Source organism: Hordeum vulgare, chromosome 2H (assembly GCF_904849725.1).
Source record: "Hordeum vulgare subsp. vulgare chromosome 2H, MorexV3_pseudomolecules_assembly, whole genome shotgun sequence".
NCBI lineage: Eukaryota > Viridiplantae > Streptophyta > Magnoliopsida > Poales > Poaceae > Hordeum > Hordeum vulgare.
The window spans coordinates 156604341-156748519 of NC_058519.1; the positions used below are offsets into that span (position 1 = coordinate 156604341).

A 144179-nucleotide genomic window follows, 5' to 3' on the forward strand; every position below is an offset into this window, starting at 1 on the left:
GGAATAAAACCTGCGGGATGATTTTTTCCATAAAAGAAGATACGCGGGAGACTTGAGAACCAAGGCAGGGGACCTCGGGGGAGGTCACAAGCCCCCTAGCCGCGGCCTGGGGGTGCCTGGCAGGCTTGTGGGCCCCACGTGACTCCTCTGCCCTACCTCTTTCACCTATAAATGCTCTAAAAATCCAAAACCATGAAGAGAGCCACGATAATACTTTTCCGCCGCTACAAGCTTCTGTCTCCGCAAGATCCCATCCCAGGACCGTTCTAGTGCCATGCCGGAGGGGGATTCGGACACAGAGGGCTTCTTCATCAACACCATTGCCTCTCCGATGACGCGTGAGTAGTTCACCACAGACCTTCGGGTCCATAGCTAGTAGCTAGATGTCTTCTTCTCTCTGTTGGATCTTCAATACAAAGTTCTCCATGATCTTCATGGAGATCTATCCGATGTAAATTTCTTTTGCGGTGTGTTTGTCGAGATCCAATGAATTGTGGATTTATGATCAGATTATCTATGAATATTATTTGAGTCTCCTCTGATCTCTTATATGCATCATTTCGTATCCTTGTAATTCTCTTCGAGTTGTGGGTTTCGTTTAGCCAACTTGATCTATAATTATTGCAATGGGAGAAGTGCTTGGTTTTGGGTTCATACCGTGCGGTGTCCTCACCTAGTGACAGAAAGGGTAGCGAGGAACGCATCATGTTGTTGCCATCAAGGGTAAAAAGATGGAGTTTATATCATATTGCATGAATTTATCCCTCTACATCATGTCATCTTGCTTAAGGCGTTACTCTGTTTGTTATGAACTCAATACACTAGATGCATGCTGGATAGCTGTTGATGTGTGGAGTAATTGTAGTAGATGCAGAAAGTATCGGTCTACTAGTCTCGTATGTGATGCCTATATGTATGATCATTGCCTTAGATATCATCATGAATTTGCGTGATTCTATCAATTGCTCGACAGTAATTCGTTCACCCACCGTAATACTTGCTATCATGAGAGAAGCCTCTAGTGAACACTATGGCCCCCGGGTCTACTTCACATCATATTTTCAGATCCTCAAAATTACTTTGTTGCACTTTCCACCTTCAGATCTCACCTTGCAAATAATCGTGAAGGGATTGACAACCCCTTTATAGCGTTGGGTGCAAGTTTGTTTGTTTTTGCGCAGGTACATTGGTGCCTCATCTTGATACTCCTACTGGATTGATACCTTGGTTCTCAAACTGAGGGAAATACTTATCGCTACTACGCTGCATCACCCTTTCCTCTTCAAGGGGAAAACCAACACAAGCTCAAGAGGTAGCAAAAGAATTTCTAGCGCCGTTGCGGGGGAGTATTCAAAGTGAAGCATATCCAAGTAACTATCGCAAACTCATCTCTTGCATTTACATTATTTGCCTTTTGCCTCTCGTTTTCCTCTCCCCCACTTCTGAAAAAAAAATTACAAAAATATTTACCTTTTTCGTTTGCCCTTTCTTTTTCTTGCTTTCTGTTTTCTTGTGTGCTATGTGCCTTGAGTATGCTTGCATCTTCGCTTGCTAAAAATCTATTGATATGGATCCTCACCCACTTGCTAATCTCTTTAAGAGATCCAATTATGTCGAACCAATTGCTAGTCAGTTGAGTGCACTTGACTATCTTTATGAAGTTTTTCTTGAGATGCGTGAATCTGAAAATTGTGATGAAGATATTTATGAAGTGATTCACGAGGGCTCCTTGAATGAAAAGCATGATTGCAATGGTTTCATTATAGATTCTATGAATGTCAATTATGCTGAAAATATACAAAACCCTAAGCTTTGGGATGCTAGTTTTCCTATGTACACTACTTGTTATAATGATCATGATTGGGGTAATGATTTTTCTTATCATCTTGAAAATTTGTTTAAGCCTCATAATGAATATAATGTTTGCAATAATATTGAAAGTGGGTTTGGAGAAGTCATGACTTTAGTTGATGATAATCCCACTATTTTTGAAGAGCGTCATCTTTGCATGCATGTGGATCATGAAAAGAATATCCTATGTGATAGCTATATTGTTGAATTTGAATATGATCCTACATGTAATTGTTACGAGAGACTAAAATATTGTCGTAGAAACTTTCATGTTACTAAATTACCTCTCGTTATGTTGAGATTGATATTGTCTCTTTCTTCTTCCTTGCATATGGTAGTTATTGCTTGTCTTGATATTTTGTTTTCCTATAAAATGCCTATGCATAGGAAGTATGTTAGACTTAGATATGATTTTCACATGCTTTATGATGCTCTCGTTGTGCTTCAATTCTTGTCTTTTGTGTGAGCATCATTGAATTATCAATGCCTAGCTAAGGGCGTTAAACGATAGCGCTTGTTGGGAGGCAACCCAATGAATTTATTTTTGCTTTCTGCTTTTTGTTTTGTTGTGTCCACACCATCATAATTCTGTTATGATTGTGTTTTTTTGTTTCTTTTAGTGTTTGTGCCAAGTAGAACCTTTATGATCAGTTTTGGTGATGGTTGTTTGATCATGCTGAAAAAGACATAAACTTTCCTCTCATGAAATTATTTTTAATTCCTATGCAGAAAGAGCTTTTGACTTGATTCTTTTTGCTGACGGTTGATATGCAAATTGCCCTAATTTTCATAATTGTTCAGAATTTTTGGGATACCAGAAGTATACGAAGTATACAGATTGCTACAGACTAGTCTGTTTTTGACAGATTCTGTTTTTTGTTGTGTTGATTGCTTATTTTGATGAAACTATGGATAGTATCGTGGGGTACTAGCCATGGAAAAGTGAGAATACAGTAATCTAACATCAATCTAAATATAAATCAAGTTTACTACAGTACCTAAAGAGTTGGTAGTTTGTTTTCTTATGCTAATGATATCACGAGTTTCTGTTTAAGTTTTATGTTGTGAAGTTTTCAAGTTTTGGGTGATGTTCTCATGTACAATGGGATAAAGAGTGGAAAGAGCATAAGCTTGGGGATGCCCAAGGCATACCAAGCCAAATTCAAGGACACCAAAAAATCCTAAGCTTGGGGATGCCCCGGGAAGGCATCCCCTCTTTCGTCTTCAATCCATCAGTAACGTTACTTGGAACTATATTTTTATTCACCACATGATATGTGTTTTGCTTGGAGCGTCGTGTATTATAGGAGTATTTTATTTTTGTTTTGTCACAATCATCCTTGTTGCACACCTTTTTTAGAGGGACATGCACTCATCGTGAATTTGATAGAATACTCATTGAGCTTCACTTATATCTTCTGAGCTAGATAACTTTGATCTAGTGCTTCACTTAAATCTTTTTAGAGCACGGCGGTGTCATATTTTGAAGAAATAAAAACTCTCTACCTTCACTTATATCCTTTTGAGAGTGCTCTCTCTAAGTAACTTGGTAATTGGCGTGTGCTATGAAAGTAGTCCTAAAGATGATAGGCATCCAAAGAGGATATAATAAAAACTTCCATATCCAAGTGCATTGATTAGTAAGAGAAATCTGAGTCCTCACAATAAGTTTTGAGATATGGATATGGTACTATTAGAGTTATGTTAGTAGGGTGTTGTGAATCTAGAAATACTTGTGTTGAAGTTAGTGATTCCCGTAGCATGCATGTATGGTGAACCTCTATGTTAGGAAGTCGGAGCATAATTGATTTATTGATTGTCATCCTTTATGTGGTGGTCGGGATCGCGCGATGGTTAACACCTACCAACCCTTCCCCTAGGACTATTCGTTTAGCACTTTCTTTCGATTACTAATGATACTTTCACAATAAGTATATGAGTTCTTCATGACTAATGTGATTCCATGCATTATACACACTCTCACCCTTCCACCATTGCTAGCCTCTCTAGTACCCTGTAACTTTCGCCGGTGCACAAACCCACCATATACCTTCCTCAAAACAGCCAGCATACCAACCTATTATGGCATTTTCATATCCATTCCGAGATATATCGCCATGCAACTCCCACCGTTCCGTCTCATGACATGTGTCGTTACTTTCATATTGCCATTGCATGATTGTAAGATAGCTAGCGAGATATTTCAACGTTATACACTAAGCTAGATCGTTGCACATCCCGGTACAATGCCGGAGGCATTTCCAATAGAGTCATCATTGTTCTAAGTATTGAGTTGAAAGTAAATAAAAGTGCGATGATCATCATTATTAGAGCATTGTCCCATGTGAGGAATAAAAAAAGAGGCCAAAGGTGCCCACCAAAAAAATAAAAAAAAGAGGCCAAAGAGCCCAAACAAAAAAAATAAGAGAAAAAGAGAGAAGGGACAATGCTACTATCTTTTCCACACTTGTGCTTCAAAATAGCACCATGTTCTTCATGATAGAGAGTCTCTTGTTTTGTCACTCCTTATACTAGTGGGAATTTTCATTATATAACTTGGCTTGTATATTCCAATGATGGGCTTCCTCAAAATTGCCCTAGATCTTCGTGAGCAAGCAAGGTGGGTGGACACCCACTAGTTTTCCTTTTGAGCTTTCACACACTTATAGCACTTGTGCATCCGTTGCATGGAAATCCCTACTCATTCACATTGATATCTATTGATGGGCATCTCCATAGCCCATTGATACGCCAAGTCAATGTGACCATCTCCTCCTTTTTGCCCACAACCTCCACCACACTTTATTCCACCTATAGTTCTATATCCATGGCTCACGCTCATGTATTGCGTGAGAGTTGAAAAGGTTTGAGAAAGTAAGAGTGCAAAAACAATTACTTGGCCAATACCGGGGTTGTGCATGATTTAAATTCGTTGTGTGGGGATGATGGAGCATAGCCAGACTATATGATTTTGTAGGGATAACTTTCTTTGGCCTTGTTATTTCAAAAGTTCATGATCACTTTGCTAGTATGCTTGAAGTTCTATTGTTTTCATGTCAATAGTAAACTATTGTTTTGAATCTTACGGATCTGAACATTCATGCCACAAGGAAGAAGTTACAAAGGACAAATATGTTAGGTAGCATTCCACATCAAAAATTCAGTCTTTATGACTTCCCAACTCGAGGACGAGCAGGAGTTAAGCTTGGGGATGCTTGATACGTCTCCAACGTATCTATGATTTTTGATGGTTCCATGCTATTATCATGTCAACTTTGTATGTTTTGTATGCATGAATATGCTATTTTATATCTTTTTTGGGACTAACCTATTAACTCAGTGCCAAGTGCCAGTTTCTGTTTTTTCGTGTTTTTGACCTTTTTCAGTGGAGAATATTAAACAGAGTCCAAACGGAATAAAACCTGCGGGATGATTTTTTTTCCATAACAGAAGATACGCAAGATACTTGAGAACCAAGGCAGGGGACCTTGGGGGAGGTCACAAGCCCCCTAGCCGTGGCCTGGGTCGCGCGCCTAGCAGTCTTGTGGGCCCCACGTGGCTCCTCTGCCCTACCTCTTTTTCCTATAAATTCTATAAAAATCCAAAGTCACGGAAGAGAGCCACGAAAATACTTTTCCGCCGCCGCAAGCTTCTGTCTCCACAAGATCCCATCTGGGGACCGTTCTCGTGCCCTGCCGGGGGGGGGGGGATTCGGACATGGAGGGCTTCTTCATCTACACCATTGCCTCTCCGATGATGCGTGAGTAGTTCACCACAGACCTTCGGGTCCATAGCTAGTAGCTAGATGGCTTCTTCTCTCTCTTGGATCTTCAATACAAAGTTCTCCATGATCTTCATGGAAATCTATCCTATGTAACTATCTTTTGCGGTGTGTTTGTCGATATTCGGTGAATTCTGGATTTATGATCAGATTATCTATGAATATTATTTGAGTATCCTCTGATCTCTTATATGCATGATTTCGTATCCTTGTAATTCTCTTGGAGTTGTGGGTTTCGTGTGGGCAACTTGATCTATAATTCTTGCAATGGGAGAAGTGCTTGGTTTTGGGTTCATACCATGCGGTGTCCTCACCTAGTGATAGAACGGGTAGCGAGGCACGCATCGTGTTGTTGCCATCAAGGGTAAAAAGATGGGGTTTATATCATATTGCATGAATTTATCCATCTACATCATATCATCTTGCTTAAGGTGTTACTCTGTTTGTTATGAACTCAATACACTAGATGCATGCTGGATAGCGGTTGATGTGTCGAGTAATAGTAGTAGATGCAGAAAGTATGGGTCTACTTGTCTCGGACGTGATGCCTATATGTATGATCATTGCCTTAGATATCATCATGACTTTGCGCGATTCTATCAATTGCTCGACAGTAATTCGTTCACCCACCGTAATACTTGCTATCATGACAGAAGCCTCTAGTGAACACTATGGCCCCCGGGTCTACTTCACATCATATTTTCAGATCCTCAAAATTACTTTGTTGCACTTTCCACCTTCAGATCTCACCTTGCAAATAATCGTGAAGGGATTGACAACCTCTTTATAGCATTGGGTGCAAGTTTGTTTGTTTTTGCGCAGGTACATTGGTGCCTCATCTTGATACTCCTACTGGATTGATACCTTGGTTCTCAAACTGAGGGAAATACTTATCTCTACTGTGTTGCATCACCCTTTCCTCTTCAAGGGAAAAACCAAGGCAAGCTCAAGAGGTAGCAGGCGTCTTTTCAGTTCCTGAATGCTATGCTCACACTCTGGTGTCCGCTCGAACTTTTTATCTTTCTTGAGGAGTTCAGTTAGAGGCTTCGCAACCTTGGAGAAGTTCTCGACAAAGCAGCAACAATAGCTCGCTAGACCAAGAAAACTCCTAACTTGCTTAACCGATTCAGGTTGAGTCCAATCAAGGACAGCTTGAACTCTCTCAGGATTGATAGCAATACCCTTACCAGAGATTACGTGGCCTAGATAGGTCACTTCTGGTAACCAAAATTCACATTTTGAAAACTTGGCATAAAGGCGATGCTCTCGAAGTTTCATCAATACCAGCCTTAAATGCTCGGCATGTTCTTGTTCGTTCTTCGAGTAGATGAGAATATCATCGAGGTATACCACGACGAATTTATCCAAATACTCCATGAAGATTGAATTCATCAAGTGAGAGAAGGTGGCTTGGGCATTGGTTAAACCGAAGAACATAACGGTGTACTCGTATTGGCCATAACGAGTAACAAAAGCCGTTTTCGGAATGTCCCCGTTCTTGATCTTGATTTGATGGTAACCTAACCTCAAATCCATTTTGGAGAAGATTGAGGATCCAGCGAGCTGATCATACAGATCGTTGATCCTCGGGAACAGATACTTGTTCTTTATGATGACCAGATTAACTAGTCGATAATCTACAACCATCCGGTCCGTTCCATCTTTCTGCTTGACGAAGAGGACAGGACAAGCCCAAGGGGAAGAGCTAGGACGAATGAAACCTTTATTCAAGGCCTCATCTAGTTGTTTGTTAAGTTCGGCTAGCTCTAAGGGTGCCATCTTATAGGGTCTTCTGGCTATTGGGACTGTTCCTGGAACAAGATCTATCACAAACTCTACATCCCTGTCAAGTGGAATTCTTGGCAGTTCTTGTGGAAAAACATCTGGAAAGTCACGGACTACCGGAACGTCTTCAAGTTCTGGGAGAGGACTAGCATTATGGGAATAGAGTTGGCATTTGGTAACTCAAGTTGAGACATTAAGTATCTCACCCGAGGGATGGGTAAGCTGAACATTCCTAGTATGGTATCAATCTTGGTGTAATGAGCTGACATCCAGTACATACCCAAGATGATATTGATATATGAAGACTTTAGGGCTATCAATGATGCTAGAAAAACTAGCATGTTTACTAGGATTTCATTGACATAGCTTATCCTAGAAGTTTGCCATTTACTACCAGGGGTTTGGACAACTAATGGGATTGGCATATCACAAAAATACATGTTATGCAACTGCGCATAACTTTCGTAAATAAAGGAATGAGATGACCCAGTGTCAAAAAGAACAGACGCTGGATGATGATTGACAAGGAGCGTACCCAAAATGAATCGGGATCCTGTGCAGCTTCTTGTGCTGAAACATGATTCACGCGGCCACGCGCAGGAGTTGGCTTCACGTAACATGCTTTGCCCGACTTGCCTTGCCCAACACACTTCCCAGGTTGCTTGGCAGCTATATTCTGAGGACACTCTCGTGAATAGTGCCCTGGTTCTCCACACTTGTAACAAATCACCTGATTGGCACGTGGCGCAACATTGCTAGTTGGACCACCATAGGTCTTTGCTGGAGGATTGGTCTGGTTCGCCTGAGGCGCCACACAGGATGGCCTCGGGGTATATCTTGGTGGCAGAGTGCTATTCAGGACCAACAACCGGTGCTTTGGAAATGCGGAACCGAATGAGGAGCCCGAATCGCGAGAGTGCTTCTTCGTGGCCTCATAGTCGGCATGACCAGTCTCGGCACTAATCGCCTTGTTGACAAGAGCTTGAAATCGTGTACATTCATGAAGGCGCAGGTCACGACGAAGTTCGGGGCTCAGACCCTTGCGGAACCTTACTTGCTTCTTGGCATGAGTTGACACCTCTTAAGTTGCGTAGCGAGCGAGATTACCGAACTCACGGCAATAAGCATCCACGGTCAACTTTCCTTGGGTGAAAGCACATAATTCCTCTCTCTTACGGTCCATCAGACCCTCTGGGATGTGGTGCAGACGGTAGGCTGCACTGAAATCTGCCCATGTGGCAGCTGGTCCGGCAGGATGCATAACTTCACAATTCTCCCACCATAGATTGGCGGGGCCTTCCAGAAAGTACGCACCAAAGGTCACCTTGTCAGCCTCAGAAACATTGGCAGAGCGTATCTTGCGCGATATACTGCACAACCAGTCATCAACGTCGAGAGGATCGACGGGGTGATGGAACTTCGGGGGATTGAGGTTCACAAATTCATTGAGGGACACTGCATCATTTCGCGGCTGACGGGTCGTATTTTTCTCAATACGTTCTAGAATACAGTTGGTCTCTCGCCTGTTTCTTTCCGCCTCGAGCATAACCTCCGCCAGAGAAGGCGGGTGGGGCAATTCCTCCTGTGTTGCATGACTACCTTCTCCCTGCTCATGGCTAGGGGCACGGTTCTGCTTGGTAAACACCATCCTGGCAAACAAACTCACAGCTTAGACTAGATCAAGATCAGTACTAAGTACGGATTAAGGATGCACTAAACACATGGAATGCAGAAATGAACATCCGAACAACATGGTAACAAGAAAACTGCTATATACACACCATGGTTCATACACCCATTACATAGTTCAGTACAACCTCAAACTGAAGGGCAAACTACTGAAAATATGATACTCCTCATCAGAGGCTTTCCAAGCTTCCTATACATTATTTATCTATGCCTCCGGAACTCATCTCACAACATAGTCATACTCCACAAAACACACAGGACTGTGGAAGTACAACTACTACCATACTACTCTTCCACCCACGGGTTCAAGCATCCGCATAAAACATCTCATAAAGGTTGCCTCCATGGCTTGGGAGCTGAACCTGCGGATCAAGAAATACTCGAGCCTGAGACCCCTGGGAGCCGTAAGGACACAGGTGTGGCCTTGGTCCCTGACTGGTGGCAGTAGAGGTCCCCGAAGAGGGGTGACACCTTCTATAGCAGGCCACTCAACATGAACTTGAAGATGAGTCCTAACGGGGTTCAACACCCCCATATCTACATACCCTGTCTGAACTACAGGTGCCAGCTGGGTCAAGGCTGTCCACAAACGGGCACGAGTAGCATAGAGCTCCATACGAAGGGCACGAGCATCTCTGTATCTATTCTCTAACATATCAGTGGTAGACTGCAGCAGCGGATCCTCCAAAGCGAATCAAAGTAGACCCCACTGAGATATCCTTCTTCTCCTGGCTGAGAGGCGAGAACATAGCAGAAGTTTGAATTCTGCAGCAGTGCATGTCTGGCTCTCCTGATGGTCAACATTGAATAGGCAGCATCTTGTACCGCCATGTCAACAATAACCCCCAATCCATAAGACCAATGGATCGGCTCGTCGGCTCCAGGATAATCTAGGAATACCCTAACAGTGCACATGTACTGACTCTGGTTGAAATCCGAGTACTTCTCCTCCACTGTATCCTGACCAACATGGCCCTGTGACCCGGCACATCAATGCACCTAGTCAGACGGACCACCTGATGAGAAGGACGGCCAGGCATCTGAAATAAAGAGTAATGCAAAGGCATTAGAGCTCAGGAGACAAAATTGGGCAGCATAATGGTTGTAAATGCTCAAAAACAGTTTTGAGACAACCCACAAAAGATAGGATAGCATAACCACTCAACCATCAAGTTCAATTCTATGGTCATCAAATACTTATTTTCTTCCCTTTGAAATAAAAGAAAAACTCGGAGTAACTTTCGAACCGTTTCCCTACAATCTATCGAACAGTAATACGCGATCGTGAGAAATAGATAGGTAACCTAGTTCTTAATCCCCGTAGAAAAGACGAGGATGACCAGAATAGAATGACTTGAGAAGAGAAGCAAGAGCCTTACGTTCCCTTCCACAAACAATTCCCTTATATATAACTAAAGCATTTCTAGACTCAACTTCGACCAGTTTGACATGGTAATCCTACAGTCAGTCATGCGCTGATACCAACACTGTCGGGACCCCGATCCTAAGCCATAGGAATCTAGCCTGTAACACATCGCATCCCTTTGTGATCTCCTGCACGGTTAACCCCACGGCTGCCATCTTACCTTAGTCGGGTCCGTTTGCGCCTTTTGACTCACGTATGCATTTGTCAAAGAACCCGAGTCGGCATAACTAGTCATAAACTCAAGTGGCTCAAGTGTACAGAGACAGGCATACATAACCCAGCAAAGCAGGTGTCGGTCATTAGCGAGTGTAGACGAGTCGTAGCAAGCTACAAGGACCCCATTACACCGTGTGACATTTCTCCATAGGGACAGAGACAACATCTAAGAAGGATACATGCCGGTCAACCAATGTGTCCGGAGCAGTAGCGAACTACCAAGGCTCGTTGGATGCACAAAAAGGCATTTCTCTGTATAGAGAGCTACTAAGGGCATACAACTAGGTGTCGAATCCCATACATATCGCAGTACTTCATACGTATGCATGACATACTCGATATGCATAGATACAACAATGGCATCACAACATAACCATACAACGACACAACATTTATTTAGAATACTCATAAGAGTCTTGCATAATATGTTCATACAGGTAGGGATCACATGACCCGACACTCAAGTCATACAAGCAGAGTCATAGAAACCAAGTGGAAGCATTAAAGCTGTCTGAGTACCGACAGTTGAAAGGAAAAGGCATAGAGCCTGACTATCTACATATCCCTTCTGAAAGGGGCCAGGTCGTAGCTAGGACACCAGCTACTCGTCATCATCGAGGTCTAGATAGAACCCACCTGTTGGCTCGTGGGTATCCTCTCCAACATTTATTAAGCAAACATGAGTACAAAAGTACTCAACAAGACTTCAGAACAGATCTATCTACTCATGCACATGTAGCAATAAAGGGGGTTGTGGGGTTACATGTAGCAAGCCAACTTTGACTCTTGGCTAGACTATACTACAATTTTGAATAGTTTAAAGCAACTTTGATCAGTCGTACACGAGTCCACTACCACCACAACAATACACTATTATGGATTCCTTTCCATCTCCCTACAGAAATGCCATACATGATACTCACACTTATCTTGATACTTTTATGAGTAGCCATGAAAGTTATCTATGAACAACATATGTCTTCAAGTAGTCCATATCCACGGACGCGGCTATTCGAATATATCATAATCCTATAGGGGTGTACTTCTTCACACACGATGTCGCCACTTATCGCCATGTGCACGTCATGCACCTCGGCAACCTTCAAGCGGAAGCCCGCCGAGGGAGTCGGCCACGACCGTTAACCACGCTAATACATAGTCCAGGTTTATCGCCTATTTGAGAGTGAACCCGCACGGAAGTCCGGCCGAGGTTTCCGCTACGGCTCCAAACGACGTGCGCAGGGTTCCCAAGACCACCATCCGGTTGCCACTTGGTACACCGTGCCACTACCTACCGCATCATATCCCACCTCTAAGGTCAACACTATGCACGGCCTCTAGCATGACTATAAACACCAGAAACTACTTGCAACTCCTGGACCGAGTATTAGGCGATTAACAAGCTGAGAGGGTCAGTTAAGTATCCCAACGTGTGGTAGTATCTAGTCTTGGATGACATACACAGAACTCAGTTCCTAAGGACGGTTCCAATGAAACAACCCGCCACGTACTCCTACATAGCCTTTCATCGGTACCTTTACCAAATCATGTTCCACACTTATACTTTGTCACTAGAACACATTCATCCATTCATGTTCATCACCCAGATGAAACAGACCTGATACAACTCTAGGCATAGCAAGCATAGCAGGATAAGACACATCATGGCTCAAGCAACTACGAGGTATGCTAGGTTGCAAGGTTTGACTATTTACTGTGACAATGATAGGTCATGCAAAGGAATAGGTTCAGCTACCGAAGTAAAGCATTTGAAATATTTGTCCTAATGCTATAAGTGGGAGCAGGAGCAAGAACATGGGATTATATTGAAATGATCAAAAGGGTGTGATGACCCACAGGTATAGGGGATCAATCGTAGTCCTTTCGATAAGTAAGAGTGTCGAACTCAACGAGGAGCAGAAGGATCTGACAAGTGGTTTTCAGCAAGGTAAAATCTGCAGGCACTTAAATTGTCGGTAACAAGTGATTGTGTGGTGAGATGATTCGTAGCAAGGAACAAGTAACAGAAGTAGCAACGGTGCAGCAATGTGGCCCAATCCCTTTTGTAGCAAGGGACAAGCCTAGACAAAGTCTTATAGGAGGAAAAATGCTCCCGAGGACACACGGAAATTTCTGTCATGCTAGTTTCATCATATTCATATGATTCGTGTTCGTTACTTTGATAGTTTGATATGTGGGTGGACCGGCGCTTGGTTACTGCCCTTACTTGGACAAGCATCCCACTTATGATTAACCCCTCTCGCAAGCATCCGCAACTACGAAAGAAGAATTAAGACAAAGTCTAACCATAGCATTAAACTAGTGGATCCAAATCAGCCCCTTACGAAGCAACACATAAACTAGGGTTTAAGCTTCTGTCACTCTAGCAACCCATCATCTACTTACTACTTCCCAATGCCTTCCTCTAGGTCCAAATAATGGTGAAGTGTTATATAGTCGACGTTCACATAATACCATTAGAGGAAAAACAACATACAACATATCAAATTACCGAACGAATACCAAATTCAGATGACTACTATTAGCATGACTTATCCCATGGCCTCAGGAACAAAAGTAACTACTCACAAAGCATAATCATATTCATGACCAGAGAGGTAATGAGTAGCATCAAGGATCTGAACATAAACTCTTCCACCAAGTAATCCAACTAGCATCAACTACAAAGAGTAATCAACACTACTAGCAACCTTACAAGTACCAATCGGAGTCGGGAGACGGAGATTGGTTACAAGAGATGAACTAGGGTTTGGAGATGGGATGGTGCTGATGAAGATGTTGATAGTGACGAGCCCCCTCCGATGAGAGGAGTGTTGGTGATGATGATGGCGACAATTTCCCCCTCCGGGAGGGAAGTATCCCCGGCAAGATCGTCCTGCCGGAGCTCTAGATTGGTTCTGCTCAAGTTCCGCCTCGTGGCGGCGGTGAAACCACGAAAAAGCTCCTCCCTGATTTTTTCCTGGACGAAACCCTTCATATAGAAAAAGAGGGGGGCAAGTGGGCTTGCAGGCGACCCACAAGCCCTCATGACGCGGCCTGGGGGTGGCCGCGCCGTGCAGGCTTGTGGCCACCTGCACGCCCCCCTCTGGCACTTCTTCGGCCCAGTTTTTTTGATAAATCGGGAAAAAATCCAAGTTGATTTTTACGGCATTTGGAGTTGCGCGGAATAAGTATCTAAAATTTGCTCCACTTTCAGGCCAGAATTCCAGTTGCCGACATTCTCCCTCTTCATGTAAACCTTGCAAAATAAGAGAGAAAAGGCATAAGAATTGTACCGTGAAGAGAAATAATAGCCAAAGAAGCGATAAATATCAATATGAAAACATGATGCAAAATGGACGTATCAGGGTGCTTGCCTTGTTTCTCAGCAGAAGGGTTAAAACCGTCAGTCGGATATTCTGACGTATCCGGAAGGGCAGAGCCTACCGAAAATAATAACGACAATCAATAACATTCATATGCAATGATATGTTGCATGATCATGGCATGAAATGAAATGTAGCATGAGCTAGTGTGGCTATCAAACCTTTGGTTTGATGGTGATTTGAATTCAAATTCAAATACTATTTAAATGAGACATTTATTAAATTCCTTTAATTGATTTGACCTGATGCTGTTTCATAACTTTGTTTGTCATGCATAAAAGTAGCATCATTGTGTTTATTGAATTTTTATGATCAATTTGCATATATTATTTCTCAAATTTGGAGTTATATTTAATTTTCTATGAATTTCCAAAGTTTTGCACTTATTCTGGAATTATTTAAATCGCAGAAATAGAATTATTGCGCGAGGCTGACGTCACTGGGTCAACAGGGGATGGTCAGGTCAAACCTGACTAGTAGGGCCCACTCGTCAATGGCTCAGAGGCTAATCCCACGCTGACCAGAGGCTAAGTGGGGTTTGACACACCCTCGGGGCCACTGTCAGTGGCTCTAGGGGTGTATTAGGCTCTAATGAGTTGTCCACGTCGACCAACACGAGAGGGTGGTCGCCGGCGACCTTAGCCGCGGCGGAGGCTCACCGGAGATGCTCTGGTTCACGCTGCAGGGCTTGGATTCGAGATCTGAGAGCACTCAGATGAAGCCCAGGCTCGACCCCATCTAAGAGGAGCATCGGGAGGGGCTGAGCGTGGCCGAAGGGCACCGGCGACGAGCCATGGCAGTTTCCGGATCTCGGGCTCGATAACCTCGGTGCTAGGGTGCAGGAAAAAGAGCGGAAAATGGGGGGAAACTCTCAGGAGCTCAATGCGGTGACGACGAGAAGCTCAGACGGCTTAGGGAAGAAGCGTAACCGGTGGATCTACGACGGCTTGTCGGCGGCCGGAGGTGGAAGACGACGTCGTTGGGGGAGATGCAGGGCTCGAGGGCTTGATTCCTTCGGCGTGGATGACGTGCTCAACGAGGCAGAGACGATGGAACACTCGGGGAGAACTGATCCAGCCGGAGATGACGGTGAGCTCGAGCTCGAGCTCGGCTCAAATGGCGACCGAGAGGAGAGAGGGCAGGAGAGCGAATGTGGAGGGGGTGACGCATGGAATGGGTTGCGGGGGCTTATCCCTTCGCAGCCAGCGCGACAGGGCGACCAGGCACGCACTCAGGTGCGTGGCCGCGCCGGAGGGAGCGGCGGCCACCTCATGGTGCCGACTCGCGCGGGGAAGACGACACACGGGGAAGCTGGGCTGGGCCAAGGTGACCGCCAGGTATATATTTTTCCATTTTTTCATTTCTGTTTCTATTAATTCATATCTCACACTTGTTTGATTTTACTTTCGGCTTCAAACTATTTCTATAATAGTGAAAATAATGTTGGGGTGTTATTTGAATTATATCCAAACCCATATAAAAGATTCAACATTTCATAATAACCAGAGATATTTAAAACCCCTTATTTGAATATTATCAGAGGCTTTTGTGTTTTAAATAAAATACCAAATGTATTTTAGAAATAAGTTCCACCCCTGAATTATTGTTTCCAATATTTATCAAAAATGATGGACTTTTATGAAGGCCATTTTGGGTTCATTGATTTATCACAAGTTTTTAATTAGGTTAAATATGGAAGTGCTAGGGTTTAACTTTGATTCCTATTTTCATTTTTAATGCAAGTATAAAACATGAGCACATTCTTGCTAATCATCAAATGGTAGCTAGGGATATGACATAAAGGCTTTGTATTGAACTACAACATGCAAGGGATGAATAAATCCGTCGGGGAGCTGTTTGCGATGCTCAAAGTCGCTGAGTCAGAAATCCAGAAAGAACATCAAGTGTTGATGGTCAATAAAACCATGATTTTCAAGAAAAATGGCAAGGGCAAGAAGGGTAACTCCAAGAAAAGTGGCAAAATAGTTGCCCCTCCCGTGAAGGAACCCAGGGCTGGGCCCAAACCAGAAACCCAGTGTTATTATTGCTAGGGGACTGGCCACTCGAACCAGAACTGTCCCAAGTATCTCGCAGGCAATAAGGCGGCCAATGCCAAACAAGGTATATATGATATACATTTTATTGATGTGTACCTCACCAACTCTCGTTGTAGTGCCTAGGTATTTGATACCAGTTCGGTTGCTCACATTTGCAACTCAAAGCAGGAGCTACAGAATAGAAGGAGGTTGGCGAAGGATGAAGTGACGATGCGTGTGGGAAATGGTTCCAAGGTTGATGCGATCGTCGTCGGCACGCTCTCACTTCAATTACCATCAGGATTAGTGATGAACCTGAATAATTGATATTTAGTGCCTGCGTTAAGCATGAACATTATATTTAGATCTTGTTTATTGTGAGATGGTTACTCATTTAAAACAGAGAATAATGGTTGTTCTATTTATCTGAGTAATATATTTTATGGTCATGCACCCAATGTGAGGGTTTTGTTTTTATTGAATCTTGATAGTTATGACACACATGTTCCTAACATGGATGCCAAAATATGTAGAGTTGATAATGATAGTACCACTTTCTTGTGGCACTGCCGCTTAGGTCATATTGGTATAAAACGCATGAAGAAACTCCATGTTTACGGACTTTTGGAGCCACTTGATTTTGAATCACTTGAAAAATGTGAACCTTGCCTCATGGGAAAGATGACTAAGACTCTGTTCTCCGGAACAGTGGAGCGTGCAAGTGACTTATTGGAGATCAGGCATACTGATGTGTGCGGACCAATGAGCATAGAAGCACATAGTGGTTATCATTATTTTCTCACCTTTACAGATGACTTAAGTAGATATGGATATATTTACTTAATGAAACACAAGTCTAAAACGTTTGAAAAGTTCAAGCAATTTCAATGTGAAGTTGAGAATCATCGTAACAAGAAGATTAAATTCCTACAATCTGATCAAGGAGGAGAATATCTGAGTTATGAGTTTCACACTCACTTAAGACAATGTGGAATTGTTTCATAGTTGACTCAGCCTGGAACACCACATTGTGATGGTGTGTACGAACGTCGTAATCGTACTTTATTGGATATGGTGCGTTCTATGATGTCTCTTACATATTTGTGATTATCACTTTGGGGTTATGCATTAGAGACAACTGCGTTCACTTTAAATAGGGCACCATCAAAATCCGATGAGACGACGCCATATGAACTGAGGTTTGGCAAGAAATCAAAGTTGTTATTTCTTAAAGTTTGGGGATGCGATGCTTATGTCGAAAAGCTTCAGCCTAAAAAGCTCGAGCAAAAAGCAGAGAAACGTGTCTTCATAGGATACCCAAAAGAGATAGTTGGGTATACCTTCTATCTCACATTCGAAGTCAAAGTGTTTGTCGCTAAAATCAGAGCTTTTCTTGTGAAAGAGTTTCTCTCGAAAGAATTGAGTGGGAGGAAGATAGAGCTTGATGAGGTTATAGAACCTTTACGTCAACCAGAGTGTAGTGCGGCACAAAAAGAGGTTTCTATGGAGCCTACATCAGTTGAAAAGGAAGCTGATGATGCTGATCATGTAGCTTTAGGTCAAGTTGTTATTAAACCTCGTAGGTCGACAAGGCCACGCACTGCTCGTGCATGGTACGGTAAACCTGTCTTATCAGTCATGTTGTTGGACAACGGTGAACCTACGAGCTATGGAGAAGCGATGGTGGGTCCGGATTCCAACAAATGGTTAGTGGCCATGAAATCCGAGATAGGATCCATGTATGAAAACAAAGTGTGGACTTTGGAAGTATTACCTGAAGGGCGAAATGCCATTCAGAATAAATGGATCTTTAAGAAGAAGAAGGAGGCGGACGGTAATATCACCGTCTATAAAGGTCGACTTGTGGCAAAGGGGTTTTCACAAGTTCAAGGAGTTGACTACGATGAGACTTTCTCACCCGTAGTGATGCTTAAGTCTGCCGGAATCTGATACATCTCCAATGTATCTATAATTTTTTATTGTTCCATGTTGTTATATTATCATTCTTGGATGTTTTACAATCGTCTATAGTTATTTTATATCATTCTTTGGTACTAACCTATTGACATAGTGCCCAGTGCCAGTTGTTGTTCTCTGCATGTTTTTTACATCGTAGGAAATCAATACCAAACGGAGTCCAAACGCAGCAAAACTTTTTGTGGATTTTTTTGGGCCAGAAGACATCTAGTGGGCCAGGAACGCGCCTGAGGGGAGCTCCGATGGGAGCATAAACCACCAGGAGCGCCTCGGTCGGTTGTGCCCTCCTCGTTGGCCTCCTGCACCGCCTCTTTGCTCCATAAATACCCCAATATTCCAGAAACCCTAGGAGGGGGGCGAAAATCAATTACAGCCGTTGCAGAGTCTAGAAACACCAGATCCAATCTAGAAACCATGATGGAGGGGTTCATCATGTCCATTGGTGCATCTCCGATGATGCGTGAGTAGTTCTTTGTGGACCTACGGGTCCGTAGTTAGTAGCTAGATGGCTTCCTCTCTCTCTCTCTCTCTTGATTATCAATACAATGGTCTCTTGGAGATCCATATGATGTAAGTCTTTTTGCGGTGTGTTTGTTGGGATCCGATGAACTTTGACTTTCTGATCAGATCCATGTCTTTATCCATGAAAGTTATTTGAGTCTTCTTTGATCTCTTATATGTGTGATTGATTATAGCCTCGTATTTCTTCTCCGATATTTGGGTTTCGTTTGTCCAACTTGATCTATTTATCTTGCAATGGAAAGAGGTGCTTTGTGATGGGTTCGATCTTACGGTGCTTGATCCCAGTGACAGAAAGGGAAACGACACGTATGTATGGTTGCTATTAAGGATAACAAGATGGGGTCTATTTCTACATAAATAAATCTTGTCTACATCATGTCATCGTTCTTATCGCATTACTCCATTTTTCCATGAACTTAATACACTAGATGCATGTTGGATAGTGGTCGATGTGTGGAGTACTAGTAGCAGATGCAGGCAGGAGTCGGTCTACTAATCTCGGACTTGATGCCTATATAATGATCATTGTATGGATATCGTCATGATTATTTGAAGTTCTAGCAATTGCCCACCCTTCATTGTTTTCCCACCATTTGCTATTTTTCTCGAGAGAAGCCACTAGTGAAACCTACGGCCCTCAGGTCTCTTTTCATCATATTTGCCTTAGCGATCTATTTTCCTTTGCATTTATTTTCAGATCTATTAAACCAAAAATACAAAAATACCTTGCTGCAATTTATTTGTTCCGCGATCTATTTATCCTATCTACCACTTTTACCTCATGTTATTTGCCTATCTTGAGGCGTCGTACCCGAAAGGGATTAACAACCCCTTTAACACGTGGGTTGCGAGTATATGTTATTTGTGTGCAGGTGTTGTTTACATGGTGTGAGGAGGTTCTCCTACTAGTTCGATAACCTTGGTCTCATCACCGAGGGAAATACCTACCGTCGCTATACTACATCATCCATTCCTCTTTGGGGAAATACCGACGTAGTTCTAGCAGACATCAAAAGGAATTTCTGGCGCCGTTGCCGGGGAAGATCAAGTCAAGATAGTCTCCCGCCAACGTGCCAATTTCTGGCGCCCTAGCCGGGGAGGATCTTCAATATCAACTATTTCCTAATCACAAATCTCATCTCCTTGCAATTTACATTATTTGCCATTTGCCTCTCGTTTTCCTCTCCTCCACTTCACAAAAATTTGCCCTTTTATTTGCCCTCTTATTGTTTGTCGTTTTCTCGACAGATCTGTTTTTGAGTGCAATCTTGTTGTGAAGTCATCATGACTCGAGAGAACACCAAGTTGTGTGATTTCTCAAATACCAACAACAATGATTTTATCAGCACTCCGATTACTCCTCCCGCCACTAGTGTGGAGTCTTGTGATATTAATACTGCCTTGCTGAATATTGTTATGAAATATCATTTTGCCGGTACTCCTAATGAGGATGTCATGTCCCATCTTAACACATTCGTGGAATTATGCGATATGCAAAAGAAAAAAGATGTGGACAATGATGTTGTGAAGTTGAAATTATTTCCGTTTTCTTTGCGAGATCGTGCAAAAATTTGGTTTTCTTCTTTGCCTCGCAATGTTGGAAATATGCCCTAGAGGCAATAATAAATTAGTTATTATTATATTTCTTAGTTCATGATAATCGTTTATTATCCATGCTATAATTGTATTGATTGGAAACATAATACTTGTGTGGATACATAGACAAAACACTGTCCCTAGTAAGCCTCTAGTTGACTAGCTCGTTGATCAAAGATGGCCAAGGTTTCCTGGCCATAGGCAAGTGTTGTTACTTGATAACGGGATCACATCATTAGGAGAATCATGTGATGGACTAGACCCAAACTAATAGACGTAGCATGTTGATCGTGTCATTTTGTTGCTACTGTTTTCTGCGTGTCAAGTATTTGTTCCTATGACCATGAGATCATATAACTCACTGACACCGGAGGAATGCTTTGTGTGTGTCAAACGTCGCAACGTAACTGGGTGACTATAAAGATGCTCTACAGGTATCGCCGAAGGTGTTAGTTGAGTTAGTATGGATCGAGACTGGGATTTGTCACTCCGTGTGACGGAGAGGTATCTCGGGGCCCACTCGGTAATACAACATCACACACAAGCCTTGCAAGCAATGTGACTTAGTGTAAGTTGAGGGATCTTGTATTATGGAACGAGTAAAGAGACTTGCCGGTAAACGAGATTGAAATAGGTATGCGGATACTGACGATCGAATCTCGGGCAAGTAATATACCGAAGGACAAAGGGAATGACATACGGGATTATATGAATCCTTGGCACTGAGGTTCAAACGATAAGATCTTCGTAGAATATGTAGGATCCAATATGGGCATCCAGGTCCCGCTATTGGATATTGACCGAGGAGTCTCTCGGGTCATGTCTACATAGTTCTCGAACCCGCAGGGTCTGCACACTTAAGGTTCGACGTTGTTTTATGCGTATTTGAGTTATATGGTTGGTTACCGAATGTTGTTCGGAGTCCCGGATGAGATCACGGACGTCACGAGGGTTTCCGGAATGGTCCGGAAATGAAGATTGATATATAGGATGACCTCATTTGACTACCGGAAGGTTTTCGGAGTTACCGGGAATGTACCGGGAATGACGAATGGGTTCCGGGTGATCACCGGGGGGCAACCCACCCCGGGGAAGCCTATAGGCCTTGGGGGTGGCACACCAGCCCTTAGTGGGCTGGTGGGACAGCCCAAGAAGGCCCTATGCGCCATAGGAAGAAAATCAAAGAGAAAAGGAAAAAAAGGAGGAGGTGGGAAAGGGAAGAAGGACTCCACCTTCCAAACCAAGTTGGATTCGGTTTGGAAGGGGAGACCTTCCCCCCTTGGCTCGGCCGACCCCCTTGGGGCCTCTTCAGCCCCAAGGCAAGGCTCCCCCTCTTCCCCCTATATATACAGAGGTTTTAGGGCTGATTTGAGACAACTTTGCCACGGCAGCCCGACCACATATCTCCACGGTTTTACCTCTAGATCGCGTTTCTGCGGAGCTCGGGCGGAGCCCTGCTGAGACGAGATCATCACCAACCTCCGGAGCGCCATCACGTTGCTGGAGAACTCTTCTACATCTCCGTCTCTCTTGCAGGATCAAGAAGGCCGAGATCATCGTCGAGCTGTACGTTTGTTGAACGCGGAGGTGCCGTCCGTTCGGCACTAGATCGTGGGACTAATCGCGGGACGGTTCGCGGGGCTGATCGAGGGACGTGAGGACGTTCCACTACATCAACCGCGTTCACTAACGCTTCTGATGTACGGTCTACAAGGGTACGTAGATCACACATCCCCTCTCGTAGATGGACATCACCATGATAGGTCTTCGTGCGCGTAGGAAAAATTTTGTTTCCCATGCGACGTTCCCCAACAGTGGCATCATGAGCTAGGTTCATGCGTAGATGTCTTCTCGAGTAGAACACAAAAGTTTTTGTGGGAGGTGATGTGCGTTTTGCTGCCCTCCTTAGTATTTTCTTGATTCCGCGTTATTGTTGGATCGAAGCGGCTCGGACCGACATTACTCGTACGCTTACGAGAGACTGGTTTCATCGCTACGAGTAACTCCGTTGCTCAAAGATGACTGGCGGGTGTCAGTTTCTCCAACTTTAGTTGAATCGGAATTGACCGAGGAGGTCCTTGGATGAGGTTAAATAGCAATTCATATATCTCCGTTGTGGTGTTTACGTAAGTAAGATGCGATCCTACTAGATACCCATGGTCACCACGTAAAACATGCAACAACAAAATTAGAGGACGTCTAACTTGTTTTTGCAGGGTATGCTTGTGTTCATATATGGCCAACGATGTGATGTGATATATTGGATGTATGAGATGATCATGTTGTAATAGTTAATATCGACTTGCACGTCGATGGTACGGCAACCGGCAGGAGCCATAGGGTTGTCTTTAAACTAACGTTTGTGCTTGCAGATGCGTTTACTATATTGCTAGGATGTAGCTTTAGTAGTAATAGCATGAGTAGCACGACAACCCCGATGGCGACACGTTGATGGAGATCATGGTGTGACGCCGGTGACAAGAAGATCGTACCGGTGCTTTGTTGATGGAGATCAAGAAGCACGTGATGATGGCCATATCATGTCACTTATGAATTGCATGTGATGTTAATCCTTTTTGCACCTTATCTTTCTTAGAACGACGGTAGCATTATGAGGTGATCCCTCACTAAAATTTCAAGACGAAATTGTGTTCTCCCCGACTGTGCACCGTTGCGACAGTTCTTCGTTTCGACACACCACGTGATGATCGGGTGTGATAGACTCAACGTTCACATACAACGGGTGCAAAACAGTTGCACACGCGGAACACTCGGGTTAAGCTTGACGAGCCTAGCATGTGCAGACATGGCCTCGGAACACATGAGACCGAAAGGTCGAGCATGAATCGTATAGTTGATATGATTAGCATAGAGATGCTTACACTGAAACTATTCTCGACTCACGTGATGATCGGACTTGCGATAGTGGATTTGGATCATGTACCACTCAAATGACTAGAGAGATGTACTTTTTGAGTGGGAGTTCTTAAGTAATATGATTAATTGAACTAATTGTCATGAACATAGTCTAATGGTCTTTGCAAATTACGATGTAGCTTGCGCTATAGCTCTACTGTTTTTATATGTTCCTAGAGAAAATTTAGTTGAAAGTTCATAGTAGCAAACTTTGAAGAGGATTGTCCTCGTTGCTGCGCAGAAGGCTTATGTCCTTAATGCACCACTCGGTGTGCTGCACCTCGAGCGTCATCTGTGGATGTTGTGAACATCCGACATACACGTTTCTGATGACTACAAGATAGTTCAGTGCAAAATACTTAATGGCTTAGAAGCAAGGCACCGAAGACGTTTTGAAACGTCACGGAACATAAGTGACGTTCTAAAGAGATGAAATTGTGATTTCATGCTCGTGCCCTTGTTGAGAGGTACGAGACCTCCGACAAGATTCTTTGTCCACAAAGTAAAGGAGAAAACCTCAATCGTTGATTGTGTGCTCATATTGTCGGAGTACGACAATCACTTGAATCAAATGGGAGTTAATCTTCCAGATGAGATAGTGATGGTTCTCCAAAGTCACTGCAACCAAGCTGTGAGAGCTTCGTGATGAACTATAACATATCAAGGATAGACACAATGATCCTTGAGCAATTCGCGATGTTTGACACTGCAAAAGTAGAAATCAAGAAGGAGCATCAATAGTTGATGGTTAGTAAAACCACTAAGTTTCGAGAAAGGCAAGGGCTAGAAGGGATACTTCGTGAAACGGCAAAGCAGTTGTTGCACCAATGAAGAGACCCCAGATTAAGCCCAAGCCCGGGACTAAGTGCTTCTGTTATGAGGGGAACGGTCACTGAGGCGGAGCAACTCTAGATACTAGGTAGATAAGAAGGCTGGCAAAAGTCGAAAGAAGTATATTCGATATACATAATGTTGATGTGTACTTTACTAGTACTCCTAGTAGCACGAGGGTATTGGATACTGGTTCGGTTGCTAAGTGATTAGTAACACGAAATGAAAGCTACGGCATAAACAAAGACTAGCTAAAGGCGAGGTGACGATACGTGTTGGAAGTGTTTCCAAGGTTGATATGATCAAACGTCGCACGCTCCCTCTACCATCGGGATTCGTGTTAAACCTAAATAATTGTTATTTGGTGCTTGCGTTAAGCATGAACATGATTGGATCATGTTTATTGCAATACGATTATTCATTTAAAGAGAATAATGGTTACTCTATTTGCTTGAATAATGACCTTCAATGGTTTATTGAATCTCGATCGTAGTGTTACACATGTTCATGATATTGGTGCCAAAAGATACGAGGTAATGATGATAGTACCACTTACTTGTGGCACAGCCGCTTGAGTCATGTTGGTATAAATTGCATGAAGAGGTTCCATGCTGATGGATCTTTATACTCACTTGATTTTGAATCACTAGTGACATGCAAATCATACCACATGAGCAAGGCCTTGTTTTCATTGAGATGAAATAAGATAGTAACTTGTTGGAAGTGATACATTTTGATGTATGCAGTTCAATGGGTGTTGAGGCACGCAGTGGATATCATTATGTTCTTACTTCAATGACGATTTGAGTAGATACTAGAGTATTTACTTAATGAATCACAAGTCTGAAATATTGAAAAGTTCAATTCTGTTTCGGAGTGAAGTTCGTCGTAACAAGAGGATAAGTTGTCTACGATATGATCATAGAAATGAATATCTGAGTTACGAGTTTTGGTACGCAGTTAAGACAATGTGGAAATTGCTTCGCAGTTCATGCCACCTAGAACATCATAGTGTGATGATGTGTTTGAACGTCATAGCCACACACTATTTGGTATGGTGCATGCTATGATGTCTCTTATCGAATTACCACTATCGTTTATGGGTTAAGCATTAGAGACAACCGCATTCACTTTAAATAGAGCACCACGTATTTCCGTTGAGATGACACAGTATAGACTGAGGTTTAGACAAATCTAAGCTGTCGTTTCTTGAAAGTTTGGGGCTTCGGCACTTATGTGAAAAAGTTTCAGTCTGATAAGATCGAACCCAAAGCGGATAAATGCATCTTCATAGGATATCCAAAACAGTTGGGTACATCTCCTATCTCAGATCCGAAAGCAAAGTGTTTGTTTCTAGAAATGGATCCTTTCTCGAGGAAAGGTTTCTCTCGAAAGAATTGAGTGGGAGGGTGGTAGAACTTGATGAGGTTATTGAACCATCACTTCGACCAGTGTGTAGCAGGGCACAGGAAGTTGTTCCTGTGGCGCCTACACCAATTGAAGTGAAAGCTGATGATGGTGATCATCGAGCATCGGATCAAGTTACTACAAGCCTCGTAGGTTGACAAGGTCGCATACTACTACATAGTGGTACGGTAACCCTGTCTTGGAGGTCATGTTGTTGAGAAACAGTGAACCTACGAGTTATGGAGAAAGCAATGGTGGGCCCAGATTCCGGCAAATGGCTGGAAGCCATGAAATTTGAGAGAGGATCCATGTATGAAAACAAAGTGTAGACTTTGTAAGAACTACTTGATGGTCGTAGGACTATTGAGTAAAGATGGATCTTTAAAAGGAAGACAGACGATGATGGTGATCAGTCACTATTAAGAAAAGCTCGACTTGTCGCAAAGATGTTTCCGACAAGATCAAACAGTTGACTATGATGAGACTTTCTCACTTGTAGCGATGCTAAAAGTCTGTTAGAATTATGTTAGTAGTTGCTGCATTATTTATGAAATATTGCACGTAGGATGTCAAAACATTGTTTCCTCGACGGTTTCCTTGAGCAGACATTGTATGTGATACAACCAGGAGGTTTTGTCGATCCTAAAGATACTAGCAAGTATGCAAGCTCCAGCGATCCTTCAATGGACTGGTGCAAGCATCTCGGAGTTGGAATATACACTTTGATGAGGTGATCAAAGATTTTGGGTTTGTACAAGGTTTATGAGAAACTTGTATTTCCAAAGAAGTGAGTGGGAGCACTATGGAATTTCTGATAAGTATATGTGGTTGACATATTGTGGATCAGAAGTAATGTAGAATTTCTGTAAAGCATACAAGGTTGTTTGAAAGGAGTTTTCAAATGAATACCTGGATTGCGCTACTTGAACGTTGAGCATCAAAGATCTATGGAGATAGATCAAAAGTGCTTAATGGAAGTTTCAACAAGATGCATGCCTTGACAAGTTTTTGAAGGAGTTCAAAATAGATCAGCAAAGAAGGAGTTCTTGGTTGCGTTGTAAGGTGTAAATTTGAGTAAGACTCAAAATCCGACCACGGCAGAATAAAGAGAATAGATGAAGGTCGTCTTCTATGCCTTAGCCGTAGACTCTAAAGTATGCCATGCTGAGTACCGCACCTGATGTGTGACTTGCAGCAAGTCCGTTAAAAGGTACACAGAGTGATCCAGGATTGAATCACTGATCAGCGGTCAAAGTTATCCTTAGTAACTAAATAGACTAAGGAATTTTTCTCGATTATGGAGGTGGTTAAAGAGTTCGTCGTAAAGGGTTACGTCGATGCAAGCTTTGACACTAATCCAAATAACTATGAGTAGTGAAACGGATTTGTATAGTAGAGTAGATATTTGGAGTATTTCAAAATAGCACATAGTAGCAGCATCTATAAGATGACATAAAGATTTGTAAAGAACACACGGACCTAAAAGTTTCAGAACCGTTGACTAAAACCTCTCTCACGAGCAAGACGTGATCAGACCCCAGAATTATATGGGTGTTGGATTCGTTGGAATCACATGGTGATGTGAACTAGATTATTGACTCTAGTGCAAGTGGGAGACTGTTGGAAATATGCTCCAGAGGCAATAATAAATTAGTTATTATTATATTTCTTTGTTCACGATAATCGTTTATCATCCATGCTATAATTGTATTGATTGGAAAGACAATACTTGTGTGGATACATAGACAAAACACTGTCCCTAGTAAGCCTCTAGTTGACTAGCTCGTTGATCAAAGATGGCCAAGGTTTCCTGGCCATAGGCAAGTGTTGTTACTTGATAACGGGATCACATCATTAGGAGAAACATGTGATGGACTAGACCCAAACTAATAGACGTAGCATGTTGATTGTGTCATTTTGTTGCTACTATTTTCTGCGTGTCAAGTATTTGTTCCTATGACCATGAGATCATATAACTCACTGACACCGGAGGAATGCTTTGTGTGTGTCAAACGTTGCAACGTAACTGGGTGACTATAAAGATGCTCTACAGGTATCTCCGAAGGTGTTAGTTGAGTTAGTATGGATCGACACTGGGATTTGTCACTCCGTGTGATGGAGAGGTATCTCGGGGCCCACTCGGTAATACAACATCACACACAAGCCTTGCAAGCAATGTGACTTAGTGTAAGTTGCGGGATCTTGTATTACGGAACGAGTAAAGAGACTTTCCAGTAAACGAGATTGAAATAGGTATGCGGATACTGACGATCGAATCTCGGGAAAGTAATATACCGAAGGACAAAGGGAATGACATACGGGATTATATGAATCCTTGGCACTAAGGTTCAAACGATAAGATCTTCGTAGAATATGTAGGATCCAATATGGGCATCCAGGTCCCGCTATTGGATATTGACCGAGGAGTCTGCACACTTAAGGTTCGACGTTGTTTTATGCGTATTTGGGTTATATGGTTGGTTACCGAATGTTGTTCGGAGTCCCGGATGAGATCACGGATGTCACGAGGGTTTCCGGAATGGTCCAGAAATGAAGATTGATATATAGGATGACCTCATTTGATTACCGGACGGTTTTCGGAGTTACCGGGAATGTACCGGGAATGACGAATGGGTTCCGGGTGTTCACCGGGGGGGCAACCCACCCCGGGGAAGCCCATAGGCCTTGGGTGTGGTGCACCAGCCCTTAGTGGGCTGGTGGGACAGCCCAAGAAGTCCCTATGTGCCATAGGAAGAAAGTCAAAGAGAAAAGGAAGAAAAAAAGGAGGAGGTGGGAAAGGGAAGAAGGACTCCACCTTCCAAACCAAGTTGGATTCGGTTTGGAAGGGGAGACCTTCCCCCCTTGGCTCGGCCGACCCCCTTGGGGCCTCTTGAGCCCCAAGGCAAGGCTCCCCCTCTTCCCCCTATATATACGGAGGTTTTAGGGCTGATTTGAGACAACTTTGCCACGGCAGCCCGACCACATATCTCCACGGTTTTACCTCTAGATCGCGTTTCTGCGGAGCCCTGCTGAGACGAGATCATCACCAACCTCCGGAGCGCCGTCACGCTGCCGGAGAACTCTTCTACCTCTCCATCTCTCTTGCTGGATCAAGAAGGCCGAGATCATCGTCGAGCTGTACGTGTGCTGAACGCGGAGGTGCCGTCCGTTCGGCACTAGATCGCGGGACGGTTCGCGGAGCGGATCGAGGGACGTGAGGACGTTCCACTACATCAACTGCGTTCACTAACGCTTCTGCTGTACGGTCTACAAGGGTACGTAGATCACGCATCCCCTCTCGTAGATGGACATCACCATGATAGGTCTTCGTGCGCGTAGGAAAATTTTTGTTTCCCATGCGACGTTCCCCAACACGCAATAGTATCGAATCTTGGAACAAGTGCAAGGATCCTTTTATTACTAAGTATTTTCCGCCCGCAAAAATTATTTCCCTTAGAACCCAGATCATGAATTTCAAGCAACTTGAACATGAGCATGTTGCACAATCTTCGGAAAGGATGAAATTGATGCTAAGGAATTGCCCAACTCATGGGTTAAATCTTTGGATGATCATACAAAAAATTTATGCGGGGTTGAATTTTGTTTCTCGTAATATTTTGCATTCTGCCGTAGGGGGTACTTTTATGGAATTTACGTTGGGTGAAGCTACTAATTTGCTAGACAATATTATGGCCAATTAGTCACAATGGCATACCGAAAGAGCTCCTACTATTAAAAAGGTCAATTCGGTAGAAGAAATAAATTCTTTGAGTGAAAAAGTTGATGCTCTTATGAAGTTGGTTGCTAATAAAAGTGCTCCTGTTGATTTTAATGATCTGCCTTTGTCTACTTTGATTGAGCAAAATAGTGATGCCATAGATGTGAATTTTATTTTGCGAAACAATTTCAATAACAATGCTTATAGAGGTCATTTTAATCCTAGGCCTTTTCCTAGTAATTCCTCTAAAAAATATGGTAATTCCTATGGTAATCCTACTTATAATAATAATAGAAACACCTATGATCTTGAGAACAATATTAAAGAATTTATCAATACTCAAAAAGCTTTCAATACTTCGATAGAAGAAAAGTTGAATAAATTTGATGATTTGTCTAGAAGTATTGATAGAATTTCTCGTGATGTAGAAACTCTCAATATGAAAAAAAATTGCCTAAAGTTGAAGAATCAATTAAAGCTCTTTATGTTTCTATGGATGAAAGTAATAAAAGAACCGCTATGCTTAGAGCTAAAAGAGAATTTTTAGAAAGAGCGTTTTCTAGTGATTACTTTCATAAAAGTGATGAAGATATTAAAATGATTGGTGTTTCTTCTATGGATTCTTTGTTTAGTAAAATTCAGATTGGTGAAAAAGGGACTCGAGAAGAGTCAACTTTAGTTAGAAGGTGTCCTATGATTTGGAGGGTGAAAATCTTGTTGAGAAAATTGATAGAAGTGGGTTTGAAGAGGTCAAGAGTTTAACTAGTGATGTGCCCACTATTTTGGATTACAAAGACTTTAATTATTATAGTTATTCTTTGGTTGATTGTATTTCTTTGATACAATCCATGATAAATTTACCCCATGCTTATGAACAAAATAAAGCTTTTGCTAAACGTATTGTTGATGCTATGATGAAAACTTTTGAAGAAAAAATGGAATAAGAAGTTTCAATTACTAGAAAATTGCATGATGGGTGGGAACCTACTATCAAAATCAAGATTAAAAATTATGAGTGTTTTTGTTTATGTGACTTGGGTGCTAGTGTTTCTACAATTCTGAAATATTTATGTGATATGCTTGGTCTTACCAATATTGAAGAATGCTCTTTAAATTTGCACTTGGCAGATTCTACTATCAAAAATCCTATGGGAATAATTAATGATGTTCTTATTCTTGCAAATAGGAATTATGTGCCCATAGATTTTATTGTTATTGATATTTCTTGCAATCCGTCTTGTCCAATTATACCTCGTAGACCATTTTTATGTATTATTGGTGTCGTGATTGATATGAAAGAAGGCAATATTAAATTTCAATTTCCACTAAGGAAGCGAATGAAACACTTCCCTAGAACAAGAATTAGGCCACCACATGAATCAATCATGAGGGCACCATATGGATCTAGAAACAAATATGACAACACTTAGATCCTACGTGTTATGCCTAGCTAGGGGCGTAAAACGATAGCGCTTGTTGGGAGGCAACCCAACTTATATCTTTTTGCTTTTTAGTTTTCTTTCTGTTTTCAATAAAATACACAATTACACCTCTGGTTAGATGTGTTTTTGTTGTCTAAATTAGTGTTTGTGCCAAGCAAGGCCTTTGGGATGATTTGGGTGAAAGTTGATTTGATCTTGCTGAAAAACAGAAAGTTTTGCGCTCACGAAATTATTTTTAGTTTTTAACAGGAGACTTCTTTTGAGTTGATTCTTTTGTAAGAATATTAATAAACAAATTTTAATGTCATCCTAATTTTTAAGAATTGTTGGGGTTACATAAGTATTCGAAGTAGTCAGATTGCTACACATTGTTATCTTTTTGATAGATTTTGTTTTATTTGCGTTGTGTGCTTGTTTTGATGATTCTATGGTTTTCTTTGATGACTTTTTGCCATAGAAAAGTTGTAATACAGTAGATATAATGAAAAAATAAAATATGAATAGGTTTGCAACAGTACTTATAGTAGTGGTTTGCTTTCTTATACTAACGGATCTCACGAAGGTTTTGTTGAGTTTTGTGTGATTGAAGTTTTCAAGTTTTGGGTGATCTTATGATGGATGAAGGAATAAGGATTAGCAAAAGGCTAAGCTTGGGGATGCCCGAGGCACCCCAAGATAATATTAAAGAAGTAGCAAGCAACTAAGCTTGGGGATGCCCCGAGTGGCATCCCCTCTTTCTTCTAACAACCATCGGTATCTTACTTGAAACTATATTTTTATTCGTCACATATTATGAGTTTTGCGTGGAGTGTATTGTATGATATGAGTCTTTGCTTATTTTTATTTGTATTTTAAGTCTTGAATCCTTGCTGGACTCACCATTTTTAGACAGCCAAAAATTATGCTATGCTTGCTCCTATGCTTCACTTAAATTTTTCAAGCCATGGATTTGCTCTAGTACTTCACTTATATCTTTTTGAGCAAGGTGTGCTTTGTTATTTTTGTAGAAATGCTCTCATGCTTCACTTAGATTTATTTGGGAGTTAGTAAAAAAATTAAGAAATTATTTCTTGCTTCACTTAAATTTGTTTGAGCTTATCTAAAGCAACATATGAAAATAGTCCCCAAGTGACAGATATCCAAGGAGGATATAATTAAAACTTTCATGAAGATCATTGGACAAGATAAACTTGGTTCTTAGTAATGGTTTTGAGATATGACGATATGATATGTGAGTCATGTTGATGAGTAATTGTGCTTTAGTAACAATATAGATGTTAAGGTTTGTGATTCCCTATGCAAGCACGAAAGTCAATAGTTATGCAATGAAATTTATATATACTTGTGGTGCATTATTCGGTGTTACTTATGCTTAATGCTTGGGTACGAGATTTTTTGTTTCTTGGTTGGTCGCTTCTCAATATTTTTGCTAGCTTCCATTTTGCACTAAGTATGATCACTACTTGTGCATCCAGAACCCTTTAAACCAGTTTTGCCATATGAGTCCACTATACCTACCTATATGCGGTATTTTCATGCCGTTCTAAGCAAATTTGCATGCTCCATATCTAATTTTCAAAATAAATTTCTCTTTTGTGTGCTCTACCGCTCGCGAGGCGGTGAGGGGTGGCCAATATTTTATATGCTAGATGTGTTATTCTCACGATGAGTGTTTATTCACATGTCATTGCACAAGAGTACGACAAAGGTATTAGGGATGCCCAGTCCTGAAATGAAAAAAAAATACTTTTCGTTGTTAAATAGTGAATTCCTTGGAAAGTGTTGATATGGAGGTCACCCATGGATACGGACAAGCCATGGAAAGTGAAAGTAATAGTGGAAAAAGTAATAAAATTTATTTTTCTGTTTGGGAACCGCATATGATGTATCTAGCATGGAAACTGTTGGGAGCTCTAAGTCGTTTTCGTTGGTGAGAAAAGTATGCCTCCCAAAATGTTTTTATATCTCAATTTTTGCTTTGAGTTCTGGCACCTCTACAAATCCCTACTTCCCTCTGCGAAGGGCCTTTCTTTTACTTATGCAATTTTTGTTTTGAATTTGAGTCTCCATCTTCTCTCATAAAGAACTAACTAAGGGGCATGATACGTCCATTTTCCATCATGTTTTCATATTGTTATTTATCGCTTATTTGGTTGTTATTTCACTTCACGGTACTATTCTTATGCCTTTTCTCTCTTATTTTGCAAGGTTTACATGAAGAGGGAGAATGCCGACAACTGGAATTCTGGCCTGAAAGTAGAGCAAAGTTGAGATACCTATTCTGCGCAACTCCAAACGCCGTAAAAATCAACGAGGATTTTTTTCCCGATTTATCAAAAATACTGGGCCGAAGAAGTGCCAGAGGGGCGCCAGTGGGTGGCCACAAGCCTGCACGGCGCGGCCACCACCCCCCCCCCCCCCCGAGGTCGCGCCATGGGGGCTTGTGGGCACCCTGCGGGCTCACTTGCCTCCCTCTTTTGCTATATGAAGGGTTTCGTCCAGGAAAAAATCAGGGAGGATCTTTTTCATGGTTTCTCCGCAGCCACGAGGCGAAACTTGAGCAGAACCAATCTAGAGCTCCGTAGGACGATCCTGCCGGGGAAACTTCCCTCCCGGAGGGGGAAATCATCGCCATCGTCATCACCAACACTCCTCCCATCGAAGGGGACTCGTCACCATCAACATCTTCATCAGCACCATCTCATCTCGAAACCCTAGTTCATCACTTGTAACCAATCTCCATCTCGCGACTCCGATTGGTACTTGTAAGGTTGCTAGTAGTGTTGATTACTCTTTGTAGTTGATGCTAGTTGGATTATTTGGTGGAAGAGTTTATGTTCAGATCCTTGATGCTACTCATTACCTCTCTGGTCATGAATATGATTATTCTTTGTGAGTAGTTACTTTTGTTCCTGAGGACATGGGATAACTCATGCTAATAGTAGTCATGTGAATTTGGTATTCGTTCGGTATTTTGATATGTTGTATGTTGTTTTTCCTCTAGTGGTGTTATGTGAACGTCGACTACATAACACTTCACCATTGTTTGGGCCTAGAGGAAGGCATTGGGAAGTAGTAAGTAGATGATGGGTTGCTAGAGTGACAGAAACTTAAACCCTAGTTTATGCGTTACTTCGTAAGGGGCTGATTTGGATCCACTAGTTTAATGCTATGGTTATACTTTCTCTTAATTCTTCTTTCGTAGTTGTGGATGCTTGCGAGAGGGGTTAATCATAAGTGGGATGCTTGTCCAAGTAAGGGCAGTACCCAAGCGCCGGTCCACCCGAATGTCAAACTATCAAAGTAACGAACGCGAATCATATGAACATGATGAAACTAGCATGACAAAAATTCCCGTGTGTCCTCGGGAGCGTTTTTCCTCCTATAAGACTTTGTCCAGGCTTGTCCCTTGCTACAAAAGGGATTGGTCCACTTTGATGCACCGTTGCTACTTTTGTTACTTGTTGCTTGCTACGAATCATCTCACCACACAATCACTTGTTACCAACAATTTCAGTGCTTGCGGATATTTCCTTGTTGAAAACCACTTGTCAGATCCTTCTGCTCCTCGTTGGGTTCGACACTCTTACTTACGAAAGGACTACGATTGATCCCCTATAATTTTGGGTCATCAAGACTCTTTTCTGGCACCGTTGCCGGGGAGTGAACCGCCTTTGGTAAGTGGAACTTGGTAAGGAAATATTCATATAGTGTGCTGAAATTTATTGTCACTTGTCACTATGGATACCAATCCTTTGAGGGGATTGTTCGGGGTATATTCACCTCGAACGGAAGGACAAATAGTTGCTCCTCAACCTGCTGCACCTACTGAAAATATTTGCTTTGAATTTCCTTCGGGTATGCTTGAGAAACTGCTGGCTAATCCTTTTATAGGAGATGGAACATCACATCCAGACTTGCATCTGATCTATGTAGATGAAGTTTGTGGTTTATTTAAGCTTGCAGGTGTGCCCGAGGATGAGGTCAAGAAGAAGGTCTTTCATTTATCTTTGAAGGATAAGGCGTTGACATGGTATAGGCTATGTGATGATACTGGATCATGGGACTAGAATCGGTTGAAATTGGAATTTCATCAAAAGTTTTATCCTATGCATTTAGTACATCGTGATCGAAATTATATTTACAATTTTTGGCCTCATGACAGAGAAAGCATTGCTCAAGCTTGGGGAGGCTTAAATCAATGCTATATTCATGCCCCAATCATGAGCTCTCGAGAGAAATTATCATTCAGAACTTCTATGCTCGGCTTTCTCATGATGATCGCACCATGCTTGACACTTCTTGTACCGGTTCTTTTATAAAGAGAGATATTTACTTCAAATGGAATTTATTGGAGAGAATTAAACGCAACTCTGAAGATTGGGATCTTGAAGAAGGTAAGGAGTCAGGTATGAATTTCACGTTTGATTGCGCTAAATCCTTTGTTGAGACAAATACCTTTAGTGATTTTAGCGCTAAGTATGGCCTTGACTCTGAGATAGTAGCTTCATTGTGTGAATCCTTTGCTGCTCATATTGATCTCCCCAAAGAGAAATGGTTTAAATATTATCCTCCTTTAGAAGTCAATGTAGTTAAACCCACTCTAGTTGAAGAGAAAGTCATTGCCTATAATGATCCTGTTGTTCCTAGTGCTTACATTGAGAAACCGCCTTTCCCTGTTAGGATAAAGGATCATTCTAAAGCTTCAACTGTGATATGTAGAGCCTACATTAGAACACCTACACCCCGTGAGCAAATTAGAGTTGAACCTAGCATTGCTATTATCAAAGATCTTCTGACTGAAGAAGTTGAGGGACATAATATTCACTTATGTGAAGATGCTGCTAGAATTGCTAAACCTCACGCTAGAGACAAACATATTCATGTTGTTGGCATGCATGTGGTTTCTGTTAAGATAGGAGATCATTGTTATCATGGTTTATGCGACGCGGGTGCTAGTGTTAGTGCAATACCTCAATCCTTATACGATGAAATCAAAGATGAGATTGCACCTGTTGAGATAGAGCCTATTGATGTCACTATTCAGCTTGCCAATAGAGATACTATCTGCCATGTGGGAATTGTTAGGGATGTTGAAGTCTTGTGTGGTAATACGAAGTATCCTGCTGATTTCCTCATTCTTGCTACCGCACAAGATAGCTTTTGTCCCATAATATTTGGTAGACCTTTTCTCAATACTGTCAATGCTCATATTGATTGTGAGAAGCAAACTGTCACTGTTGGCTTTGAAGGTGTGTCACATGAGTTCAATTTCTCTAAGTTTGGTAGACAACCTCATGAAAAGGAGTTGCCTAGTAGGGATGAAACTATTGCCTTAGCCTCTATTGTCGTGCCTCCTACTGATCCCTTAGAGCAATACTTGCTTGAGCATGGAAATGATATGCATATGGATGAAAGGGATGAAATAGACAGAGTTGTCTTAGAACAATATCATATTCTTAAGAATAACTTGCCTCTTGAACTGCTTGGGAATCCACCCCCACCAAAGGGTGATCCTATGTTCGAGCTTAAACAGTTGCCTGATACCCTTAAGTATGCATATCTTGATGAAAAAGAGATATATCATGTCATTATTAGTGCTAGCCTCTCAGAGCAGGAAGAAAAGAAGTTACTAAAAACTGAGGAAGCACCATGCTGCTATTGGATATACTCTTGATGATCTTAAGGGCATTAGTCCCACTCTATGCCAGCACAAGATTAAAACTGATCCTGACTTCAAACCAGTTGCTAATCATCAAAGGAGATTAAATCCTAAGATGAAAGAAGTAGTGAGAAAAGAAATACTAAAGCTACTGGAAGCGGGTATCATCTATCCTGTTGCTCATTGCGATTGGGTGAGTCTGGTGCATTGTGTCCCTAAGAAGGGAGGCATTACCGTTGTCCCTAATGATAAGGATGAATTGATCCCACAGAGGATTATTACTGGCTATAGGATGGTGATCGATTTTAGGAAATTGAATAAAGCCACTAGGAAAGATCATTACCCTTTGCCTTTTATCGACCAAATGCTATAAAGGTTGTCCAAACACACACACTTCTGCTTTCTAGATGGTTATTCAGGTTTCTCCCAAATACCAGTTGCACAATCTCATCAGGAGAAAACCACTTTCACCTGTCCTTTCGGTACCTTTGCTTATAGACATATGCCTTTTGGCTTATGTAATGCACCTGCCACCTTTCAAAGATGTATGATGGCTATATTCTTTGACTTTTGTGAAAAGATTGTCGAGGTTTTCATAGATGACTTCTCCGTTTACGGGTCTTCCTTTGATGATTGCCTCGGCAACCTTGATCGAGTCTTGCAGAGATGTAAAGACACCAATCTTGTCTTGAATTGGGAGAAGTGCCACTTTATGGTTAATGAAGGCATCATCTTAGGACATAAAATTTCCGAAAGAGGTATTAAAGTCGATAAGGCTAAGGTTGATGCAATCGAGAAAATGCCATACCCCACAGATATCAAAGGGATAACAAGTTTCCTTGATCATGCTGGTTTCTATAGAAGGTTCACTAAAGACTTCTCAAAGATTTCTAGGCCTCTTACCAATTTCTTACAAAAGGATATTCCTTTTGTTTTTGACGATGATTGTGAGGAAGCCTTCGAAATACTTAAAAGGGCTTTGATAACTGCACATATTGTTCAACCACCTGATTGGAACTTGCCTTTTGAGATCATGTGTGATGCTAGTGATTATGCTGTTGGTGTTGTCCTAGGGCAAAGAGTTGATAAAAAGTTGAATGTTATTCACTACGCTAGTAAAACTCTAGACAGTGCCCAAAGAAACTATGCCACTCCGGAGAAGGAATTTTTAGCAGTCGTGTTTGCGTGTGAAAAGTTCAGGTCTTACATAGTTGATTCCAAAGTCACTATTCACACAAATCATGCAGCTATTAAGTACCTCATGGAGAAGAAGGACGCTAAACCTAGACTTATCAGATGGGTTCTCTTGCTACAAGAATTTGATTTGCACGTTGTCGACAGAAAGGGTGCTGATCACCCAATAGCAGATAACTTGTCTAGGTTGGAGAACGTTCTTGATGACCCACAACCTATTGATGATAGCTTTCCCGATGAGCAACTGAATGTCATCAATACTTCACGTAGTACACCGTGGTATGCTGATTATGCAAATTATATCGTTGCCAAATATATACCACCTAGTTTCACGTACGAGCAAAAGAAGAAATTCTTCTTTGACTTGAGACATTACTTTTGGGATGATCATCGCCTTTATAAGGAAGGAGTAGATGGTGTTATTAGACGTTGTGTACCTGAACATGAACAGGGACAGATCCTACAGAAGTGTCATTCTGAGGCCTACGGAGGACACCATGCGGGATATAGAAGTGCACACAAGGTATTGCAATCAGGTTTCTATTGGCCCACTCTCTTCAAGGATGCCCGTAAGTTTGTCTTGTCTTGTGACGAATGTCAAAGAATAGGTAATATTAGCAAACGTCAGGAAATGCCTATGAACTATTCACTTGTCATTGAACCATTTGATGTTTGGGGCTTTGATTATATGGGACCTTTTCCAAAATCCAATGGGTATACTCACATCCTAGTTGTTGTTGATTATGTCACTAAGTGAGTAGAAGCTATCCCCACTAGTAGTGCTGATCACAACACCTCTATCAAGATGCTGAAAGAAGTTATCTTCCCTAGACTTGGAGTCCCTAGATATCTTATGACCGACAGTGGTTCACACTTCATTCATGGTGCTTTCCGTAAAACGCTCGCTAAGTACGATGTCAACCATAGAATTGCGTCTCCCTATCACCCTCAGTCCAGTGGTCAAGTAGAGCTAAGTAATAGAGAGATTAAACTGATTCTGCAAAAGACTGTCAACAGGTCTAGAAATAATTGGTCTAAGAAGCTCGATGATGCACTGTGGGCTTATAGAACTACCTATAAGAATCACATGGGCATGTCTCCGTACAAAATGGTGTATGGGAAAGCATGTCACTTACCTCTTGAGCTAGAGCATAAAGCTTATTGGGCAATCAAAGAGCTCAACTTTGATTTCAAACTTGCCGGTGAGAAGAGGTTATTTGATATTAGCTCGCTTGATGAATGGGGAACTCAGGCATATGAGAATGCCAAGCTGTTCAAAGAGAAGGTTAAGAGGTGGCATGATAAGAGGATACAAAAGCGTGAGTTCAATGTAGGTGATTATGTCTTGCTATATAACTCTCGTTTAAGATTCTTTGCACGCAAGCTTCTCTCTAAATGGGAAGGTCCCTATGTTGTTGAGGAAGTATATCGTTCCGGTCCTATCAAGATCAACAACACGGAACGTAATTGTCCAAGAGTGGTAAATGGGCAGAGAATCAAGCATGATATCTCAGGTACTCCCATAAATGTTGAAAGCAATATCATCAATACCATAACTCCGGAAGAATGCCTAAGGGATATTTATGAGCCTGTTTCAGACTCTGAAAACGAAGAGGTATGTGATTCGGTAAGAAAACAAAGTCCAAAACTTTTCCAGTAGGAAATTTTCTCCGTTTTGGAATATTTGAAAAAATACAAAAATTGGAAGTAGTCCGGAAAGTGCGCGAGGAGGCGACAAACCTAGACGGCGCGGGGCCACCCCTGGCCGCGCCGTGAGGGCTTGTGGCCACCTCATGCGCCTCCCGGACTCCGTTTTCATGCAGGGTACTCCTTCTGGTCTGAAAAAAATCATTATATATACTCCTGTTTGATCTGACCCCTGCATCACGCAGATTTCCTCTGTTTTTCGTTTCGAGCTTGTTTCTGTTGCAGATCTAGATCCATGACTTCCCCCAAAGCTCCGAAGGACAAGATCTTTGAGAAGGTCATCAATCCCTACCTCACAGGAGTGCTGAACACCCTCAATCTATCGAGATGCGTGACGGGATGTTGCACATCCGTGATGTTGAGGGGCCTCAGAAGACCGGAAGCGTGGAGATGAGGCTCGAAGCAATGCAGCAACAAGTCTTCAAGTGCCAAGGGATGGTGGAGCGTGGACTCAACGCCAACCACATGATGATCACGGAGTTCACCAACAACCACAGGATTGATGCCAATGACATTGGGAAGCATCTCTCCAGGCTCTATGACAGGATTGATCAACTCCAAGCCCAGATCTATGACCTGCAGAACCAAAACTGTGAGTATGAGTATAGATTTAAATCAATACGGTTGGCTACAGATTTGAGGATTCCGAAGACTCGTTCATCTTTCCATGATGGAGCACCTATGTCTTGGAAGACGGAGGATCAAACTGATGTTGCAACAACAACTCCACCACTATCACCACCAAAGGAAGACAACTGAGCATTGGTATGGGCAATCCCCTTGGCTTGTGCCAAGCTTGGGGGAGTTGCCCCGGTATCGTATCACCATCATATCTTTTGCCTTTACCTTTGTTTTAGTTTTCCTTTTCAGTTTTATTTTTCTCTAGTAGTTTAAAAGTCTTAGTGTTTTAGTCTTGAGTTTTGCTTTGTGTCACCCCCGATGTATTCTTGCTCGTGAGCCATATAATAAAGAGTGTCTTAGTTCAAGGGCTTTGCCTCTTGTCATGATCAAAAGAGTGAGAATAGAACAAAAGTATGAAAGATCATGTAATGATCTTATGGGAAGTGATGGCTTCACATATAAAAAGAATGAGGATTGAAACTTGTTGAGGGTAGGCAAATGTAAACCTTGGTCATTGTTGCAATTAATAGGAAGTGATAAAGAAAGAGAGGTCCACATATAAATATATCATCTCTGACACCATCTATGATTGTGAACACTCACTAAACTATTGCATGCCTGGAAGTAGATGTTGGACAAGGAAGACAACATAATGAATTGTGTTTGTTTGGCTCTGAACAATGTTATATGATTAGAGATCCCTTAGCATGTGACGATTGCTTCCACCTCATATTAGCCAAAACTCCCGCACCAAGTAGAGATACTACTTGTGCATCCATAAACCTTCAAACCAGTTTTGCCATGAGTGTCCACCATACCTACCTATGGATTGAATAAGATCCCTCAAGTAAGTTGTCATCGGTGCAAGCAATAAAAATTGCTCTCTAATATGTATGATATATTAGTGTGTGGAAAATAAGCTTTATATGAACCTGTGACGAGGAAGACATAAAAGCGACAGACTGCATAATAAAGTTCTCTATCACAGGAGGCAATATAAAGTGACGTTCCTACGCACTAAGAGGACACGCATCCAAACCTCAAAAGTGCATGACAACCTCTGCTTCCCTCTGCGAAGGGCCTATCTTGTACCTTTACTTTTTGTCCCTGAAAGAGTCATGGTGATCTTCACCAATTCCATATTTCGCCTTTGTCTTGGCTAACGTCATATGCTTGGGAAAGATCTATATTCATATGTCAACTTGGAGGTAAGCATTCATGAATTATTATTGTTGACATTACCCTTGAGGTAAGCAGTTGGGAGGCAAAACTATAAGCCCCTATCTTTCTCTGTGTCCAGATGAAACTTTGATCTCATGAGTACCACGTGAGTTGTAGCAATTGTAGAGAACGAAAGAATGATTGAGTATGTGCATTTTCTTTACAAGCTCTTATTTGACTCTTTCTGATGTTGTGATAAATTGCAATTGCTTCAATGACTAAAGGCTATCGGTTATTACTTCTCGGTAAGGTTCTTGATCCATGCTTTACTTTGTGAAGAAATTATCACTTTAGCATGAGAGATTATATGTTGGTATTTTTGTTCTCATCTTGATCATGATGCATGCATGTTCGTATTTTGTTTTGTCGACACCTCACTCCCTGAACATGTGGACATATTTATTGAGCTCGGCTTTCGCTTGAGGACAAGCAAGGTCTAAGCTTGGGGGAGTTGATACGTCCATTTTGCATCATGTTTTCATATTGTTATTTATCGCTTCTTTGGTTGTTATTTCACTTCACGATACTATTCTTATGCCTTTTCTCTCTTATTTTGCAAGGTTTACATTAAGAGGGAGAATACCGACAACTGGAATTCTGGCCTGAAAGTGGAGCAAAGTTGAGATACCTATTTTGTGCAACTCCAAACGTCATAAAATCAACGAGGATTTTTTTCCCAATTTATCAAAAATACTGGGCCGAATAAGTGCCAGAGGGGCGCCATGGGGTGGCCACAAGCCTGCACGGCGTGGCCACCCCTCCCCCCCAGGCCGCGCCATGGGGGCTTGTGGGCACCCTGCTGGCCCACTTGCCCCCCTCTTTTGCTATATGAAGCGTTTCGTCCAGGAAAAAATCAGGGAGGAGCTTTGACGTGGTTTCGCCGCGGCCACGAGGCGGAACTTGAGCAGAACCAATCTAGAGCTCCGGCAGGACGATCCTGCCGGAAAAACTTCCCTCCCAGAGGGGGAAATCATCGCCATCGTCATCACCAACACTCCTCTCATCGGAGGGGACTCGCCACCATCAACATCTTCATCAGCACCATCTCATCTCCAAACCCTAGTTCATCACTTGTAACCAATCTCCGTCTCGCGACTCCGATTGGTACTTGTAAGGTTGCTAGTAGTGTTGATTACTCTTTGTAGTTGATGCTAGTTGGATTATTTGGTGGAAGAGTTTATGTTCAGATCCTTGATGCTACTCATTACCTCTCTGGTCATGAATATGATTCTGCTTTGTGAGTAGTTACTTTTGTTCCTGAGGACATGGGATAACTCATGCTAATAGTAGTCATGTGAATTTGGTATTCGTTTGGTATTTTGATATGTTGTATGTTGTTTTTCCTCTAGTGCTGTTATGTGAACGTCGACTACATAAAACTTCACCATTATTTGGGCCTAGAGGACGGCATTGGGAAGTAGTAAGTAGATGATGGGTTGCTAGAGTGACAGAAGCTTAAACCCTAGTTTATGTGTTACTTCGTAAGGGGATGATTTGGATCCACTAGTTTAATGCTATGGTTAGACTTTCTCTTAATTCTTCTTTCGTAGTTGCGGATGCTTGCGAGAGGGGTTAATCAAAGTAACGAACGCGAATCATATGAACATGATGAAACTAGCATGACAGAAATTCCAGTGTGTCCTCGGGAGCGTTTTTCCTCCTATAAGACTTTGTCTAGGCTTGTCCCTTGCTACAAAAGGGATTGGGCCACTTTGCTGCACCGTTGCTACTTTTTTTACTTGTTGCTTGCTACGAATCATCTCACCACATAATCACTTGTTACCGACAATTTCAGTGCTTGGAGATATTTCCTTGCTGAAAACCACTTGTCAGATCCTTCTCCTGCTCGTTGGGTTCGACACTCTTACTTATTGAAAGGACTACGATTGATCCCCTATACTTGTGGGTCATCAGGGCACTATGATCGTATTTGAGCATTGGGTGTAGCTAATATTTGAGTGTGTTTCATGAATGGATCAAGGATTGCGCATAATGGACTAGGGATACTTGCTTTAGTGTTGATATTTTGAAGACATGGTTGCTTGTTTGTATGCTTGAGTATTAAAGTCTTCATGTCAAAACTAGACTATTGCTTTGAACCATATAAAAGTCCAAATGTCCATGCTATAAAGAAAAGAAATGTGTTTAACATGTTAGGCAGCATTCCACATCAAAAATTCTGTTTTTATCATTTACCTACTCGAGGAGGAGGAGGAATTAAGCTTGGGGATGCTCATATGTCTCCAATGTATCTATAATTTTTTATTGTTCCATGCTATTATATTATCATTCTTGGATGTTTTACAATCATTTTATAGTCATTTTATAACATATTTTGGTACTAACCTATTCACATAGTGACCAGTGCCAGTTGATGTTTTCTGCATGTTTTTTACATCGCATGAAATCAATACCAAACCGAGTCCAAACGTAGCGAAACTTTTTGTGGATTTTTTTGGGCCAGAAGACATCCAGTGGGCTAGGTACGCACCTGAGGGGAGCTCTGATGGGAACACAACCCACCAGGGCGCGCCTAGGGGCCCAAGCGCGCCTCGGTGGGTTGTGCCCTTGTCGTTGGCCTCCCGCGCCGCCTCTTTGCTCTATGAATACCCCAATATTCCAGAAACCCTAGGAGGGGGACGAAAATCAATTCGAGTTGCCGCAGAGTCCAGAAACACCGGATCCAATCTAGACACCATCACGGAGGGGTTCATTATGTCCATTGGTGCCTCTCCGATGATGCGTGAGTAGTTCTTTGTAGACCTACGGGTCCGTAGTTACTAGCTAGATGGCTTCCTCTCTCTCTCTCTCTCTCTCTCTCTCTCTTGATTATCAATACAATGATCTCTTGGAGATGCATATGATGTAAGTCCTTTTGCGGTGTGTTTGTTGGGATCCGATGAACTTTGAGTTTATGATCAGATCAATGTTTTTATCCATGAAAGTTATTTGAGTCTTCTTTGATCTCTTATATGCGTGATTGATTACAGCCTCGTATTTCTTCTCCGATATTTTGGTTTTGTTTGGCCAACTTGATCTATTTATCTTGCAATGGGAAGAGGTGCTTTGTGATGGGTTCGATCTTACGGTGCTTGATCCCAGTGACAGAAAGGGAAACGACATGTATGTATTTTTGCTATTAAGGATGACAAGATGAGATCTATTTCTACATAAATAGATCTTGTCTACATCATGTCATCGTTCTTATTGCATTACTCCGTTTTTTCATGAACTTAATACACTAGATGCATGCTGGATAGCGGTCGATGTGTGGAGTAATAGTAGTAGATGCAGGTAGGAGTCGGTCCACTAATCTTGGACATGATGCCTATATAATGATCATTGTGTGGATATCGTCATGATTATTTGAAATTCTATCAATTGCGCAATAGTAATTGTTTTTCCACCGTTTTCTATTTTTCTCGATAGAAGCCACTAGTGAAACCTATGACCTCTGGGTCTCTTTTCATCATATTTGCCTTTGCGATCTATTTTCCTTTTCTTTTATCTTCAGATCTATTAAACCAAAAATACAAAAATACGTTGCTGCAGTTTATTTTTTCCGCGATCTATTTATCCTATCTACCACTTTTACCTCACGTTATTTGCCTATCTTGAGGCGTCGTACCCGAAAGGGATTGACAACCTAAACCCTAAACCCTAAATCATACACCCTACCCGGTGTTATTTGTGTCCAGGTGTTGTTTACGTGGTGTGAGGAGGTTCTCCTACTGGTTCGAGAACCTTGGTCTCATCACTCAGGGAAATACCTACTGCTGCTATACTGCAGCATCCCTTCCTCTTTGGAGAAATACCGACATAGTTCTAGCAGATCAGAACCATGTTAGCAATAGCTACATTTTTCGAATATGAAATTCGGGAGATGGGTGTCAAAAGAGTGTTCCATAATGGTTTCCTTAAGGAAAAGTTGTATCTGATGCAAACGGAAGGTTTTGTCGATCCAGAGAATGCTGACAAAGTATGCAAACTCCAGCGATCCATTTACGGACTGGTGCAAGCATCTCGAAGTTGGAATCAACGCTTTGATGAGGTGATCAAGGCGATTGGGTTTATACAAGTTTATGGAGAAGCTTGTACTTACAAGAAAGTGAGTGGGAGCTCTATAGTATTTCTAATATTATATGAGGATGATATATTGCTGATTGGAAATGATATAGAACTTTTGGGAAGCGTAAAGGATTATTTGAATTAGAGTTTTTCAATGAAGGACCTAGGAGAAGCTGCTTACATATTAGGCATCAAGATCTATGGAGATAGATCAAGACGCTTAATAGGACTTTCACAACACACATACCTTGACGAAGTTTTGAAGAAGTCCAAAATGGAAAAGTCCAAGAAAGGGTTCTTGCCTGTGTTGCAAGGTGTGAAGTTGAGTAAGACTCAATGCCCAGTGACTGGAGATGATAGAGAAAATATGAGTGTCGTCCCTTATGCTTCAGTCATAGGCTCTATCATATATGCAATGTTGTGCATAATACCTCTTGTCAGCCTTGCCATAAGTATGGCAGGAAGGTTTCAAAGTGATCCAGGAATGGAACACTAGACAACGGTCAAGAATATTCTGAAGTACCTGAAAAGGACTAAGGAAATGTTTCTCGTATATGGAGGTGGTGATGAACTCGTTGTAAAGGGTTACGTCGATGCAAGCTTTGACACTGATCCAAATGACTCTAAGTCTCAAACCAGATACGTATTCATTCTCAATGGGGCTGCGGTAAGCTAGTGCAGTTCCCAGCAAAGTGTCGTAGCTAATTCTACATGTGAATCGGAGTACATAGCTGCCTCAAAGGCGGCTAAAGAAGGTGTCTGGATGAAGGAGTTCATGATAGATCTTGGAGTTGTGCCCACTGACTTGGATCCAATGACTCTGTTCTGTGACAACACTGGTGTCATTGCTCTAGCCAAGGAACCGAGGTTTCACAAGAGGACCGGACACATAAAACGATGTTTCAATTCCATCCGCGATTACATCAAGCAGGAGCACATAAGTATTTGCAAAGTGCACACAGATCTAAATGTTGAAGACCCGTTGACTAAGCCTTTTCCACGAGCAAAACATGATCAATACAAGAATTGTATGGGTGTTAGATTCATTACAATGTAAATTACATAGTGACGTGAGCTAGATTATTGACTCTAGTGCAAGTGGGAGACTTTTGGAAATATGTCCTAGAGGCAATGATAAATAGTTATTATTATATTTCCTTGTTAAAGATAATCGTTTATTATGCATGCTAGAATTATATTGATTGGAAACTCAAATACATGTGTGGATACATAGACAACACACTGTTACTAGTAAGCCTCTATTGGACTAGCTCGTTGATCAAACATAGTCAAGGTTTCCTCGCCATATACAAGGGTTGTCACTTCATAATGGGATCACATCATTAGGAGAATGATGTGATGGACAAGACCTAAACTATTAACGTGGCATGTGATCGTGTCAATTTATTGCTACTGTTTTTTGCATGTCAGTTATATGTTCCTATGACCATGAGATCATGTAACTCAGTGTCACCGGAAGAATACCTTATGTGTATCAAATGTGGCAACGTAACTTGGTGACTATAAAGGTACTCTAAAGGTATCTCCGAAGGTGTTTGTTGAGTTGGCATGGATCAAGACTAGGATTTGTCATTTCGTGTGATGGAGAGGTATCTCAGGGCCCACTCGGTAATACAACATCACAACAAGCCTTGGAAGCAATGTGACCAAAGAGTTAGTCACAAGATTTTGTATTACGGAACCAGTAAATAGCCTTGCTAGTAACGAGATTAAACAAGGTATAGAGATACCGACGATCGAATATCGGGTAAGTAACATACCGAAGGACAAAGGGAATAATATACACGATTAACTGAATCCTTGACATAGCGGTTCAACCGATAAAGTTCTTCGTAGAATATGTAGGAGACAATATGGACATCCAGGTCCCACTATTGGTTATTGATCGGAGAGTGTCTCAGTCATGTCTACATAGTTCTCGAACCCGTAGGGTATGCACACTTAAGGTTCGGTGACGTTTCGGTATAGGTGAATTATGTATGTTGGTAAACGAATGTTGTTTGCAGTCCCGAATGAGGTCCCGGACATCACGAGAAATTTTGGAATAGTCCAAAGACGAAGATTGATATATAGGAAAGATGTATTCGGGTTTCGGAAAGATTCCACGCATTACCGGTAAAGTACCGGGAGTGACGAATGGGTTCCGGGGGTTCACCGGGGGGCACCCACTCGAAGGAGAAACACATAAGCCTAGAGGTGGCGCACTAGCCCTTGGTGGGCTGGGCGGCCAGCCTCATGGGTCTATTTGGACGAATAGGAGAGGTGGGGAGGAAACCCACTAGGAGGAGGACTCCTCCTCCACCAAACCGAATTGGAGGATGACTCCTCCCCCTTGTGGGCCGCCGGCCAACCCTAGGGGTTTTTCCCTAGGGTGCCACCCCTCCCTCCCACCTATATATAGTGGAGAGGAGAGAGGCTAGCCGCACCACAAGCCACGGCGGAGCCCCTCTCCCTCCACTACTTCGTGGCACCCCGTAGGCTAATTTAGCAGCGCACGGAGAAGCCCTGCCAAATCAGCTCCTCCAACATCATAGCCACACCGTTGTGCTATGGGAGAATTCATCTACTTCTTCGCATCTCTTGGTGGATCAAGAAGCCAGAGATCATCATCGAGCTGCACGTGTGCTAAACGCGGAGGTGTCCTCCGTCCGGCACTAGATCGTGATTGGATCGCGCGACGGCTTGCGATTTGGATCGCAAAGATGTCTGACTACATCAACCGTGTTTCTTAACGCTTCCCTTTTAGCAATCTACAAGGGTGTGTGGATCCGATGTCTCCTCTCGTAGGTGGTCATCACCATGGATGGATCATATGTGTGCGTTAGAAATTTTTTGTTTCCCATGCAACGTTCCCCAGCATATAAGGGGTCAATCGTAGTCCTTTCGATAAGTAAGAGTGTCGAAACCAACGTGGAGCGGAAGGAAATGGCAATTGGTTTTCAGCAAGGTAATTTATGCAAGCACTGAAATAGCGGTAACAAGTTGTTTGATAGAAAGATAATTGTAGCAAGTGACAAGTAGCAATAGTAACAATAGGTGCAGCAAGGTAGCCCAATCCTTTTGTGACAAAGGACAGGCCGGAACAGTTTCTTATAATAGGAAAAGTGTTCTTAAGGGCACACGGGAATTTCATCTAGTCACTTTCGTCATGTTGGGTTAATTCGTGTACGGTACTTTGACAATTTGATATGTCCGTGGACCGGTGCTTGGGTGATGTTCTTACTTGAGCAAATACGAGAAAAAGTATTAAAATAAATTCTAACCATAGCATTAAACATAGGGATCCAAATCAGCACCTTATGGAATAGCGCATAAACTGGGATTTAAGTTTCTGTCACTCTTGCAACCCACCATCTAATTACTACTCCACAATGCAATCCCTTAGGCCCAAATATGGTGAAGTGTTAGGTAGTCGACGTTCACATAACACCACTAAGGGGAACACAACATTCACATCATCAAAATATCGAACGAATATCAACTTCACATGACTACTTGCAACATGACTTCTTACGTGGCCTCAAGAACAAAAGTAACTAATCACAAGCGATAAACATGCTCATGATCAGAGAGGTACTGAATAGCATATTGGATCTGAACATATGATCTTCCACCAAATAAACCATAAATCATCAACTACAATACGAGAAGTTGGTACAAGATTGAGCACAAGAGATGAACTAGGGTTTTGAGAGGAGATGGTGTTGAGGAAGATGTTGATGAATATTGGTCTCCACAATATGAGAGGGTTGTTGGTGATGACGATGGGTTCGATTTCCCCTTCGGGAGGGAACTTCCTCCGGCGGAATCGCTTCGCCAGAGGACAAAAGTGATCCTGCCTAGGTTCCGCCTCGAGGCGGCGGCACTTCGTCCCGAAAGTCCATTCCTCATTTTTTCACGTTAAAGAAGAATTTAAACCATAAGATGGTCCCTAGAGGTGGGCCAGGGGGTCCGCTAACCACCAGGCCGCGCGAGGTAGCCCCCCTTTGGTACTGCTTTGCTCTAGTATTTTTCATTTATTCCAAAATAAATCTTCGTAAAGTTTCACCCCATTTGAAGATGTGTAGAATAGGTACCTTAGACGTAGCTTTTTCACGTCTGGAATTCCATCTGCCGGCATACTCTCTCTTGATGTAAACCTTGCATATTATGAGATAAAAGGCATTAAAATTACTCCACCAAGTGGGAAATGCATAAAAACACTATAAATAACAGTAGCAAAACATGATGCAAAATGGACGTATCACCCTCCAGAGGACACATGGGAATTTTTGTCTAGTCATGTTCATCATGTTGAATTGATTCACGTTCGCTACTTTTATAGTTTGAAATATGGGTGGACCGGTGCTAAGGTGTTGTTCTTACTTGAACAAACAACCAACTTACAATTATCCTCTTTCGCAAGCATCTGCAACTACGAAAGAAGAATTAAGAAAAATCTAACCATATCATTAAATGTGTGGATCCAAATCAGCCCCTTATGAAGCAACGCATAAAGTGTGGTTTAAACTTTTATCACTGTCGTAACCCATCATCAACTTGTTACTCCACAATGACTTCCCTTAGGCCCATAAAATGGTGAAGTGTCATGTAGTCGACGTTCACATGACACCACTAAGAGAAGTAACAACATACATATCATCAAAATATCGAACGAATACCAACTTCACATGATTACTTATAACAAGGCTTCTACCATGTCATTAGGACCAATAGTAACTACTCACACCTCATCAACATGTTCAAGATCAGGGGTATAATAATAATGATTAAGGATTTGAACATAATATCTTCCACCAAGTAACCTAACAAGCATGAATTACAAGATGTAATCAACACAACTAGTAACTCACACGTACCAATCTGAGGATTTGAAACAAATTTCAAATACAAGAGATGAATTAGGGTTGGAGATGAGATGGTGCTGGTGAAGATGTTGATGAAGATTAGACCTCCCACGAGGGAGGAGGCGTTGGTGATGGTACTGTTGGAAATATGCCCTGGAGGCAATAATAAAATAGTTATTATTATATTCCCTGTTTCAAGATAATCATTTATTATCCATGCTATAATTGTATTGAATGGAAACATAAATGCATGTGTGGATATATATATATAGACAAAACAATGTCCCTAGTGAGACTCTAGTAGACTAGCTTGTTGATCAAGGATGGTTAAGGTTTCCTAGCAATAGACACGTGTTGTCACTTGATGACGGGGTCACATCATTAGGAGAATGATGTGATGGACAAGACCCAAACTGTAAACGTAGCATATGGTCGTGTCATTTTGTTGTTATTGTTTTCTGCATGTCAAGTATACATTCCTATGACCATGAGATCATGTAACTCACTGACACTGGAGGAATGCCTTGTGTGTATCAAACGTCGCAACGTTACTAGGTGACTATAAAGGTGCTCTACAGGTATCTCTGAAAGTGTGTGTTGAGTTAGCATGGATCAAGACTGGGATTTGTCACTCCGTGTGACGGAGAGGTATCTCGGGGCCCACTCGGTAATCCAACATCACAAACAAGCCTTGCAAGCAATGTGACTAAAGAGTTAGCCACGGGATCTTGTATTACGAAACGTGTAAAGATACTTGCCGGTAACGAGATTGAAATAGGTATGTCGATACCGACGATCGAATCTCGGGCAAGTAACATACCGAAGGACAAAGGGAATGATATACGAGATTGTGTGAATCCTTGACATAGAGGTTCAACCGATAAGATCTTTGTAGAATATGTAAGATACAATATGGACGTCCAGGTCCCACTATTGGATATTGACCGGAGAGTGTCTCTGTCATGTCTGCATAGTTCTCCAACCCATAGGGTCTGCACACTTAAGGTTCGGTGACATTTTCGGTATAGTTGAATTATTGATGTTGGTAACCGAATGTTGTTCGGAGTCCCAGATGAGATCCCGGACGTCACGAGTGTCTCCATAATGGTTCGGAAATGAAGATTGATATATATGATTGTTGCATTTGGCTTCCGGAAAGATTTTGTGCATTACCGGTAAAGTACCGGGAGTGACGAATGGGTTCCCGGGTTATACCGGGAGAGGCCACCCACCCAGGAGAGGACCTAATAGGCGAATGGGTGGTGCACCAGCCTTTAGTGGGTTGGTGAGGCCAGCCCAATAATCCTATTTCGCCCAAGGCAAAAATAAAGAAGGAAACGGGAAAAGAAGAAGGAAGGAGGTGGACAAGATGGGAAGGAGTCCTCCACCAAACCGAATTGAAGGAGGACTCCTCCCTCTTGGCTCGGCCGACTCCTCCTCCTTGGAGTAGGAGTCAAGCCATCCTCCCCTTTATTCCTCCTATATATAGTGGAGGTTTGAGAGGGTTTTTTCTCCTCAAGCCTTTGTGCAGCCCTCTTTCCCTCCACTACTTAGTGACACCCTGTAGTTAGTTCGGTAAGGCACGGCGAAGCCCTGCCGGAGTAGCTCCACCATCATCACCGCCACGCCGTCGTGCTGCCGGAGAATTCAGCTACCTCTTCGTCACTCTTGCTGGATCAAGAAGGCGGAGATCGTCCTCGAGCTGTATGTGTGCTCAACGCGGAGGTGTCATCCGTTCGGCACTAGATCGGGACGGATTGTGGGACGGCGGCGATTTGGATCGTGAAGACGTTCCACTACATCAACCGTGTTTCTTAACTCTTCCCGCTTAGCGATCTACAAGGGTATGTGGATCCGACCTCCCTCTCGTAGATGAACATCACCATGATAGGTCTTCGTGTGCGTAGGAAATTTTTTGTTTCCATGCAATGTTCCCCAACAGTGGCATCATGAGCTGGGTTCATGCGTAGATGATATCTCGAGTAGAACACAAAAGAGTTTGTGGGTGTTGATGTTCAGTTTGCTGCCCTCCTTAGTCTTTTGTTGATTCGATGGTATTGTTGGTTGAAGTGGCCCGGACCAACTTTACTCGTATGCTTATGAGAGACATGTTTGATCGACTGATATGCAACTTGTTGCATGAAGATGACTGGCAGGTGTGTGTTTCTTCAACTTTAGTTGAATCGGATTTGACCGAGGAGGTCCTTGGAGAAGGTTAAATAGCAATTTGCATATCACCATTGTGGCTTTGTGTAAGTAAGATGCGATCATAATAGATACCCATAGCAGTCACGTAAAACTTGCAACAACAAATTAGAGGACGTCTAACTTGTTTTTGTAGGGTATGCTTGTGATGTGATATGGCCAAATACATGATATGATATATTCGATGTATGAGATGATTATGTCGTAATAGTTAAATATTGACTTGCAAGTCGATGCTACAGTAACCAGCAGGAGCCATAGATTTGTCTTTAAATTTATTTCGCGCTTGCGGATGCTCTTGCCATATCGCTAGGCAGTACCTTTAGTAGTAACAACATGGATAGCGTGACAACCTCGATGGCAGCACAATGATGGAGATCATGATGGTGGAGATCATGGTGTGGCGACGGTAACGATGGAGATCATGTCGGTGCTATGGTGATGGAGATCAAGAAGCATAAGTTCATGGCCATATCATGTCACTTTTGATTCATGTGATGGTAATCCTTTTTTGCACCTTATTTTCTTAGAACGATGGCAGCATTATAAGGTGATCCCTTGCTCAAATTTCAAGATAAAATTGTGTTCTCCCCGACTATGCACCTTTGCGACAGTTCGTCGTTTCGAGACACCACGTGATGATTGGGTGTGATAGACTCAACATTCACATACAACGGGTGCAAAACAGTTGCACACGCGGAACACTCACGTTAAACTTGATGAGCCTAGCATGTACATACATGGCCTCGGAACACAAGAGACTATAAGGTCGAGCATGAATCATATAGTTGATATGATCAACATGGAGATGTTCACCATTGAAACTAATCTCAACTCACGTGATGATCGGACTTGAGTTAGTGGACTTGGATAATGCCACACTCGAATGACTAGAGGGATGTCTATTTGAGTGGGACTTTATTAGTAATATGATTAGCTAAACTCAATTGTATTGAACATAGTCTAAATAATCTTTGCAAAATTTTATGTTGTCGATCAATGGCTCGCGCAGTAGCAACCCTGAATTTTAATACGTTCCTAGAGAAAGCTAAGATGGAAGATGATGGAAGCAACTTTGTTGACTGGGCTCGTAATCTGAGGCTTATCCTCAGAGCTGGCCAAAAGCAATATGTCCTTGATGCTGCGCTAGGTGATGCACCACCCGCTACGGGGCCCCAAGATGTTTTGAACGATTGGCAGTCCCGTAAGGATGACTACTCACTAGTTCAATGTGCAGTTTTGTATGTCTTAGAACCGAGACTTCAAAGACATTTTGAACGACATGGAGCATATGAGATGTTCCAGGAGTTGAAGTTTATCTTTGGGAAGAATGCCCGGATCGAGAGGTTTGATACCTTCGATAAGTTCTATGCTTGCAAAATGGAGGAGAATTCGTGTGTCAGTGAACACGTGCTCAGAATGTCTGGGTACTCTAACCATCTAGCTGAGCTCGGGATTGAACTCCCGCAAGAAGCTATCAGTGATAGAATTCTTCAGTCACTGCCACCTAGCTATAAGAGCTTCGTGTTGAACTATAGCATGCAAGGGATGAATAAGTCACCCGGCGAGTTGTTTCTGATGCTGAAAGTCCCTAAGTCAGAAATCCAGAAAGAACATCAAGTGTTGACGGTCAATAAGACCATTAGTTTCAAGAAAAACGGCAAAGGCAAGAAGGGTAACTCCAAGAAGAGTGGAAAAGTTGTTGCCCCTCCGACAAAGAAACCCAAGGTTGGACCTAAGCCGGAAACTGAGTGCTATTATTGCAAGGGGATTGGTCACTGGAAGCGCAACTGCCCCAAGTATTTGGCTGATAAGAAGGCGGCCAACGCCAAACAAGGTATATTTGATATACATGTTATTGATGTGTACCTCACTTGCTCTCGTAGTAGTGCATGGGTATTTGATACCGGTTCTGTTGCGTACATTTGCAACTCGAAACAGGAACTGCGGAATAAACGAAGGTTGGCAAAGGATGAAGTGACGATGCATGTGGGAAATGGTTCCAAGGTTGATGCGATCGCCGTCGGCACGCTCTCATTTCAGTTACCATCGGGATTAGTGATGAACTTAAATAATTTTTATTTAGTGTCTGCGTTAAGCATGAACATTATATCTCGATCTTGTGTATTGCGAAACGGTTACTCATTTAAGTCAGAGAATAATGGTTGTTCTATTTATATGAGTAATATCTTTTATGGTCATGCACCCAATGTGAGGGGTTTCTTCATATTGAATCTCGATTGTGATGACACTCATGTCCAAAACATTGAGACCAAAAAATGTAGAGTTAATAATGATAGCGCCACTTTCTTGTCGCGCTGTCGTTTAGGTCATATTGGTGTAAAGCGCATGAAGAAACTCCATGCTGATGGACTTTTGGAGTCACTTGATTTTGAATCACTTCACACATGCGAACCATGTCTCATGGGCAAGATGACTAAGACTCCGTTCTCCGGAACAATGGAGCATGCAACTGACTTGTTGGAGATCATACATACTAATGTGTGCGGACCGATGAGCATAGAGGCGCACGGCGGATATCGTTGTTTTCTCACCTTCACTGATGATTTGAGTAGATATGGTTATATCTACTTGATGAAGCACAAGTCTGAAACGTTTGAAAAGTTCAAGCAATTTCAGAGTGAAGTTGAAAATCATCGTAGCAACAAGATCAAGTTCCAATGATCTGATCGAGGAGGTGAATATCTGAGTTACGAGTTTGGTGCTCACTTAAGACAATGTGGAATTGCTTCACATTTGACACCGCTTGGAACACCACAGCGCAATGGTGTGTCCGAACGTCGTAATCGTACTTATATTAGATATGGTGCGTTCTATGATGTCTCTTACCAATTTGTCTTTAACATTTTGGGGCTATGCTTTGGAGACAGCTGCATTCACCTTAAATAGGGTACCATCAAAATCCATTGAGACGACACCATATGAGTTGTGGTATGGCAAGAAGCCAAAGTTGTCGTTTCTTAAAGTTTGCGGATGTGATGCTTATTTCAAAAAGCTTCAGCCTAAAAAGCTGGAACCCAAAGCGGAAAAATGTGTCTTCATAGGTTACCCAAAAGAGACAATTGGGTATACCTTCTATCTCATATCCGAGGGCAAAGTGTTTATCTCTAAGAACGAAGCTTTTCTTGAGAAAGAGTTTGTCTTGAAAGAATTGAGTGGGAGGAAGATAGAATTTGATGAGGTTGTGGAACCTCTACTTCGAGAAGATGGTGGCACAGGGCAGAAAGAAATTTCTTTCGGGGCAACACTAGTTGAAGAGGAAACCGATGATGGTGATCATGAAGCTACAGATCAAGTTGTTGTTGGACCTCACAGGTCGACAAGAGCACGTACTACTCCTGAGTGGTACGGGAATCCTGTCTTGTCAATCATGTTGTTGGACAACAATGAGCCTGCAAATTATGGAGAAGCAATGGTGGTCCCAGATTCCAACAAATGGTTAGAAGCCATGAAATCCGAGATAGGATCTATGTATGAAAACAAAGTATGGACTTTGGAAGTATTACCTGAAGATCGAAAGGCTATTCAGAACAAATTGATCTTTAAGGAGAAGACGGACGCAGACGGTAATGTGACCGTTTATAAAGCTTGACTTGTGGAAAAGGGTTTTTCACAAGTTCAAGGAGTTAACTAAGATGAGATATTCTCACCCTTACTGATGCTTAAGTCCGTCCGAATCATGTTGGCAATAGTTGCATTTTTCGATTATGAAATCTGGCAGATGGATGTCAAAATGGTGTTCCTTAACGGGTTTCTTAAGGAAGCGTTGTATATGATGCAACCCGAAGGTTTTGTCGATCCAGAGAATGCTTACAAAGTGTGCAAGCTCCAGCGATCCATTTATGAACTGGTGCAAGCATCTCGGAGTTGGAATCAACGCTTTGATGAGGTGATCAAGACGTTTGGGTTTATACACGTTTTGGAGAAGCTTGTATTTACAAGAAAGTGAGTGGGAGCTCTATAGTGTTTATAATATTATATGTAGATGAAATATTGTTGATTGGAAACAATGTAGAGTTGTTGGAAAGTGTAAAGGATTACTTGAATAAAAGTTTTTCAATGACGGACCTAGGAGAAGCTGCTTACATATTGGGCATAAAGATCTATAGAGATAGGTCAAGGCGCGTGATAGCTCTTTCACAAAGCACATACCTTGATAAAGTTTTGAAGAAGTTCAAAATGGAACAATCCAAGAAGGGGTTCTTGCCTGTGTTACAAGGTATAAAGTTGAGTAAGACTCAATGTCCAGTAATTGCAGAAGATAGAGAAAAGATGAGTGTCGTCCCCTATGCTTCAGCCATAGGGTCTATCATGTATGCAATGTTGTGCACAAGACCGGATGTCAGCCTGGCCATAAGTATGGCAGGTAGGTTTCAGAGTGATCCAGGAGTGGAGCACTGGGCGGCCGTCAAGAATATTTTGAAGTACCTAAAAAGGACTTAGGAAATTTTTCTCGTTTATGGAGGTGATAATGAGCTCGTCGTAAAGGGTTACGTCGATGCAAGCTTTGACATTGATCCAGATGACCCTAAGTCTCAAACCGGATACGTATTTATTCTTAACGGGGGTGCGGTAAGCTGGTGCAGTTCCAAGCAAAACGTCGTAGCTGATTCTACATGTGAATCGGAGTACATAGTTGCCTCACAGGCGGCTAAGGAGGGTGTCTGGATGAAGCAGTTCATGTGAGATCTTGGAGTAGTGCCAAGCACACTGGACCCAATCAATTTGTTGTGTGACAACACTAGTGCCCTTGCTCTAGCCACGGAACCAAGGTTTCACAAGAGGACCAGACACATAAAGCGGCGCTTCAATGCCATACGCGATTACATCAAGGAGGAGGACATAAATATTTGCAAAGTGCACACGGATATGAATGTTGCAGATCCGCTCACTAAGCCTCTTCCACGAGCAAAGCATGATCAACACCAGAACTGTATGGGTGTTAGATTCATTACATTCTAAATCACATAGGGATGTGAAGCTAGATTATTGACTCTAGTGCAAGTGGGAGGTGTTGAAAATATGCCCTGGAGGCAATAATAAAATAGTTGTTATTATATTTCCTGTTTCAAGATAATTGTTTACTATCCATTCTATAATTATATTGAACGGAAACATAAATGCATGTGTGGATATATATATATAGACAAAACAATGTCCCTAGTGAGCCTCTAGTTGACTAGCTTGTTGATCAAGGATGGTTAAGGTTTCCTAGCCATAGACAAGTGTTGTCACTTGATGACGGGATCACATCATTAGGAGAATGATGTGATGCACAAGACCCAAACTATAAATGTAGCATATGATCGTGTCATTTTGTTGCTATTGTTTTCTACATGTCAAGTATACATTCCTATGACCATAAGATCATGTAACTCACTAACACTGGAGGAATGCCTTGTGTGTATAAAATGTCGCAACATTACTGGGTGACTCTGAAGGTGCTCTATAGGTATCTACAAAGGTGTCCGTTGAGTTAGCATGGATCAAGACTCGGATTTGTCACTCCGTGTGACGTAGAGGTATCACGGGGCCCACTCCGTAGTACAACATCACAAATAAGCCTTGCAAGCAATGTGACTAAAGAGTTAGCCACATGATCTTGTATTACGGAATGAGTAAAGAGACTTTCCGGTAACGAGATTGAAATAGGTATGTCGATACCGAAGATCGAATCTCGGGCAAGTAACATACCGAAGGACAAAGGGAATGATACACGGGATTGTGTGAATCCTTGACATAGAGGTTCAACCGATAAGATCTTCGTAGAATATGTAGGTTCCAATATGGACGTCTAGGTCCCGCTATTGGATATTGACCGGAGAGTGTCCCGGTCATGTCTACATACTTCTCGAACCTGCAGGGTCTGCACACTTAAGGTTCGGTAACGTTTTCGGTATAGTTGAATTATTGACGTTGGTAACCGAATGTTGTTCTGAGTCCCGGATGAGATCCCGGACGTTACGAGTGTCTTCAGAATGGTCCGGAAACAAAGATTCATATATAGGATTGTTGCATTTGGCTTCCGAAAAGATTTTGGGCATTATCGGTAAAGTATAGGGAGTGACGAATGGGTTCGGGGATTTTACCGGGAGGGGCTACCCACCCGGGAGAGTGCCTAATTGGCCCGTGGGTGGCGCACCAGCCTTTAGTGGGTCGTGAGGCCATCCCAATAATCCTATTTAGGCCAAGGCAAAAATAAAGAAGTAAAAGGAAAAAAAGGAAGGAGGTGGACAAGATGGGAAGGAGTCCTCCACCAAACCGAATTGGAGGAGGACTCCTCCCTCTTGGCTCGGCCGACTCCTCCTCCTTGGAGTAGGAGGAAGCCACCCTCCCCTTGATTCCTCCTATATATAGTGGAGGTTTGAGAGGGTTTTTGCACCTCTAGCCTTTGTGAAGCCCTCTTTCCATCCACTGCTTCATGACACCCCATAGTTAGTTCGGTACGGCACGGCGAAGCCCTGCCGGAGTAGCTCCACCATCATCACCGCCACGCCGTCGTGCTACCGGAGAATTCAACTACCTCTTTGTCTCTCTTGCTGGATCAAGAAGGCGGAGATCCTCATTGAGTTGTACGTGTGTTGAACGCGAAGGTGTCGTCCGTTCGGCGCTAGATCGGGACGGATCGTGGGATGGAGGCGATTTGGATCGTGAAGACATTCCACTACATCAACTGCGTTTCTTAACGCTTTCCGCTTAGCGATCTACAAGGGTATGTGGATCCGATCTCCCTCTCGTAGATGATCATCACCATTATAGGTCTTCGTGTGCGTAGGAAATTTTTTGTTTCCCATGCAATGTTCCCCAACATGTGCTTGCTTCGATCTCCCCCTCCCGGAGAGGAATTCCCCCGGCAAAATCTGTCTGTCAGAGTGCAAAAGGGCCTCTGCCCAGGTTTCCGCCTCGATATGCCGGCGCTTCGTCCTAAAAGGTTGCTTATGATTATTATTTTTCTAGGGTAAAGCTCACCATATAGGAAAAGAGGAGGGTTGTTAGACCTCTAGGGGCCCCACAAGCCATCAGGGCGCGCCTATAGGGGTGGGCGCGCCCTATTGGCTTGTGGCCAGCATGTGGCCCCTCTGGTATATTTTAGCGCAATAATTCTTAAATAGTCCATGGAAATTCTTCGTGAAGTTTCTGGTCATTTGGAGTCTCGTGATTTTTTTGCCTTTTTCTTGGTTTCCGGTCGAGAATTCCTGTTACCAGATAGTTTCCTCTTTGTAATGTACCTTGCATATTCACAAATAAAGGGCATAAGAATTGTATGATAATAGGGAATTATGGACAAGAATAACACGAATATCAATAAGAAATCATGATGCAAAATGAACGTATCAACGTCACACGGGGAGGGGGCAGGGGCAAATTTTGTTAGAGAAGTCACTTAAATTTTAGAATTGGTCGAAGCCCATCCTATAATATTTAAGCAACTAAACGATATGAGGGGTCAACTAGGTGTGAATTAAGTTCTCAAAGTAAATGCTTTGAGGAGTCAAGCCCGTTTGGGAAATTGGCTAGAGTTCCCCTTACGGGGGTCGTCGAGATGACGACAGAGGAGGCACATCAAGCAGGGCGGGTGGCACAACTTTGCTCGCATCTGGCTACGTAAACGGTTTAGCTAGTGTGAGGAGATGATTCAACATAGACAAGAGATGGAGAACACGACAACAATAGCAACAACGACGCCACCTACCTCCCCGTCCTCCCTTCCCATCATTGCTGCTAGAGACCAGTCGATAGGCTAAGTTCTAACACTCGTGACGGAGCTAATTTTGACAGATCTCAGGTAGGGGGTCCCGAGCTGGTGATCTTAGCTTGATGGTAACATGCCGAACAAGAGACGCGATATTTACTCAGCTTCGGACCCTCTCAAAGAGGTAAAACCCTAGATCTCCCTTCTACTGTATTGATTGTGTTGGAATGCAAAGTTCAAAATGAGGTCATGTGTATGAATCTAACTTAACCTAACCTTATGGACTAAACCAAACTCCTTATATAGGGACCGGGGTATCGAGGACTACAAGATGTTCGGTTACACCTATGGATAAACTTGTCGATGATTTGAACTTGTCTTGAAGTGTGGGCCAAGTTTTCAGAGGATTTCATCTTGAGTATGTCGGGGACCATGATAAACATGACCCATTATTCGGTTGTCTGGGGGTACTCGGCCCGACCCGTAACTGGTAGGATGACATGGCTGGCACCCCCTAGTCCAGGACATCGTCAACTCGTCAAAGAAGGCACTGTCAAAGAGATCTCTGCTCCAGTAGCCTTTGGTGGCGAGATGCGATCTATGAGTGACAAGTCGAGACAAGGGGTTATGGTTGTGCAATGGTGGTAGTGGTGTTTCCGGTTAGGTCGGTGATCCCTTGGGGTGAGGCGTCGGTGACCCCAATCCCATATATAGGTATGTGGACGTTAGCGGTGACCTTTTGCATCCCAACAAGGTGGTCCTCCTCCCGAGGGTGCATATGGTGTCGTGTTCCTACGCTTGTATGTGGTTATCGCAAAATTGGTGGATCTTCAACGTTCCCATTTGATTACAATGAGGAGCATGTTTTCTTGACCAATTATGCCATCACACACGAGGGCGATCGATCATGAGGGCGGTGCGGGACTGGCAAAGTGTCGCAAATTAGAATTTTTGCGGTAATGGTGACCTTCCTCCCTCGACATTTTCGCTGCATGTGCGATGACGACCTTCGTCATTATGTGCCTTTCATGGAGACTTGTCCTTGTTGTGACTTGGCTGCCTGCTTGTGTGGGCGTGGTTATCATTTGTGTCGCAATATCACGGCAAGACTGTGCTATGTAACTACTAGGATTACAAAAAGTGATGTATGTAAGTGCTAGGATTAAGATTTGGTGGTGCTTTTCAAGTACGAGGTCTAGAGCTATGTGGTGAAAAACCCAAAGCCTGACTCTAATAGGTTATACCTAGAATGGTGGTACTTTGGTTTTTTTACCTTGTTGAATGCATTGCTCAGATTTATTTAGACTTTTATCATTAGAATGAAAACCCAGGATTTGACTGTTGATAGTTCGGTAGTGATGACATCATTTGAGCATTGTTTCATTCCTTCAAGTGCTTGTGTTGCAAAATCTTTTTCATTTTTTTGTGATATCAATAGATGGTTAATGTGGATGGTCGTTGTTGTGGTTCGTCTATCGGTTTTCTTATCTCATCGGAGTATTTTTTTTTCTATTTTTTCCTCCACCTAATCAAAGTTTCGGTCTTATGTAGTTTTGCTCTTTGCCGGTAATGATTCTTTTTGTGTGTTAGCATTGATTGTGTTCATCCTATGCATACAAAGGTCTAGCGAGGCTCATTTCGAGGCAATAAGACAAACTTTGTTCTTCCTTGAAAACATTACGGTTTGCATGCACTAGTGGAAAATAGGCCTTTGGCATGGACCCTTTAGTCTCGGCCTGCCTCTCGGCCGGGACTAAAGGCCCGGCCACGTCGCCCCAAATCGCAATGCCTCCCACGAGGCTTTGGTCCCGGCCCGTAAGGAGCCTTTAGTCCCGGTTTGTGTCCCAAGCCGGGACTAAAGGGCTACGCGGTGTGCAGCCCGCATGTGCGCCACCTTTAGTCCCGGTTTGTGTCTCAAACCGGGACTAAAGTCCTCTGCCTATATATAGCACAGCCCCCCTCTCCCCTCTTCCTTGCATTTTTCTTGGATGGAAGAGTGTGGGTGTGTGCTAGCTCTCCATTTTTTATGCATTAGAGGTGTTTGTTGAAATGTGTGTTAGAGCGATGCCGCTTCAGTTCACCGAACACAACTACGATATGAGATGCCTGAGCCACGCTTAAACCTCTTCCTCTTTATTTCTACTTATTCTAAAAGGTTAGCAACTATATTTCCTCGTTTAGACCGTGCGGTACTAATTTTTAGGATCGTGATTGTATTTGATATACTGTCATATAACGCAGATGAGCCATCCATGGATGTACAGTGATCGACGCACAGCCGCTTACAGAGAAGGCGTGCATTCTTTTTGAGATGCAGCCGATGCGAACAAGCATGGTGGTGGCTTTATGTTTTGTCCATGTGTTGAATGTCGGAATGAGAAGGATTACACTTCCTCAAGAGTCATTCAGAGCCACCTGCTTCGGTCCGGTTTTATGTCGGGCTATAATGTTTGGACCAAGCACGGAGAAAGAGGGGCTATGATGGAAGACGACGATGAAGAAGAAGAGAACGATGATGACAACTACCGATCTATGTTCCCTGAGTATGCTGATACCGCAATGGAAGACAATGAACAAGAAGATCAGGATGAAGAACGGGAACCAGATGAGGCCGCTGATGATCTTGGTCGGGTCATTTCTGATGCACGGCGAGGTTGCGACATAGAAAAGGAGAGGTTGCAGTTCGAGCAGATGTTACAGGACCACAACAAATTGTTGTACCCAACTTGTGAAGATGGCCAGAAGAAGCTGGGTAGCACACTGGAATTGCTAAAGTGGAAGGCAGAGACCGGTGTGACTGACTCGTCATTCGAAAAGTTGCTGGTACTGATGAAGAAGATGCTTCCAAGAAAGAACGAATTGCCCGCCAGCACGTACGAAGCAAAGAAGCTTGTCTGCCCTCTAGGATTAGACGTGCAGAAGATACATGCATGCCCTAATGACTGCATCCTCTACCGCCGTGAGAAGTACGAGAATATGGATAAATACCCGGTATGCACTGCATTGCGGTATAAGATCAGAAAAGATGACCCTGGTGATATTGAGGGCGAGCCACCCAGGAAGAGGGTTCCTGCCAAGGTGATGTGGTATGCTCCTATAATACCACGGTTGAAACGTCTGTTCAGAAATAAAGATCATGCGAAGTTGTTGCGATGGCACATGGAAGATCGTATGAAATACGATAAGTTGAGGCACGCCGCTGATGGTCGGCAGTGGAGAAAAATCGAGAGAGAGTTCCCGAGATTTGCAGCTGACGCAAGGAACTTATGGTTAGGTCTGAGTACAAATGGCATGAATCCTTTTGGGGAGCAGAGTTGCAATCACAGCACCTGGCTCGTTACTCTATGTATCTACAACCTTCCTCCTTGGTTGTGCATGAAGCGGAAGTTCATTATGATGCCAGTGCTTATCCAAGGTCCAAAGCAACCCGGCAACGGTATTGATGTGTACCTGAGGCCATTGGTTGATGAACTTTTACAGCTGTGGGCCGAACGAGGTGTACATGTGTGGGACGAGCACAAACAAGAGGAATTTGACCTTCGAGCGTTGCTTTTCATAACCATCAATGATTGGCCTGCTCTTAGTAACATTTCTGGACAGTCAAACAAGGGATACAATGCATGCACGCACTGTTTAGATCAGACAGAAAGTATATATCTGGACAAATGTAGGAAGAATGTGTACCCGTACAATCGTCGCTTTCTTCCGCCCAAGCATCCCTTAAAGAAAAAAGGCAAGCATTTCAATGGCAAGGCAGAACCCCGGGGGAAGCCTGTCATCCGTACTGGTGCTGAAGTATTTGATATGGTCAAAGATTTAAAAGTAATATTTGGAAAGGGTCCTCGGAGCCAACCTGTTCCTAACGGCCCTGATAAGTGCGTACCCATGTGGAAGAAGAAATCTATATTTTGGGAGCTACCCTACTGGGAAGTCCATGAGGTCCGCTCGGCAATCGACGTGATGCACCTGACGAAGAATCTTTGCGTGAATATTCTAGGCCTCCTGGGCTTGTATGGGAAGTCAAAAGATACACCGGAAGCACGGGAGGACCAGGAACGTCATAAAGGAAGACATGGCATGCATCCAGGGCAGTTTCAAGGGCGTGCCAGCTACGCTCTTACTAAGGAAGAGAATGAAATATTCTTTGAAGACCTTTTCAGTATCAAGGTCCTGACTGGCTTCTCGTCGAATATAAAGGGAATCGTAAATATGAAAGACAAAAAATTCCAAAACCTAAAGTCTCATGACTGCCACGTGCTTATGACGCAATTGCTTCCGGTTGCACTGAGGGGAATTCTACCAGAAAATGTTCGCCTGGCAATTGTGAAGGTATGTGCATTCCTCAATGCAATTTCTCAGAAGGTAATCGATCGAGAAAGTCTATCAGGGTTACAGATTGATGTGGTCCAATGTCTGGTCAGCTTTGAGTTATTGTTCCCGCCATCCTTCTTCAATATAATGACACACCTCCTAGTTCACCTAGTCGAAGAGATTAGAATTCTCGGTCCTGTGTTTCTACACAATATGTTCCCCTTCGAGAGGTTCATGGGAGTCTTAAACAAATATGTTCGTAACCGTGCTAGGCCAGAAGGAAGCATCTCCAAGGGCTATGGAACAAAGGAGGTCATTGAGTTTTGTGTGGACTTTCTTCCTGACCTTAAGCCGATTGGTGTTCCTGAATCTCGGTATGAGGGTAGGCTGACAGGAAAAGGCACACTAGGAAGGAAAGAAAAAGTATGTATGGACGGGCATTCTTTCTTTCAAGCACACTACACAGTTCTACACAATTCCACCGTGGTGGCTCCGTATATCGTGAGACACAAGACTATTCTACGCTCCGAAAACCCGGGGAAGGCTGACTCTTGGATTAAAGGGGAACACGAGAAGACTTTCGGCAGTTGGTTGCAGACACATTCATGAATGACGACACCGTTGGAGATCAGCTGTACTGTTTGGCCGGGCCACCATCTTCGACTATATGTACTTTCCAAGGGTATGAGATAAATGGGAATACATTTTACATGGTTGCCCAAGATAAAAAGAGCACCAACCAAAATAGTGGTGTCCACTTTGATGCAACAGACGAGAATGGGCACTGTTTGGAATCATATTACGGGTACATAGAGGAGATATGGGAACTTGACTATGGACCTACTTTTAAGATCCCTTTGTTTCGGTGCAAATGGGTGAAGCTGACAGGAGGCGGGGTAGTTGTAGACCAAAAGTACGGCATGACAACACTGGATCTCAACAATCTTGCGTACATGGATGAACCATTTGTCCTAGCAATGATGTCGCCCAGGTTTTCTATGTGAAGGACATGTCTACAAAAACGAGACAAAGAAATCAGCAAAAGACGATATTGTCCGATGAGCCAAAACGCCACATAGTTCTTTCAGGGAAAATAAACAACGTGGGAGTAGATGACAAGACAGACATGTTAGAAGATTATAATAAGTTTCATGAAATTCCGCCCTTCAAAGTGAAAACTGACCCAAGCATCCTACTCAATGATGAAGATTCTCCATGGCTACGACCCAGAAGAAAACAGAAATAATAGATAGGAATATTGGTGCAATAATGTAATAATGTATTAAACCTTTTATGTAATGCATGTATGGAATGTACTAAATTTCAAACACTTTTCATTTTCATAGTTTTGTCAAATTCTCAAATATGCAAAACGTTGAGAGAGATTGTCCGTTTTGTACACGAAGTGCATCCAGTTTTTGTCGTAGCCCTCTCAACTTTTTAACACATGCTATGTGGGTGAAATTATGATAGCATGCCAACGTTCAACATTTTCAGAGTTCATTTGTAGTGCTTTTCAATTTTAGGGTCAACTAGCTCAAAAAAAATAAGTAAATGCACGAAAAATACCAAATTAAGTCAAAAATTGTTGAAATTTTGTGATGTGCCTTTGAATGGTGCATTTTGAATACACAAAAATTATGGAGTTCAAATAAGTTCAAAAAAATGAAATCCCTTTGTAAGAGATGAGTTCTCGTTCTAAACCCTGATACTTCGAGAGAGATTGTCCGTTTTGTACACGAAGTGCATCCAGTTTTGGTCGTAGCCCTCTCAACTTTTTAACACATGCTATGTGGGTGAAATGATGATAGCATGCCAACTTTCAACATTTTCAGAGTTCATTTGTAGTGCTTTTCAATTTCAGGGTCAACTAGCTCAAAAAAAATAAGTAAATGCACGAAGAATACCAAATAAAGTCAGAAATTGTTGAAATTTTGTGATGTGCCTTTGAATGGTGCATTTTTAACACACACAAAGTATGGAGTTCAAATAAGTTCAAAAAAATGAAATCCCTTTGTAAGAGATGAGTTCTCGTTCGAAACCCTCATACTTCGAGAGAGATTGTCCGTTTTGTACACGAAGTGCATCCAGTTTTTGTCGTAGCCCTCTCAACTTTTTAACACATGCTATGTGGGTGAAATGATGATAGCATGCCAACTTTCAACATTTTCAGAGTTCATTTGTAGTGCTTTTCAATTTCAGGGTCAACTAGCTCAAAAAAAATAAGTAAATGCACGAAGAATACCAAATTAAGTCAGAAATTGTTGAAATTTTGTGATGTGCCTTTGAATGGTGCATTTTGAACACACAAAAAGTATGGAGTTCAAATAAGTTCAAAAAAATGAAATCCCTTTGTAAGAGATGAGTTCTCGTTCGAAACCATAATACTTCGAGAGAGATTGTCCGTTTTGTACACGAAGTGCATCCAGTTTTTGTCGTAGCCCTCTCAACTTTTTAACACATGCTATGTGGGTGAAATTATGATAGCATGCCAACTTTCAACATTTTCAGAGTTTATTTGTAGTGCTTTTCAATTTCAGGGTCAACTAGCTCAAAAAAAATAAGTAAATTCACGAAGAATACCAAATTAAGTCAGAAATTGTTGAAATTTTGTGTTGTGCCTTTGAATGGTGCATTTTTAACACACAAAAAGTATGGAGTTCAAATAAGTTCAAAAAAATGAAATCCCTTTGTAAGAGATGAGTTCTCGTTCGAAACCGTGATACTTCGAGAGAGATTGTCCGTTTTGTACACGAAGTGCATCCAGTTTTTGTCGTAGCCCTCTCAACTTTTTAACACATGCTATGTGGGTGAAATGATGATAGCATGCCAACTTTCAACATTTTCAGAGTTCATTTGTAGTGCTTTTCAATTTGAGGGTCAACTAGCTCAAAATAATAAGTAATTGCACGAAGAATACCAAATGAAGTCAGAAATTGTAGAAATTTTGTGATGTGCCTTTTAATGGTGCATTTTGAACACACAAAAAGTATGGAGTTCAAATAAGTTCAAAAAAATGAAGTCCCTTTTCATTATCATAGTTTTGTCAAATTCTCAAATATGTAAAAAGAATTTTAATAAACATAGTTTTTAATTGAAAATAACAAAATAGTTAATAGTTTGGATAGTCAAAATAATTACTTTTGAAAATAGAAAATAGTTTTGAATTATTTATTCAATTTCAAACACTTTTCATTATCATAGTTTTGTCAAATTCTCAAATATGCAAAAAGAATTTTAATAAACATAGTTTTTAATTGAAAATAACAAAATAGTTAATAGTTTGGATAGTCAGAATAATTACTTTTGAAAATAGAAAATAGTTTTGAATTATTTATTCAATTTCAAACACTTTTCATTATCATAGTTTTGTCAAATTCTCAAATATGCAAAAAGAATTTTAATAAACATAGTTTTTAATTGAAAATAACAAAATTGTTAGTAGTTTGGATAGTCAAAATAATTACTTTTGAAAATAGAAAATAGTTTTGAATTATTTATTCAATTTCAAACACTTCTCATTATCATAGTTTTGTCAAATTCTCATATATGCCAAAAGAATTTTAATAAACATAGTTTTTCATTGAAAATAACAAAATAGTTAATAGTTTGGATAGTCAAAATAATTACTTTTGAAAATGGAAAATAGTTTTGAATTATTTATTCAATTTCAAACACTTTTCATTATCATAGTTTTGTCAAATTCTCAAATATGCAAAAAGAATTTTAATAAACATAGTTTTTAATTGAAAATAACAAAATATTTAATAGTTTGGATAGTCAAAATAATTACTTTTGAAAATAGAAAATAGTTTCGAATTATTTATTCAATTTCAAACACTTTTCATTATCATAGTTTTCTCAAATTCTCAAATATGCAAAAAGAATTTTAATAAACATAGTTTTTAATTGAAAATAACAAAATAGTTAATAGTTTGGATAGTCAAAATAATTACTTTTGAAAATAGAAAATATTTTTGAATTATTTATTCAATTTCAAACACTTTTCATTATCATACTTTTGTCAAATTCTCAAATATGCAAAAAGAATTTTAATAATCATATTTTTAATTGAAAATAACAAAATAGTTAATAGTTTGGATAGTCAAAATAATTACTTTTGAAAATGGAAAATATTTTTGAATTATTTATTCAATTTCAAACACTTTTCATTATCATAGTTTTGTCAAATTCTCAAATATGCAAAAAGAATTTTAATAAACATAGTTTTTAATTGAAAATAACAAAATAGTTAATTTTGAAAACAGAAAAAAATTGAAACTATATGAGAATTTATAAAGAGAATTAAACCTAAATTCAAAGTGAATTCACTTTGAATTCAGGTTTAATTTTCTCCATAATTTCAAATATAGTTTCAATTTTTAAATTTAAAGTCAGTTTAGGCCCGTAAGCCTGCTTTAGAGAGGAGCTCGATGGAGTTGCTGCGATGGGGCTTATAAACAAGTGCTAGTCCCCCTTGCTAGGCGAGGTGGGACTAAACTTATCGTACAGCCGAGGAGGGGCTTTAGTCCCGGGTGGAGCCACGACCCGGGACTAAAGCCCCTCGCCTGCCGCGTGCCGAGCACGGGCCTTTAGTCCCGGGTCGTGGCTAAACCCGGGACTAAAGACCCCCTTTAGTCCCGGTTGGAGCCCCGAACCGGGACTAAAGGCCCTTGCTTCCCGCCTTTTGGTCTGCCAAAAAAGGGCCTTTAGTCACGGGTCGTGGCTCCACCCGGGACTAAAGGGGGTCTTTAGTCCCGGTTCGAGCCCCGAACCGGGACTAAAGATCCACCTATATAAGCGGGAGTTAGAAAATTTCCAACCCAAATCGCATTTCGTTCTCTCCTTCTTCCTCGTTCTCCTGCCCGGCGCGGCACACCGACGAACTCGACGACGCCGTCAGGCTGCCCGCCGTCCTCCTCGCCGCCGCCTGCCGTCGCCGCCGTCCTCCTCGCCGTCGTCGACGCCTCCGGTCGGTAAGCCCCCCGCCCCCTCCTCCCCAACACTCTGGCCGGTAGAAGAAAAGAAGAAAAAGGAGAAGAAAAGAAGAAAAAGGGAAGAAAAGAAGAAAAAGGATAAGAAAAGAAGAAAAAGGAGAAGAAAAGAAGAAAAAGGGAAGAAAGGAAGAAAAAGGAGAAGAAAGGAATAAAAAGGAGAAGAAAAGAAGAAAAAGGAGAAGAAAAGCAGAAAAAGGGGAAGAAAAGAAGAAAAAGGAGAAGAAAGGAAGAAAAAGGAGAAGAAAAGAAGAAAAAGGAGAAGAAAGGAAGAAAAAGGGAAGAAAGGAAGAAAAAGGGAAGAAAGGAAGAAAAAGGAGAAGAAAGGAAGAAAAAGGAGAAGAAAAGAAGAAAAAGGAGAAGAAAAAGGAGAAGAAAAGAAGAAAAAGAAAAATAATTTTTTTGTCATTTAATTCCTATTGTTATTAGGTTTGTGCTAGATTATTAGGGTTAGTAATATTTAGAATTAGGTTAGGGTTACAAGAAGAAGAAATATGAACAAAAATAAGAAAATAAGATTAGGAAAAAGGAAAATAAGAAGAGGAGGAAAAGAAAAGAAGAAAAAGGAGAATAAGAAGATGAGGAGAGGAGAAGAAGAGGAAAAATAGAAGAAGAGGAGAAGTTGAAGAAGAAGCGGAGAAGAAAATAAGAAAGAAGAAGAAGAAGAAGAAGAAGAAGAAGAAGAAAAAGACATTTCTACGTATATAGATGCTTAATTAGTGTTTCTTAGATTATTGCTTAATTTTGCTATTGTATATGCTTAAGTGTTAATAGTTTAATTTTGCTATTGTATATGCTTAAGTGTTAATAGTTTATTTTTAGCAAGAAAATTAATAGAACTGGTTTATTTTTTTAGTTCATTTTACGATGCCTATCCCGCATCCTCGTCGTCGACTCGGCGGAGGACACCTGCTTGATCAGAGGGGCCCTGTCCGGGACTGGGCTCCGCCCGGCTGGTATTGGGAGGTGCTACCTTCCGGGGGGCGTAGGTTGGTGAGGAGCCAGCTCGTTGTTGACCCGATCCTTGTTTGGTGGCGGTCGCATGGGCCAGTGACGGTGCCGAGGCTTCCGGACACCGCGGAGGTGGTACGTCATCGTGTCAGGGAGGAGGATGAGCACGTCCGTCGTTACATGGTTGCGTTGGTGGGCAGGTTCGAGCATACGTGGCAGGTTCTTCGGGGATCTCACTGGAGCTATGATCCTGTGATGGTTCCTTCTCTTTGGGTGTCCACCGCCCGCGACGATACCCGTCGGACGCTATGGTTCTAGTTGTATCACTGATGCTATATGTATGATAGTATTCGAGGAGTATTAGTGATAATATTCGACGATGTACGGACAAAAGAGATGATGTAGTTTTGCTTATAATTGAATGCATGCTAATTTGAATACTACTTTATTTTACGATTTGGTTTTGCTTATTGAATGCTGAAATTGGAAAAGTACTCCTACTTTGAATACTATGCAGAAATCTAGGAATCCCGGGTGGAGCCACGACCCGGGACTAAAGTTGTTTCGGAACGGAGTTCCTGATACAATAATTCTTTTTTGGTACAAATTCAACAAAGTCCTTTGACACTATACAATGTGACATATAGAAGGGTAGATGAGATCAGGAAAAATAGGATCATTTTCTACACATCTAGAATGTCGCCATTTTGTTAAATCCTTAAAGGTTAAGAGAATGCGTTAGACATATTTTAGAGTTTAGGTTCTAGCCAAGACCCGGGACTAAAGGTCCTCCTATATAAAACGACACTTCGAAGTTTCCAACCCCTCTTATATAGTTTGTTAGTTTATTAGTTAATCAAATGTCAGTTTTTTGCAGAACTATGGATCCACATATCAGGAACCTCGAAGAGGAAGAACTTCTCGAAGATATAATCAAATACGGCCCCGACGTTGAACCAGCTGAATCTCCGTCGTCATATCTAAACCCCTCCGGATATGGAATGGAGGTCGACCGACACGAAGATGAAACCGATGGGGCAGGAGATAGGTCCAATGACGGAGAAGGTGATAGCTCCACTGATGGAGAAGCCGGTAGAGAAATAATAAAGTCCGGCGAGGTATACATATGAAGTTCGACAATCACTTGTAATATGTGAAAAATATTGGAGATAGCTCTATATTGTATACATATACATTCATTTGACGAATGTTTCTCCCTCTTAGGTCTCCGCATCGAGCAAAGCTATGAAACGAGACCCGACTAGAAAGTTGGATGCACGGACGCATTACACCTTTGAGGTGATATTGCCTACGGGCGAACCCAAGCTTCCTAAGAATGTTGTTGACACATTCAAGAAGCAATGCGGAGTTCTCGTTAGGGATCACGTCCCGATCAGCGTTCGGGAGTGGAACAAGCGCAAAGGGGCAGCCGATAGTGACTATGTCGCCGAAAGGTACAAAGATAATCTTTGGAATGATCTCATGTCACATTTCAACCTCCCAGAATGTGAGAATGAAGACGCTGCAGACAAACTGAGGGCCAAAGTCAAGCAGTGGACTCTAAAGAAGATGGCCGAACTGTTCCGTAGCTGGAAGAAGAAGCTATGGAAAAACTATCTGAAGACAAAGAAAGTGCCAGTATTCGAGGGGTATCTAGCCAAGCAGGCGAATCACTGGAAGGCATTTCAAGAGTACAAGGAGTCAGAAGATGCCCAGGCATTATCAGAAAAGAACAAGATAAATGCCGACAAGAAGAAATATCACCACAAGCTGGGGCCACGGGGCTATGAGACTGCCATCCCAAAGTGGGGTAAGAAAGAGCAAGATCTGCTAGCTAAAGGCATCATACCTGAACCACTCCGTGATGAGTGGGAATTAAGAGCAAGAAATTGGTTCCTTGCGCAAAGTGGTTCGTACGACGAAGAAACAGGGGACCTCATCTGCAGTGACGGTCTTAGGATACCCAGGGAGAATTGGAAAAAGATAGTGAAAGAAATTAAGGAGGGAAAAAGAAAGTTCACTGTAGATAGAGAGAAAGATTTGCTCACACTGGTCCTCGGCAATGACGAACATGGAGGACGAACGCGAGGCTTTGGTCCTTCTTACCCATGGTGGCTTGGGTTTGCCAGAGACCAAGACACTTACAGAAGTCGAGCGAGAGCAAAGAAACGGCAGCAGGATGAGGAGAATGACAAGTTCAACCAGTTGCTTGCCAGGATTAACGAGCAACAGAAGCAGATTGATGAGCTTAGAGGATTAGCGCGCCAGGAAGATCCTGCACTTGATATTACCGGCGCCCCATCTAAGCGGAAAAGAAACGTGGCTGAATCTGAGGCCCCGCCCGACGATGCATGAAGAATGATAGAGGGCGGTCCCGGCTACCCCGTGGATGGAATCAAGGAGTCAACATCATGTGAACTCCATGAGAAATTCAAGAACATATCCATGAAGGTGGCCATCGGACAAGCTTTACCTTCTGGCCCTGATGCACGCTGGCATGGCCGTGAGATTCCAGCTGGCTTTGCTAAAGTCAGGGTGGATGAAATCATGGCGGGGTTTCATGATATGGAGCTCGACATAGCTAGACCATAAGATGAGAGGACACTCGGAGAAGTATTGGGTGGAGTCATCCTATGGGACAAGAACTACATCAAGCTTCCAGGCTCGGCCCCAAGGACAACACCGCCTCCGAGTCGTCGCAGGTCACCTACACCTCCATCACCTCCAAGCCCTCCACATGACGTCGGCCAGCACAACACGAGTCCATCTCGATCACCGTCGCCGGACTTGGGTCGTCCATCTCCGCCGCCGCCCGCTCCGGATACTAAGCGGAAGCGTGCCAGCAAGAACGCTCCGGATACTTTCTAAGCGACAGAGCCCCCCAAAGCGCAAACTGTCGCCCCTCCCAAAGGTACCTCATGCTAATCTTCCTATCAGACCTTATGATCGTACCCCCGAGGAAAACGCCAGGATAGCAAAGGAACATCATGATGCACAGATGAAAAAGAAGAAACCCAAGCCCCGCCCGGAATACACCGAGAAGCAAATAGCATATGCAAAATACTTCACGACCCTTCCATCACAGTATGACTTACACCATAAGCCTGATGACTATACACGCACATTGCAGAAGGAAGTGAAAAAGAGCAGATCACGTGCAAGTGCAAGTGGGAGCAAATCAAGTTCAACTACAGGCAAAAAAAATCAGACGTTCCTCAGCTGGGACAACAGGCCAAACAGTCGATCCCACCCCTCAGGGTGTTACCCGAGAATGTCCCCCCTCTGGTGCACGGGCAAGATTTGGAATTAGCAAAGAAGTGGGCGAATGAATGGGGTATCCCAGTTGAAGACATTCTAGCTTCCCAAGACGACAGGTTACCCAAGGCTGTGGTAGCCCCTAAGCCACAGTTTGTCATGGGAGCGCCTTTGGTCAGCAAAGATGATCTCCCAACAAATATGTGTTACTTGCTGTGACATCCTCGACTTTTGCAACAGTAATTATTGTAATTAAGCTACAGTGATCAACCACTAATGATGCCACGTCATCGAATTCCCATCTCAGACCCGCGTTGATTCAAGTCTATCCGGATTCCAAATTTGAAAACAAAAGAAAAATACTTTATAAGTTCATTAAAAATATTAAAAGGATATATATAAAAAGGAAAGTATTAAAAATAATAATGATAAAATAAAGTATAAAGAAAAATAAAGTATTTAAAAAGAAAAATCAAATAGTAAAATAAATAGTGAAAGAAAAAAAAATACCGGCCCAACTAGGCCAAATTGACCCAGCCAGCCCACCTAATTGGGGAGGTATAAAACCCCCCCAAACCCTAAGCCCAACCGCCCCACTCCCCCCTTTTCCCTCCCCTGCCGCCACCACCAGGGAGGCTCTCCTCGCCACCCACCCGCCCGCACGAGGGGCCTCCTCTCCCTCATTCCAGCCCCTCCCCCCCACGGCCTCCTCCTTCCCGCCGGCAAGCCCCCCCCCACGGCCTCCTCCTCCCGCCGGCGAGTTCCCCCCCCCCACGGCGTCATCCTCCCGCCGGCGAGCCCCCCCCCCTCGGCCTCCACCCCGGCCACCTCGGCCCTCCACCTCGCCGGCCTACAACCCTGCCCTCGTCGGCCTTCCTCCCGCTCGGTCCAGGAGGGCCGGGCAAGGATACTTCTTCGCCTCGCCGGATCCGGCCGGCTCCCCCTCGCCGGCACGACCTCTTCGGTGACCGGCATCATCATCACCGCCTCCGGGAACGCCTCCACGCCGTATCCTCCGCCCCTTCCCGCGAACTCCGGCTTCACCGGCCCCTCCCGTCAACGTCGGTGAGCCCCTCCTCGGGCTCCTCCCACCATGTCGTTCTCCTCGCCGTCCCGGTTCCATTCCGGCAAACGAGGCTTCGATCCGTCGATGGTAGACTCCGGTAGGAAGGATTGAACATTTGGTTCTTCTATGTGGAGTTAGCAGAGAACCTCTCTGTTATAGTTGTTAACAAAGAGAGGGAGATGAGAGTTTTGAGAGAAAAAAAAAACAAATGTTGTATTCCGTATGTATGTATGTATGTATTTGATACCCGTATTTATGTATGTATTTGATACCCGTATTTATGTATGTATTTGCGTATATAGGCATGTGGAGAAATACGACATTAGTATGGTTATGTATTTGTGATTAAAAATGTGTTTTTGGCCTAGAGTCACTTACCGGTGGGGCCAATGCACCCGCTGTCTATGACAGGGAGGCCCCACACGATAGTTAATATAAATAATAAAAAAATAATGTTTTTATTAAATAAATAAATAGATATATTAGTTAAATTAATTAATTAGAATAATTAGAGTATGACACGTGGGTCCCCCACTAAATTAATCTGATTAATTAATAATTAATCTTAAATAAAACTCGTGTCTATGACAACGGGGACCCACTGGCCAGTTTGACCAGTCAACCATTGATGTCAGCATGACATCATGCTGATGTCATAATAGCCTTCTATTAAATCATTTAAATCTGTTTTTAATTCCTAAATAATTAATAAAAGTTTGAAAATTAATATAAAATAATCCGTAAGTCATATCAAAATATTTTCAACATGAAAGTTGATCAGCAAAACGAGACGAACCCGGATACACGGTCCATTCGTCTGTCACGCGTCCCTAGCATAGCAAACTTGGAACTTTTCCATCGTTTCCCGTATAACCGGTAGTAGCCCGAGACCCGGAAAATATCGTCAGATATTCTTCCGACCCGTCTATGACGGATGTTGTTGCGTTAGCTCATGTCTAGCCTGCATCTTTCCATGTCATGCTTTGTGTTGCATCGGTGCTATTATTTATTGTTTCTTCCCCCTCTTATTACCGGTAGAACCCGAGACTGACGATGTTGCCAGGTACATCTACGACCCTGCCGATCAGTCCTTTGCCGCAGAGCAGCAAGGCAAGCAAACCCCCCCTTGATCATTCCTATATCGCCTACGTCTTTCTTCCTACTCCTTGCATTAGTATTTTGCTACTGTTGTAGTTAGCTCCTATATCTGATGCATAGCCTATTTTGATGAACTGCTACTTCAGTCCTGTACTTTAAACCTGCTTAGTATAGGTGGAGCAGTCATCCCCTCTGACCCCGTAGTTCAGTTGCCCCGCTTGTTTTCAAGTCTCGATCTCTGATCGACGAGCCAGACCCGACACAGCACATTCACCCCCCCCCCCCTTCGTTCTACGACGCTACAGAGATACTATCGGGTACCGAGGGTGACACCTCGCTAAGTACTCCTGATGATATCTCTGTAGTATAGCTAGTCGGTCGTGGTTATTGAGGGTGATTCCTCTTTCACCATTCCCGATGACGCCTCTGTCATGCCACCCCTCAAGTGTGGGACCCCCGAGGGTGATTCCTCTAAACCCACCTTGACGGGTACATCGTTCGGAATCCAACGAGGGTGATACCTCGGATTCCCCCCCGATGTTACAACCACACAGTTACTCGACCATGTTACTGGGATCATTGGTGATTAGTTGTAAGACGGGTGGATTCCCATGAGACTGTGTTGTTGGCCTAATTAAAAATGCTAATGGATTTGGGTATTTGATCTGGGTTGGTCGGAGACCTTTTCGCACTAACCGGCTACGCGGGAAGAATTATGGGTACTCGGCGTCGCGGTATCAGCCGAAGCTTTTCAGATGCCAGCAATGTAGCGGCGCGCGCCCGAGTGGTCCCGAGATGCATCGCGCTTGTGATTAAGGGATGCTAGGACTGACGTCGGCTGCCCACGCCACGTGCAGGAGCGTGAAGGGGAACTGGGCCCACGAACCCTTTGTGCTTAGGATTTAGACCGGCGGGCTGGCCTCTCTGATTAGTCTTAGGTGGGGATGCGACGTGTCGATATTCCGAGGCCGGGCAGGACCCAGAAAAGTATGTCCGGCCAGAGTGTTATCGAGCATGACGGTACAGGTGGTGCACCCCTGCAGGGATGAAAATTAACTATTCGGATAGCCATGTCCACGGTTACAGGACGACTTGGAGTTGTGCCCCGATCTTTTACTACTACAATTGTTACTTAACTGGAATTAGTTTGCCTCGGGATTGCTTCCTCGCAGGGAGTCGAGGGAGGATCTTTAGGCGTGACCTCACCTTAATATTGCTGCAACAATATGACTATTTATTGTTTTACCCCTGTTCTACTCTCGTCTATTGCTGCAAGACCCTGAAGATGCTAGTCTTCGATAGGACTAGGCCTTCTCTCTCTATTCTCGCATTGCTGCAGTCAATCCACATATAACCCCCCCCCCCTTCTTTGATACTGATGCATAATTAGAATAGTTCTGATGTAAGACTTGCGAGTACTTTGGATGAGTACTCACCGCTGCTTTGCTCCCCCCTTGTCCCCTTGATCCGTTTGCTGCGACCAGATGATGGAGCCCAGGAGATGGAGGTCCCCGCCGCCGACGACTGCTACCCCGACGGTGCCTACTACTACGTGGAGGCCGCTGATGATCAGGAGTAGTTAGGAGGTTCCCAGGCAGGAGGCCTCGCCTCGTTCGATCGTTGTATATTTTGTGCTAGCCTTCTCTAAGGCACCCCATGTTTGATGTTTGTACTCAGATATTTGTTGCTTCCGCTGACTCGTGTGTTTATCGAGCTTTCGTATTCTAGCCCTCGAGGCCCCTGGCTTGTAATATGAAGCTGATGTTATTTTATTTGTGTCTAGAGTTGTGTTGTGATATCTTCCCGTGAGTCCTTGGGTTTGGTCGTACGCATTTGCGTGTATGATTAGCGTACGATTAAATCGAGGGCGTCACAAGTTGGTATCAGAGCCAACTGCCTGTAGGTAGCCCCCTTTCCAACTCCTTGGCCGAAGTTGAGTCTAGTGTTTGAAAAACTTTACTAACACTGATCTTGTGGCTTACGGGCCCACATCTCAATTGGGTGGTATTAGTATCTTTTACTCCTTTCCTATACTCTGGGCTCTACTTTCTCTTCTCTTTCCGGTCAAAGATTTTACTAACTCTAACATTAGGTTCTCGAAATCACATCGATCCGGAGCGCTGGACTATCTACTCTTTTTCTCCTGAATATGTATTACACACACTGTCATTGACATCCGTCAATCTTATTTTCAGATGCGTCCCGCAAGACAGCACGTGCGCCTGACACAGGCCACTAAGACGACTGGGTTCCCGGCCATTTTGGTCAATCTCCTGACCAGGCTGGGATATCGCTGGTACCCCGAGTACACTATGTTCGAGGATTTCCGCGAGTACAACCAGTACCAGTACCAGGCTGAGGTTCGCATCTTCGACCAGAGGGGCGGCGAGACCCTCGAGCGCCACGTGTTCTGTGGTATCGGAGTGTCGGTCGAGATGGTCGTCCATGATGCGGCCTACATCGCCATCACCCGTCTCCGTGGAGCGTACCCTCACCTGGAGGAGAGCCCTTTCAGATACATCCCACATGCTCCTGCTGGGGATGAGACTGGGTCTGATCTCACTGCCTACGCTTCTGACGTTCGGGAGCGCAGCGACCGTTCCTACGTCGCTGTCTGCGCCCCCTACGTGACGTGTCGCTACGACGCGTGGGTTCTGGTGCAGTACACTGAGGCAATGGATCGTGCTTTCCGAGCTCTGACTGTGGAGTTGTATGCTATGCGCGCTCGTCTTTACGACGCGTTGAGAGAGCTACAGCCATCACACTGTCCGAGGGTTCCACCTATGCGCATCCACGAGCCGAGCAGGACAGAGCTACCATCAGCTCTCGAGTGGACTGATGTTGGGGGTAGAACCCCTGCACTTGGATCTCAGCTGCTCGACTGGATGCGGTACCCTCACCACAGTCACAACGGGACACAGGGTCCTGTCCCTACCTTCTATCACCGCCAGCTACCAGGATTCGATCGTCCTCTCCGACGTTGATGTAGCCTTATCGCTACATCTCATTGTGGTACTCTTCCACCGCGTGCCTGCGCGCCGCCTAGTGAGTCGAGGGTATCGTCTAATGCGTCCGGGCTATCGCCAAATTTCGAATTTGTAATCGTTAGTCTGTAATCGAACTTATGTATGGGTCTGTATGTCGAACTCAACTACTATGGAGTATCTATCGCATTCCCCTTGCATTATGCTTAACCACTTCATGAATGCGTGCGATGCCTTTCAGTTACTTTAATGTTAAACTATCCCTGCTAAATATTTAACAGGATGGTTAGACCAGCTCGCCACCCGCGTGGCCCTGCCAACGATGCACCACCCCCGCCTCCTGAGTATATGGCGGGGATGATCCAACAGTTTGAGCTGAACCGCCAATTTATGCAAGGGCTCATGGATCAGTTCCAAAGGCCGAACATGAACCAACCACAAGGCGTGACACTGCAAGACTTCTGCCGTCTCAACCCTGCGATCTACCGCAGCTCAACTCAGCCTCTAGATGCTGATGACTGGCTCCGTGACATTTCTTATGAGCTGGAGTCTGCCAATGTGCCCCTGGCGAGCTATGTCAACTTTGTCGCCTACTTTCTGAAGGGTCCCGCTGCTCAATGGTGGGACAGCCACAGGCGCTCTCAGCCCGATGGAACTATCATCACTTGGGCAGAGTTCAAGGCTGCTTTCCGTGCTCGATACATTCCCCAGGGAATCATGGACCGGAAGAAGCTGAGTTCCACAACTTGGTCCAGGGCAACAAGACTGTGGATGCTTATCAGCGGGAATTTCTGGAATTATCTCGCTATGCTGAAGAAGACATTGCGACTGATGCACGCAGGCAGGAGAAGTTCCGTGAAGGCCTCCACCCTGATATCAAGCTGACACTCCTCGTTCAGGACTATGCTGATTTCGCCACCCTCGTGAACAAGGCTATTCAGGTTGAGACTGGTCTGCAGGAATACAAAGATAGCAGCAAGCGCAACCGTGACATGGGTTCATCTTCGGGCTCATCTGCACAGAAGCGGAAGATCTGGATTCCCAACAACATGTACCATGCACCTGCTCCTACTCCGAGGCCGTCCTATGCTGCACCTCGCCTGCCTCCTCCACCACCTAGGCAGCCGAGGCTTCCAGCTCCACCACCTCGAGTTCCTCCTTCCCGCCCTGAGGACGGGTTGTGCTTCAAGTGTGGCCGTCCAGGTCACCGTGCTAGAGACTGCAGGCAGAATCCGAATCAGCTGACACTTCCCGCAACTGGCAGTGGCAACAACCAGAACCGCAACTTCAACACTAAGCCTGCTTATGTTCGTGGTCAGGCCAACAACATTGATATGGGTCAAGCTCAAGACCAGCCTGCTACCGTGATGGGTACACTTCTCGTTAACTCAGTACCTGCTTCTGTATTGTTTGATACAGGAGCATCGCATTCCTTTATGTCGGAAAATTTTGCATACATGCATGACATTAGGAGCGAAGAGATGAACATCCCGATAGTGGTAAACACCCCTGGGGGCGAATGCCGAACCTTTGTGGTTTGCCCCCATGTTCCAGTTGAAATTGAAGGATTGGAATTCCTTGCCAACCCCATCCTACTAAAGTCATCCAACATTGATCTCATATTGGGGATGGACTGGTTGAAAGCTCATACGGCATCGATCGTTTGTGCCACCAAGACCATCCACCTCCTACACCCTTCAGATGAAGTAATAAGCTAGCATGCGCATCTCGTCCGTAATGCTGAGGCACGACTATATGCTTTGAATGCATTAAATGCGTCGCCTCTTGAAGGGATTGAAAACATACCAGTGGTCCGAGAATTTCAAGATGTCTTTCCACAAGAACTTCCGGGGATTCCCCCTGCTCGAGCTGTCGAGTTTGTCATTGACTTGGTACCCGGTACCACTCCTATTGCCAAGCATCCTTATGAAATGCCACCACATGAACTCCTTGAACTTAAGCAAGAAATTGACAACTCGCTCCGTCTGGGTTTCATCCGTCCGAGTTCCTCTGCTTGGGGAGCACCTTCTCTCTTTGTTAAGAAGAAGGATGGGACAAATCGATTGGTTCAAGACTATCGTCCTATCAACCAGGCCACTATTCAAAACAAATATCCTCTCCCTCGGATAAATGATTTGTATGATCAACTTGTTGGTTCCACCGTTTTCTCTAAGCTCGACTTGAGATTGGGATACCACCAGATCCGTGTTCGCAAGGAGGATATTCCAAAGACCGCCTTTGTTACTCGATATGGATCATACGAGTACACCGTCATGTCCTTCGGCTTAACCAATGCACCGGCAACCTTCTCTCGATTGATGAATTATATATTCATGGACTATCTCGACAAATTTGTCGTGGTATATCTGGATGATATTCTGGTGTTTTCGAAGAACAAAGAAGAGCATGCTGAACATCTTCGTCTTGTACTGGATAAGCTTCGGGAGCATAAACTCTATGCGAAGTATTCCAAATGTGAGTTTTGGCTAGACGAAGTGACTTACCTTGGTCATGTGATTTCCAAGGATGGTATTGCGGTCAACCCCGAACGAATTCAAGCTATTCTTGACTGGACTCCCCCGAAGAATGTCAAGCAAGTCAGAAGTTTTCTCGGACTCGCCAGCTATTGCCGTCGATTCGTCGAGAACTTCTCCAAGATTGCGAAGCCCTTAACCAACCTGCTTCACAAAGGTGTTAAGTATGAATGGACTGATAAATGTCAGGAAAGTTTCCAGGCGCTCAAGGACAAACTGACGTCCGCTCCAGTACTTGCTCCTCCAGATACGAAACGGGATTTCGTCATATACTGTGATGCTTCTCGTCAAGGAATAGGTTGTGTCCTAATGCAGGATCGCAAGGTGATCGCTTATGCTTCACGTCAACTGCGTTTTCATGAAGAGAACTACCCAGTTCATGATCTCGAGCTTGCCGCAGTCATTCATGCATTGAAGGAATGGCGACAATACCTTGTCGGTAATCGCTGTGAAATCTACACCGACCATCAAAGTCTGAAGTACTTGTTCACTCAACCGGAGCTGAACCTGCGTCAACAAAGATGGATGGAGCGTATAGCAGATTTTGACTGTAGTATATCATATACCCCTGGCAAGGCTAACGTAATGGCTGATGCCTTAAGTCGCAAGCCATACTGCAACCACCTCCAAGTTCATCAGGTTCACGATCGTCTGCAAGAGGAATTCCGTAAGTTGAACCTCCACATTGTTCCTCAGGGTTACCTTGTTCCCCCTCCTGAAGAGTGTCAAAAGATGAACCTCCGTGTTTTTAATCAGGGTTCCCTCAGTAACCTAGTGGTTGAACCAGATCTTGTGAGCTCCATAAAGAATATACAAGACTTTGACGATGATGTCGACAGGATTAAGAGCTATATTGCGAAGGGTAAACCCTCCTTTTTCACTATTGATGAAGGTGGCGCCTTGTATTTCAAGGGTCGCCTATTCGTCCCAAATAAGAAGGAAAATCTCAGGATGACTGGGAAGGTGATGGAAGAAGCTCATGACACACCATTGTCTATTCACCCGGGTAGTACCACGATGTGCCAAGACATCCGACAAAGATTCTGGTGGCCCAACATGAAACAAGACATTGCACGCTATATGGCAGAATGTGATATATGCCGGCGTATCAAAGCAGAACACCAAAAGCCTGCTCGAACTCTACAGCCTATCTCTATTCCTGAGTGGAAATGGGACCACATTGAAATGGACTTCGTCACTGGTTTTCCCAGATCTCAGAAAGGTAATGATGCTATTCTTGTCGTCATTGATCGACTGTCCAAAGTTGCACATTTCCTGGCCGTCAAAGAAACGATTAATGCTAGTCAGCTGGCAGATCTTTATATGTCAAGAGTTGTTTCACTTCACGGTATTCCGTTGATAATCAGTTCGGACCGTGGCAGCTTGTTCACTTCAAAATTCTGGGAAAGTTTTCAGAAGGCTATGGGGACTCATCTGTCCTTCAGCACTGCATTTCATCCTCAATCCCAGGGACAAGTTCAACGAGTCAACCAAATTCTTGAGGACATGCTTCGAGCTTGTGTCATTTCTTTCGGTAAGAAATGGGAGGAATCTCTCCCGTATGCCGAGTTCTCTTACAACAATAGCTATCAAGCTAGTCTGAAGATGGCCCCTTTCGAAGTATTGTATGGGCGAAGGTGTCGAACTCCTCTGAATTGGTCAGAAACTGGGGAATGATCACTCTTCGGTCCGGATATTATTCAACATGCCGAAGATCAAGTCCGCATTATTCATGGGAATCTGAAGGCTGCTCAGTCTCGTCAGAAGAGTCAGTATGACCGTCATCATCAAGATATGGTCTATCAACCTGGCGAAAAGGCTTATCTTCGTGTCACACCAATGAGAGGTGCACACCGTTTCGGAATCAAGGGCAAGTTAGCTCCTCGTTATATTGGTCCTTTCACTGTTCTCGAAAGGCGTGGAAGAGTGGCTTATCAATTGGAACTGCCGGCGAACCTTTCTCAGGTTCACGATGTCTTCCATGTTTCTCAGCTCCGTCGCTGCTTCAAGGACCCTATTCGAGCAGTGGATCACGATATGCTTGAACTACAACAAGACCTCTCTTATAAAGAGCATCCGGTCCGCATTCTCGACCAAGGTGAACGTAAAACTCGTCGCAAAGTCACCAAGTTCCTTAAAGTGCAGTGGTCAAATCACTCTGAAGATGAAGCCACTTGGGAACGCGAGGATCATCTTCGTGATGAATACCCCGGGCTCTTTCCCTCTACCTCTTAATTCTCGGGACGAGAATTCTTGTTAGTAGGGGAGAATTGTGACATCCTCGACTTTTGCAACAGTAATTATTGTAATTAAGCTACAGTGATCAACCGCTAATGATGCCACGTCATCGAATTCCCATCTCAGACCCGCGTTGATTCAAGTCTATCCGGATTCCAAATTTGAAAACAAAAGAAAAATACTTTATAAGTTCATTACAAATATTAAAAGGATATATATAAAAAGGAAAGTATTAAAAATAATAATGATAAAATAAAGTATAAAGAAAAAGAAAGTATTTAAAAAGAAAAATCAAATAGTAAAATAAATAGTGAAAGAAAAAAAAAGAAACAAAACCAACCGGCCCAACTCGGCCAAATTGACCCAGCCAGCCCACCTAATTGGGGAGGTATAAAACCCCCCCAAACCCTAAACCCAACCGCCCCACTCCCCCCTTTTCCCTCCCCTGTCGTCGCCACCAGGGAGGCTCTCCTCGCCACCCACCCGCCCGCACGAGGGGCTCCTCTCCCTCGTTCCAGCCCCTCCCCCCCCCCACGAGAGAACCCTCTCTCTCCCGTGACTCCCTTCCCACGACTCTCCTCCCTTCGCCCCCCCCCCTCAGATCCACTCCCTCCCTGGCCGGCGAGCCTCCTCCCGCCGGCGAGCTCCCCCGTCGCCCCCTCCACGGCCTCCTCCTTCCCGCCGGCGAGCCCCCCCCCCACGGCCTCCTCCTCCCGCCGGCGAGTTCCCCCCCCCCCCCACGGCCTCATCCTCCCGCCGGCGAGTTCCCCCCCCCCCTCGGCCTCCACCCCGCCGGCAGGGGCCCCGGCCACCTCGGCCCTCCACCTCGCCAGCCTACAACCCTGCCCCCGTCCGCCTTCCTCCCGCTCGGTCCAGGAGGGACCGCGCAGGGAGACTTCCTCGCCTCGCCGGATCCGGCCGGCTCCCCCTCGCCGGCAAGACCTCTCCGGTGACCGGCATCATCATCACCGCCTCCGGGAACGCCTCCACGCCGTCTCCTCCGCCCCTTCCCGCGAACTCCGGCTTCACCGGCCCCTCCCGTCAACGTCGGTGGGCCCCTCATCGGGCTCCTCCCACCATGTCGTTCTCCTCGCCGTCCCGGTTCCGTTCCGGCAAACGAGGCTTCGATCCGTCGATGGTAGACTCCGGTAGGAAGGATTGAACATTTGGTTCTTCTATGTGGAGTTAGCACAGAACCTCTGTGTTATAGTTGTTAACAGAGAGAGGGAGATGAGAGTTTTGAGAGAAAAAAAAACAAATGTTGTATTCCGTATGTATGTATGTATGTATTTGATACCCGTATTTATGTATGTATTTGCGTATATAGGCATGTGGAGAAATACGACATTAGTATGGTTATGTATTTGTGATTACAAATGTGTTTTTGGCCTAGGGTCACTTACCGGTGGGGCCAATGCACCCGCTGTCTATGACAGGGAGGCCCCACGCGATAGTTAATATAAATAATAAAAAAATAATGTTTTTATTAAATAAATAAATAGATATATTAGTTAAATTAATTAATTAGAATAATTAGAGTATGACACGTGGGTCCCCCACTAAATTAATCTGATTAATTAATAATTAATCTTAATTAAAACCCATGTCTATGACAACGGGGACCCACTGGCCAGTTTGACCAGTCAACCATTGATGTCAGCATGACATCATGCTGATGTCATAATAGCCTTCTATTAAATCATTTAAATCTGTTTTTAATTCCTAAATAATTAATAAAAGTTTGAAAATTAATATAAAATAATCCGTAAGTCAGATCAAAATATTTTCAACATGAAAGTTGATCATCAAAACGAGACGAACCCGGATACACGGTCCATTCGTCTATCACGCGTCCCTAGCATAGCAAACTTGGAACTTTTCCATCGTTTCCAGTATAACCGGTAGTAGCTCGAGACCCGGAAAATATCGTCAGATATTCTTCCGACCCGTCTATGACGGATGTTGCTGCGTTAGCTCATGTCTAGCCTGCATCTTTCCATGTCATGCTTTGTGTTGCATCGGTGCTATTATTTATTGTTTCTTCCCCCTCTTCTTACCGGTAGACCCCCGAGACTGACGCTGCTGCCGGGTACATCTACGACCCTGCCGATCAGTCCTTTGCCGCAGAGCAGCAAGGCAAGCAAACCCCCCCCCCCTTGATCATTCCTATATCGCCTATGTATTTCTTCCTACTGCTTGCATTAGTATTTTGCTACTGTTGTAGTTAGCTCCTATATCTGATGCATAGCCCATTTTTGATGAACTACTACTTCAGTCCTGTACTTTAAACCTGCTTAGTATAGGTGGAGCAGTCATCCCCTCTGACCCCGTAGTTCAGTTGCCCCGCTTGTTTTCAAGTCTCGATCTCTAATCGACGAGCCAGACCCGACACAGCACATTCACCCCCCCCTTCGTTGTACGACGCTACAGAGATACTATCGGGTACCGAGGGTGACACCTCGCTAAGTACTCCTGATGATATCTGTGTAGTATAGCTAGTCGGTCGTGGTTATCGAGGGTGATTCCTCTTTCACCATTCCCGATGACGCCTCTGTTGTGCCACCCCTCAAGTGTGGGACCCCCGAGGGTGATTCCTCTAAACCCACCTTGACGGGTACATCGTTCGGAATCCAACGAGGGTGATACCTCGGATTCCCCCCCGATGTTACAACCACACAGTTACTCGACCATGTTACTGGGATCATTGGTGATTAGTTGTAAGACGGGTGGATTCCCGTGAGACTGTGTTGTTGGCCTAATTAAAAATGCTAATGGATTTGGGTATTTGATCTGGGTTGGTCGGAGACCTTTTCGCACTAACCGGCTATGCGGGAAGAATTATGGGTACTCGGCGTCGCGGTATCAGCCGAAGCTTTTCAGATGCCAGCAATGTAGCGGCGCGCGCCCGAGTGGTCCCGAGATGCATCGCGCTTGTGATTAAGGGATGCTAGGACTGACGTCGGCCGCCCACGCCACGTGCAGGAGCGTGAAGGGGAACTGGGCCCACGAACCCTTTGTGCTTAGGATTTAGACCGGCGGACTGGCCTCTCTGATTAGTCTTAGGTGGGGCTGCGACGTGTCGATATTCCTAGGCCGGGCAGGATCCAGAAAAGTATGTCCGGCGAGAGTGTTATCGAGCGTGACGGGACATGTGGTGCACCCCTGCAGGGATGAAAATTAACTATTCGGATAGCCGTGTCCACGGTTACAGGACGACTTGGAGTTGTGCCCCGATCTTTTACAACTACAATTGTTACTTAACTGGAATTAGTTTGCCTCGGGATTGCTTCCTCGCAGGGAGTCGAGGGAGGATCTTTAGGCGTGACCTCACCTTAATATTGCTGCAACAATATGACTATTTATTGTTTTACCCCTGTTCTACTCTCGTCTATTGCTGCAAGACCCTGAAGATGCTAGTCTTCGATAGGACTAGGCCTTCTCTCTCTATTCTCGCATTGCTGCAGTCAGTCCACATATAACCCCCCCTTCTTTGATACTGATGCATAATTAGAATAGTTCTGATGTAAGACTTGCGAGTACTTTGGATGAGTACTCACCGCTGCTTTGCTCCCCCCTTGTCCCCTTGATCCGTTTGCTGCGACCAGATGATGGAGCCCAGGAGATGGAGGTCCCCGCCGCCGACGACTCCTACCCCGACGGTGCCTACTACTACGTGGAGGCCGCTGATGATCAGGAGTAGTTAGGAGGTCCCCAGGCAGGAGGCCTCGCCTCGTTCGATCGTTGTATCTTTTGTGCTAGCCTTCTCTAAGGCACCCCATGTTTGATGTTTGTACTCAGATATTTGTTGCTTCCGCTGACTCGTGTGTTTATCGAGCTTTCGTATTCTAGCCCTCGAGGCCCCTGGCTTGTAATATGAAGCTGATGTTATTTTATTTGTGTCTAGAGTTGTGTTGTGATATCTTCCCGTGAATCCTTGGGTTTGGTCGTACGCATTTGCGTGTATGATTAGCGTACGATTAAATCGAGGGCGTCACACTTGCATACATGGTACTTAAGGGAATCAAAGAATGGGAGAACGATGATCGTGGTGAGTGTCCCACGGGAGTACTACGGCCGCCCCGAAGAAATCCATATCGACTTTGATGAACTGTTCCAGATGTACAATGCCGACGCCCTCGACAAATCGCTTATGAGTTGCTATTGTCTGTAAATTTTTCAATTCGTTGTCAACATATAACTTGTTTAGTTATTTCAATTCATTGTCTATATATAACTTGTACTCTATTATGCAGAATGAAGATTCTGGATTGTAAAAATAGGAACATCCTAAATATTGGGTTTATTGACCCAGATAAAATACATATAGCGACGCTAACTGATAAACCCAAGGAGAGGGAGGAAAACCTTCTAAGGTTTCTAACAGATCAAAATTTCTATGACCACATACTGTTTCCATACAACTTCAGGTGAGGGTAAATGTTGTGTCCATTCACTTATAAGTGTAATTGATAAGTTATTATATATATATATATATATATATATATATATATATATACACACACACACATGTGCAGCTTCCATTGGATTCTGTTGGACATTCAAATTGATAAGGGAAGAGTTGATGCCTTCGATCCAATATCGAGACCCTTGGAACAGTTCCAAAGCCTACAGGACATGCTCCAATGGTAATTTCAATCATTCTTGCGCTCTATCGGTCTCTTTCGATGATTTTCTCATATATCAATTAATGAAAAACTTAGCGAATCATTATCCTTGTCGGGCAGGGTTTGGAAGCGGTTCAAGTGCGTGACTCCCGGTATCGAGCCTGAGAAGCTGACCTTTAGAGCGGCTCAGGTAAGTAGTAGTATGATATACTTCTATTTTCAATACATTTATGATGCTAGATTATTATTCTGATTATATATATTCTATTCTCGTAAAGTGCGACCAGCAGCCACGGGGACGCATATATGCGGATACTATGTTTGCGAGACCATTCGCACGTTTACCTCTGAGCACAAGGATCACAGATTCGACGTAAGCAATGAACATTCACACCTCTATTTTTACCCGTCATTCTTTGTTATCATGATTGATATTCATATTCATCTCCTCTTCTTATATAGTACACGGCCATGAGGGAGAAGGTCCTACCAGAGCAACGCGCGATTGCTGTTGCAGAGGAGCTTGCGACCTTTCTGAGTACGGAAGCTATAGATGACAAAGGACGATTTAGTGTAGCTAGGGGTCATTACTGATGTTGGTCCATGTAATCGAATAGACGGGCTCTAGTCCCGATAATTCAGATCTCCATATAATTGTATATATATGCTCGCTTGTAAGATAAGTTAATCTTATATATATATATATGCATAATTATTTCTATTTAGAATTATATGAAACTAATTCCCGAATACCAAACGAGGCATCACGTTAATCTCCCGAACACCTAAACCCTAAAACCCTAAAACCCAAAAATAAACAAAATCTGAAACTCTTTAGTCCCGGTCCGTGTAAAGACGCGGGACTAAAGGGCCTGCCTGTGAGGACGCTCCGAGGCGCCCACATGAAGCACCTTTGGTCCCGGCTTGGAACAGGGCCGGGACTAAAGGTTAGGCCTTTAGTCCCGCCCCTTTGGTCCCGGTTGGTGAAACGGGACTAAAGCCCCTTACGGGTCGGGACTATATACCCTGTCCCCATTAGTGATGTCGTGCACACGCTGACTCGGATGTACTAGTTAGCTTTTCAGAATCGTGAAGAAAATTAAGTACATAATGTCACTCTCTCAAAATCGTATTACTCATGTTAGTGGAAATCAGAATAAGGCTAGAGAGGATTGCCTAGCGTATTTTGCTAGAACCATGACAACTTGGTTCTGGTCCTCTTGATGCGCTTGAGCTAGCTCTAGCAGATTCTAACAGCATTGCGGTTTTTGAATCCTTCAGACTTCTATTGTTGTAGGTGCATGCGTGAACTGAACTTTTAAATTCTCACCCACCCTCTGCTGCGACCATCGAATCGAAGGAGTAAATTGCAAGGAGAGATACTACTCTTGACGGCCTGACGTGGCATGTTCTTTTACGAAAAAACCTTCACTTTTTATTTATTCATGCATACATCATTTTTGTCAAAAGAAAAAAAGCGTTGACGATTTTTTTTAGAAGAAAAAGAAAACGACGCACGCGCAGCCGACGGGGTTCAAATCCGGATCGAGCCGCTAGGTGTGCACGCTTCCTCCCGCTCCGCTACTACAACTTTTGTGTGAACAAATATGTGTTAACGTGCTTAACCAATCCGTGGTTGGATGGTTAGGGAAACTATGGTATCTTCTGGTCATCAGAGTTCAAACCCACACTTGACATCGGTGTTTGCATTTTTTTGGATTTATGCTTTCAGTGGAAGGAGACGTTTCCGTCGACAACGAAGACGTTAGTGGCGACTTCGTCAATCTTAAGATGATGTGTCGGCTTAATCTCTTGAAGATGCTCATAGAGATAGGGTGTGTGTGCATACGTTCATAAGGCTGAATATACGGTCATGTATGTGAGCGACTTCGATTGTACTTGGTTAAAAAAATAAGTTTATATACAGTTGGACGCATCATCCGTATATTTTTTATTCAGCAGAAAAAAATTGGTCTTTTTAGAAAAAAATATGAGTGCTCCCGCGGGGATTCGAACCCACTGGCTTCGCGGTGCTTTCGACCATGTTAGCTTTCGATCGCTAGATCAAATCAAAAGTACGTGTATGTGCTGAGGTAACACACAGCCAGGCAGCTGGATGGCAGCTGGATGGATTGTGTGGCTAGTCTTGCCTTGCTTCGACTGGCTATGATTGGATCGAATCGATCTCCACTGAACCGACCTGTTCTGGACGTAAACTTAGCAAACGAGAAACTGATGGATGGATTTTGTTTTGATAGCTACAGGGCGTGTCGTTCCTGGGCTTTTCTTTTTCTCTTTTCGTTATGGTGTTTACAAGATAAACTCAAGGATATATATACTACTCAGCCTAGCAATAAACAACTAGTACTAATCCTGTTCGGTTTCACTACTCCTAGACACACATACATGCATTTATAAACTAACACGTACGTACATGTATAGAATAGTAGGGTCATGTTTAACACTAACAGACCACGACTCCCGACAGCTCCCGGCGAGGATGATGCCGGGAGCACCGTGACCGCGACCGAGAGCAGCAGGTTCGCCGACGCGTTCCGTGACGCCGCCAAACTCAGCGCGGGCAGGTTTCGTTACGCTGTTCCGGGGCTCTCGAAGGTAAAGAAGACGCTCAACCTAAGCTTCGAGCGGCGGCTCCGCGAGTCCATCGCGGTGGTGCGATAGGAGGAGATGACCACGGGCTGCGAGAAGCACGACCTGTGTTTGGTTGGGCTTCCGTCTACCGGCTTCTAAGCCAAAAGCTTCTATTTAAGGGCTTCCGGCTGCAGCTGTGGCTTTCCTTGTCACAGCCATAGCCGAAACGGAAGCCCGGAGCTTTTGTCACCCTTCTATCGCGGTTCATGGCGAGCCAGCTGGGCGAGGGCTACACCAGGATGGCCCTCCGCAACGCGGTGATCTGCTTCCTGCTCGCCGGCCGGGAGACGACGTCCTCCGCGCTCACCTGGTTCTTCTGGTTGCCGTCCTCGCGCCTGGACGTGGCCCGCCGTCCCGGTCCCGGCAGAGGAGCCGGGTTCGACGTCGGCGAGCTGAGGGAGATGCGCTACGTGCACGCTGTACCCGTCGGTGCCGGTGAACTCGATGCAGGCGCGGGCGGCGGACGTTCTCCCGGACGACACGGCGGTGGGGGCGGGGTGGTTCGTGTCGTACAACGCATAGGCGATGGGGCGGATGGAGCCGGTGTGCGGCGACTGGCGAGGGCGCGCGGGCGTACCGGCCGGAGCGGTGGCTGGACCCGGCGGAGGGGACGTTCCGGTCTGAGAACCCGTTCCGGAACATCGGGTTCCACACGGGGCCGAGGATGTGCCTCGGCAAGGAGATGGCGTTGAAGTCCATCGTGGCATGCGTGGTCGAGGAGTTCAAGCTGGCGGTCGATGGTGAGTACACGCCGCGGCAGATGGCCTCGCTGACGCTGCGGATGGCCGACGGGCTCCCGGTGGTGGTCAAGGCTTTTCGCGCGTATATTTTTCAGAAAACAAATTCTGATCAGGTCCTTTTTCGTAATTAAAGGGTATGCGAGTGATTAAATAAAACGTAAAGTTTTTTTCTGAAAAAACATGTCACGTCAGGTGCTGACAAATGGGCTCGCACGGTAGATACGCTGTGAAGTTATACGGCTGTCGGTATTAGAGCAAATACAGTATTATAGCCGGCTGCTGGCTATAAGTCATTGTCATGTCATCTATAGCCCATCTTATAGCTAACATGTACAATAGTTCATTGCAAAAGTGTACTACTTTTTTATTATATGGTCCACCTTTCATACTCACAAAAGCCCTAGGAGTACGTGATAAAGCTGGCTCTTAGCTACGAGCCCGCTTACCTTCCCTCCCCTCTTCTCTTTTCTCTAACTAAACAAAAATATATTAGTTTATTTCTTATAGTCAGCTGACTCAGATCTATTGTACTTGCTCTTATCTCTTTGTTAAAGAGTAAAGACGTCACGTAGTACTACCAAAGAGTGCAGGGTAGCCCTACTGTACATGCTAGTTTCCAAAAATCCCGAGTAGTACAAATCAACCAACATTTGATGTCATTCCGTGAAAATTGTATTACTCCCTCCGTTTCAGTTTATAAGACTAGTCGGGAGTAACTAAGTAGTAACATCAACGCCACGTGGGCAAAAAATCTGACGTGGCAAGTATTTAATGTAGAGAGAGATGGTAGTGGTAACATAGCTAGTTACCATCACATCACATATTTCAATGCACTATGTGTCTACAACCTAATAAATGTTTGTTTGCATGACACCACATGTATGTTACTCCCCACTATGAAGGTAGTAACATAGACTAATAACATCATCATGTTACTACTCTTAGTTACTCCTCACTATGAGCAGCCTAAGTCATCTTAGGTTGTGCACCGCAACCAAGACGGAAATGAAAACAAGAAACGAGGTGAGTTAATACGATTGCATGCAATGAATTCACCAGTGCATGTCGTGCTAGTTAGTCTCAAGTCATTAAAAACAAACACGCCTCACGTTTCTTATTGGTTGATTCTTTTATTTAAGTCAAAAAAACAAGAAACGAGGTGAAAGTTAATACATCGTGCCTTAGTGTTTTGGGATTATTTGGTTTTCGTAAGATGGCTTATAAACCGAGACGGAGGGAGTACTCATGTTAGTGGGAATCGGAATAAGGTTAGAGAGGTGGGAATCAGAAGAAGGTTAGAAAGGTTTGCCAGGTTCTAGTCCTCCTGATGCAGCTGAGCTTGCTCTAGCAGATTCCAACAGCATTGCGATTTTTGAATCCTTCAGACATCTATTGTTTGTTGTAGGTGCATCGATGAACTGAAATTTTAAGTTTTCACCCATCCTCTGCTGCGACCATCGAATCGAAGAGTAAAGACGGCACGTACCAAGGAGTGCAGGGCTAGTGTACATGTAATTCCCAAAATTCCCGAGTAGTACAAACCAACCAACATTTGGACGCCTCTCAAAAAGTCATGTAAAAGTAAGCCAAGCATAATTACCATTTAACACTTGATACATGATCCATCCCGATTCCCGAACACGGGCACACACACACTCTCTCGGGGAAGCGCATCTCCAGACGGTACACACACACACAGCACGCACACATCTCTATCGTTTGGTCGTACACAAAGCTAGCAGCTCTCAAGGACCGCGCTTGTCAGGCATTACCACAGTACCAGCGCGGTACTCCACTCCACTAGTATACTAAGCCCCAAAGCACCGTCCTTCGTAGCTCGTACACACGCACGTACGCGCACGAGAACGCCAACACTGACAGACACCACTCGTCATATAACGTACCGCCTTCTGCCGGCGGCGAGGTCGCTCAGAGCTGGTGGCAGCTGCTCTCGAGCGGCGCCCCGCGGTGGCAGAGGTTGTGCTCGTAGGGCTTGCATCCGTGCCGCATGACGCCGTGCAGCTTGGGGAGCGGGCCGCAGAGGCAGTTGTAGCTGAGGTCCAGCGTCTGCAGGGTGGACAGCGCCTCCAGCGACCTGGGCACGGTGCCCCTGATGCGGTTGTGGCTGAGGTCCAGGTAGGTGAGCTCCTTGGGGAACTTGAGCTTGCTGAGGTCGAAGTCGAGGTTGTTGTAGGACAGGTCCACCTTGCCGATGGGCCGCGCCTCGGAGAAGAGGAAGGAGGCGTCGCCGCTCAGCTGGTTGTGCGACAGATCCACGGTGTTGATCTCGTCCTGCGCGTCGTCGCGCGGGATCGGGCCCGTCAGCTGGTTGTAGGAGAGCACCAGCGACATGAACTGCCCCTGCACGAGGCTGGCCGGGATGGGCCCGGTGAGCTGGTTCCGGCGGAGGTCCAGCGACCGGAGGCTCGGCAGGTCGGCGAAGGAGTTGGGGATGGATCCCGTCAGCTTGTTGTTGGAGAGGTCCACGGAGTCGAGGCTGTGGAGCCGCGCCAGGGACTCCGGGATGGGGCCGGACACGTTGGTGTGGGAGATGGTGAGGAACTCCAGCTTGGAGAGGGAGGTGAGGCAGGCCGGGATGGAGCCCTGGAGCCCCGGGAGGCGGAACAGCGACAGCGACATGAGCGCCGTCAGCCCGGCCAAAGCGGACGGGATCTGGCCGTGCACGTCGTCGGCCCCGTCGATGAAGACGTTGTTCACGCGCCCGGCCTCGTCGCACCGGAGGTGGTCCCACGTGCAGCAGTCCGCCGACGCCGGCGACCACGTCTTCAGCGTCGCCGGGTTGCCCAGCGCCTGCTTCACCCGGAGCAGCGCCTGCCGGTCGGCCTGCGGGCACCGCTGGGGCAGCGGCGAGCAATGCGCCGCCGCCGCGAGCAAGAGCAAAAGCAGCGGGAGGAAGGAGGCGGGCGACGCCATCTTAGCCCTGTGGCTGGCTGGCTGGCTGCTACCTTCTACTAGCTCAGCTTTGCTAGTAGCTATGGAGGAGGAGCCCAAGGTGGCGGAAGTGTTGAGTGCGGGAGTGATGAGCTGAGCTGAGCTCTGGAGGTGGCGGTATTAAAAGGGCGTGAGGGGATAAATGTCCCGGCTTTTCATTTATTTTTTATTTTTATATACTCTACCTGTGTTAGGTTTTTTTGACCATCATCGAACCGGGACGTGCTCTTCAGACACCGAGGTGGCCAGTGGCGTGGGGGTGCGGGACTGGGAGGGCAGCAGCAGCATGGCATGGCGCGGGAGACGGAACCATTCTGGTTCTGGTGGATGATGAATCCCAGACTGCAACCGGACAAGGAAAGGCGGTAACCGGGAAGCATCCGAGTGGGTTCGCGTCGTGTGGCGCCATCGGTGCGTGCATGATTAGATTAGCATTCGCATTAGCATGTGGGAACTCCCAGACCACCCAGTCTTTCGCTCCTCCGTTTTTCGGCCTCCGCATAATTGGGCTGTCACGTAGCAGTATTAATGCACCTACATGTGTTTGCCGATCTCCTACAACCAAGACCGGCGTCGCCTAGCCAGTGCCACTGTTTGTTTCTTCACTCAATAATATAAGAGAACAATTATTCGATAATCCATCTCTAAGCCCGACTCATATGAAACAGGTGAACAGTACGGCTGTTTGACCTATAAAAATCTAATTAAAAAATCAATTTTTTTTAGTGCAAGATGCTTCTATGCGTGAAATCCCTGTAAAAAATTTATGAAGCTTAAACATTCGAGGAGCTCGAGGCAAAAAAAAAACAAAATCAAGCATGAATAGTGGGATTTTCAAAAATTTCTCACTGTAATCTGTCTTTTTTGCCGTAAGCTCCTCGAATGTCCAAACTCTACAAATTTTTGCACAGAGTTCACACATAGGAGCATCTTACACTACAAAAAAATTGACTTTTTTTGAATATTTTTTATACCCAAACCGTTGTACTGTTCACGTCCCGACTTATTTGAGCCCGGGGCTGAAACGCCGCGTCCAACAATTATTATATTATTTACAAGAGAATAATTATAGCTTTTTTAATCAAGAAACAGTTATCGCGCGGGAAGGAATTGTGTATGTTAGACATATTTTATGCCTATGTAATTTAGGTGATTGATGACAGTATCGCAAAGGACTAATCGTGTGTGTTAAGATTTCAGATAACACATGTCAACGGCACAAGACGACTCGCCCCCTCTTTCCATGGAACAGAAGCACGGTGTACTCTACGATTCTCCTTCTTTGAGTCATAGCAACGCCGTACTATTAAGAGGGGACCCGTAGTGGAAAGGTTTGGGTTGAATCAATTTTACACGCACACACTTCATCTCCTTTCCCTTTACCTGCAACTTTGGAGTGGCTCCCGCCTTTGTTTTTATCTCATCTAAGCAAAAGGTCTCTCGGCGGTAGTACCGTTGTGCCTAGCGGTAGTACCGCTCGGCCTAGCGGTGGTACCGCTGGAACTGGCGGTCGTACCGCTAGCCCTAGCGGTAGTACTTCTAGTGCTGGCGGTAGTACCGTTGTGCTGGCGGTAGTACCGCCCCTGGTCAGCGGTAGTATCGCTCTAGGAACTTAGTACCGCCTTCCTAGCGGCTGTACTTCGTCGGACCTTTTTGCGAAGACTTTCTTGGCGGTGGTTGGCCCGGTAGTGCTTCTGCACTACCATGGGCCCAGCAGTAGTACCGCTGCAGCCAGCGGTGGTACCGCTAGGCTCGGGCTGTGAGTGGGAAAACGGTTGTTTTTCCCCCCACTATATAAGGGGTTCTTCTTGCTGTAGAACCCTACCTTTGTCCCTCTCAAGCTCCATTGTTGCTCCCTAAGCTCAAAAGTGCCCGATCTCTCTCCCTAGCCAATCAAACTTGTTTATTCTTTAGGGATTGGTTGAGAAGGCCTAGATCTACACTTCCACCAAGAGAAAAATTGATTCCCCCACCAATCCCTTGCGGATCTTGTTACTCTTGGGTGTTTGAGCACCCTAGACGGTTGAGGTCACCTCGGAGCCACATTCCATTGTGGTGAAGCTTCGTGGTCTTGTTGGGAGCCTCCAAGCTTTGTGTGGAGTTTGCCCCAACCTTGTTTGTGAAGGTTCGGTCGCCGCCTTCAAGGGCACCTATAGTGGAATCACGGTATCTTGCATCGTGTGAGGGCGTGAGAAGAATACGGTGGCCCTAGTGGCTTATTGGGGAGCATTGTGCCTCCACACCGCTCCAACGGAGACATACTTCTTGTCAAAGGGAAGGAACTTCGGTAACACATACTCGTCTTCATTGGTTCCACTTGTGGTTATCTCTAACCTTTACATTGTGTATGCTCATGTTGTTGTCTATCTCTTACTTGTCTTAGTTGTTCTTGTTGTTAGCATCATATAGGTTCACCTCATTGTTGCTATTTTAGTGAACCCGTATGTTGCTTACCCTAACTTGTTAAGATTAATTAAAAAGTGGTCGTTGCCTATTCACCCCCCTCTAGTAAACCATATCGATCCTTTCAATTGGTATGAGATCCACGTCTCTTTATTAAGGGTTTAACCACCCGAAGAGTATGGAAGATGATGAGGGAGTTCCCCGTGCACAAACCGAGGGCATGGACTTGACTTTGATCACAAGGGACGACTTGAATACAGCTATGGCCGCACTCAAGACGTCCATGACGAACGAGGTCAAGACCATGCTTAAAGATTTAATTGAGGGAATTAAAAACTCTCCCGAACCGGCATTGGTGGTTAAACCCACCACCACGGATTCGGAGGCCAATTCCGTTAGGGAAACGGCTAAAGGTATGCAACCTCCCCCTCCTCTCGAAAATGATGGGAACGGGACGTATGCATCTGTTCCACCACCCTTAGTCTATGGAGGACCGGTTCCCACACCGCGTCTTAATCGTGTTGGTCCTCCTCCTAAGCTTGTAAAAGGTGATTTTGCTAACTGGGTATTTTCTATTAAGTCTCATTTGAATCACAGCTCAACAAATTTGTGGAGAATCATCGAGCAAGGCTATTATCGCCATGATCCAAGCAACCTCACTCCAAGAGAAGAAGCGGACAATCAATACAATCACTCTGCTTTGTTTATTCCCCAGTCTGCAGTGCCACGTGAAGATCTTCCTCACTTGCGTCCCTTCACATTGGCCAAGGACTGTTGGGAGCACATTATGGTTTTGTACAAGGGAAGCTCAAGCATTCGACGGTCCAACTATGAAGTGGTACTTGATAAGGCCGATGAGTTTGTGATGAAGGAAGACGAGGACCCTCGTGATCTCTATTGAAGGGTGACTGATATTGCTGTGGCACTCAAGGACCATGGGAGCAAGGATGTGGATGATACATGGGTCAAGTGCAAGTTTCTCAAAGCCATCATGCCTTTCAATAAAGCCATGTCATCTGTCATTCGTCAGCGACCAGACTTCCACTCCTTGTCTTCGAGTGGGGTGTTGGATGAATTCATTGCAATGTCAATCATGAACGAGACAGCTGACAATGCACTTGCTCATGTTCGCTCAAAGATAGCTTCACCCAACCTTGCGTTAAAGGCAAAAGCAACTTTTGAAGAAGAAGAAGAGGATGAGGAAGAGGAGAGCTGCCCTGAAGACACGAAGTATGCTTATCATGAGCACATGGCTCTTGCGTCAAGGCAATTCTGGGGCAATAAGAGGAACTCAAGACCCACCTTCACCAAGAACAACTCAAGTGGTTTCAAACCCAAGCAACGAGTGAGGACATGCTATAACTATGGTAACGTGAGTCACTTCGTGGCCGAATGTCCCTATGAGAAAAGGGAAGACAACGGGGGCAAGCTCATTCGCAAAGACAAAACCAAGTCATTCCCAATCAAGAACAACTTTGTGAAGAAACCCCACCCAAAGGGCATGGTGGCCCTTGAAGAGTACCCTTCCGATGATGATGATGATGATATGGTGGCACCGGCAACTGTTGTTGGAATTATGTCCTAGAGGCAATAATAAATATAGTTATTATTATAATTCCTGTATCAAGATAATCGTTTATTATCCATGCTATAATTGTATTGAATGAAGACTCATTTACATGTGTGGATACATAGACAAAACACCGTCCCTAGCAAGCCTCTAGTTGGCTAGCCAGTTGATCAAAGATAGTTAGTGTCTTCTGATTATGAACAAGGTGTTGTTGCATGATAAACTGGATCACGTCATTAGGAGAATCACGTGATGGACTAGACCCAAACTAATAGACGTAGCATGTTGATCGTGTCATTTTGTTGCTACTGTTTTCTGCGTGTCAAGTATTTATTCCTATGACCATGAGATCATATAACTCACTGACACCGGAGGAATGCTTTGTGTGTATCAAACGTCGCAACGTAACTGGGTGACTATAAAGATGCTCTACAGGTATCTCCGAAGGTGTTAGTTGAGTTAGTATGGATCAAGACTGGGATTTGTCACTCCGTGTGACGGAGATGTATCTCGGGGCCCACTCGGTAATACAACATCACACACAAGCCTTGCAAGCAATGTGACTTAGTGTAAGTTGCGGGATCTTGTATTACGGAACGAGTAAAGAGACTTGCCGGTAAACGAGATTGAAATAGGTATGCGGATACTGACGATCGAATCTCGGGCAAGTAACATACCGAAGGACAAAGGGAATGACATACGGGATTATATGAATCCTTGGCACTGAGGTTCAAACGATAAGATCTTCGTAGAATATGTAGGATCCAATATGGGCATCCAGGTCCCGCTATTGGATATTGACCGAGGAGTCTCTCGGGTCATGTCTACATAGTTCTCGAACCCGCAGGGTCTGCACACTTAAGGTTCGACGTTGTTTTATGCGTATTTGAGTTATATGGTTGGTTACCAAATGTTGTTCGGAGTCCCGGATGAGATCACAGACGTCACGAGGGTTTCCGGAATGGTCCGGAAATGAAGATTGATATATAGGATGGCCTCATTTGATTACCGGAAGGTTTTCGGAGTTACCGGGAATGTACCGGGAATGACGAATGGGTTCCGGGAGTTCACCGGGGGGGCAACCCACCCCGGGGAAGCCCATAGGCCTTGAGGGTGGCACACCAGCCCTTAGTGGGCTAGTGGGACAGCCCAAAAGGGCCCTATGCGCCTAGGAAAGGAAATCAAAGAGAAAAGAAAAAAAAGAGGAGGTGGGAAGGGAAGGAAGGACTCCCACCCACCAAACCAAGTCCAACTCGGTTTGGGGGGGGGGAGCCTTCCCCCTTGGACTCGGCCGACCCCCTTGGGGCTCCTTGGCCAGGTCCCCCCTCTCCCACCTATATATACGGAGGTTTTAGGGCTGATTTGAGACGACTTTTCCACGGCAGCCCGACCACATACCTCCACGGTTTTTCCTCTAGATCGCGTTTCTGCGGAGCTCGGGCGGAGCCCTACTGAGACAAAGTCATCCCCAACCTCCGGAGCGCCGTCACACTACCGGAGAACTCTTCTACCTCTCCGTCTCTCTTGCTGGATCAAGAAGGCTGAGATCATCGTCGAGCTGTACGTGTGCTGAACGCAGAGGTGCCGTCCGTTCGGTACTAGATCGTGGGACTGATCGCGGGATTGTTCGTGGGGCGGATCGAGGGACGTGAGGACGTTCCACTACATCAACCGCGTTCATTAACGCTTCTGCTGTACGGTCTACAAGGGTACGTAGATCACTCATCCCCTCTCGTAGATGGACATCATCATGATAGGTCTTCGTGCGCGTAGGAAAATTTTTGTTTCCCATGCGACGTTCCCCAACAGTGGCATCATGAGCTAGGTTCATGCGTAGATGTCTTCTCGAGTAGAACACAAAAGTTTTTGTGGGCGGTGATGTGCGTTTTGCTGCCCTCCTTAGTCTTTTCTTGATTCCGCGGTATTGTTGGATTGAAGCGGCTTGGACCGACATTACTCGTACGCTTACGAGAGACTGGTTTCATCGCTACGAGTAACCCGGTTGCTCAAAGATGACTGGCAAGTGTCGGTTTCTCCAACTTTAGTTGAATCGGATTTGACCTAGGAGGTCCTTGGATGAGGTTAAATAGCAACTCATATATCTCCGTTGTGGTGTTTGTGTAAGTAAGACGCGATCCTACTAGATACCCATGGTCACCACGTAAAACATGCAACAACAAAATTAGAGGACGTCTAACTTGTTTTTGCAGGGTATGCTTGTGATGTGATATGTCCAACGATGTGATGTGATATATTGGATGTATGAGATGATCATGTTGTAATAGAAAATATCGACTTGCACGTCGATGGTACGGCAACCGGCAGGATCCATAGGGTTGTCTTTATACTAACGTTTGTGCTTGCAGATGCGTTTACTATTTTGCTAGGATGTAGCTTTAGTAGTAATAGCATGAGTAGCACGGCAACCCCGATGGCAACACGTTGATGGAGATCATGGTGTGGCGCCAGTGACAAGAAGATCGTGCCGGTGCTTTGGTGATGGAGATCAAGAAGCACGTGATGATGGCCATATCATGTCACTTATGAATTGCATGTGATGTTAATCCTTTTATGCACCTTATTTTGCTTAGAACGACGGTAGCATTATGAGGTGATCTCTCACTAAAATTTCAAGACGAAATTGTTTTCTCCCCGACTGTGCACCATTGCTACAGTTCGTCGTTTCGAGACACCACGTGATGATCGGGTGTGATAGACTCAACGTTCACATACAACGGGTGCAAAACAGTTGCGCACGCGGAACACTCGGGTTAAGCTTGACGAGCCTAGCATGTGCAGACATGGCCTCGGAACACATGAGACCGAAAGGTCGATCATGAATCATATAGATGATATGATTAGCATAGGGATGCTTACCACTGAAACTATACTCAACTCACATGATGATCGGACTTGAGCTAGTGTAAGTGTATCATGAACCACTCAAATGACTAGAGAGATGTACTTTTTGAGTGGGAGTTTAGCAAATAATTTGATTAAGTTAAACTCTAATTATCTTGAACATAGTCTAAGTTCACTTTGAATATATTTGTGTTGTAGATCATGGCTCACGCGACAGTCACCCTGAATTTTAATACGTTCCTAGAGAAAGCTAAGTTGAAAGCTGATGGAAGCAACTTTGTAGACTGGGCTCGTAATCTTAAGCTAATCTTACAAGCTGGGAAGAAGGATTATGTCCTTAATGCTGCGCTAGGAGATGAACCACCCGCTACGGCTGATCAGGATGTTAAGAACGCTTGGTTAGCACGTAAGGAGGACTACTCAGTAGTTCAATGTGCAGTCTTGTATGGCTTAGAACCGGGACTTCAACGTCGCTTTGAGCGTCATGGAGCATTTGAGATGTTCCAGGAGTTGAAGTTTATCTTTCAGAAGAACGCCCAGATCGAGAGGTATGAGACCTCCGATAAATTCTATGCCTGCAAGATGGAGGAAAACTCGTCTGTTAGTGAGCATGTGCTCAAAATGTCTGGGTACTCAAACCGTCTAGCTGAGCTGGGGATTGAACTCCCGCAAGAGGCTATCACTGACAGAATCCTTCAATCACTGCCGCCAAGCTATAAAGGCTTTGTGTTGAACTACAACATGCAAGGGATGAACAAGTCTCCCGGCGAGTTGTTTGCGATGCTGAAAGTCGCAGAGTCTGAACTCCGTAAAGAGCATCAAGTGTTGATGGTGAATAAGACCACTAGTTTCAAGAGAAACGGCAAAGGCAAGAAGGGTAATTCGAAGAAGAGCGGCAAGCCTGTTGCCAATCCGACGAAGAAACCCAAAGCTGGACCTAAGCCTGAAACGGAGTGTTACTATTGCAAGGGTATGGGTCAGTGGAAGCGCAATTGCCCGAAGTATCTGGCAGATAAGAAGGTGGCCAAAGAAAAATCAGGTATATTTGATATACATGTTATTGATGTGTACTTAACCGGCTCTCGTAGTAGTGCCTGGGTATTCGATACCGGTTCTGTTGCTCATATTTGCAACTCGAAACAGGAAATGCGGAATAGACGAAGGCTGGCGAAAGATGAAGTGACGATGCGCGTAGGAAATGGTTCCAAGGTTGATGCAATCGCCGTCGGCACAGTTTCACTTCAGTTACCATCAGGATTAGTGATGAACTTAAATCATTGTTATTTAGTGCCTGCGTTGAGCATGAACATTATATATGGATCTTGTCTATTGCGAGACGGTTACTCTTTTAAGTCAGAGAATAATGGTTGTTCTATTTCTATGAGTAACATCTTTTATGGTCATGCACCTAATGTGAGAGGATTGTTCATATTGAATCTTGATGGCGATACGCATATACATAACACTGAGACCAAAAGAGTTAGAGTTAACAAAGATAGCGCCATATTTTTGTGGCACTGCCGCTTGGGTCATATTGGTGTAGAGCGCATGAAGAAACTCCATGCTGATGGACTTTTGGAGTCACTTGACTTTGATTCACTTGACACATGCGAACCATGCCTCATGGGCAAGATGACTAAGACTCCGTTCTCCGGAACTATGGAGCGTGCAAGTGACTTGTTGGAAATCATACATACCGATGTGTGTGGTCCGATGAGCGTAGAGGCGCGCGGCGGATATCGTTATTTTCTCACCTTCACTGACGGTTTGAGTAGATATGGTTATGTCTACTTGATGAAGCACAAGTCTGAAACATTTGAAAAGTTCAAGCAATTTCAGAGTGAAGTTGAAAATCATCGTAACAAGAAGATCAAGTTCCTACGGTCTGATCGTGGGGGTGAATATCTGAGTTTCGAGTTTGGTGCTCACTTAAGACAATGTGGAATTGTTTCACAGTTAACACCGCCTGGAACACCACAGCGTAATGGTGTGTCCGAACGTCGTAATCGTACTTTATTAGAGATGGTGCGATCTATGATTTCTCTTACCGTTTTGTCGTTATCGTTTTGGGGTTATGCATTAGAAACAGCTGCATTCACTTTAAATAGGGCACCATCAAAATCCGTTGAGACGACACCATACGAACTGTGGTATGGCAAAAGGACAAAGTTGTCGTTTCTTAAAGTTTGGGGATGTGATGCTTATGTCAAAACGCTTCAGCCTGAAAAGCTGGAACCCAAAGCGGAAAGTGCGTCTTCGTAGGTTACCCTAAAGAGACAGTTGGGTACACCTTCTATCTCAAATCCGAGGGCAAAGTGTTTGTTGCTAAAAACGGAGCTTTTCTCGAGAAGGAGTTTCTCTCGAGAGAATTGAGTGGGAGGAATATAGAGCTTGACGAGGTTGTCGAACCTCTCATCCCTCTGGATGGTGGCGCAGGGCAAGGGGAAACCTCTGTCGTTGCGACACCGGTTGAGGAGGAAGTTAATGATGATGATCATGAAACTCCGGTTCAAGTTTCTATCGAACCACGCAGGTCGACGAGACCACGTGCTGCTTCAGAGTGGTACGGTAATCCCGTCTTGTCAATCATGTTGTTGGACAACAATGAACCTGCAAATTATGAAGAAGCAATGGTGGGCCCAGATTCCAGCAAATGGCTAGAAGCCATGAAGTCCGAGATAGGATCCATGTATGAGAACAAAGTGTGGACTTTGGAGGTACTGCCTGAAGGCCGCAAGGCTATTCAGAACAAATGGATCTTTAAGAGGAAGACGGACGCTGACGGCAATGTGACCGTTTATAAAGCTCGACTTATGGCAAAGGGTTTTTCACAAGTTCAAGGAGTTGACTACGATGAGACATTCTCACCCGTAGCGATGCTTAAGTCCGTCAAAATCATGTTAGCAATAGCTGCATTTTTCGATTATGAAATCTGGCAGATGGATGTCACAACGGCGTTCCTTAACGGTTTCCTTAAGGAAGAGTTGTATATGATACAACCCGAAGGTTTTTTTGATCCTAAGAATGCTAACAAGGTGTGCAAGCTCCAGCGATCCATTTATGGACTGGTGCAAGCATCTCGGAGTTGGAACAAACGCTTTGATGAGGTGACCAAAGCATTTGGGTTTATACAAGTGGTTGGAGAATCTTGTATTTACAAGAAAGTGAGTGGGAGCTCTGTGGCGTTTCTAATATTATATGTGGATGACATATTGCTGATTGGAAACAACGTGGAGTTTTTGGAGAGCATAAAGGATTACTTGAATAAAAGTTTCTCTATGAAGGACCTAGGAGAAGCTGCTTACATTCTAGGCATTAAGATCTATAGGGATAGATCAAAACGCCTGATAGGACTTTCACAAAGCACATACCTTGATAAAGTTTTGAAGAGGTTCAAAATGGAACAGTCCAAGAAAGGGTTCTTGCCAGTTTTACAAGGTACGAGATTGAGTAAGACTCAGTGCCCAGCAACTGATGAAGATAGAGAGCATATGCGCTCTGTCCCCTATGCTTCAGCCATAGGTTCTATCATGTATGCAATGTTGTGCACTAGACCAGATGTTAGCCTGGCCATAAGTATGGCACGTAGGTTCCAGAGTAATCCAGGAGTGGATCACTGGACGGCGGTCAAGAATATCCTGAAGTACCTGAAATGGACTAAGGAGATGTTTCTCGTGTATGGAGGTGACGAAGAGCTCGCCGTAAAAGGTTACGTTGATGCAAGCTTTGACACAGATACGGACGACTCTAAGTCGCAAACCGGATACGTATTTATTCTTAATGGGGGTGCGGTAAGCTGGTGCAGTTCCAAGCAAAGCGTCGTAGTAGATTCTACATGTGAAGCGGAGTACATGGCTGCCTCGGAGGCGGCTAAGGAGGGTGTCTGGATGAAGCAGTTCATGACGGATCTTGGAGTGGTGCCAAGCGCACTGAATCCAATAACCTTGTTCTGTGACAACACGGGTGCCATTGCCTTAGCAAAGGAACCACGGATTCACAAGAAGACCAGACACATCAAACGACACTTCAACCTCATCCGCGACTACGTCGAGGGAGAGGACGTAAATATATGCAAAGTGCACATGGATCTGAATGTAGCAGACCCGCTGACTAAACCTCTTCCACGGTCAAAGCATGATCAACACCAGAACTGTATGGGTGTTAGATTTATTATAATGTAATTCGCATGATGATGTGAGGGATAGATTATTGACTCTAGTGCAAGTGGGAGACTGTTGGAATTATGCCCTAGAGGCAATAATAAATATAGTTATTATTATAATTCCTGTATCAAGATAATCGTTTATTATCCATGCTATAATTGTATTGAATGAAGACTCATTTACATGTGTGGATACATAGAAAAAACACCGTCCCTAGCAAGCCTCTAGTTGGCTAGCCAGTTGATCAAAGATAGTCAGTGTCTTCTGATTATGAACAAGGTGTTGTTGCTTGATAAAGTGGATCACGTCATTAGGAGAATCATGTGATGGACTAGACCCAAACTTAGACGTAGCATGTTGATCGTGTCATTTTGTTGCTACTGTTTTCTGCGTGTCAAGTATTTATTCCTATGACCATGAGATCATATAACTCACTGACACCGGAGGAATGTTTTGTGTGTATGAAACATCGCAACGTAACTGGGTGACTATAAAGATGCTCTACAGGTATCTCCGAAGGTGTTAGTTGAGTTAGTATGGATCAAGACTGGGATTTGTCACTCCGTGTGACGGAGAGGTATCTCGGGGCCCACTCGGTAATACAACATCACACACAAGCCTTGCAAGCAATGTGACTTAGTGTAAGTTGCGGGATCTTGTATTACGGAACGAGTAAAGAGACTTGCCGGTAAACGAGATTGAAATAGGTATGCGGATACTGACGATCGAATCTCGGGCAAGTAACATACCGAAGGACAAAGGGAATGACATACGGGATTATATGAATCCTTGGCACTGAGGTTCAAACGATAAGATCTTCGTAGAATATGTAGGATCCAATATGGGCATCCAGGTCCCGCTATTGGATATTGACCGAGGAGTCTCTCGGGTCATGTCTACATAGTTCTCGAACCCGCAGGGTCTGCACACTTAAGGTTCGACGTTGTTTTATGCGTATTTGAGTTATATGGTTGGTTACCGAATGTTGTTCGGAGTCCCGGATGAGATCACGGACGTCACGAGGGTTTCCGGAATGGTCCGGAAACGAATATTGATATATAGGATGACCTCATTTGATTACCGGAAGGTTTTCGGAGTTACCGGGAATGTACCGGGAATGACGAATGGGTTCCAGGAGTTCACCGAGGGGGCAACCCACCCCGGGGAAGCCCATAGGGCTTGAGGGTGGCACACCAGCCCTTAGTGGGTTGGTGGGACAGCCTAAAAGGGCCCTATGCGCCTAGGAAAGAAAATCAAAGAGAAAAGAAAAAAAAGAGGAGGTGGGAAGGGAAGGAAGGACTCCCACCCACCAAACCAAGTCCAACTCGGTTTGGGGGGGGAGCCTTCCCCCTTGGACTCGGCCGACCCCCTTGGGGCTCCTTGAGCCCCAAGGCAAGGTCCCCCCTCTCCCACCTATATATATGGAGGTTTTAGGGCTGATTTGAGACGACTTTTCCACGGCAGCCCGACCACATACCTCCACGGTTTTTCCTCTAGATCGCGTTTCTGCGGAGCTCGGGCGGAGCCCTGCTGAGACAAGGTCATCACCAACCTCCGGAGCCCCGTCACGCTGCCGGAGAACTCTTCTACCTCTCCGTCTCTCTTGCTGGATCAAGAAGGCCGAGATCATCGTCGAGCTGTACGTGTGCTGAACGCGGAGGTGCCGTCCGTTCGGTACTAGATCGTGGGACTGATCGCGGGATTGTTCGTGGGGCGGATCGAGGGACGTGAGGACGTTCCACTACATCAACCGCGTTCATTAACGCTTCTACTGTACGGTCTACAAGGGTACGTAGATCACTCATCCCCTCTCGTAGATGGACATCACCATGATAGGTCTTCGTGCGCGTAGGAAATTTTTTGTTTCCCATGCGACGTTCCCCAACAACTGTTGCTATTTCCCCCTCTATCCCAAGAAGGTGTCTCTCTTCAACACCCCCAATGAGAACCACATCGTCAAGTGCCTCATGGCAAAAGGTATCAATCAGGTAACCCCCATCATTAAGACCAACATCGCTACTGCTCCTTCATTGTTAAATTGTGTTGATGATAGTGATGTTGGGGAACTTAATGAGCATGATCTTGACAAATTTCTGTGCACTATTAAGGGAGAATCCAAGAAGCACTTTGTTGCTCTCTTGGAACAATTGGGTGAGGCCAATGACCTCATCGAGTCTCATGGGGAGACCATCTCCGAGCTTCAGGGACATAGTCGTGACTATGCCGATGAAATTGCTGAATTATCTATTGCTCTAGAAAAGGAGCACACTCTTCGTTTGACTCTTGAGGAGTCATACAACGATGACCGCGCTAAAATGCAAAAGAAACTAGATCATGATACTGTTCTTACTCGTATGCTTAAGTCTGAAAAGTATGCTCTTGGGGTTGGCCATGACAGACTCAAAGTGGAGTTTGACACACTTGACAAGGCTCACAAGGTCTTGAAAGGTGTTCATTTCTCTCTGAAAGAGTCTCATTATCAACTCCAAGCAAAGCTTACCAAGGAGATCTCTACTTGTCCTCCCTTTGTGTTAATTGGCAATGCTTGTACAACTAATCCTTGTTGTGAGCATGTACATCTTGTGGAGGAAAAATCCAAGTTAAAGGACAAACTTGAGAAGGGCCTTGTGGCATGCATACAAGGCGAGAAGAGCCTGAATGACCTCTTGAGCAATCAAAAGGGTGTTGTAGGAAAGGAGGAGCTTGGACTTAATTACCTCCAAGTCAAAAGGAAAAAGAGGAACAGGAACAAACGATCCCCTACCCTCATGGACATCTTTGTAAAAGAGCGCGAACGAACTCAGGAGTTGAACAGGAACAAGGTGGACGATGGTAACGTCAAGAAGGGAAAAACCATTCCTACTAACACAGCCGACAAACTCAATCCTTCCCATGTCTTATGTCGTGCTGGTGATGGGCATGTTTGTGCCAGATTTGTTGGTTCTTACTATGAGTCCATTGAATGGGCTATATGGGTTCCTAAGACCCTTGTCTCTAACATTAAAGGACCCATTAAAAAATGGGTACCTAAAACCAAGCTTTGATCTATTGCAGGAGTTTGCTTCCGATGGGGTGTCATGGTTGCTCGATAGTGGAGCAACAAATCATATGACCGGAAGCAAGGACTTAGTGGTGGATGTGCATCCTTCTCCATCTATGCCCACCCATGTCCAATTCGCCGATGCATCCTCGTCAAAGGTATCGGGATTTGGTAAGGTGGTCATCTCTCAAGAGTTATCTATTGAGAAGGTCATGCTTGTTGAGTCTCTTGCCTACAATTTACTTTCGGTTCGTCAACTTGCAATTATGGGTTTTTCCACTTTCTTTAATCTTGATACCGTGGTCCTCCTGTGGAGCAAGACTCTTAAAGTAGCCTATGTTGGATATGTCGAAAATGGTCTTTATGTGGTGAACTTCTCAAAGCGACCCACTAAGACTGCGACGTGTTTAATGGCTAAAGTTGAAGTGGGCTGGCTTTGGCATCGCCGACTAGCTCATTTCAATATGAGATCTTTGCAAAGTCTTCTCAAAGGGGACCATATTCGTGGACTAACAAATGTGAGTTTTTCTAGAGATCGTGCTTGCAGTGCCTGCATTGAAGGAAAGATTCATGAAAACTGCTCATCGTCCAACGACTCTCATTTACACTAAGAGGCCATTGGAGCTCCTCCATATGGATCTTTTCGGTCCTCCATCATTTGATAGTCTTGGAGGCAGAAAGTACTGCTTGGTGATTGTTGATGATTCAAGATACACCTGGGTATATTTCTTCAAAAGGAAGAGTGAGACTCAACAAACTGTCATCAACTTTGCTAATGAAGCTCAACGTCAACATGAAGCAAAGATCTTGATGATTAGAAGTGACAACGGCACCGAGTTCAAGAACTACACCTTGGATGAGTTTCTAGGTGATGAGGGAATAAAACATCAATATTCAGCACCATATACCCCTCAACAAAATGGCGTGGCAGAAAGGAAGAACCGGACTTTGATGGATGCTGCAAGAACAATGATGGCAGAATTCAAATCTCCATATAACTTTTGGGCTGAGGCCATCAACACAGCATGTCATGCGTCCAATCGGCTCTATATCCGCAAAGGCTTGAACAAGACTCCATATGAGATTCTCACTGGAAAAAAACCCAATCTCAAGTACTTCCGGGTATTCGGTTGTAAGTGTTTCATTCTCAAGAAAGGTGCACGTTTAGCTAAATTTGATTCTAGAGCACAAGAGGGCATCTTTGTTGGTTATGCTACAAACTCTCATGCTTACCGTGTCCTCAACAAGTCCATCGGACTCATTGAGGAGACGTGTAACGTGGAGTTTGATGAAAATAATGGCTCCCAAGTGGAGCAAAGTGGTCTTTGTGATGTAGGTGATGAAATTCCTCCCCAAGCCATAAGAAGAATAGGGATTGGTCAAATACTCCCCATTGAGGAACCCCTTGTGGCCGAAGGAGAAGGAAAATGCTCTACTCAAGTGGAGCCATCACCCCCACAAGCCCCACACGCTTCCGATGAACAAAGAGAACACTCTCAACAAGTTGAACAAGGTCAAGATCAATTGCCCAACGATGGTGATGTGTCCCATGATGTACAAGAACTTACCCAAGGTTCTGAACCTGCTCAAGATCAAGATCAAGTGCAACCACAAGATCCAGACCAAATAGAAGCACAAGATCAAGATCAAGAGCAACCACAAGTACAAGGACAAACAAGTAAACCTGCTCAAGTCGAAAGTCAAGATGATCAGGATACTGTCTCGCAATTCCCTTCTGCAGCACCAATAGCCGATGCCAAGGGAGGTTCAAGACGCAAGGGCAAGCAAAGTAAACAAGTCGATGCTCCCCACTTATCCAATGAAGAACTCCTGGAGCGTCGAGCGGCCAAGATTGCGAACAAGCTGAGAGTCAAGTCACATCTTATGAAGAATGTACTTGGCAGTTTAAAAAAGGGGTTATCCACCCGTCAACAGATTTGGAATTATTGTGAGCATTACGGGTTTGTTTCGTATTGTGAACCTCAACACGTACAGGAAGCACTCGATGATGAGGATTGGCTTATGGCCATGCATGAAGAACTCAACACCTTCGAGCGTAATCAAGTCTGGGATTTAGTGCCAAGACCAAAGGAGGAACATAATGTCATCGGGACCAAATAGATTTTCAAAAACAAGCAAGATGCCAATGGGATTGTGATTCAAAACAAGGCAAGATTGGTGGCTCAAGGCTACTCCCAAGTCGAGGGTATCGACTACGGTGAAACCTTTGCCCCCGTCACTCGTCTAGAATCTATTCGCATGCTGCTTGCATTTGCTTCTCATCATAATTTCAAATTACAACAAATGGATGTGAAAAGTGCCTTTCTTAATGGTCCTTTAAATGAGTTGGTCTATGTCAAACAATCCCCGGGATTCGAACATCCCAAGCTCCCCAATCATGTGTACAAACTTAATAATGCACTCTATGGCCTTAAACAAGCCCCACGTGCGTGGTATGAGTATCTTACTGAGTTGTTACAAGATCGTGGGTTTGAAATTGGGAAGATAGATCCCACTCTTTTTACTAAGAGGGTTAAAGGGGATTTGTTCATATGCCAACTATATGTTGATGATATCATTTTTGGTTCTCCTAACATTTCCTTCAATGAAGAATTTGCTGCACTAATGACCTAGAAATTTGAGATGTCCGTGATGGGAGAGTTGAAGTTCTTCCTCGGATTCGAGATTAAACAAGGCCTAGAAGGGACCTTCATCAAACAAGCCAAGTACACTCAAGACATGCTCAAAAGGTTCGAGCTCGAAGATGTCAAACCGGTCAAGTTCCCCATGCCAACAAGATGCAAGCTTGACAGTGATCCCAATGGTAAAGAAGTGGATCAAAAGGTATATCGCTCCATGATTGGATCCCTCCTTTACCTTTGTGCATCTAGACCAGATATTATGTTGAGTGTAGGGATATGTGCACGGTTTCAATCCACGCCAAAAGAAAGTCATTACATGGCTGTTAAGAGAATCTTTCGATATTTGGCTCATACCCCAAACTTTGGTCTATGGTATCCCAAAGGAGCAAACTTCAACCTAGTGGGCTATTCTTACTCAGATTGGGCAGGAGATTGTGTGGGGAGGAAGTCAACTTCTGGAGGATGCCAATTCCTTGGTCGCTCACTGGTAAGTTGGTCTTCAAAGAAGCAGAATTGTGTCTCACTATCATCCACCGAAGCTGAGTATGTGGTAATTGCAAGCTGTTGTGCACAATTGCTATGGATGAGGCAAACTTTAAAGGATTACGGTGTCACTTGTGACAAAGTGCCTCTTCTATGTGACAATCAAAGTGCTATCAATATTTCCCTCAACCCAGTGCAACATAGCAAGACCAAGCATATTGATATTCGCCATCACTTCATTCGTGAACATATCAAGTTTGGTGATATTGAGGTTCACTTCATCCACACGGAAGAGCAACTTGCAGACATTTTCACTAAGCCCCTAGATGAAGCAAGGTTCCGGGAGCTAAGGCATGAGCTAAATATCATTGATTCAAGTAATGTGGATTGAAGCTAGGCACTTTGCACCTCACTATGCATTCGACCTTGTTCTAGATGTAGGCATGGACATAGGGGGAGTGTTGTTCTCTCAATGAACTTTTCCTCCCCCCATTATGCATAAATTGATCAAGTCTTTCACTTTAGCCATTACCAAATGGCACTTGTGCTTCAAAGCGAAGCGTTGGTCATGAACCCAAGGATAATTCTTCGCGGTGTCATACCTTTGTCTCAAACATAGGTGGCCTCGGCCACCGCGCCCACCTTTCTCCCATATGGAAGAAAGGATACAACATGACGAGTCAGTATATCTTGCTGGTGCTATCTTCTTATTCACTAACTTGTCGTTTGCCCACGTCTTTCTCATGCAATCATATGTCTTGTTGTGCCATTTGTAGCGATACTACCGCCAGGGGTAGCGATACTACCGCCAGGACCCCAGCGGTACTACCGCTCGGGATAGCGGTACTACCGCGAGGACCCCAGCCTACCACGACGTGACTAGGGCTTTTAGGGTTGTCTCAAGGGGGAGCGGTACTACCGCCAGGGGGAGCGGTACTACCACGAGGACCCCAGTGGTACTAGCGCTACAAGCAGCGGTACTACCGCCAGGGGTAGCGGTACTACCGCCAGGACCCCAGCGGTACTACCGCTGGCCCGTACCCCTTGGACTATATAAAGGAGGGGGAGCCCGTTTCTCCTGCCCTCTTTCTTCTTCCTCGTGGCTCTCCCTTCCCCAACCCCGAACTCCCCCTATTTGGATCTCTATCTGTGGAGCCCCTTGTCTCTGTTGAGTTGGAGGGTTTGCTCCACTCCTCCTTCCTCCACCAAGTGCCATGGACTCCGGTAAAGCTCCCCCCTTTATTCTCTTGATTGGTATTTTCTTGTTCTAGGGGTAGGAGCATTGGTGATTTGGATCCATGACTATGGTTTTGTGATTCGTTCTTGGTTGGAACGAAGGAGATATTCTAGGGGAGTGTAGGGCCTATGATTAATTGCGTTTATATTGACATGCTCAAGGTTCTTCATGGTTTAGATCAAGCTCTTTTTCTCTTATTTTGGATTAGATCTAAAACTTGGATCCTCTTGACTAGGCATGTCTTTATCTAGATGATTCTTGAGATCCTCGTGTGTTTAGGGATATGGTGGTTTTTGTAGTGATTCTATGCAGTACCCATGGCCCTCGTAAATCCAATCTAGCCGTTCCTATGGGTCTTTTTCTATTTCAGATCTGAAAGTCAACCCCCTAGCGGTACTACCGCCCGGCTGGCGGTACTACCGCTAGGACCCCAGCGGTACTACCGCCAGGAGGATATTTTTTTCTTCTTTTCCATTTTCTTGGTAATGTGAGTTTACTTTTATGCCTCTTTTTGTTCATTGCCTTGACTCCTCCTGTCGCTCTTTTTCGGTGTGTGTCTTGTGTGTCACAGGTGGTGCTCGCCGCTCGAATCCCCCACGAGACACCCAGCCGAAGCAGTATCGCACTCCATATGCTCCAGAGGGCTCCGCCACTTCCGGTCTGAACCCCAAAAAGAAGTCTTTCAAGAAGACAACTCAAAAGACCAAGGGGATCAACGTTCGCAATATGCCCCCTAAGGATTTTCTGCGGTTTCCGCACCCGCAATCACTATCTCGGGAGGACAATGAGGAGGAGCAGGACGATCCGGATGCCACGGATGAGTTTGGGGCCGATGAGGATGAGGATTGACCACCTATGTCATTAGGTGTGCCCCTTTATGGTGTCTTGTGCCAAAGGGAGAGAGAGTCTAGGAGCTGGATTTGAGATTTGAGCTTTGGTTATCTTATCGTGTTTGCTTTGAACTTGGTTTACTCTTATTTGCTATCTTTGCTTTGTATGATGTGAGACTTGAACTAGTGTGAGATTTATTTCTATATATATTGTGAGTCATATGCTCCTTAATTTTATATACCACTATCTTTATGTTCACATGCTATTCACTTTGCAAATCCGGTATTGTCATCAATCCACCAAAAAGGGGGAGATTGTTAGGGCATATTTTATGCCTAAGTAATTTTGGTGATTGACGACAGTACCGCAAAGGACTAATCGTGTGTGTTAAGATTTCAGATAACACATGTCAACGGCACAAGACGACTCGCCCCCTCTTTCCATGGAACAGAAGCACGTTGTACTCTACGATTCTCCTTCTTTGAGTCATAGGAACGTCGTACTATTAAGAGGGGACCCGTAGTGGAAAGGTTTGGGTGGAATCAATTTAGCACGCACACACTTCATCTCCTTTCCCTTTAACTGCAGCTTTGGAGTGACTCCCGCCTTTGTTTTAATCTCATCTAAGCAAAAGGTCTCTCAACGGAAGTACCGCTGGAACTGGCGGTAGTACCGTTAGCCCTGGCGGTAGTACCGCTGTGCTGGCGGTAGTATCGCCCCTGGTCAGCGGTAGTACCGCTCCAGGAGCTTAGTACCGCCTTTCTAGCGATTGTACTTCCTCAGACCTTTTTGCGAAGACTTTCTTGGCGGTGGTTGGCCCGGTAGTGCTTCTGCACTACCATGGGCCCAGCGGTAGTACCGCTGCAGCCAGCGGTAGTACCGCTGAAGTGCTAGCGGTAGTACCGCTGCAGCCAGCGGTAGTACCGCTGAAGTGCTAGCGGTAGTACCGCTAGGCTCGGGTTGTGAGTGGGAAAACGGTTTGTTTCCCCCCATTATATAAGGGGTTTGTCTTGCTGTAGAACCCTACCTTTGACCCTCCCAAGCTCCATTGTTGCTCCCTAAGCTCAAAAGTGCCCGATCTCTCTCCCTAGCCAATCAAACTTGTTGATTCTTTAGGGATTGGTTGAGAAGGCCTAGATCTACACTTCCACCAAGAGAAAAGTTGATTCCCCCACTAATCCCTTGCGGATCTTGTTACTCTTGGGTGTTTGAGCACCCTAGACGGTTGAGGTCACCTCGGAGCCACATTCCATTGTGGTGAAGCTTCGTGGTCTTGTTGGGAGCCTCCAAGTTTTGTGTGGAGTTTGCCCCAACCTTGTTTGTAAAGGTTCGATCGCCGCCTTCAAGGGCACCTATAGTGGAATCACGGTACGTACCTTGCATCGTGTGAGGGCGTGAGGAGAATACGGTGGCCCTAGTGGCTTATTGGGGAGCATTGTGCCTCCACACCGCTCCAACGGAGACGTACTTCCTGTCAAAGGGAAGGAACTTCGGTAACACATCCTCGTCTTCATTGGTTTCACTTGTGGTTATCTCTAACCTTTACTTTGTGTATGCTTATGTTGTTGTCTATCTCTTACTTGTCTTAGTTGTTCTTGTTGTTAGCATCATATAGGTTCACCTCGTTGTTGCTATTTTAGTGAACCCGTATGTTGCTTACTCTAACTTGTTAAGATTAATTAAAAAGTGGTCGTTGCCTATTCACCCTCCCCTCTAGTCAACCATATCGATCCTTTGAGTGTACAACGTCAAGCGCAACGCCTTTTTGTGCTTGGATTCCTATATTCTTTTGCATGAAAATGTGTAAGACAGCTCCAACGCGTGAACATAAACTGATAGAACTATGTGTTTTTCGTCTACCCTACGACCTATTTTTGACTTAAATTTGGATCGGGATCGCGTCTCCGCGAACGCTACACGTTATGCAAGTGACGCATGTCCTTGTCTCTAGCCCGCCCTGTCGGTGGCACAGTGACCATTCTTTCGTCTCACCTCCATACCCGACAACCTTGACATGTCACCGTCTCTCATTTCAGGCCGCGCGAACATTGCATCGGTCGTCGCCCGCATCCACACATTTCCCCCACGTCGTCCTTGCACCCCGTGCCCGCTCTTGCCGCGTCGGTGGTATCTTTTCGTCGGCGTCATAAAACCTCCATATATGATCATACCATCACATCGACTTCTGGTAGAACTTGGAGCATCAAGAAGTTATGGAAGGTGATGATGTCTTGTGTGATCATGCATAACATGATCGTAGAGTATGAGCGTTACGACAAAATCTTCAACCAAGGGTTTCAATGTTATGTCTGAGCATAGAACACTCGCAATATTTGAATAGTTCAATCAATTTCATCATGAAATATGAGATTGGACAACCAACATTCAACTCTAAAACAATTTAATTGAGCATATGAGGACTCTTCTCGGTTACTAAAGATGAAGGTAAACTTTTTTCAATGGGTGAAGTTTTTAGTTGGCAATGGTACCACAACCAGATTCTCGAAAAACACATGGCTTCTGGATACGCCCACGATATTCGTCTTTATATAATAGTGTACAACTTAAGAAAGATAATGTTGTCGCAGTATTACATACGATACCTCTTAATGTCCAATCCCGTCGATCTCTAGTAGGAGAACGTTGAGACTCCTGGCTGCACTTAGTGAGACGATTGATGAAAGTTCAACTCTTTGATCAGCCCGATAATATTCACTCAAAATTATATACGAATGATACTTTTTGAGTGAAATAAATGTACATGGATTTAATTGACTCCAGGCCTCTTTCGAGATCAAGACATATTTGGAGATTAAAATATCGCTTATATTTAAAAAATTCATGTGGTTTGTACAAAGGGAGTTGTATTAACAAAGGATAGTTTGATAAAGCCAAGATGAATAGACAGTTCTAGATGTTGCTATTGTGATCAAAATGAAACAAAAAGACACCTGTTTCTCGATTATCGAGTAGCAAAATTATTTTGACGCATTGTTCGTATAGCCTTAAACATTGATCCACCAACGAGCATTAATACATTATTTGGGACCTCACTCAATGGAGTAGACGAAACTATAGCATATCATATTTGAATTGAAATATGTGCATTATTTTGGGCTATATGAAACACTAGAAACGAAATGATTTTTAATGGCAAGATCTTCAACATTTTTTTGCAGGTTATCTACAGAGTCACGGCTTGGATTCGTACATGATCGTTACTCATTCATGCGGGCTCTAAAAGCTTATGATTATTGGATGCAACCGGTTGAAGACGGTCTCACGAGCAATCTTCGATTGGTTTAAATGACAAGCTAATAATATGGTAGATGTATAGCCATCGTAGTCTGTTTTTGATCTCATCGAATGTGGCCGTTTTTATTTTATGTTCTTGCTTTTGTTATGCTTAGATTGTGAGCTTTTTATGGATATATGACTTTGTGTTTATACTTGTTATGCTTACGTCGGGGTTACGTTCCTCTTTTACGAAATACTCCCTCCATCCCAAAATAAGTGTCTTAAGCTTAGTACAACTTTGTACTAGAGCTAGTATAAAGTTGAGACAGTTATTTTGGGACAGAGGGAGTAGTATAATATGTGAACTCTTCTGGGCAGCCAATAGATATATCGTTTTTTCCTTTTCATCCATTCGTGTCAATTTAAATTTCACTGGTTGCAATTTTTAAACTTACCGCTGGGACCAAATGTGTCGACTGGTTATCACATGCATTATTTTTCACGAGATTAACCGCAGGAGCAGGAAGCCAAGAAGGTAAATGCACATACGTGTGCTGTATCACAAGGGATGGAAGGCACGATTCGGCCCTGCCGTGGCACGTAAGTCACTCACACATCACAGCGAAAGCGCACGAACGCTGACCGACCCTCTGACCCGAAACGTACAAGCTAGTGGCCGGCCTCTAGCCCGGCCCGGCATCATACCACGTCTCGAGTCCCTCGCCACCGTTTGAGCGCCCCATGTGAGGAGAGGAGAGGAGAGGAGAGGGATGCTGAATAATGCGGCATGGACGTGTCCGACAGGGTTCAGGCCGCACACGAGAGCGCATGTGGAAGCAAGAGAGGCGCCCTGGGAATGAAGCAAGGCAGGCAGCCATGGCGAAAAGAAAAAGGATTCTTTCGGCTTTCCGGGCCGACGACGCCTGCCCCGGCCGGCCGCATGCAATGCAGCTTTGCGTTCGCCCTTCTCTCCAGCCTCCAGCCTCCAGCTGCGCACCACATGGCCGTGTAGATGCCCTTCTCGCTCACCAATCAAAGAGTTCGGCGGGCGTGCACGTCATTGATCGTCGTCCCTACCGCTACGCTTTCTTTTAGCAGCAGGGTGGTGGGGCCGGTGAATTAGATCGTGTGTAAAACGAGCCGATGTGAAGGCGACAATAGAAAAGAGACCGAGAGAGAAAAAAGATCTTACTAGCTCTGGTAAGATAAGATTTGTACTGTACCACTCAAGTGAGTGTACGCTATAGATCGATGCTAGCCTACTGGCGAGTGAGTGACAACCAGCAACTGGCTGGCTGGCGGGTGATCACGTGCTCTCGTGAGAAAGTAGAATCGATCACTAGCAGCTGTCTGTCGTGGCTGTGCCGCCGCAGGCAGGAGTGAATACGAAAGGCAGGGGGTAGGGATAAGTAATTGGGCGCGTCCACAGGCCTGTGCGATCTGCCGGCCCACCGCCCGCGCGCGCGCTGAGGCTGAGGTTCACATGCCCGGCCAAACCGCCCAGGGCAGGGCCAGGCAGATCGATTCGTTCCGTCACCCGCAATTATTATTACCGATCCATCAATCGATTTCTCGCGCCCATTCACGAATCATCCCAGACAGCGAGCGTGCTGTCAACCGTGAAGTGAAAGAAAGAAAAGGCGTCCGCCCCCCGATGCATTGGCGTCGCGTCGGGGATGGTGGTCACCACCGAGGGCTCGACGCCATGCCCATCAGCTCTGGCGCCGCGTCGCAGCTCGCGGCCAGTGGCCTCCGGTCACATGCGCGCGTGCACGGAGCGCCGGCCGGGCCGGGGTTTGACGAGCGCGCGCGGGGGCGACGACCTGCCGACGGCCGCGCTCGCGCGGCGACGTGCCCGTCCGGTGTCCCGATCGCGCAGTCCAAGCGCTTGTCCGGTTGCTCCCGATGAGGTGAACCGGATCTGGGGATGCACATGCATGACTGATCGACGATGCGGACACGCGACACGGAATTGGGGCCGATGCATGCAGTTGCAGTTCGTGGAGGCAAAGGATGGCACGCGCGGTGCTGGACTTCAGCCATCTGATAGTGGCTTGCCAAACAAAGTCAAACGTGCAACAGTAAGCGGCTGGTTTCCCTGCAAGCTACTTACTAGTGAATCGCAACACCTGCTTTGTACTCCTACTAGCAAAATACAAGCTCTCCTTCAGGAAAAAGGAGGGAGAAACACGAGTGCTTGGGTCAGGGTACGTGAGATGAGATGTTGGTAGCTGGACTGGAACTCGGTGACTCGATCCAGAGAGAGTTGAAGTATGTTCTCCTTTGCCAGAGATAAATTATGGTGTCCATGTTACGAGATTCCTGTAAACAAACACGCCCAGGTATCTGTTCGAGGTTGGGTAGGAACAAGATAACCGGAGAGCGAATAAAGATATAAAGAAGGGGAAATGAGCAGGGCCGGCACGGAAGACCTACATGCGAGGTTGAAAGTAGGGTCAAAGCTCGATCTGCTGTGTGGCCACACATCGAATGAGCATCTATAATCAGACCTTTCATTTTTTTCCTTCAATAAAAAGCATTTCATTAATTTGAAATATCGAATTGATACAATCTCATCGCTAAAAAACCTGAGCTCTGCATATCAGAATGCACGCAGCCAACATAGGCCAAAAAGTAGTACCGAGTATGAAGAGAAAATACAAATAAAAACTAAATGGTCTAACAACCTAGGGAAAACCTGATCCTATCCGAAGGTCACACTACCATCTATGGGTGTAGAAAACTTGCGTGGTTGTACGCTCCAGTCGAGTAGACGCCATCGTAAAAAGGTCCCTGTCTTCCGGCTTCTGCAGGGTAGACCAAGTACGGAGCCATCGTGAACATGTATGAATAACATGCACAGTATATGGAATGCATTTTTTGTTAAAGACTATATCATTCCTGGTAAGCCATATTGCCCAGATTAAGGCAGCCGCCCCCACAAGAATGTGAACAAAGTTTTTTTTGTGAATACCCCTCAGCGAGTTGCCAAATATATTCCGTGCACTACGTGGTGGGTATAGGTTTGAAGCAATTTGGACAATGGTCCGCACAGATCTAGCAAACTTACACTCGAAAAATAAATGTTTGATAGACTCGTCGTGATGACAAAAGACACATTTTTTGCATCCTTGCCAGTTGCGCCGTGTCAAATTATCCTTAATTAGATGACCCCTTTAATAAAAAACCAGAGGAAAATCTTTACTTTTAGAGGGATTTTAAGCTTCCATAATTTTCTGTTGTCTGTCGGGGCCTCATAATGAGCCAGTGCATCATACATGGATTTAACCGAGAACTTTCCGTTTTGGTGTAGTTTCCAATGAAAGGAATCTGGTTCATCTGACAACTGAACAGTCTCCAAATGAGTGACTAGTTCAGTCCATGCTGCTAGCCGAGGTCCGAAAAGAGTCCTACGAAAAGAGATAGCAGGATTTGTTGGAAATATGCCCTAGAGCCAATAATAAATTTGTTATTATTATATTTCTTTATTCATAATAATCGTTTATTATCCATGCTAGAATAGTATTGATTGGAAACTCAAATACATGTGTGGATACATAGACAACACACTGTTCCTAGTGAGCCTCTAGTTGACTAGCTCGTTGATCAAAGATGGTCAAGGTTTCCTGGCCATAGGCAAGTGTTGTCACTTGATAACGGGATCACATCATTGGGAGAATGATGTGATGGACAAGACCCAAACTATAAACGTAGCATATGATCGTGTAAGTTTATTGCTACTGTTTTCTGCATGTCAATGTATCTGTTCCTATGACCATGAGATCATGCAACTCCCGGACACCGGAGGAATACCTTGTGTGTATCAAACGTTGCAACGTAACTGGGTGACTATAAAGGTGTTCTACAGGTATTTACGAAGGTGTCTGTTGGGTTGGCATGGATCAAGACTAGGATTTGTCACTCCGTGTGACGGAGAGGTATCTCGCGGCCCACTCGGTAATACAACATCACAACAAACCTTGCAAGCAATGTGACTAAGGAGTTAGTTACGGGATCTTGTATTACGGCACGAGTAAAGAGACTTGCCGGTAACGAGATTGAACTAGGTATGGTGATACCGACGATCGAATCTCGGGCAAGTAACATACCGAAGGACAAAGGGAATAGTATACGGGTTATATGAATCCTTGACATAGAGGTTCAACCGATAGAGATCTTCGTAGAATATGTAGGAGCCAATATGGACATCCAGGTCCCGCTATTGGTTATTAACCAAAGAGTGTCTCAGGTCATGTGTGCATAGTTCTCGAACCTCGGAGGGTCTGCACACTTAAGGTTCGGTGATGTTTCGATATAGTTGAGTTATATGTGTTGGTGACCAAAGTTTTGCTCGGAGTCTCGGATGAGATCCAGGACGTCACGAGGAGTTTCAGAATGGTCCGGAAACGAATATTGATATATAGGAAGTTAGTATTTGGATTCCGGAAGGTTTTCGGGCATTGTCAGCAGTGTACCGGGAGTGACGAATGGGTTCCGGGGGCCCACTGGGTGGGCCCACCACGCCCCAAGGGGTCCACATGGGTTTATTGGATGCGCAATAAGGTATCATGGGATGACAAAGTCATCCAAGGAAATCCCATGAGAAAAAGTGGAATATCCAAAAGAAGTGGGAAATTAAGGAAGGAGTCGTAATCCAAGTGGGATTGGAGGAGGACTCCTCCCTCCTCCACTTCGGCCGACCCAAGGGAGTCTCCCTTGTGGCGCCAAGGCTTCCTCCTCCCTCCTCCTATATTTACTAGAGGTTTAGGGCTTTTGAGACACAACTTTGCCACGTGCTGCCCTCTCCTCTAGATGGTAGTTCTTCCTCTAGATCGGTTTTCTGCGAAGCTCGGGCGGAGCCCTGCAGGAATAGATCATCACCACCACCGGAGCGCCGTCACGCTACCGGGGAACTCATCTACATCCCCGTCTCTCTTGCTGGATCAAGAAGGTGGAGATCGTCATCGAGCTGTACGTGTGCGGAACGCAGAGGTGTCGTCCGTTCGGCACTTGATCGGGACGGATCTTGAGACGGTTCGTGGGACAGATCGTGGGACGATTCGTGGAACAGATCATGAAGACGTACCACTACATCAACCGCATTTATTAACGCTTCCGCTTAGCGATCTACAAGGGTATGTGGATCCGATCTCCCTCTCGTAGATGATCATCATCATAATAGGTCTTCGTGTGCGTAGGAAATTTTTTGTTTCCCATGCGACGTTCCCCATCAGTGGCATCATGAGCTAGGTTCATGCGTTATGTGGGTGTTGATGTTCGATTTTCTGCCCTCCTTATTCTTTTCTCGATTCAGCGGTATTGTTGGATTGAAGCGGCCCGGACCAACCTTACTCGTACGCTTACGAGAGACCGGTTTCATTGACTAACATGCAAGTTGTTGCATAAAGATGACTCGCGGGTGTCTGTTTCTTCAACTTTAGTTGAATCGGATTTGACCGAGGCAGTCCTTGGAGAAAGGTTAAATAGCAATTTGCATATCACCGTTGTGGCTTTGCGTAAGTTAGATGCGATCATACTAGATACCCATAGCAGCCACGTAAAACATGCAACAACAAATTAGAGGACGTCTGACTTGTTTTTGCTGGGTATGCATGTGATGTGATCATACTAGATACCCATAGCAGCCACGTAAAACATGCAACAACAAATTAGAGGACGTCTGACTTGTTTTTGCTGGGTATGCATGTGATGTGATATGGCCAAAGACATGATGTGATATATTAGATGTATGAGATGATCATGTTGTAATAGTTAAGTATCGACTTGCACGTCGATCCTACGGCAACCGGCAGGAGCCATAGGGTTGTCTTTAAACTAACATTTGTCCTTGCAGATGCGTTTACTATATTGCTAGGTTGTAGCTTTAGCAGTAAGAGCATAGATAGCACGACAACCTCGATGGCGGCACGATGATGGAGATCATGGTGGGGAGCCGGTGATGATAAAGATCATGTCGGTGCTTTGGTGATGAGTATCAAGAAGCAGAAGATCATGGCCATATCATGTCACTTATGAATTGCATGTGATGTTAATCCTTTTATGCACCTTATCTTGCTTAGAACGACGGTAGCATTATAAGGTGACCCCTCACTAAAATTTCAAGATAAAATTATGTTCTCCCCGACTATGCACCATTGCGACAGTTCGTCGTTTTGAGACACCATGTGATGATCGGGTGTGATAGACTCAACGTTACATATAACGGGTGCAAAACAGTTGCACACGCGGAACACTCGGGTTAAACTTGACGAGCCTAGCATGAACAGACATGGCCTCGGAACACAAGAGACTGAAAGGTCGAGCATGAATCATATAGTTGATATGATCAACATGGAGATGTTCACCACTGAAACTATACTCAACTCACGTGATGATTGGACTTGAGTTAGTGGATTTGGATCATGCGCCATTCGAATGACTAGAGGGATGTCTATTTGAGTGGGAGTTCTTAAGGAATATGATTAATTGAACTAAGTATCATGAACATAGTCAAAAGGTCTTTGCAAATAGTGTTGTAGCTTGCGCTGTAACTCTACTATTTTTAGATATGTTCCTAGAGAGAATTTAGTTGAAAGATGATAGTAGCAATTATGCGGACTGGGTCCGTAAACTGAGGATTGTCCTCATTGCTGCACAGAAGGTTTATGTCCTTAATGCACCGCTCGGTGTGCTGAACCTCGAGCGTCGTCTGTGGATGTTGCGAACATCTAACATACACGTTTTTTGATGACTACGTGATAGTTCAGCGCGGAATACTTACCGGCTTAGAATTAAGGCACTGAAGACGTTTTTAACGTCATGGAACATATGAGATGTTCTAAAAGATGAAATTGAGATTTCATGCTCGTGCCCTTGTTGAGAGGTATGAGACCTCCGACAAAATTCTTTGTCTATAAAGTAAAGGAGAAAAGCTCAATCGTTGAGCATGTGCTCAGATTGTCTGAGTGCAAGAGTCGCTTGAATCAAGTGGGAGTTAATCTTCCAGATGAAATAGTGATGGTTCTCCAAAGTCACTGCCACCAAGCTGCTAGAGCTTCGTGATGAACTATAACATATCAAGGATAGATATGATGACCCTTGAGCGATTCACAATGTTTGACACTGCGAAAGTAGAAATCAAGTAGGGGCATCAATTATTGATGGTTAGTAAAAACCACTAGTTTTAAGAAGGGCAAGTGCTAGAAGGGATACTTCATGAAACGGCAAACTAGTTGCTGCTTTAATGCAGAAACCCAAGGTTGAACCCAAACCCGAGACTAAGTGCTTCTTTTATGAGGAGAACGGTCACTGAGGCGGAGCTACCCTAGAGACTTGGTAGATGAGAAGGCTGGCGAAGTCGACAGAAGTATATTTGATATACATGATATTGATGTGTACTTTACAAGTACTCCTAGTAGCACGAGTGTATTAGATACCGATTCAGTTGCTAAGTGTTAGTAACTCGAAATAAAAGCTATGGAATAAACAGAGACTAGCTAAAGGCGAGGTGACAATATTTGTTGGAAGTGTTTCCAAGGTTGATGTGATCAAACATCGCACACCCCCTCTACCATCGGGATTAGTGTTAAACCAAAATAATTGTTATTTGGTGTTTGTGTTGAGCATGAACATGATTAGATCGTGTATATTGCAATACGATTATTCATTTAAAGAGAATAATGGTTATTCTATTTGCTTGAATAAATACCTTCAATGGTTTATTGAATCTCGATTGTAGTGATACACATGTTCATAATATTGATGCCAAAAGATACAAAGTAGTAATGGTATGACCACTTGCTTGTGGCACTGCCGCTTGAGTCATGTTGGTGTAAAATGCATGAAGAAGCTCCATGGTGATGGATCTTTGTACTCACTCATTCTTGAAACGTTTGAGACATGCAAACCATACCTATTGGTATAAACGCATGAAGAAACTCCATGCAGATGGATCATTTGGACTCACTTGATTTTGAATTACTTGAGACATGCAAATCATACCACATGGAACAAGAAAGTAACTTGTTGGAAGTAATACATTTTTGATGTGTGCAGTCCAATGAGTGCTCAGGCACGCAGTGGATATCGTTATGTTCTTAGTTCACTACGATTTGAGTAGATACAAGAGTATTTACTTGATGAATCACAAGTCTGAAATATTGAAAAGTTCAAAACTATTTGAGAGTGAATATCGTTGTGACAAGAGGATAAACTGTCTGCGATATGATCATAGAGATGAATATCTGAGTTGCGAGTTTTGGTACACAGTTAAGACAATGTGGAAATTGATTCGCAAATCATGCCACCTAGAACACCATAGTGTGATGGTGTGTCCGAACGTCATAGCCCCGCCCTATTTGATATAGTGCATACTATGATGTCTCTTATCAAATTACCACTATCGTTTATGGGTTATGCATTAGAGACAACCGCATTCACTTTAAATAGGGCACCACGTATTTCCGTTGAGATGATACCATATGGTTTGGAGAAACCTAAGTTGTCTTTTCCTAAAGGTTTGGGGTTGTGATGCTTATGTGGAAAAGTTTCAGCATGATAAACTCGTACCCAAAGCGGATAAATGCATCTTGATAGTGTCGTGGATATAATCCTGACAATAGATGTGTAGTGTACGAAAGTAGAGGGCAGAGTCCTAGCTACGGCAAGGTTGTATGAGTTCAGGCCCCTCTGCGGTGGAGGTAATAGCCCTACGTCTCAGTGCTCTTGGAGCTTGGTGTCGAGTGGAATATGAATGTTACAGAATGCGAACCCTTGTGTGCCAGAGGGGAGGTGTGGCTTATATAGAGTGCGTTGCCCCTCATATGTGTCCAACCTTCAAGGGTGCAATAAATCAGATTGAATGCATACATTACAAGTAACGTATGCCATAAATGACATTAACTACGGCAATATAACGTCTGACCGTTAGCCTCTCTGGAGTGGCTTCTAGCCTTCTATGTCAACTGGCTTCTGGTCTTCACCGAATGGAATCCAGCCGTTGAGCATTAGGTAATATTCCGAGTGGTTCTTTACCGAGTGGATCAGAGGTTGCCTTAATCCAGTCGGTAAGTATCTTGCGATCCTTAAGCTAATAATGAGGTTCCCTTGGGTAGGACTTATAGGTCAGGCCTATGACCCTACACTAGGGCTATAACCCCATCATTAGCCCCCGAATGGATCGAGGTTAGAGTGGCGAAGGTGTAGCTGCAAATCCTCATACGACAGACTGAATTTGAATGCTCTTCAAGGTTTCGTCGAATGGGATGTCGATTGCAATCTTCGTCAACTATCTTGATCGATTCTGCTTGGCGCAAAATATCTGAATGGATTCGAAGATCCGAGTGAGCAAATGAAACGACGCGTGTGACAAGATCTTTTGATGTGACCAATCGCTCTGTCAGTTACGGATTTTCTGGGATTTGAAAATTTCAGTTGCCGTGCGTTACGCGGGGGTGACGTCATCACCATCAAGGGGATCCCGTCGCCTCGATCCTTGCGCCTCAATCTCCGCCATGTATCTTGCGGTGGCTCGAAAAGGGATATGCCAAGGGTCCACTTGCCAGAGACACAGTCGGGTGGATATAAAGGTCTTGGATGTTAGGGTTTGGAACCGCATTGTCTTCTTCCTCTCCTCTTCTCTTCCTTCTTCTTAGCCACCAGCGCACACATAAGCGACCAATCTTGCCGCCGCCACTATGACTAAATGGTAGACCGGCAAACTAGATAAGGCGAAGAAGAAGGGCGTCGCCAAGTCGAAGAAGCCAGCCCTGCCGCCGGGTTGGATCCAGGGGGATTTCCTCCCTTCCACTGTGCAAAAGGAGGATCTCCTTGAACTAGTCGAGCATGGGATGCTGATGGATAAATCTTGGCTTCTGCCTGGAGATGAGGTTGAGCCTGAGCCGCGAGAGGGGGAGCGGTCCTCCTCCTGAATCATGTAGAAAGAGGTTTCTCCCAGCCACCCCATCCTTTTATTCGGGGTTTTCTGAACTTTTTTTGGGCGCAGCTGCATCACTTTCCGCCGAATGCTATTGCCCACCTTTCTTGTTTTATCACCTCGTGTGAATGTTTCCTGGGGTGTCCTCCTCACTGGGGACTCTTCAAATCCATATTCACCGTACGATCTCAGTCGATGAAGAAAGTCAATCCCACCGATGACACGACTAATGTCATCCAGCTGTGTGGGGGTCTAGGGCTTCAGAAAAGAGCCAAAAGTAGCTACCCTGCAATGACCTTTCCCGAGTTGGTTCGCAATTGGCAATCGACTTTGTTCTATTGTAATGATGTAGCTTGCGCGAACATGTCTAGTGGGATCCCTCCCTTTACTCTAGAGCGACCGAGTGCCCCGATGACGTTAGTGTTGACGAAAGAGGAGAAAACTCTGGTTGATCCCATGGTCAAAGCACTGATTGGTCTGGTCCGCAACGGAGTGATGAGAATGGATCTATTGGAGACCTTCCTGGGCAGACGCATCCAGCCTCTCCAGGCTTGAGATCACACCATGTGGAATTACACCGGTCATGAAGACTCCACTCGGTGTCATCCTGAAGAGGTGAGCGAAGACAAAGTAGCCAAGTGGATCCGCGAGATAGTGGGTCCTTGTGACAACCCGATGGGGGCAAAAAGGATCCTTCCCTTCTCAGCTGACAATACACCGACGAACAAGGTTAGTTCCACTCTGTTGAACATTGTTGTGTTTGAACCGAGTGCTTGTAATTTCCTTGTCGACTGAATTTGTGGATTGTATCTTGCAGGGGTGGACGAACCTTCATTCCCCAGTCCCAAATGGCAACTCACTCAAACTTGATGAGGGGAGCATGGAGGACAGTGCGGACAGCGAGGAATATGCTGAAGACAGCGAAGAAAATGAAGAAGACGAGTCGGAGGAAAGCGAAGAAGAAGACTCATCTCCATCTCGTCATGAACCTCGGTCCAAGCTGCGTCATGATCCCGCGGGCACCCGGAGCAAACCTTTGGCGCCGAGTGGCAGGAGCGCCAAACGTACCAGGGGGTCATCTGGTGAACCAGTGGAGCAACCTGCGAAGGTGACCAAGCCCAGCGGACCCAAGCCTCGGAAGGATCTGCCTAGGATAAAGATCGCCGTGCGAGTTGCTTCTGCGTAAGTTCTTGACCTTGTTCTCTTATCCGAGTGATGAACGACTGAAGCTGTATCGACATGGCCGTTGCCTCTGTGACATCACCACTTCGAGGGGGTAAAGACTCCATGGAGGTCGATGCTACTGCAACAAAATACCTTCCAACGACGCCAGAAATAGGAGTGTTGCTTGATACTCCTCAGCAACGGCACCATGAATCCTTCTGCTACGGCTACGCCTTAAGGGACTTCCTAGGCAAATATGCAAAGGATTTCCCCCGTGGCCTTGGAGCCTTGCGTTGGTGTTCCCTCGAAGCGGAAAGGGTGATGTAGCATAGCGGTGGTAAGTATTTCCCTCAATTTGAGAACCAAGGTATCGATCCAGTGAAGGAGTATCACAAGTGCCTGCACAAACACAAAAAGCTTGCTCCCAACGCTATGAAGGGGTTGTCAATCCCTTATAGATTGTTCGCCAAGTGAGGACTGAAAGCAACAGAGTACCAAAGAAAAGTAAAAGCGAAAGTGGAAACGATAGATGTGAATAGACCCGGGGGCCGTAGTGTTTACTAGTGGCTTCTCTCGTGAAAGCAAGTAGACGGTGGGTGAACAAATTACTGTCGAGCAATTGATAGAACCACGCAAAGTCGTGACGTCATCTATGGCAATGAATATATCTATAGGCATCACGTCCAAAACAAGTAGACCGATACTTTCTGCATCTACTACTATTACTCCACACGTCGACCGCTATCCAACATGCATCTAGTGTATTAAGTCCGAAAGAACAGAGTAACGCCTTAAGCAAGATGACATGATGTAGATGGACAATCTCATATCTACGACAGAGCCCACCTTGTTACCCTTGATGGCAACTACACGATGTGTGCCTTGCTGCCCCTACTGTCACCGGGAAAGGTCACCACACGGTAAGAACCTAGAACCAAGCATTTCTCCCATTGCAAGAATCATAGATCTAGTTGGTCAGAAAAAACCCAAGACTCGGAGAGACTTACAAGGATATCAAATCATGCATAAAAGAAATCAGCAAAAACTCAAATATATATCATAGATAATCTGATCACAAATCCACAATTCATCGGTCTCGACAAACACACCGCCAAAGAAGATTACATCGGATAGATCTCCATGAAGATCATGGGCAACTTTGTATTGAAGATCCAAGAGAGAGAAGAAGCCATCTAGATACTAACTACGGACCCGTAGGTATGAAGTGAACTACTCACGAGTCATTGGAGGGGCGATGATGATGATGAAGAAGCCCTCCAACTCCAAAGTCTCCTCCGGCAGGGCACCGGGAAGGGTCTCTAGATGAGATCTCGCGGAACCGGAAGCTTGCGGCGGCGGAGAAGTATTTTCGTGGATCCCTTGATTTATTTTTTCTAATTTTTAGGGAATATATATGCACAAGATCTAGGTCAGGGGGGCGCCAGGGAGGCCACAAGCCTGCCCACCGCCGCCCCCTGGTGGCGGAGTGGGGGCTTGTGGGCTCCCTGTAGCCCTCCTGGCTTGGCCCACAAGCCCCCTGATCTTCTTTCGTTCAGGAAAAAAATCATTTTGGGGATTTTATTCTGTTTGGACTCCGTTCCAAAATCAGATCTGAAAAGAGCCAAAAACACAGAAAAAACAGGAACTCACACTTGGCACTGAATTAATAAGTTAGTCCCAAAAAGGATATAAAAGGTACATAAAACATCCAAAGATGACAAGATAACAGCATGAAACCATAAAAAATTATAGATACTTTGATACATATCAAGCATCCCCAAGCCTAACTCCTGCTCGTCCTCGAGTAGGGAAGTGATAAAGAATGAATTTTTGATGCTTTCATGCTACCTAGCATAGATGTCCTTTGTAACTCCTCTTATGTGACGTGAATGTTCAGATCCATTAGATTCAAAACAATTGTTTGCTATTGACGTGTAAACAGTAATAATTCAAGCAAACTAGCAAGGTAATCATGAACTTTCAAAATAACAAGGCCAAAAGGAAGTTATCCCTACAAATGCATATAGTCTGGCTATGCTCTATCATCATTGCACAACGAATTTAAATCATGCACAACCCCGGTATTGGCCAAGTAATTGTTTCACACCTTTACTTTCTCAAACCTTTTCAACTCTCACGCAATACATGAGCGTGAGCCATGGTTTTAGCACTATAAGTGGTGTGGAGTGTGGTGGAGGTTGCAAGACAAAAATAAGGAGAAGATGATCATATTAACTAGGCATATGAATGAGCTATGGAGATGCTCATCAATAGATATCAATGTGAATGAGTACGGATTGACATACAAATGATGCACTAGATCTAAGAGTATGTGAAAGCTCTTAAAGAAAACTAGTGGGTGTGCATCCAACTTGCTTGCTCACGAAGACCTAAGGCAATTTTGAGGAAGCCTATCATTGGAATATACAAGCCAAGTTATATAATGAAAATTTTCCACTAGCTATATGGTGGTGACAAAACGAGAGACTCTCAATCATGAAGATCATGGTGCTTAATATGCACAAGTGTGGAAAGGTGGTAGCATTGTCCCTTCTCTCTTTTTCTCTCATTTTTTTGGTGGGCTCTTTGGCCTCTTTTTTTTGGTGGGCATCTTTGGCCTATTTTATTTCCTCACATGGGACAATGCTCCATTAATGATGATCATCACACTTTCAACTCAAAACTTAGAGCAACGATGACTCTATATGGAATGCCTTCGGTAGTGTACCGTGGCAATGATCTAGCAAGGCATAGACATTAATAGAAACATCATGCTAGCTATATTACGATCATGCAATGGCAATGTAGACGTGGTGGCACATGTCATGGTGGTAGTTGCATGGCAATATATCTCGGAATGACTTTGAAAAAGCCATAGTAGGTAGGTATGGTGGCTGTTTTGAGGGAGGCTAATGATGGGTTTTGTGCACCGACGAAAGTTGCACGGCACTAAGAAGATAGTGATGGTGGAAGGTGAAAGTGCATCTAAACCATGGACTAAAAATTAGTCATGAAGAACTCATATACTTGTTGCAAAAGTTTTATTAGTAATCGAAACAAAGCATTCAACGCATAATCCTAGGGGAAGGGTTGGTAGGTATAAACCATCGCGCGATCCCGACGACCACGCAAAGGATGACAATCAATAGACTAATCATGCTTAGATTTCATCACATAGCGGTTCACCATACGTGCATGCTACGGGAATCACTAACTTCAACACAAGTATTTCTAGATCCACAACACCTTACTAGCATAACTTCAATATTACCAAAACCACAACTCAAAACTAATTGAGATGAATCAAACTTCTCTAACTATTCAATGCACATGAAGGTGGAAGTTTTCGTATCCCTTTGGATAACTACCCCTTTTGAGACTACTTTCAAAGCATAGATCAACTACCAAGACACACACTGCTGTGCTCTAAAATATATAAGTGAAGCACATAGAGCAAAAGTATCTAGCTCAAAAGATATAAGTGAAGCACATGTGAGCTGAATTGTCTACCAAAAGATATAAGTGAAGCTCGACAAAATCACGGTGAGTGCATGTCTCTCTCTCTAGGTGTGAAGCAAGGATGATTGTGACACAACAAAAATAAAAGACTCCTACGATACAATACGCTCCAATCAAAAACACATAACATGTGGTGAATAAAAATATAGCCCCAAGTAACGTTACCGATGGATTGAAGACGAGAGAGGGGATGCTTCCCGGGGCATCCCCAAGCTTAGGCTTTTACGACATCCTTGAATCTCTTGGGGTGCCTTGGGCATCCCCAAGCTAGAGCTCTTGCCACTCTTTATCTCTTTGTCCATAAGAACTTCACCCAAAACTTGAAAACTTCACAACACGAAACTTAAACAGAAACTCGTGATAACATTAGTATGAGAAAGCAAACCACCACTTCCTTAGGTACTGTAGCAAACTTAAATTCTACTTACGCTGATGTTAGGTTACTGTATTTTCAATCTTCCATGGCTAATACCCCCCGATACTATCCATAGTTTCATCAAAATAAGCAACCAACACAACAAAAATAGAATCCGTTAGTAGCAGACCAGTCTGTAGAAATCTGTATATTTCGTATACTTCTGGTACTTCAAAAATTCTGAATAATTACGACAGTCTGAAGAATTTGCGTAGAAATCAGCAGCAAAAAGAATCAACTCAAAAGCTCTTACAGAAAAAATGAAAATTCTTTTCGTGAGCAGAAAGTTTCTGTCTTTTCCAACATGACCAAACGATCATCCCCAAGACTAATCATAACGGTTTTGCTTGGCACAAACGCAAATAGAAACACAAAAAACACAATCATAACAGAATTATGAAAGTGTGGAAAACATAAAACAGAAAGAAAAATGATAGATTCGTTGGGTTGCCTCCCAACAAGCGCTTTTGTTTAACGCACTTAGCTAGACGAAAGGTGATGGAATCACGTATATTCATCTTTGGTGCTCAAATCATAAGTAGCCCTCATCATAGATTCATAAGGCAATCTTATTTTCTTTCTAGGAAAGTGCTCCATGCCCTTCTTGAAAGGAAATTGAAATCTAATATTCCCTTCCTTCATATTGATGATAGCACCAATAGTCCTTAGGAAAGGTCTACCAAGAATAATCGGACATGAAGGATTGCAATCTATGTCAAGTACAATGAAATCCACGGGTACATAGTTCTTATTTGCAACAATAAGAACATCATCGATCCTTCCCATGGGTTTCTTGACAGTAGAATCCGTAAGATGCAAATTAAGAGAACACTCTTCAATCTCATGAAAACCAAGAATATCACATAAAGACTTTGGAATCGCGGAAACACTAGCACCCAAATCACACAAAGCATTGCACTCATAGTTTTTATCTTGATTTTGATAGTAGGTTCCCATTCATCATGAAGTTTTCTAGGTATAAAGACTTCTAGTTCGAGCTTCTCTTCAAGAGATTTCATCATAGCATCTACGATATGCGCGGTAAAGGCTTTGCTTTGGCTATAAGCATGTGGAGAGTTTGACGTGGATTGCATCAAACAAATGCATTCAAACAAGGAGCAATTATCATAATTGAATTCCTTGAAATCCAAAGTGGGAGTTTCATTACTACCCAAAATTTTGATTTCTTCTACTCCACTCTCCACACCTTTATCATCAAGATAGGTGGACTCTGAATCATTGGGGCGTTTTTCAACCAAAGGGGATTCATATCCAGCCCCTCCATCAAAAGTTTTGACACGCGAAAACAAAGATTCAAGAGGAGACACACAAAGTACTTTAAGATCTTCGTGATTTGCATCACTAGAACGCGCCCTTTTAAACCATTCATGCCTAACGTGAATTTGGGCGGTTCTTTCTTTGCTCTCATTCATGGAGACACGCATAGCTTTCAAAGTTTCATCCAAGTTGACCTTGGGAGGAGCACATCTAACTTTCAAAGCATCAATATCATAAGACATCCTATCAACGCACTTAGCCAGATCGTTATTTTGAGTAGTTTTTCCTCTATGGACGCATTGAAAATCTTTTGAGATTTGATGAACTCTTTGATATTACTCTCTAAATCAGAGGGTAATTTGTTGTGATTTCCATAAGTGTTGTTGTAGGAATTGCCATAATTGTTAGAGGAGTTACTAGGAAAAGGCCTAGGAACATGGTTTCCTCTAAAAGCATTGTTGTTGCCAAAATTGTTCCTACCAACAAAATTCACGTCCAAACTAGCATTGCTACTCTCAGTCAAGGAAGATAGTGGCATGTCATTAGGATCTACAGTAGCATTTCTACTAGCAACCAAATTCATCAACTCGTCCATCTTAGCACTAAGCGAGTTAATCTCTTCTATAATGTGTATCTTTTTGCTAGCAGGTGACCTTTCAGTGTGTCCCTGAGAGTAGTTGGTCATGATATTGTCTAGGAGTTTTGTAGCGTCTCCTAATGTGATTTCCATGAACGTTCCACCTGAGGCGGTGTCCAAGATATTGCGAGAAGAGAAATTCAAGCCAGCGTAAAAGATTTGTATAATCATCCACAAACTCAAGCCATGAGCGGGACAATTTCTAATCATAAGCTTCATCCTCTCCCAAGATTGTGCAACGTGTTCATGATCAAGTTGCTTGAAATTCATGATATCGTTACGTAAGGAGATGATCTTAGCCGGCGGAAAATACTTGGATATGTAAGCATCTTTGCACTTATCCCAAGAATCGATACTATTTTTAGGCAACGAAGAAAACCAAGTTTTTGCGCGATCTCGCAACGAGAAAGGAAAATGTTTCAACTTAATCACGTCATTATCCACATCTCTTTTCTTTTGCATATCACAAAGCTCAATGAAGGTATTGAGATGGGATGCGACATCTTCACTAGGAAGGCCAGAGAATTGCTCTTTCATAACAAGATTCAGTAAAGCTGCGTTGATTTCATACGATTCCGCACTAGTGGCGGGAGCAATCTGAGTACTAATAAAATCATTATTATTGGTACTCGAGAAGTCGCAAAGTTTGGTGTTTTCAGCCATGATGACTTCAACAAACAAACAAGCACACAAGCAAGCAAGAAAACCGGCAAAGGAAAACGACAAAAGGCAAAAGGCAAAAGAAATCGACAAAGGAGAAAGGCAAATGAAAACGGAAAATGTGAAGTGGGGGAAAGGAAAACGAGAGGCAACTGGCAAAAAAAATTAAACGCAAGAGATGAGTTTGTGAGACCTACTTGGATAGATCTATCCTTCCCCGGCAACGGTGCCAGAAATACTTCTGCTACTGCAACAAAAGACCTTCAAACGGCGCCAGAAATAGGAGTGTTGCTTGATACTCCTCAACAACGGCACCAGGAATCCTTCTGCTATGGCTACGCCTTGAGGGACTTCCTAGGATTCCTCCCGTAGCCTTGGAGGCTTGCGTTGGTGTTCCCTTGAATCGGAAAGGGTGATGTAGCACAGCGGTGGTAAGTATTTCCCTCAGTTTGAGAACCAAGGTATTGATCCAGTGAAGGAGTATCACAAGCGGCTGCACAAACACAAAAAGCTTGCTCCCAACGCTATGAAGGGGTTGTCAATCCCTTATAGATTGTTCGCCAAGTGAGAACTGAAAGCAACAAAGTAACAAAGCAAAGTAAAAGCGAAAGTGGAAACGATAGATGTGAATAGACCCGGGGGCCGTAGTGTTTACTAGTGGCTTTTCTCATGAAAGCAAGTAGACGGTGGGTGAACAAATTACTGTCGAGCAATTGATAGAACCGCGCAAAGTCGTGACGTCATCTATGGCAATGATTATATCTATAGGCATCACGTCCAAAACAAGTAGACCGATACTTTCTGCATCTACCACTATTACTCCACACGTCGACCGCTATCCAGCATGCATCTAGTGTATTAAGTCCGAAAGAACAGAGTAACGCCTTAAGCAAGATGACATGATATAGATGGACAATCTCATATCTACGACAGATCCCACCTTGTTACCCTTGATGGCAACTACACGATGTGTGCCTTGCTGCCCCTACTGTCACTGGGAAAGGTCACCACACGGTAAGAACCCAAAACCAAGAACTTCTCCCATTTCAAGAATCATAGATCTAGTTGGCCAGAAAAAACCCAAGACTCGGAGAGACTTACAAGGATATCAAATCATGCATAAAAGAAATCAGCAAAAACTCAAATATATATCATAGACAATCTGATCACAAATCCACAATTCATCGGATCTCGACAAACACACCGCCAAAGAAGATTACATCGGATAGATCTCCATGAAGATCATGGAGAACTTTGTATTGAAGATCCAAGAGAGAGAAGAAGCCATCTAGCTACTAACTACGGACCCGTAGGTCTGAAGTGAACTACTCACGAGTCATTGGAGGGGCGATGATGATGATGAAGAATCCCTCCAACTCCAAAGTCCCCTCCGACAGGGCACCGGGAAGGGTCTCCAGATGAGATCTCGCGGAAACGGAAGCTTGCGGCGGCGGAAAAGTATTTTCGTGGATCCCTTGATTTTTTTTTGATTTTTAGGGAATATATAGGAGCAAGATCTAGGTCAGGGGGGCGCCAGGGAGGCCACAAGCCTGCCCACCGCCGCCCCTGGTGACGGAGTGGGGGCTTGTGGGCTCCCTGTAGCCCTCCTGGCTTGGCCCACAAGCCCCCTGATTTTCTTTAGTTCGGGAAAAAATCATTTCGGGGATTTTATTCCGTTTGGATTCCGTTCCAAAGTCAGATATGAAAATAGCCAAAAACACAGAAAAAACAGGAATTGGCACTTGGCACTGAATTAATAAGTTAGTCCCAAAAAGGATATAAAAGGTACATAAAACATCCAAAGATGACAAGATAACAACATGAAACCATAAAAAATTATAGATACGTTTGAGACGTATCAGTCGACACCGCAAAAGCCGCCACTTCTCAACTAGGTATTGTTGGTTTACCACTCTATATTACTCTTCCATGTAAATGCTTTCTTGTTTGTAATCTCTGGTGTTTCTGTCTGCCAGCTGCACGTGCTGCAAGGGAGGTCATTCAGCTGGACGACGACTAACAAAGTGTTGGGGAACGTCGTATGGGAAACAAAAATTTTCCTACGCGCACGAAGACCTATCATGGTGATGTCCATCTACGAGAGGGGATGAGTGATCTACGTACCCTTGTAGATCATACAGCAGAAGCGTTAGTGAATGCGGTTGATGTAGTGGAACGTCCTCACGTCCCTCGATCCGCCCCGCGAACAATCCCGCGATCAGTCCCATGATCTAGTACCGAACGGACGGCACCTCCGCGTTCAGCACACGTACAGCTCGACGATGATCTCGGCCTTCTTGATCCAGCAAGAGAGACGGACAAGTAGAAGAGTTCTCTGGCAGCGTGACGGCGCTCCGGAGGTTGTTGATGACCTTGTCTCAGCAGGGCTCCGCCCGAGCTCCGCAGAAACGCGATCTAGAGGAAAAACCGTGGAGGTATGTGGTCGGGCTGCCGTGGAAAAGTTGTCTCAAATCAGCCCCAATACCTCCGTATATATAGGTGGGAGGGAGGGGACCTTGCCTTGGGGCTCAAGGAGCCCCAAGGGTGTCGGTCGAGTCCAAGGGGGGAAGGCTCCCCCCCCAAATCGAGTTGGACTTGGTTTGGTGGGTGGGAGTCCTTCCCTTCCTTCCCACCTCCCTTTTTTTTCTTTCTCTTTGATTTTCCTTTGTATGGAGCATAGGGCCCTTTTGGGCTATCCCACCAGCCCACTAAGGGCTGGTGCGCCACCCTTATGGCCTATGGGCTTCCCCGGGGTGGGTTGCCCCCCCGGTGAACTCCCGGAACCCATTCGTCATTCCCGATACATTCCCGATAACTCCGAAAACCTTCCGGTAATCAAATGAGGTCATCCTATATATCAATCTTCGTTTCCGGACCATTCCGGAGACCCTCGTGATGTCCGTGATCTCATCCGGGACTCCTAACAACATTCGGTAACCAACCATATAACTCAAATACGCATAAAACAACGTCGAACCTTAAGTGTGTAGACCCTGCGGGTTCGAGAACTATGTAGACATGACTCGAGAGACTCCTCGGTCAATATCCAATAGCGGGACCTGGATGCCCATATTGGATCCTACATATCTACGAAGATCTTATCGTTTGAACCTCAGTGCCAAGGATTCATATAATCCCGTATGTCATTCCCTTTGTCCTTCGGTATGTTACTTGCTCGAGATTCGATCTTTAGTATCCGCATACCTATTTCAATCTCGTTTACCCGCAAGTCTCTTTACTCGTTCTGTAATACAAGATCCCGTAACTTACACTAAGTCACATTGCTTGCAAGGCTTGTGTGTGTGATGTTGTATTACCGAGTGGGCCCCGAGATACCTCTCCGTCACACGGAGTGACAAATCCCAGTCTCAATCCATACTAACTCAACGAACACCTTCGGAGATACCTGTAGAGCATCTTTATAGTCACCCAGTTACGTTGCGAAGTTTGATACACACAAAGCATTCCTCCGGTGTCCGTGAGTTATATGATCTCATGGTCATAGGAACAAATACTTGACACGCAGAAAACAGTAGCAACAAAACGACACGATCAACATGCTACGTCTATTAGTTTGGGTCTAGTCCATCACATGATTCTCCTGATGATGTGATCCCGTTATCACGTGACAACACTTGCCTATGGCCAGGAAACCTTGACCATCTTTGATCAACGAGCTAGTTAACTAGAGGCTTACTAGGGACAGTGTTTTGTCTATGTATCCACACAAGTATTGTGTTTCCAATCAATACAATTATAGCATGGATAATAAATGATTATTATGAACTATGAAATATAATAATAACTAATTTATTATTGCCTCTAGGGCATATTTCCAACACAAAGGCCACCAGCTGCTGCGATGGACCCTGTTGTGTCCGAGGTGCCCGTGGCAGAAGCATCTGTAACGAATGCTCCACATGTTAGTTCAATGGTTGTCACTACGACTCCGACTGGATTGCAGCCGAGTGTTCCAGTTATTTCTACTGCTGCTCCAGGATTGGTATCACCCGCAACCGTGTACACCATGCGACGTGTCCCTGAAGGCCAGACTGGTGCCGCCAAGGAGGCTATGATCCAGGCAGGGCTGATCACGGAACAAGCAAGAACAGCCTATGACGCCATCTTGTCGGTGTACAACCACAGCGTGGTGCTTAAAGATAACGTCCGAGTAAGTTCGACCGTAAGTTTGAATTCTGACTCACACCCTGTGGGTGGTTTGTAGAAGTATCTTCTTTTTGTTCGTGTTTCCAGCGGGGTCACTTTGAGTGAACCCACTGGGTGTAGTCCCCGAGACCGCCGTCGAGTGCTTGCACTGGAGGGGTCTTAATCGGTAGAGACTTTTTCTTTGCAGTTGATCAAAATAAACCAGGGCTGATTTTCTTGATTTCTGAATCCAGTGGGGGCACGCTAAGTGAACCCACTGGGTGTAGTCCCCGAGACTATTATCAGTTCTGTAATGAATGATAATAGTCTGAAGTTTCATTTCGAATGTATAATCCTTTTGGCTCGTGAGGACAGACCTGATTAAGTGGTAAGTGATACGTCTCCAACGTATCTATAATTTTTGATGGTTTCATGCTATTATCTTCTCAAACTTGGAATGTTTTGCATGCCTTTTATTTATTTTCTAGGACTAACTTATTAATCTAGTGCCAAGTGCCAGTTCATGTTTTTTCCATGTTTTAGACCCCTTTCAGAGGAGATTTTGAAACGGAGTCCAAACGGAAGAAAATCCCCGAAAAGGATTTTTCTGGAACGGAAGAAGATCGGAGAGCTTGGGGGCCAAGCCAGAAGAGCCCCAGGGGCCCCACAAGCCCCCACCCCACGGCCAGGGGGGCGCGCCATGTAGGCTTGTGGGCCCCCTGGAGGTCCCCTGACCTAGATCTTGCGCCTATAAATTCCCAAATATTCCCAAAAAAATCAGGGGAGCATCGTAATCACTTTTCCGCCGCCGCGAGCTTCTGTCTCCGCAAGATCGCATCTGGGGCACGTCCTGGTGCCCTGCCGGAGGGGGGATTTGGACACGGAAGGCTTCTCCATCAACACCATGACCTCTCCGATGATGCGTGAGTAGTTCACCATAGACCTACGGGTCCATAGCTAGTAACTAGATGGCTTCTTCTCTCTCTTGGATCTTCAATACAAAGTTCTCCATGATCTTCATGGAGATCTATCCGATGTAATCTTCTTTTGCGGTGTGTTTGTCGAGATCCGATGAATCGTGGATTTATGACGAGATTATCTATGAATCTTCTTTGAGTTTCTTCTCATCTCTCTTATGCATGATTTCATATCCTTGTAATTCTCTTCGAGTTGTGGGTTTTGTTTGGCCAACTAGATCTATGATTCTTGCAATGGGAGAAGGGCTTGGTTTTGGGTTCATACCGTGCGGTGACCTCACCCAGTGACAGAAGAGGTAGCGAGGCACGTATCGTGTTGTTGCCATCAAGTGTAAAAAGATGGGGTTTTCATCATAGGTTTGAGATTATCCCTCTACATCATGTCATCTTGCTTAAAGCGTTACTCTGTTCGTCATGAACTCAATACACTAGATGCATGCTGGACAATGGTCAATGTGTGGAGTAATAGTAGTAGATGCAGAAAGTATCGGTCTACTTGTCTCGGACGTGATGCCTATATGCTAGATCATTGCCTTAGATATCGTCATTACTTTGCGCGGTTCTGTCAATTGCTCGACAATAATTTGTTCACCCACGGTGATATTTGCTATTTTGAGAGAAGCCTCTAGTGAACTCTATGGCCCCCAGGGTCTACTGCACACCATATTTTCAGCCTTACACTTTTCACTTCGTTGCACTTTCCGCCTTTAGATCTCACTTTTGCAAACAATCTTGAAGGGATTGACAACCCCTTTGAAGCGTTGGGTGCAAGTTTGTTTGTTTTTGCGCAGACACTTTGGACTTGACGAGGCCCTCCTTTTGGTTCGATACCTTGGTTTTCAAACTAAGGGAAATACTTACTGCTCTTGTGCTGCATCATCCTTTCCTCTTCAAGGGAAAAACCGACGCAAACCAGAGAAGTAACAAGAAGAATTCCTACGCGCCAGGGAAGGACTTTTGTTGCCGCAGCAGTAAGCCAGTGAGGTCATTCTGAGTGAAGCCACTGGGTGTAGTCCCCGAGACCACTGTCAAGTGCTTGCAATGGTAGGGGTCTGATCGGAAACATTTCCTGTACTTTAATTCAGATGAAAGTACTATCACTCGGAAGTGATGTTAACAGGACTATATATCACTCGGAGGTGCTATATATGTCGACTGATGTTTATCTTCTCACTCTTTCAGAAAGCTTGTGAAGTGGGTTCTGCGTACGCTACCTTACCTGCAGAAAAGACTGAATTGGTGGCGAACCTGGAGAGGCCACAAATGAAGTATCTGCTCTGAAGAAATCACTGGAGGAGAAAGACAAAGCGCTGGTAGAGGCTCAAGCAACCAGTAAGAGTTTGCAGGCGGGGGTTAAAAAATTGCAGAGTGAGAGACAAAAGTGGATGAACCAGCTGAGGGATATGAACAAGAGGGCGAATTCCCAATAGAAGTACGTGGGAGACTTTGCCACCAAGATGTTGGAGTTGCTCACTCGTAAGTGTTTCGTTGAATCAATAATACTATTGAGTTTGTGGTGTTTCATTGATGATCTGAAAACTTCTCTCCCGCAGAATTCTGTCAAGACTTGGAGAAGGAAACTGAAGAGGTTGAGCCTTCGCTTGACCCAATGAACACTTCACTCGCTGACGCTCCAGCTTTAAATCTTTTTCGAGTGAGTTCTCGACTGACGAAGGTGAATGCGTATGTCACGCGACTGAGGGCTGCTGTGAGCAAGATTGACAAGGAGTTATGGCCTGAGGACGAGCTCCAGCATGACCTAGAGGCGATGATGACCCGAATGGAGCAGATCCATCAGCGTGTTCAAGCGTGGAAGAAGTCTGCTGCTCGGTGTGGGGCGGACATAGCTTTGTCACTCGTCAGGGTCCATTGCAAGGAGACTCGAGAGGAGAAGCTGAAGGCATTGCAGATTGCGAATACGAAGAAGCTTCATTTTGAAGACTTCATGGAAACCTTCATTGAAGCCACAACCCGTATCACTGACGTCATCGACCTCGACTCCTTTGTGGAGCCAGCCAGTCCAAGTGAGACTTGATGAAGTTGATCACTCGTGAGAAAACAGATATTTTCCTCGGTATGCCGAGTGGATTTTGTAAACTCTTAAAACTTTGTTCGGGTCGTGACCCGAGTGATTTTGTCCGGTGCGGATAACCTTGATCTGCGCTGGGTTTTATTCATTTGCTCTCTTCGACCGAATTTTGAGTTTATCGTTGATGAATGAACTTTTTCTTTGTTGGATGCTCTTGGGCATACTCAAAGTCTTCCCACCTAAGCGAAGCTCGATTCGCAGTTGGGTTGGGATTTGGGCAGGATGCCGAGTGAGATGGTAGCTCTTCACTCGGAGGAGTTTTTAACTTAGGCGAATCTGGTTCACGGCTAAGCCCTCGAGTGAGAGGGTAGCTCTTCACTCAGAGAAGTTTTTAACTTAGGCGAATCTGGTTCGCGGCTAAGCCTCTGAGTGAGAGGGTAGCTCTTCACTCAGAGAAGTTTTTAACTTAGGCGAATCTGGTTCGCGGCTAAGCCCCCGAGTGAGAGAGTAGCTCTTCACTCGAAGAAGTTTTTAACTTAGGCGAATCTGGTTCACGGCTAGGCCTCCAAGTGAGAGGGTAGCTCTTCACTCGGAGAAGTTTTTAACTTAGGCGAATCTGGTTCGCAGCTAAGTCCCCGAGTGAGAGGGTAGCTCTTCACTCGGAGAAGTTTTTAACTTAGGTGAATCTGGTTCGCAGCTAAGCCCCCGAGTGAGAGGGTAGCTCTTCACTCGAAGAAGTTTTTAACTTAGGCGAATCTGGTTCGCAGCTAAGCCTCCGAGTGAGAGGGTAGCTCTTCACTCGGAGAAGTTTTTAACTTAAGCGAATCTGGTTCGCAGCTAAGCCCCCGAGTGAGAGGGTAGCTCTTCACTCGAAGAAGTTTTTAACTTAGGCGAATCTGGTTCGCAGCCAAGCCCCCGAGTGAGAGGGTAGCTCTTCACTCGAAGAGGTTTTTAACTTAGGCGAATCTTGTTCGCAACTAAGCCCCCGAGTGAGAGGGTAGCTCTTCACTCGGAGAAGTTTTTTAACTTAGGCAAATCTGGTTCGCAGCTAAGCCCCCGAGTGAGAGGGTAGCTTTTCACTCGAAAAAGTTTTTAAACTTAGGCGAATCTGGTTCGCAGCTAAGCCCCTGAGTGAGAGGGCAACTCTTCACTCGGAGAAGTTCGCTAAACCGGAGCCGACAGATATATTGTGGTAATCAAAAACCTCTGGCAAGTGAATTGCTATATGGAATCTTGCTCGTTACATCAAAGTAGTCATAAATCAGGCATAAAACCACTTGAGTAAGACTCCGTTCCATGCTCGCGGCTCCTCGATCCTCTTCTCCAAATTGTAGAGTCTGTATGATCTGTTGTTCAACACCTTGGAGATGATGAAGGGTCCTTCCCAGGCGAGTGCCAGCTTGTGTGGTCTCTGCTAGTGCACTCGGAGCACCAAATCGCCTGCTTGGAACGTCCAATCCTGGCGTGTCTGGAATGGAACCGTCTCTTGCTGGTAAATCGTTGACCGAGTCAACGTCATCTCACGCTGCTCCTCCAAAAGATCAATTCCATCCCGGTGGGCTTGTTCAGCTTCGGCTTCTGAGAAGAGCTCAACTCTGGGGGAATTGTGAAGCAGATCACTCGGGGGACAGCTTCTGCATCTTACACAAGGAAGAAAGGAGATCGTCCAGTCAACCTGTTTGGGGTCGTTCTGAGTCCCCAAAGCACAGAAGGTAACTTGGTGACCCAAGACCTGCAGCGTGTCCAATCTATCTCAAGAGACAAGGTTTTAACCCCTGAAGTATGAGCCCATTCGCTCGTTCTGCTTGATCATTTGTTTGGGGGTGAGCCACGGATGCGTAATCCATTCGGGTTCCTTGGCTGGAGCAGAAACTGTTGAATTCGTCTGAGTCGAAGTTTGATCCATTGTCAGTGATGATGCTGTGTGGGACTCCAAATATGACAGTGATTTCTCTCATGAATTTGATTGCAGTGCGAGCATCTAGCTTCTTGATTGGCTTGGCTTCTATCCACTTAGTGAATTTGTCGACTCCAACCAGCAAATGAGTAAATCTGCCTTGCCCTCCATGAAAGGGTCTAACCATGTCCAAGCCCCATACAGCAAAAGGCCATACGAGGGGATTGTCTTCAGAGTAGATGATGGCTTATGTGATTTGTTGGGGTAGAATTGGCATCCTTCACAACGGCCCACCATCTCTTTAGCCATTTCACCTACATGTGACCAGAAGAATCTAGCTCGGAACGCCTTAGCGACGATGGCCTTGGAAGATGCATGATGACCACAGGTTCCCGAATGAATTTCTTCCAAAATCAGTCGGCCTTCCTCAGGGGAAATGCACCGTTGAGTGCTACTTCTCAAACAACAACGCCAGAAATTGGCATGTTGACGGAGACTTGGCTTGCGTTGTTTTTTCCCTTGAAGAGGAAAGGGTGATGCAGCACATGAGCAGCAAGTATTTCCCTCAGTTTGAGAACCAAGGTATCAATCCAGTAGGAGAATCTCGTCAAGTCCAGAGTACCTGCGCAAACACAAAAGAGCTTGCACCCCACGCTATAAAGGGGTTGTCAATCCCTTCAAGATTGATTGCAAAGTGAGATCTGAAGGTGGAAAGTGCAATGAAGTAAAAGAATAAGGCTGAAAATATGGTGTGAAGTAGACACGGGGACCATAGTGTTCACTAGAGGCTTCTCTCAAAATAGCAAATATTACGGT

At 44.4% G+C, this 144179-nt stretch overlaps 1 protein-coding gene and 1 pseudogene across 1 annotated transcript; one reads left to right on the forward strand and one right to left on the reverse strand.

Moving 5' to 3' along the window:
- Positions 1-14991: 14991 nt before the first annotated feature.
- Positions 14992-91466, forward strand: LOC123425957 (annotated as a pseudogene).
- Positions 91467-92863: 1397 nt separating this feature from the next.
- Positions 92864-94346, reverse strand: LOC123425644 (polygalacturonase inhibitor 1-like). Its single transcript, XM_045109342.1, has one exon. It carries the CDS (start codon positions 94219-94221, stop codon positions 93217-93219), a length of 1005 nt encoding a protein of 334 aa, XP_044965277.1. The 5' UTR covers positions 94222-94346; the 3' UTR covers positions 92864-93216.
- Between the last annotated feature and the right edge of the window lie 49833 nt (positions 94347-144179).

What these genes read in the sequence shown, in the direction of transcription:
- LOC123425644 (XM_045109342.1), bottom strand. Translation starts at nt 94,221, where the DNA reads ATGGCGTCGCCCGCCTCCTTCCTCCCGCTGCTTTTGCTCTTGCTCGCG.